Below are 139,276 nucleotides of genomic sequence, written 5' to 3'. Positions count from 1 at the left end.
CAATCCGGGGCATCTGGGTGTGGAGGGGAGGGGTGTGGTGAGGCAAGTAAGATTGGGGTGATTGACTACAGCTCTCTGTGGGTCTGAGCACAGCACCATGGGAACTTGGATCCACTAACAGTAGGGGCTCAGAAAAGGGCCATGCGGTGAGAAATGAGCATCCACGAGGGAAGCCAGAGCAGAAATAACACTTTAAGCCAGGCATGGTAGTGCCAACACTCCAGAGGGCAAGGCAGGAGGAATTCAAGTTTGAAGCAAGCCTGGTTTACATAGTAAGACCCTGTCTGGAAAACAGCAACAATAAAGCAAACAGAAAGAAAGAAAAATGAAGAAAGTTTTTAGTAATTTCTTGGTGCTAGACCCTGGGCAACCATGGAGGTACAGGAAGCGTTCTCCTTAGCCCCAGAGTGAGCAAAGTAGATAGTTGGGATGGGAGAGTCTGGACAGGGGCTCCTGCTGTGTTAGAGGGGACTCCCGGGAAGCTGGCAGCCCCATATGTCTGTCACTTTCCTCACCAAGCCATCCCTAGCCTCCCACAGCCTCCCAGGAGAACTCCTCAGTTACTTTGGAAGCCACATGGTGTGTCCAGGTGCCGCCCAGAAACCAAAAATGCTGGGTCAGTTGTCATTGGCATTCAGACATTGGGCAGTGTCTAACTCAACAGGTCATCTCTGAGGGGGGATGGGCCTTGGGGCCACAAGGGCTACAAGTATCCCTCTGTAGGGCCCCTCCTGAGCTGCCACTCTTTGCAGGGGCGAGTCAGTGCTCAGCTTTTCTAGCAAGATGCTGGCCACTGAGGCAAGCACACATTTGTTGGGAGCTCTGTGATCACTGTGGCTCCTTGTTTCCTTTGAAGCACCGTGTTTTTTCCTTCAAGCTCCCGTCTTTGATTGGCTTTGTAGGAAGGGGGGCTTCTCAGCCCACGCTGTTTGGGAACAGCGGCTTCTTCACCAGCAAGGCCTCAGCAAGGGAGCAAGCACAGCTCACCGTTAGCTAGACAGGGCCCTTTCTGAGATTCTTGCAGAACCCAAGTTGGAGCCACAGAACTGGATTCCCATACGACAGGGTGTCTCCTCCCTCCCAGAGTTCCGTTGTCTGGGGCTTCTCACTGCTTGACAGCTTCGGGGCCCATGTGACAGGGTCCTGGTCACTGTCCATCAGCAATGTTTGTTGAGGGCCCACCCCGGGTGAGGCTCCCCACTGTGACTGTCACGGTGTTGGCTGAGTGTTTAGTAACTGCCTGCTGGCTGCCTTCTTACCTCTGGAGAGCAGGGCTTCCATTTTCCCTTAGAGGACTCAGACCCATTCTTGGAGTGACTGACGACAGCGTATTCAAAAGTCATCCATCTGACGTTAGCAGCTGGCCAGTTCTCCGGGCTGGGAACACGTGATGAGGCCAGTCCTCAGGAGAGGCAGGGGCCCTCTCACTCTTCCTGTACCCTCTCCACCATCTGAAGACATGTTTTGTTTCCTGGGATCATGGGGTTTGCAGTGCCTATCGAGAGGTCTGAGTACCTGACACAGACCTTTGTGGCTAGCTTCTGTTCTAGTGAATGTCCCCTGTCAGGGCTGGCCACCCATCCTTATGACCATATTTAGAAGTATTGAAGTGTTGGCCTCTTTCCAGAACAGAGACATTCCCCTGTCTCAGTGCCTTCCAGGTGTTTGGGGTGTGGCAGGATGGGGTGGGACCAGGCAGTGGGAAAAGAAAACAGCAAGGGAAGCCTGATGCCCTGCTCCTCCCAGAGGCTCCAGATCTGGCTCTGATACCAGTGGACAGGAGGAAGAGCTGGAGACTCGAGGGCTTTGTGGTACCCACGGGTGACCAATCCTGAGCCACATGTGGCTCTCACGCCACCCAGGCCAGCCTCCTGCTCTGACCTTGGGTCTTTTAGTTCTCTGTTGCTAACCTTGGAGCTTGTGTCCCAGACTATAGCTCAGACAGGTTCCCTGCGCTCACCTGTCCAGGTAGTATGTACTGAATTTGTATACATGGGGAAGAGGGGTGGACCCAGGGGCTGTGCCCACCCTCCCCGACCCAACATCTGCCCAGTTATCCCCAGAAAGCCTCTTTCCCAGTGCAAACAGAAGCATCCTCTTGCAGTCAGACCCAATTTTAAAGGCAGCACTGGCCCTGGATAGGGTGCACACTCCCTCCCACGGGCAGGGGATGCTAAAATCCACACAGGGAGATGAGGTGCCTACAGCCACTGCTGCAGGTCGACAGCTGAACAATTTCAAGGGGACACGGTGAGCACCCAGGCTGGTCGGGGATGACTAAACAAGGAGAAGCACTTTGACTCCTCAAGGAAGAAAACTGGTTTCGATAGAGTTTACAGAAACACAGTCTGGGGGAAATGTTGCAGGGCCGTGCAGGCGAAGCAGTGGTGAACATTGAATATTGATCTCTTTTATACATGCTTGCAGTGTTTCATGATCACACACACACACACACACACACACACACACACACACACACACACACACACACACAAACACACAGTGAAGGTATAATGCATGTAGAGTTCAGTTCTCTCCTTCCACTTTGGGTCCAAGTGTCAAACACACGTTATCAGCTTTGTGCGGCGAGCGTTCTTAGCACTCCCGATGGCTGAAGTTGTTATGTATTTTATTTTTACTCGTGTGTGTGTGTGTGTGTGTGTGTGTGTGTGTGTGTGTGTGTGTGACTGTACCCTGCAGCTGGAGTTACGGAGCAGTGAGCCAGCCTCACCATGAGGGTGCTGGGAACCAACTTCCAGTCCTTTGGAGGAGCAGGAAGCACTCTTAGCCACCTAGCCATCTCGCCAGCCCCTGATCGAAGCTTTTAAAAGCTCAACATGCTATATTCCTGGCCATAGTGGGGCATGTCTGTAACCTCAGCTCTCAGGAGGCTGAGCTGAGCCTATAGAGTAAGACCTGGTCAGAGATGCTCAGGGTGAGAGGGGAGAACTTACGAAACCTGGTGTCCAGTACAGACTAAGATAGGGTACAGTGGGTCAGGCTCGAAGTCTGTGGGAGCAAGGGGGACTAAGACGGTCTTCTAGGAGGAGGTGACCCTCACCTTGGGAACAGGGCGATCTAGCCTTAGTAACTGGCCTGGCTCAGCAAGGGAGGACATGAAGGGTGGGGGCATGTAGGCAATCCATGTGGGGTCCACACAGGGACCTTGCTGGTCAGAAAACACCAGGGGCAGGGCCACCTGTTCATGTTACCCAGGTGACTGGAGAGAGCCAGAGCCCTGAGGCCCTTATCCAATATATCCAGTTGGTGCTTCCCCTGGGATGAGGGTCAGGTTCTCTAGGAATTGAGTGAAGAGAAGGGAGCACAAGAGTCCAGAGCTGGCACGAGCCCTGGAGGAGGAGCCTGCGCCACAGGACTCCTGTAGTAGCCAGGCCAGTTACTAAGGCTAGATCGCCCTGTTCCCAAGGTGAGGGTCACCTCCTCCTAGAAGACCGTCTTAGTCCCCCTTGCTCCCACAGACTTCGAGCCTGACCCACTGTACCCTATCTTAGTCTGTACTGGACACCAGGTTTCGTAAGTTCTCCCCTCCCACCCTGAGCATCTCTGACCAGGTCTTACTCTATAGCTGGGCTCCCACGCCTCATCCTTAGTCCTCAGACTGTTCTTCAAGGCTGTCATCTGCAGCCCTGCAGTGTCAAGGGCAGTGGGAGTTGTCCTCTGAACAGAGCCTCGTGTCATAGTCTCAATATGTTGTACTGGGAGGCAGAGACTTCTGGCTGATCAAGTGTGGCAATGTGACAGAGAGGCTCCCATGGTCACATTCACACAGTGAGGCCCCTGGGCCAGGCTGCCATAGAGGGCACTGCCAGCATGTCAGGCCACGCACCACTGTTGGAGGTCTGTCCATCTGCACTACCAAAGACATAAGTACACAACCTTGCAAGATTTTCTAGCTGTTTGTGTTTAAAGGGAGGACAGATTCTCAAACCCTTTCCTCCCCAAGTTGCTGTCAGTCAGGGTTTTTATCACGGACGTGGAAAGCAAACTAGGACAGGGGAAGGACTATTGGTCAGACCGCCCAAGTTGAAACTACCCTCTTCAAGCCAGACACCTGTGTCCTTCGGAGGCCACTCTGTCAATGCCAGGGCTGGTTTGGAAGGCAAACCCGATATAGTTGGTAAGGTGGCAGAAACTCCATCAACTCAGGAAGGACAGTTTTGGGGAGCACCCCAGAGCAACAGTCCAGAGCTGGGCTCAGATCTCAGATCTATCGATGTCCAATGAAAGGACATTTAGTTTCCTCACATTAGATGCTCGCAACAGCTGGGGGCTGGAGGGTCTCTGAGTCCACAACATGCAGGATTTCCTTCACCCCAGGGAACAACAGAGATACAGCAAAATCACCGGCAGGCAAGGCCTCTTTGTGGAACGGCAGAACACAAGACGCTGTGACTCCCAGAACGCCTTCTTCCCCAGAGCTTTTCCATCATCCTTCTTTGACACCCCACACAGTTCACACAACACTAGGTCAGGGAGCATAGCCAGCTGGCCAGCACCTGTCCACTTCCTTTGAGAGATACATACTGCCTGAGGCAGAGTCCAGGACCAGCAGCTGATTCTGAGGAACCCTCCTCTGAGGACGTGGAGGCATTAGGATTGGGGACCCAGCTCGGTAGGTCAAGGAAGGTCTCTCATAGGCTCCCAGAGAGCGATGTGCAGTGTCAAGGAAGAAGAGAAAGAAGAGCACAAAGGCTCCAGGACAGGCCTGTGCTGTATGTGCCGAGGAACTGGGAGGAAGCCGGGGTGCTGGAGCCGTGAGCATTAACGGACAGATGATGCTGTGGCTTTTACTCCAGGAAATGAGCAATGCCAAGCTTCCTAGCTGAGCAGCGTGGAGACGAGTGCTTTAAGAGCACAGATCTGTCTTTCTGCCTTTCAGGAAGCAATGCTGGGAACAGTAAGAGTAGTGGGGAGGCAGCTGCCTTATTCCATTATTCCAGAAGAGTGGCTTAGACTTAGATTGAGGCTGGGAGGGAGCAAATGAAGGCCTGGCAGCAGATGCCAGATGTGGGAGCTCTGTTTCTCTCTCTCTCTCTCTTTGTCTGTCTCTCTCTCTGTCTCTCTCTGTCTCTGTCTGTCTGTCTCCCTCCCTCCCTTTCTCCCTCCTTCCTTCCCTCCATCTTCTTCCCTCTCTCCCCTCCCCCCTCCTCTCCTCTTCTTCCTCTTCTTCTCCCCCACACCAGATCAACAAGGGTTAAAAGCACTGGCTGCTCTTGCAGAGGACCTGGGTTCAATTCCCAGCACCCACACGACAGCTCACAACTGTCTGCAACTCTAGTTCCCAGGAGATCCAACACCCTCACATAGACATACATGCAGGCAACACACCAATGCACATAAAAATAAAGAAAGAAGAAAAAAGAATCAACTTCCAAGGCTAGAGAAGTTGCTCGGGGGTTAGGAGCACTGGCAGCTCTCCCAGAGGGCCAGGGTTCAATTCCCAGCACCCACATGGCAGCTCCCAACTGTCTGCAATTCACTGCTAGGGCATCTGACAGGGCCTGCTGGTCTCCTTGGGTACTGCATGCATGTAGTGCATAGGCATACGTTCAGGAGGATGTTCTGACACAACTACTCCCAAGTTCCCTGAGTTTCTCTGTGGTGTCTTTGGTTTATATAGTTTTTCACTTGCTAAGTCTGTTTCCTTTGAGCTTAATTTGTTCTTCTTTCCCTGGACTGATGGACAGGTTTTCTTGCTTTGTTTTTCTGAGATAGCGTCTCACTCTGTAACCCAGGCTGACCTTGAGTTTCCAGCAATCCATCCTCCTGTGTTCACCTGGGATTATAGTGTAAGCCACCACACCAGTTTATCAGTCTAGATTTCTTAGGGTAAAAACTTAGGTTGTTGGTTTAAGATCATCATCATCATCATCACCACCACCTCCACCACCACCATCATCATCAGTATTACTATTATTGGGTTTTTTGAGACAAGGTTTTTCTGCGGAGCCCTGGCTGTCCTGGACTTACTCTGTAGACCAGGCTGGCTTTGAACTCAGGGATCCGCCTGCCTCTGCCTCCTGAGTGCTGGGATTAGTGCACCACCAGACCCAGCATGAACTTCATTATTTAATGTATAAACAATTAATGCTACAAAAGTTCTCCTAAGTACTACATTAGTGGCAGCTCACATTTTTTTTTCCTGAGAGTTTATTCTTTCTTGTTCAAATTTCTTATTTTCGCTCTTGGGTTGTCTAGAATCTTCTTACTTCCCAGCCGCTTGGACATCCTTCCAGAAACCCTTGTGCTACATCCACCTCTAACTCAGCCCTATGGTCTTGAAGAATATGCTCACATGATATAAATTTAATTTGTTAGAGACTGTTTTATGCCCAATATAACAGTCTACACTGGTGGAAATTGCATAGCACAGAGGCAGAATGTTCTCTTACCAACAGATTTTCTGAAGGGCCAATGGTTGTGGCTGCTCTTTAGTTTGCCTCTAATGTTATAATGCAGTCTTCCTCTTTTATGAGCTCTTATTTTGCCAGTCATTGCAGAGAGTTCTATACCTCGGGGAACATGGTCGCAATGCTGGCTTTTTGTCTTGCTGTAAGATCTCACGGTGTAGCCCAGGCTATCCGTGAATGTGCCTCTGCCTGCCTCCCCTTCTCAAACGTTGGAAAAACAGGTAGATGTCACCATGGCTGCTCAACTTCCTGTTAAGGCCTTGACCTTTCCTTCCTCTGGGTCATCCTTTTAAGTTCCTCTGTGGTCACCAGATGATACAGGGGAAAGCGAGGTCGCCTCTTTGGATTCTTAGTCTCACTAACAAAAGAAATTTACGAACGGATTCAGACAGAAGCTCAAGGATGAATTTCTTAACGTTTAAAAAGGAAAACTCTCAGGGCATGTGCAATGCAAAGGCTGCCTGGAGAAGAGCGGAGGGGAAAAAGCCATTTAAGCCATCATGGGGGTCAGATGCACGGCAGGCACATGGCCACATAGCAGAGGGGAGGGGCTTTAGAGAAAGAGTAAAGAAGCCCAGAGTGTCAGATAAACACACATAGATTTGGCCAGCATCCAAAGGAGATAAAGAAACAAAGAAACAGGGTGTGGGGGGTGGGTTGGGGGTTGGGGGGGGCCGGGACTGTGCCTTCAGAAGGCAATCCAGCTGGACCTCGTGGTGGCTTATGGGATCCATCTATGCACTGGGGGATTCTGCAAAGGAAAATACAGTATCTCCTCAAAGGGAAAATTACTCCCCTATCTCTTTATCACAGCTTAAGGTGACCCTGCCTTGGCCAGGTGACTGTCCAGGCCCAGCGGAAATGTTAGGTCTTCACCCAGGCCAGAGGTTCTATGCTCTTGGCCAGAGGAAGTCTTTTTTTTTTTTTTTTAATCTTAATGAGCTTTTATTGTGGCTGTACCAATCCCATGGACTGATGTAATGATTGTCTTTTCCTTTGGAGAGAGTCATGTTCCTGTATCTTTCAATGGTAACTTTAGATGTTTCCTGAGCATTTTAAACTTTGTTGTGGTATTTTGGGTGATGTCAATCCCCTGGAGAATGCCGGTGTTTTTCTCGAGGTGGGTAGCCTCAAGTGAGAGCTGCCCCTTCAATTGTACCATCTGTTGGTGGTGGTGTCAACATCAGCACTATTACTAAGTCCTCAGCTCTTCCCTGTGCATTTACTTGGCTCGTGTCTATGGCTCAGTTCCCAAGCCCTTTCCTGGGTGTTACCTGTATGTGTCACTTGAAGACAATCCCAAGACATGTGTTGGGTCAGACAGCTGCAGTAGATCCCTCTCTGTCTCCCCTCAGATCCCGTCCTATGGTCCTCAGTTTCTAGGATTCCTTTTCTCCGTTCTGCGTGTGTACATATCTACACACCCAGCTATATAGGTGTGTGTGTGTATACATATAAACATGTACACGCATACATAGCTGTGTATATATGTGTGTTTATATACATATAAACACATACATGCATACATAGCTGTGTATATATGTTTACTCATATACATACAAACATACATATATGCGTGTCTGTCTGGACTTATCCCTACAGCACAGAATCCACAGAGAAGCCCTGTGTGGATTCACAGGCCAGGCCCTGAGCTCACAAGCTTAAGTCCTGACAAAGACTCCCTCACAAAAGGATCTCAAGCATCAAGAGCCTCTGGTAGTGGCACAGTCTGCATCCTGTCAGACCACAGGGCCTAAGGCACCTGGTGATGGTTTATGGCTGTTTATAGCAGCAGACCTTGTCTAATATCTCAAACAAAAGTCTTCTCCTGGCTTTAAACACTGCCCACATCCACAGCATCCCAGGCAGCTAAGATGTAAAACTTTGTCTTAAAGGAATCGTTAACAATGTTGTGAAGAGGCCCTAACAAAGGAAGGCACTTACTCCACAAACATCCAGTAAGTCTTACACTAAGACTTATAAAAAGAGCAGAATAGTTTGGATTTCAACATGCTCAGCCAGTTGTCTGTGAAAAGGTGAATTTATTGTAAATTCCAGTAACTCTTCTTTGGAGTATTTAAAGGTTAGGAGCATTGTTGGGAGAGCTTTGTTTTCTTGTAACTCAAAATTGGTTCTTCTCTTTAAAGACACTACACTCCCAGACCCTCAAAGGTGTTTAGAAATAACCTCTCCCTGGAAACTGTTAAGACGCAAACATTCACAGCCAGCTGTCGGGCCAGCCCATAATTTCCAAGAGTTCAGTAGACCCCTGCAATCCTCAGCTCCCAAGGGTCAAGGAAAGTTGTGCAAAGCACGCCTGGGTCCTGTCACTGGGGAAGCTGAGAGCCAGCCAGGCAAGCCTCAGAGCTGGTCTGGATCCAGGTGTGACTAGCTCGTTTATAAACTTGTCTGCTGCAGGCAGGATATTGCACAGTAGGAAGCAACTGTCCAGCCTCAGATTTAATGCTTGAGGAGGAGAGCCATCCCGCCTGGCTGATAGCCCTTTAGGACCTGCCTCTGGGACCCTGGGCCTAGCTCATTGCAGGCCCACAGCTGGCTGGCCTCTGCCAGGCGCCTTTGAAGACACAAATCAAGGTGGGCAGGGCCCTTCCCACCCTAAAGGCCCTCAGGCTCAGCCACCTGAAGCTTCCCTCCTGTGGCCCAGCACCACACTCAGGAAAAGCATACAGACTGCTATGAGGCCAGCTTTGCAGGCCTTTCCACTCCTGCGTGGTCCCTCCACGCCCACCCCGAGAATGGTCTTCCTATGACAGCAGGTCAGGAGGGAGAGACAACAGTGTCTCTGTGTGCCAGCTGGTGTGCTTTCCCAAAAGCCTCCTCTGTCCCTATAGACCTCACATGTTTGAGACTGTAGATTTTTGCCTAGCCTCAGAATCCATTTTGCTGAGGTGGGCTGTACTCCTAAAGGCTGGCCTGAATTCCAGAAGATGAAGTCGGTGATGCACCTTGTACCAGACCTTGACTTGAAGGACTACAGCTCTGATCCAAACAGAGGAGGATTGTCCGGCTCTGCACCTTAGAGGCTCCATCATCCACTCAGATGCTGGAGCAAATAATCTAGGGTCACCAGGGTCACACTCTTAGCAGAAGAAAGCAGTTTTGTTTTGGTTTTTTTTTTTGTGGGGGGGAGCAGCTAGGCACTTCTAGGGCCCCCGGCTGTCAAATGTGCCTGCAGACTGGAAGCTGGTAATTGCAGGGCTCTTAGGCACGGTAGCGCCTGTTAAACTTCCTGCAATTAATTTTCCCGACAGCTTGTTTAAAAGGAGCCGTCTACTGTATTAAAAATACCTGTGTTTGTGGCAGATCGTCCAGGCAGCGGTGCTCACAGAGCTTCTAAAGAAAATCACCAGAGGTGGATATCGCGCTTTAAACTGCTCTAACCCTCAAACAACGTTGTGCCTCTTGTGAGAGGCCCAGAGCATGCTTGGGATCTGTGGCCATCATAAAGCAGGGCTTGACAACTGCTGGCTCACAGCTATGGGAATATGTTCTCTTATGGTCCCAGAGTCCAGAGGTCTAAGTTCCAGGGTGTCTCTCAGGACCATTGTCCCCTCCAGGGGCTTGAGGAGGCTCCTTCCTCTTCTTCCAGGAATGACGATGAATTGAAGTGTGCCTGGCTCAGGGCCGCAGCCCCTCAGTCTTGCCTCGGTCTCCACACCACCTTCTCTGTCTGTCTGCCCTCTAGCAATATTTGTCCTGAGATTTAGGGCCCACCCTGAATCAGGACATTTGTGTCTCTAATCTGATTATATCTGAGGAAAAAAAAACACTTTTTGAAAATAAGGCTACATTTACAGGTTGAGAGGCTGAAGACACACACACACATGCACACACAAACACACACGCATGCACACACACTGCCACCATCACGTCCTCTCAGTATACCTTAAAGAGACAGAGACTAGATCCAAGGTCTGGTTTTGCTGGTCCCAGGGTACGGCCACTGCTGCTCCTTGAGCTATGCCTAAATGGTACACTGGGGACTTTGGTAACAGGAAGAGAAAAACAAACCGGGAGGATCCGGATGTAGCTTCAAAAATTCCCACCCCAGCCCACAACCATTGAAGATGATTCCTAAGGCAGAAAGACAAGCCCTTGAGCTGGGCTTCTTTCTAGACTCCATTGCTGGGGCAAAGGTGGAGCACGGGAAGGGCAAGATGTGGTCCCCTCTGTGACAGAGCCTCTGCCTCTTGGGTGGCCGCTGGGCTGGACCGGCCCCATTATCTTCTTTCTGTCTTGCCGCATTCTACCAGTGAGATGTTGAGCACCGCTGTTGCTCTCGCTGGGCTCCTGGATAAATGCCAGTGAGGGCCCCAGGAGAAGGCAGGCCAGCTCCTCACTTGGCTGTGTCTTCCCCAGTGCTATGTGGACCGACTCCCCACAGTTGCGCCTGGATTCCATCACTACCCACACCTCCCATTGACCTGGGGTGGAAAGGGCTCCCGTCCACTTGCCCAGCTGCCCCACTTGCCTGGCCACAGGCTTTTATAGTTGCTAAAGGAAGTGTGTTAGCGGATTCTAGCAGCATCCTTTGCCGCAGTATAACAGACTCAGGAGCAGCAGCTTGATCTGGTGACAGCACAGAGGGCTGTCCCCCGCCTCCGCAGCATCCACAGCTCCCGCTATCCTGTAACTTGAAGCATGTCCCAGGGAATCTTTGCTAGGGGGCCCAGGTCAGTGAAGGGGCGGTTATGGGAACACTGAAGGCCAGCGGTGCTGGACATGACTAGGCTCAGTTCCCACCATAAGCATCTTCCCCCACCCCCTCCCCACCACCGCCCCCGGCCCAGGGTCTGAGGGAACCCAGGAGGAAGACATGAGGCTGGTCTGTGAACGGGCTACTCAGCTTCACCGTATATCCTCCGGCACAGGCTGAGGACCAGCCCTAGGAAGATGTGGCAGAACACCTGCCACCACCCCCCCACCCACACACACACACTGTGCACCCCATCAGGAGGCTGGAGGCTCCTCCTTGCACTCCTGAATCCAGCTCCTTCCGTCTGCCTCCTGAGCCTTAGGCCCCCAACACACACACATTGCCCCGCCCCACATTGCCCTGTTCCGGGTGTGGGGCTGGGCTGCAACAGTGGTGTTCTGAATAGCATAAAACAGGCCTACCTAGATATCAGGCTCTCTGATCTAGGACCCAACCTGGACCATTGCAACACCATCATCCCACAGGGGGCGAGCGAGCAGCTGAGATTGACGCCAGAAAACATTTCAACCCTTCCCGTGGCCTCCTACTGAGTTTTAATGGCATTCTTCCTTGACCTTTGTAACTAATTCACAAAACAAATGGGCATCCTGGTGGGCCCTCTGATACTGGCCAAAATTGTCAGCAAGACTGTGTTGTAGACTGAAGCACAGGGCTACATGGCAAGACGCTGTCTCAAAAAATCAAAATAAAACAAAATCTGAGCACAGAAAGTGGAAGAAATACTGCTATCAGGAGGCTACGAAGGAGGCTCAGGTTCTCAGGAGCCTGTAAGGAAGGTTCCTGTTGAGGGAGCTGCCAGTAAGTGGTGATCTGGTACATTCCTCCTGCCCTAAAAAGGGCCCTGTCAGAGTTTGTAGTGAGGAGGACAGACTACTTGAGAAAGAACCTGGAGAGGCACCCATGGGACTCAGCTCTACTCTCCCTGGGCGATGGACTCAGAGCCAGCTACCTGCCTGCAGTTTCCCAGAAAGCCTGCTGTCAATAAACCTGCAGGCCTGCTCCACCCACAAGTGCCCAGGCTTTCCTCCTTGCTTTGCTGTTTGGGATTCAAAAGGTGCCACTCTGCACAAATAGTGGGATGACAAGGCTAAGGCCAGTTCCCTGCGGCCCTCTCTGAGGATGGTATGGACTCTTTAGCGAGTCGCCCTCGCCCATCACATTAGGACCGTTGGTTATTTGGCTTTTTTGCTTTGTTTTTTTGTTTGTTTGTTTGTTTGTTTGTTTTTTGTTTCTGTTTGGGGGCGGGGTTCGAAACAGAGTTTCTCTTGTGTAGCCCTGGCTGTCCTGGGCTCACTTTGTAGACCAGGCTGGCCTCAAACTCACAGAGATCCGCCTGCCCCTGTCTACTGGAGTGCTGGGGTTACAGGCGTGCCAGCTTACTGGGACTGTTGAAAACAGGTCACTGTCTGTCTGTCCCTCTGGATCTGTCCAGAAACTAGTCTCCTTAGGGAACAAGTGGGCTCAAGCACCAGAGTTCAGCAAGGAGTGAACTAACACTGGAAATAAGCAGGGCAGTTGCTGCCTGGATCAATGAGCCTCCTTCCACAGAGACAAGGCCCAGCCCAGCAGAAGGGTCTAATGCCAGCACCAGTTCCTGGTGATGCTACTCAGCAGTAGCTGAGCCTCCAGTCCCAGCAGTGATGTGACCCCATGTATGTCCCCTCCTCAGCTGCCTCAGTGCACCCATCCTGAGCATCCCATGAGGATGAAGGACTATAGCGACTATAGCGCATCTGATCCATGACTCAGGACAAGCGTGTGAGCCACTCCAGCTTTATGTACCTTCCCTTCCCTAGATGCACATTGGCCCCCACCTGCTCAGGAGGGCCCCAGGCTTCCCGCCTGCTCTGTCGTGGGTTTAGCCCACTCAAGAGCCTGAGTCCACTCTATTGGGTGAACAAAGAGAAAGCCCACGGTGTGGGTGAGAAAGCCTCGTCTCCAACAGCCACTGGCCCTGGTCCTGAGAATTCTTACGGTTCTATTTTTAAAGATGAAGAGAGCTCATTCCTTGATGTGTGGATTTTGGTGCAAACAAGCTGTTGTGGTCTCATTGCTGAGTGGACACTGAGTAGTCCACTCGGAGCTGCTGCCACGGACCCTGGTCAATGTTCTGTGGGAGACAGCACACGATCCCCTGGAGCCTGCCTCTGTGTCTTACTCAAAAAGAGAAAGAAAAGGGGAGGGGGGAAAGGAACATTGTGCTGTGGAGGGAGCTGGTCCCAGGAAGATGGAGTTTTCCACCAAGGAGATTTGGGAATAGTTAGGAGTGGAGTTGAATTGGTCACCTGGTCAGTCTGACCAAGAACCCAGTCATGTGACACCTGCATATGTGGAACCAGCCCCTCTCCTGTGGCCCTCAAGGGACTGTGTATGTTTCTGAAGCAGTTGGTTCCAGTGAGGGAGGCTGGAAAACAGAGCCAAAATGGAGATTCAAGAGCTAAGGCGTCCAGCTCTTGAGGAGAATGAAACACGGGAAAACAGGAAGTCAGAGGCCCCTGTTGCTAGAGGGTAGACACATCCGCAGCACACAGTGCTGAGGAAACCCTCTGCAATGGAAGGACCTCTAGCTGAGAGCCAGACAAGGGAATGTCACAAAACAGGGACCATGCAAAATCTAGGCTTCTGCAAACAGCTGCCAAACAACCCAACAAACCAAAATCCTGTTACGCCCGATGCTCCCAAGGACGTTGTCCCTGCTGGTGGAATGCAAGAGGACAGCTGGGAAACTAAGGAGTTGGGAGTTACAATGACTTTCTAATAATAGTTTTATGTGTATAGGTGTGTTTGCGTGCATTTTTGTCAGACGCCATGTGTGTGCAGTGCCCGAGGAGGTCAGATCTCTTGGAACTAGGGTCACAGATGGTTGTGAGCCAGCACGTTGGCGCTGGGAATGGAATCTGTCCTCTGGAGAAGCAGCCAGTGCTCTTAACCACTGGGCCAGCCTCAGACAGCATCTCCCGGTGACATCCTCCACTCGTTATTCTCCTCGGTTGGAAAGATCTTGCATTGTGAGGCACATGGTCACCAGTAAGAAGTGGTGACAAATGCTGGGCGGTGGTGGCTCATGCCTTTAATCCCAGCACTCGGGAGGCAGAGGCAGGCAGATCGCTGTGAGTTGGAGGCCAGCCTGGTCTACAGAGTGAGTCCAGGACAGCCAAGACTACACAGAGAAACCCTGTTTCGAAAAACAAAAAAACAAAAAACAAAAACAAAGAAGTGGTGACAAACCAGTCAAAATTGACAGCTTATACCAGGGCTAGCACTTGGTGTTTCACATCCTGTGGCTTCCAATAGATGCACGGTACCCCATCACGGACAATAGCTGTACTGCGCCGCACCCCCCCCCCAAATCCTGTGGACTCTACCTGTTCACCCTCCCCACCTCAGCCCTGGGCAACCTTTCTTTTAAAGTCAAGTCCATATTTCATTTTCTAGAAGCTTGTGCAGCTGGAGGCAAGGCACTCTGGTAGGCCAGCCTCTCTCCTGTGCTAATATTCATTCAAGGCTCCTTCGTGTCTTTTCCTGGCTCGGAAACTCATTTCTTGGTGTCGCTGAATTAGATGCCATTATTGTTCAGTTAATGAAGAACATCTCAGTTGCAATTATGACTACAGCTTCTATAAATGTATCTGTGCAGGTTTTTGTGTGAGCATACGCTTTCAGCTACCTCAGGTAGGGAAGAAGAAAAAAAAAAAGAGTGCAGTCCTGGAACTTTAAGGCATGGATAAGCCAGTTGTACAGACAGGGCGCCCCCTCTCCCGCAGCAGCTGTGTTCTCCCGTGTTCCATCAGCAGTGATGAGCATCCCGCGTGCCCTTCACGGGACTTTGTCTGGGGTTTGTTTTAGAACATTCCTGCTTTATTCCATTGCTTTATTAATTACTTTTCCTCATCGCTGTGACCTGACAAAAGGCAATTCGATGGAGAAAGGTTTTATTTTGGTTCACGGTTTGAGGGTAAGCGCCGTAGGTGTGGAAGGCACAGCGGTGAGAGTGGCTGTAGATTCAGTGGCAGGAACGTGAGGCAGCCGGTTCATTGCACCCATGGTCAGGGAGGGGAAGTTCATCTGCTGGTGTTCAGATTGCTTCTTTTATCTCTTATTTTATTCAGTCAGGCCCTCCAGACACTGAGATGTGCCCTCCACGTTTCTTCCCTCGGTTAAGCCTCTCTAGAAGCATCCACTCAGACATGGTCACACGTGTGTCTGCCCAGTGATTCCAAACCCAGCAGAGCTGAGCCGATAATCAAGGCCATCAGCCCTGTGAGCTGTGACACACAGCACCCCCTCACACACATGTTAATCTGTGCCCTTCACATGCATGTGAATCTGTGACACAGCACCCCCTCACACGCATGTGAAGCTGTGACACAGCACCCCCTCACATGCATGTTAAGCTGTGACACAGCACCCCCTCACACGCATGTTTTCCACCAGTGGATTTTCCTACAGGAGGTTCCTGATTAGACTTTTGCCCATTTTTGATTGTTTTCTTATTTATTTTTAAGAGTTTTGCATATTTTGGATCAGCCTGTCATATGTGTCTTTTGCAGACACTGTCTCCCAGGCTGTGGCTTCTTCTCATTTAGTTTTTGCTTTGGTTTTATGAGACAGGGTCTTACAGTGTCGCCAAGGCTGGTGTCCAGCTTCTCATCCCCCTGCCTCAGGCTTCTAATGCTAGTACAGGTGTTTAATATCATGCTCAGTCTTGTCTTCTTATTCTGTTAGCAGTATCGTTCATTTTAATAACATCGTCCAACTTATTGGTTTTTCTTCCATGGAACATGGAACAGTCTTCTGTTTAAAAATTCAGCTGGCTGTGGTGACCCTATGTCTGTGATCCCATCGCTTGACTTGAAGAGGCAGAAGGGTCTGGAATTCAAAATCATATTCGGCTACATGAGATTCTGCCTCAAGGAAACTAACTAAATAACTAAATAACTATTCATTACTAAACACAGGGCTAGTCAACCTTTCTCCCACTTTATTGTCCTTAACACATACACACACACACACACACACACAGAGAGAGAGAGAGAGAGAGAGAGAGAGAGAGAGAGAGAGAGAGAGAGAAATAAATATTTTAAAAAACAAACACAGCATTGTAATGTCTGTGACCAGTTTTGATTAGTTTTTGGAAGGCATAGACCCCATCTTTTCACAGACGGTTGTCCAGGGTGACCCTCCCTCCACAGATTGCCCTGGTCAGAGAGCAGCTGATGATCCTGTGTTGGTCTGTCTCTGCATTCTCTGTTGGCTTCCTGACCACACCATCTTGATTGTGCAGCATTGTTGGAAGTCTTGGACTTGGTGTGTCTGTGTGAGCGTGTGCCAAGTGTCTATAGGCTGTCAGAGGCCAGAAGAGGACATTAGACCCCCCTGGAGCTGGTGTTACCAAAGCTGAGCTGCCCAACATGGGTGATGGGAACTGAACCTACATCCTCAAGAGCAGCAAGCACTCTTAAGCACTGAGCCATCACTCCAATCCCTTCATCTTTTTAAAAACAAAGTCAAGTTTTTATTTGGGGTGGGTCGGTGATGCTAGGATTAGCTGGGCAAGTTCCCTGCCGCTGAGCTACACCCAGGCCGTATTTCATTTTCTATGTTGATATAAATAGTATTTTCCTTTTAAAGTTTTTGCATTGATTACTTAGTATACAAATATAGTACTGTGGGGCTGGACAGATGGCTCAGTGGCTAAGAGCTGTACTGCTCTGGCAGAGGACCCGAGTTTGCTCCCAGAACTCACTCACATTGGGGAGCTCACAACGGCTGTAGTTCGAGGTCCATGATATCCAATGCCTTTTCTGGCTTATTCTCCCTCTCTCTCTCTCTCTCTCTCTCTCTCTCTCTCTCTCTCTCTCTCTCTTCCTCTTTCTCTCTCTCTCTATCTCTCTCTCTCTCTCATGCACACACAAATGTGTGTGCACACACACAAATAAAACAAATATTTAAAAACAAACACAGTATTATATTTTTTAACTTCAATTATTCATTGTTGGTACAATTGGATTTTGTTTACTAGTCTGATACCCGACTTTCCTATAATCATACTAGTTCCAAGAGTGTCAGTTCTGGGTTTTTTGTTTGTTTGTTTGTTTGTTTGTTTGTTTGTTTTTTTGTTTTTCGAGACAGGGTCTCTCTGTGTAGCCTTGGCCATCCTGGACTCACTTTGTAGACCAGGCTGGCCTCGAACTCACAACGATCCGCCTACCTCTGCCTCCCAAGTGCTGGAATTAAAGGCGTGCGCCACCATGCCCAGCTAGTTCTGGTATTTTCTACACACAAAACCCTCTCTTCCCAACACACATACCTTCTTCCCTTTTCTTGTCTTATCTTATTGGCTAGGGCTTCTTATACAAGTTAAGTTGGCACAGTGCTGGGCGTACCTCATTCCTCATCTTAGAGGGGTTAAGCTGTTATGTGTGTTTTGTCATCCACCATGCTGAGGAAGGCTTTCCTCATCTGTAGCTTACTAAGAGTTCAGTCATGAATAGGTTTTGGGTTTTGTCAAAAGCTTTTCTTGCATCTATTAATGTGATTGTGTGCCTTGCAATTAGGAGAACCATCCTTGCATACCTAGGGGAAAACCTCATTCAATCACAATGTGTAATTCCTGCTATGGTGTTTGGGTCTGTTTTGTGCTTGTTGTAATCAGGGTTGCAATTGCCGTGATGAAGCACCACAGCCAAAGCTTTGGGGAGGGAAGGATTACTCTTCCACAGCATTCTTCATCATCAAAGGAAGTCAGGACAGGAACTCAAGCAGGGCAGGAGCCTGGAGGCTGGAGCTGATGCCGTGGCCATGGAGGCTGCTGCTCTCTGGCTTGCACATCCTGCTTTCTTATAGAACCCAGGACCTCCTGCACAGGGTGCACGCATACACAGACACACACACACTTATGCAACAAAATGGGCGGAGACCTTCCCCATCAATCACTAATTTTTTAAATGCCCTAAAGAGCTGGGCATGATGGGGCACACCTTTAATCCTAGCACTCAAGAGGCAGAGGCAGGTGGATCTCTGTGTCAAGGACATCCTGGTCTACAGAGTGAGTTCCAGTATAGCTAGAGCTGTTACAGAGAGAAACCCAATCTCAAAAAACCAAAACATAGGTGATAGATAGTTAGATAGATAGATAGATAGATAGATAGATAGATAGATAGATAGATAGAGCTTGCCTATGCCCAGTCTTATAGAGACATTTTCTCGATTGAGGCTTCCTCCTCTCCATTGACTTTAGCTTGTGTCAGGTTGGCATAAACTAGCCAGGACAGCGCTGTTATAGCAAACTGCTACAGACTGGGCACTTTAAAGTGAACAGGATTTTATTGGCTTCATATCAATACCAAGGGACCAAAACCACATTTGGTAATGTCTTTTTGGGAGGGGAGGCAGTTCGAGACAGGTTTCTCTGTGTGGCCTTGGCTGTCCTAGACTCTTTTTGTAGACCAGGCTGGCCTCCAGCTCACAACGATCCAACTGTGTCTGCCTCCCTGAGTGCTGGGATTATGGATGTGCGCCACCACACCTGGCTGCTTGCTTGTTTTTGTTTTGAGACACAGTCTTTCTCTCTAGTCCTGGCTGTCCTGGAAATTGCTGTGTAGACCAGGCTGGCCTTGCCCCTGCCTCTCTAGTGCTGGGATTGAAAGCATGTGTCATCATGCCTGGATCAGTGGTGACCGCCTTGTGGCTGTAATGCAGTAGAAGGCACCATGGGGTAAGAGAACAGGCAAGAGGATCAGACTTGCTTTCACAGCCAACTTACTCCAGGATAATGAAATTAATCTATCTGTGGGGGTTGCTTCTCAAGACCTAAGCCTCCCACTGGTTCCCACTTCTCAACCCTGTTGAAGATTAAGTTTCCAACACATGGACTTTGGGGAACACATGCAAACTATCACACGTGTGGTGCTGTGTTTGATTCCCTAGTGTTTTCTTGAGCACTTTTGCATCTGTGTCCCTAAAAGATGATCATCAACTACAGCTGTCACTCTTTGTGACTGGTTCTGCTTCTGGGGTGATGCTGGCCTCACTGAGTGAGCTCAAGGTCTGCCCAGAGCTTCTGTCTTCTCAGAGAGACTAGAGAAGAGCTGTGTCACTTTCATGGAAATGTCTGGCAGGGTTCACCAGTGAGCCATCTGGGCCTGGTCTTCTTGCTTTAGAAGGTTATTGAATATTGATTAGATTTCTTTAGTAAGCCTATTTCTTCTTTGTAAGTTTTGGTGGATTCTGTATTTGCCCATTTCACCTAAACCAGGTATCGTCAACGTGTGGCCTGCAGACCATGTGCATTCCAAGATAGTCTGGCCCTGAGTGCCTGGGGCAGTTGGCAGGGTTCAGGTTCTGGAATGTTCTTTGATGAGAAGCCACCATGGGATCAATGGGACCTGTCATCTCACTGCACAGACAAGGCACCCCAAGCAAACTGTGGTCTCTCTCTCTCTCTCTGTGTGTGTGTGTGTATGCATGTGTGTATGTATGTATGTGTATATGTATGTATGTATGTGTGTGTGTGTGTATTCATGTAAACATCAGACTTGCAAACTCAAGCAATTTAAGTGTCATGAGCACCTGTGCTGACTTTTGGAGACAATCAATCTGTCAGAGAAAATGCATCTTACAACCACTGCAGTAGGAGGGCGGTCCTCACTACTCAAACCCTGCCCAACCCCCTGGGAGGGTGAGAATTAGTGCTAACCTGGTGAGACTATCATGGTGTGGTTCCCTCCAAAGCAGCTGGCTGAGGCTCAAGAATCTTGAGGCCAGCTGTTGTGTTTCCCAGGTGGATTTAACCCGAACCTTCCCATTCCTGGTTCAAAAAAAGTTCTAGAAAGCTCTTCCACTGGGATTCACCTGCAGCTCAGGGTGAGTCCCAGTGGAAGATGAAAGAAGAGGATACAAGCTAGGGTTGTTCTGTCTTGTCACCTCTCCTTTTGGCTTAAAAAAAAAAGGTGTTGGGGCTTGGTTTGTTTGTTTGTTTGTTTTTGTCTCTCTCTTTCAGTTGTTTTTGTTTTGTTTTTCAAAGAAGGTTCTCATAGAACTCAGACTGGCTTCAAACTGCTAGGTACACAAGACTAGCCTTGAATTCTTGATTTCCTGCCTCTACTTCTCAAGTGCTGGGATTATAGGCATGTGCCAGCACATCTAGCTCCGGTGCCCGTAATTGACTGGGGTCTCAGCGATGACTGGACTGAAGGTTCTGAACTGAACAGTACTCCCATGACAAGCAATTACTGCAGGATTAATTGTGGTACTGAGCGTCTAATTACTACACATCAGCTAGTGGCTCATATGGTAGAAGATAGCGCTGAGCTCAAATCCAACCCAGAGGCTGGGGCCCTAGTGACGGTCTTCACTTTTCAGATGAGGATGAGGAAAGCTGAGTGGGGAAGAGGAGCACAAATGTGGGCGCTGGGGACCTGCCCTCTGCCCAGCCTGTGTGGCTAATCCCCCAGACTCCTCTCCCGTCCAGCCCTAAGGTGTGCCTTCATCTTACTGCATTGCGCTTCTGAGGTTTGATCAGGAAGAACTCAGGAGGCAGAAGAAAACCTCTGGCCCTGTTCCTACCCAGTGAGATCTTGGTGCAGCCAGCCAGGTTTGCACAAGCTCTGCTGATGGCGCCTTGCAGAGACATAAAGGGACGCAGATCCTGTTTCTGGGAGGTGTAGCTCCCCCTCCTTTACCCACCACACGTGTTTTATAAGTAGTTTAAGATGAATGTCCAACCCTTGGCCTTGTTGAAACTGAGGAGCCCAGGATCTCCCATGACCAGAAGTGGGCCAAGGACACTCTGTAGAGATGTGGGGCTGAACGGTGAATACCTTAAAATTTCCCCGTGAGCCCTTCCAGAAGAGCAGATGGCTGCCCTGTCCATGCCTCCGCCCAGATGCCCTCTTTAGAAGGGTGCACAGCTTCCGAAACATCAATAAAAAAGGGGGAAATCGTGTATAATATGCCACTCATACTTTCACACCTTGAAATAATATTTTGGGTATATTTAATTGAAGAAAATGTTATTAAAATAATTTACAACCAGCCATGGCAGCACATGTCTGTAAGAGACAGAGGCAGGAGGATCAACAGTTAAGGCCATCCTGGGGCTCACAGCAATAGCCCATTCAACAAAACAAAGTGTGTGTGTGTGTGTGTGTGTGTGTGTGTGTGTGTGTGTGTGTGTGCGAGCACACGTGCATGCGCATGCATCTGTATGTGTATGCAACCTCTGGCGCCATCCACATTGTTTTGATACATGGTCTCTTATTGGTATAAAACTCGCCTGTTGTCAAGGTGATTGGCCAGTGAGGAGCCTCGGGGGTCTCCCTGCCTCCACCTCCCCAGTACAGGAATTGCTAGCATGCTGCACCTCACCAGAATTTTCATTTAAACAGGGTTCTCAGCACCAAACCCATATTCTCATGCTTGCAAGGGAATCATTTTACCAACTGAGCCTTCTTGCCAGGGTAGAACTACCTTTAAGATACGGTTGGTAACTGGGCAAGGTGACGCACGCCTGTAATCCTAGCACTCAGGGAAGCAGAGACAGGTGAATCTCTGTGAGTTCGAGGCCAGCCTCATCTACAAAGCAAGGTCAGGACAGCCAAGGCTACACAGAAAAACCTTATCTCGAAAACCAAAACCAAAACCAGATAAGGCGGCTCTTCCTTACACTATTTCCTGGTTCTCCCTATTCCAAGACGAGGGCATTTTTTGTAGACAGTCTCCTGCCATGCCCACTCAGGGCACCCTTTTCTGAAGACTCCTTCCCAGCTCTGGGGAGCCCAGTCTTGAGTAAATCTGACAGGCTTTGTCCTCAGTCAGTCCTGGGGAGGGACAGGCAGAACAAACCAGCCCGCTGTCATGAACAGTGCACATGGAAGCCAGAAGACCAAGACCAGCTCCAATCCTCGCTGCTCAGCGTCAGTGCTGACAGGTCACTGGGGGCTCCCTTCCTGTTTGGGTCCTGAAGAGCCAGCAGCACCAGCCGCTCAGAGGAGGCTGTAGGGAAGGTCAGCCTGCCCCTACACTGATTGCCAAAGGGACCAGGCACCCTGGGCAGGCCCATTCACAAATCCCCAGCCTCCAATGATTGCAAAGAAGGTAGGAACCTGGATGGAGCCCACAGCAGGGGAGGATGAATGCCTTATTTGCCGCAAAGCCTGGTGGCATTTGAGTGGGACTGTTTCTGTACAACAGTAACAACGACGTCCTCCGCGTTCAGCCTGGAAACGCTCACTCTAACAAATGGACCAATTATGTCATTGTGACAAGAGTCATTATTGGAAGGAAGATGAGATTTCTTTCTTTTGAAGTGGGGGTGGAGGACTCAGAGTGAAGTGATCTCAGCTGAGGGAACACACCTTCCTTCAGTCCCTCCTTTTGGGGTTCCTCTGCTGTGCCCATCCTCAGGGACATCAGGGTACAGCCTCCACCCTGACACAGGTAGATGACGCAGGGTTATGATACTTACAACCAAAAGGGGTATTGGCTCGGGGCCAGAGAGCAGCCCTCACAGCCTCACCCAATGCCCCTAGTGAAGGATGAAAGAGCATCATTATTAGCTGAGGTTTTCTCCCAAGGACTTTGGTCTGGATTCTGTATCCATCCGTGCACCCCTTTGCTGAGGCCCTGTTTACAGGCAGGCACTGCCCAGCTCCATCTGCTGGTCTGAGTCCTTCAGTGGGAACCACTGTGTGGTGGCTGGGACTTCTGGCGGCTCTGTGGACAGTTTGCTCTGTAGCGCATCCCTGCAGTAACGGGTCTGGGACAGGTGCTGGGGCCGATGGAGGCTTGGGGGCATTGACTAAGGCATGAGCCTAGGGCCTGCTCTTAGGTGCCCAGCCCAAGTGGAGCCAGACAGGTAAGGCAGTCATGCTTGTTCCTGGCCCAGGTCTGGGGATAACTGTATTTGGCACTAGGGAGGCAGCTCTCCCTTAGTTCTTAACACAACAGAAAAACTGCCTCAGTAGGGAGCGAGTATAGATGCTGAGTCTCTTGATGGGCAACCAAGGCTGAGATCTGGGAGAGCAGTGGCAAAGAGGATAGGCCCAGCCACTGGAGACTCAGTCACCCTAAGCATCCCTGCATCGGGTTATAGGGTCCCTGCCATGCAGCTCCCAAGCAGCAATCTAAATCCTTTACCAGAGGGGCATGGACCCAGGAGCACTGTAGATAGACACTGACCACACATCTTCCCCAGGATCATGGTGGGGGTTCCAGGCCCCAAGACCTTATAACTTTCAGAGTTCTAGATGGGCCAGCAGCAAAATAGGAGCAAAAGCAGAAACTATGCAGTCACATGGGTAAGCACACGTGCGTGTGCACGTGTGTGCGCGCACACGCACACACAATGTGTGTACAGAGACACATGTGCATAAGCAGACAGGATGCACAATGGGCACAGGCACATCTGAAACACAGACACATGCACATTAGCACACAGAACTCACTGATTTCCAGAGCCTGTGGGAAAGCCTCACTGACACGCCAGACCTTAGACCTCCAGGGAGCAGGGAACACTTTGGCCTTGGCCCAGGACCCTGGCATCACTTTGCCTGGTTCCACCTAACAGCTTTTCTTTATCAAGGTGTAAGGAGAAGCTGCCAGGTCCCTGGCGGAACCCGAGGGTTGGATCAGTAATAAGGCCTGTGTGCAAGTAACATGTGTGAGAAGAAAGCAAATGCTTTGCTCTCCGAGCCTGCAGAAGCCCCAGCATGACCGCACGGTGCACTGACTTGTCCAAACCTAGCCCTGCTCCTCAGGCTGACGAGAAGGACCCCTCCCTCCCACCCTGTCCCCTCTTTCCTTCTTATTCCTGAAAATGTGAGGAAGTTCTGCTAGACGTGTCGCGTTACTGAGGAAGGAAGGTGTCCCAGCGTGGTTATTGGTCTCACTGATAAAAGAACTTAAGAATGGATTGAGGATAATTTTATTACCATTTAAAAGAAAAACTCCAGGGCAGGCAAGGTGCAAATCTTGGCAACCGCCCAAAGGAGGGAGAACAGAGATCACTATGGCTTTTTACTTAGGCATGGAGGTTTGGCAAGCAGGCAGCCATGTGGCAGAATGGCCAAGGGATGGATGGCTTTAGAGAAAAATAAAAATAAAAAAATGAAGAAGCCCAAAGTACCAAAGGAGGCAACACACTTAGGCTCTGACCAGCATTCAAAAGAAAAGAGCAGAAGGGAAAGTTGCAAGTTTCTGGCTTGGGACTCAGGCTGGCAGGACCTAACAGGCCCTGGTGATGGCTCTGCAGCCTTTGCACTGCGGGCAGGAATTCTGGGAAGGAAAATACACTGTCTCGTTAAAGGGATAAATATTCCTCCCATCTCTTTAGCATATAGCCTTAGGTGAATCTGCCTTCCAGAGGGGTAGCCCCTTAGCCAAGCAGTTTACTGCCCAACTGCAGTATCTGTTAGAAGAGGCAAAGAATGTCTCCCCCCAGAGGAAGATTGTTTAGTCTAGGAGGCAAGAGCTTTCCCTTAATGAGCCTGCAATGCTCCTGTAATGTTTCCTTCAGCTCTTACAACTAGGTTTTTTGTTTGCTTGTTTGTTTTTGAACAGAAAAAAAAAACTGGAAAGGTCAAGCATGTAAGAAGCCAGGACTGTTTTCCTCACGAGCTAGAGCTCCTGGTTGTTTGGCTCTCCTGGCCGCCTCCAGCATCACTGGTTAGTCATCTCCCTGATGGCTGAGACTCTCAGGACCCAGGAGGTCCTGGTGTTTGCAGTGTGTCCCGTGTGCATCCGTGACTCTGTCCACAGTTTTCCTGTGTGTGCCTGAGAGCTTTTGCACAATAGTGCAGCTTCCAGGACTGCTGTGACTGAGAAGGCTGGATGCCAGCAGCGGGTAGTGCACTGGCTGGGGACAAAGCTGCAAAGGGACCTGACTTGCTTGAGCCTCGGAGAAATGGCCACGTGGGTCTTCTCTCTCCCACCTCCAGCTGACCTTGACTCCGTGTCAATCATGAGAATTTGCCATCAACACTCAGTGCAGCCTTTCTGAGGATTTTCTCCTATGGCTGCTGTGGTCCAGGAGAATTTACAGACCAAGGCCTAAGCACCTTGAAGTGGCCATTTCAAAGCCGTCAAAGGAAACCCATCTAGCCTGCGGGAACAAGATTGGCTGAGCAGGGAAGGCTTACCCTGAAGGAGCCGGGCTGAATGCAGCCCATGCATTCCAATGCCTGGAACAAGGCTTCCTACTGCTACAATTAGCATCCAGGTCAATGACAGAGGCCAGCAGCAGCAGCTTGGAGACTAGACCACTGACTCTGATGGGGTAGCAGCTCAGCCTGTCGGGTGGATGCTGTGCCCACCTTCCGAGCAAATAGAGACAAGGAACCGCCTCTTCCTCCTCCTCCCCATCTCCTCCTCTCCCTGCTCCTACGCCTCCTTCTCTTCCCCTTCCTCTTTCCCCTCTTCCTACTTTTCTTTCTTCTCCTCCTCCCCTTGCCCCTCCTCTTCCCCTTCCACCTCTTCCTTCAATTCCTCCTCCTCCTCTTCTCCCCACTTTCCCCCTCCCCGCTTCTCCCTCCTCCCCTCCCCCCTCCTCCTTCCCTTCCCCCTCCTCCTTCCCTTCCCCCTCCTCCTTCCCTTCCCCCTTCCCTTCCTCTCCTTCTCCTCCCCCCTCCTACTTCTCTTCTGTGCTTGCTTGTCTGAGACAGGCAGGAGGGAGGCTGGGAGAAGGCACTAGTGCTAAGCCTTACTCTGAATCTGACTGGAATGAAACAAAGCTCATTCCACGTACACCTTGGACGGACGTGCCTGACAAGGCATCCTAGTGAGGGTGACTGGCAGCCCATGACATTCAACAGAATGTGAATTAGGATGCCAAGTGCCTGTAGAAAGATGGGCTCGTTCGGTGGTGTGGGAATAGGTTCTTCAGGGACACTTCTGAGGGATCAAAGCTCCAGTTGTCAGATGAAAGGGTGTCCTGAGGAGCGGCTGGCCAGGGACATGGGCATCAGTGGAGACACATTTGGGGAGATTCGTGTAACTGAAGTGAGCTCATCTCTCATCACGCTGTGTGCCTTCAGAGGCTGTGGGACCGCAGGCGATGAAGGCTGGCTTAAACCGTGAAAGCGTTTTTTTGTCCAAGCATATCCCATCCTTAGGGTTGTGTTAAACTGCTCTGGATGTGAGGTAAATGAGCCAAGGAGACGGTCTCTCTCCTCAGATTCCCTAGGAATAGATCAGGTCCTCAGCAATGCATGCCACCAGTCTAGGCCCACTGGAAACCACGGCTAAAGGCTTATAGGGTGGGGAGGACAGTGGTCGGTAGTGTTGTGCTGCCTATAGGTGGCATCTTGCTCCTCACACTCAAAGGTGTTTTGGCTTTTCCTCTTGATCCTTCGTGCTCCTTCTATACACACTGGGCACTGGCATGGGAACACTGTCCCAGTGGTTATATTGGTCCCCGTTTTCCTCAAATGGGATATGACATGAGACTGGCACTCAGTGTGTGTTCCATGGCCACAAGCATGAGTCTTTCAGGCAGGAGTCAGCAAGCCGGCACTATGATCTGCTGTTGAAAGTGTAGTAGATGTAGGCCACTGTCTATTCACGTGTTGTCTGTGGCTTGTTTGGGCTTTGATGGCCAAGCTGAGCAGTTGTGACAAAGATCATGTGGCCCACAAAGCAAAGTCACTCACTCTCTGGCCCTTTACAGAGGACATCTGTGGTACAGGACACAGGAGTACCGGAGAGGAGGGACCTCGGGGCAGGATTCGGCCAGATCCCACTGTCAGGTTAGAGACACTGGTGGCCAGCCTCGCCTTAACTCAGCCTGCCTTCTTTGCTTTGTGAGCCAGTGGCAGGACCCACAATGGTCGCTGTGGGTCATCTTACTCTTACTCTCAGCAGGGACCCAGTGCCGGACGTGGCACGGGAGCCAAACTGTATACTTGCAGAGCCAAGACTCCACGCCCCCAGCGCCATGGTATAGCCTGGGATGGTGTGGTGCAACCCTGCCTGAGAGATGGGGCCCTCCTTTCAGGTGCCACCCCCACGTTACCCCATTACCAGGTCCAGCCACAGTCCTGGTCCCTCTCCACCTTGATGCCCACTCCAGGCTCTGCCTACCATGTAAGCAGAGCACCACAAACATACACATAGCTAAGTCAGTTCCATGTTTCTCAGCCTGGGGCTCCTGCCCTTGTCAACCTCTCCTGGCCCACAGGGATCCCACCGCATAGGCACGTGTAAAGCTCTCTGAAAACAGACCCACCCTTTACACTATCCTGAGCTCACCTCTGCCTCCTGCCACCTTGCAAGCATCAATATTTGATAAGTGACCGTGACCCTCAGATAAAGTGACACCTTAGATGGTGGCAAAGGAGTGTAGGATGGTGAGAGATATAAGCAGCCCCAGTGAAGAGATGGGCAGGCAGAGCCATGAGTTATGGAATTTCCAGAAAGAGCCGGGCTGAGCCTCCTCGGGTCTGGAGCACAACCTGCCCCAGTTGGGAACAGTAGCCACAAATCACCTGACCGCTGGGGACGGGCTATGCGGCACAGCATTGTTGAAATGGCCAAGACTCCTTCTGCCGGGTCTGTGGAAGAAAATCGAGGCTGGCAAGATAATCTGAGACTGTGAGCCTGAGGGAGGCGCTCAGGCCCCTGGGAAGGAGCTCAGGGTCTCTTGATAGGATCAACTCTGGCTGTTCTTCCTTTCCCCAGCCTCTCCCCAGGGCTCTGAGTCACAGACACTCTGGAGAGTGTGAATTTGCATGCTGTGCCATTCATAAAACAAAACAAAACAAAACAAAACAAAAAACCCTCTTTGCTATTGTAAAGAAAAGCTCCACGTGGGTGTAAAGGACAAACGAATTTAGGACCTAATGAGGTAAAGGGACATAGTGAGGAAAGGGAGGTTCTTTGCTCCCCACCCCTCTCCCAGCCCCCTTCTCACTGGGTACCATTTGGGCTACTGTTCACTGTTTAATTTCCTCATCTTCCAGCCATCCAGCCTCAGGTGTTGAGTGTGTGTGTGCATGTGTGTGTGTGTGTGTGTGTGTGTGTGTGTGCGCACGCGTGTGTATGTGTGTGTGTTAGTGTGTATGAGAGAGAGAGAGAGAGAGAGAGAGAGAGAGAGAGAGAGAGAGAGAGAGAGTGTATACATGTGTACATGTGCATGGGTGTGGGGGTAATGGTTGATGTCAGGCGTCCTCTCTATCACTGTCCACATTAATTTTTGATTTGGACTCTCACTGAATCTAAAGCTCACCCACTGGCCAGACAGCTGGCCAGCAAGTCTCAAACCGACTCCAGTCACCACCTCCCCAGTGTTGGGATTAGAGGCATGTGCCTGAATTTTTAAGTGGGTGTTTAAAAAGCAAGCGCTTCACGGATTAAGCTGTCACTCCAGCCCTCTGCTGCCATTTCCGAGCATTTACTTCTGCCTACTCCCAGAAGCCCCTTAGTCCTACCCAGCAGGAAGCTGGCTTGAGGCAAGTGTCCTCCAGCCAAGGGTGAGGCCCAGAGCCTGGTCACCCACCAAAGGCCAGAGCCTGGCTTTGCACAAGTTATGAGTGAGTTCTCGAACACGCTGAGACTCTGTGTGGGGGAATGGAAGGCCTCTACCAGCCTCTTCCCTCACACTGGCCATCTCTACATGCTCTTCCTGTGTTCACTATAATCAGATTTATTGGGCAGGGACACAGCGCTAATCCCATTGAGACGCTGATGATGTTGAAGAGCCAGATGTCCACGGGGAAGTGCGGTGGCCGGCTTTGGCAGTAGGTGGTAATTAGAAATTGGGAGGAGCAGGCAGGATATTTGCTGCACTACCCACACAATTACATGGCAAGAAAGCACACAGCAAATTGTGGGGCTGGAGAGTCAGCTGCAATGTGTGTTCTGTATGCCCCGTACCAAATGTACACGCTGAGGTGCACGTGTGCCCTGCTTACAACCGTCCAGTCCCAGTAGCCAGCCTTGTCCCAGCCTTGCAAAGCCTCCCTCCCAAGCCCAGCTGAGGGCTTAGCATGATCACTGGAAATATGAGCTAATGTCCATGAGTCTGAGAGCTTTCTTGGATGGCTTAACCTCTGTTAAGGGCTCCAAGTACACTGTGCTGAGCACTTGGCCCAATGTTTAATCCTTCAGTGTCAAATTAGCACCCTGCATCTTAGGGAAATGCAAACAAAAGGCGTATCAGCAAGCCCGACTGAATTGGCTTGGGCTTTTGAAGTAGAAACACAGCAGATGCATCTTGGCAGGTGGGAGCTGCTGTTCAGAACACATTAACCCATGGGCGGAAAGGCTACTGTCTTGGCCTGATGTGGACACAGCCATGGACTCAATTCAGCCAGGCATTGCTTTCCTGGCTGCAGGTATAAAGTGGGCCTTAGGCACAAGCTGGGGCTCTTTCCTGCTGTTGGGCAGAGAGGAGGGGAGTGGGCCCAGCAGTACCCAGCCCTCCTATTCTCCACTGTGCTGCCACTGAACTTGTTGGGGATTTCGAAGTCACTTGCTGCTGCTTAGCAGACGTCCCACAGATTTGAACATTCTAATGGGCTTTTTGGCTGATATAATGTTTGAAGGCGTGGCAGACTTCAGTCCCACCCCCTACCCCACCCCACCCCCAACCCTACCCCCCACCCCCGTACAGTTTGTTTGGGGCCGATTTTGAGAGGGGCGAGAAACACTGACACATCTTGTCACCTGTTTCTGCCCTCCATCCAGTAAAAATGCCCCACACAGCCAGCCGTGCTGAGGGTTCTGGACCATGGCCAGGCCCCGTGCCCACCTTTGTGTGCTAAGCCTTTCCCCAGGGACTTAGTGCCTGGCACAGGTGGACAAGGTCAGAGCTGTTGAGAATGCCTTTTCCCTAATCCGATTGAAACCTCTGGGCTGAGTCTGTTGTCTCCTGACAGCCAAACCGGTGCCAGGCCTGCCGCACAGCCAGGCACCGACAGGATGTTCAAGGTTTTCTGTCGCCAGGTCCTCAATCAAGAGAGCAGCCCCTGCGCCCTGGACAGCAGGAGGGAAGAGTCTGACTCTCACACTGAAGGTGGCCAGCACAGAGAAGGGCAGGAGGGTGGTACGTGCCATCTGCTAGTGGATGGGCCGTGGGGTCCTGCCCACACTCTGGTCACAAGCCGGCTTGGCAGGGGTGGCCATCTGTGGCGCTGACCTCCCATCGAAGACTTGAGACTCACCCAGCAAGTCTCCCAGTTGGACTCTGTCTGAGGGTCAGCCTCTTCCAATAGTTCCAAACCAGAAAAGGAGGACGGGGAACCATAGTGGAGCAAGGGGTGGGGCCAAGGAAGGAAGTGAACAGAGGTTACCCACAGAGGCCTGGGAAGAGGAGGATGAAGACCCTGTGCTTCATCGGGCTGGGGTCCGATTCCTGCATCTTGTTTTTTGTTTTTGTTTTTGTTTTTGTTTTTCAAGGCAATGTTTCTCTGTGTAGCCTTGGCTGTCCTAGACTCGCTTTGTAGACCAGGCTGGCCTCGACCTCACAGTGATCCGCCTGCCTCTGCCTCCCGAGTGCTGGGATTAAAGGCGTGCGCCACCACGCCAGGCTTGGTTCCTGCATCTTGTCTCCCTTCTGAGTAGCAAATCTTGAGGCTTCAGTTTCCAGTCCTGGTACAGCTGGAGCTTGTCTGGGCCAAAGCCACCACTCTCTGACACCTGGCAAGGGTGACGGGGATCCAAGAGGAGGCTGGGGCAGCATGGCATCCTGAACCTGCCACTCTTTGGGACATTTAGAAGAGCCTGATCCAGCAATTTTCTTATACCTTAAGCCCTCTCTTCCCAGTTCGCCACTTGAATAGAACCAGTCTCTCAAGTGTCCCAGGGTGGGTGTGTGTTGGGGGGGGGGTTATTCCCAGATGATGGCTTCTTTGTCTTTTCCACAATCCTGTTCTGAGAACAAACGCAGTTCAATCACTCTCATTTCTGTGAAATCCTTGGCTGCATCACTTTAAGAGGCGCCCCCTCCCCCATACTGCCCTTGCTTTCTGGGCCCCAGCAGCCCTCCTGTGAAATGAGAATACACCCACCAGATATGTTCGTCTTTTGTCCCCAACATTTCCCACAGCTTGGAGTAACCGGTGGCTTCGGTGTGCCACGGGGGCTCTTGTTCACACCTGGGGATGTGGAGTTTGTGTGGCGAGGCAGTTCGTTCAGCTCCAGTCCATAAAAGGGACACCTGAAACGTGTCCTGCCAGCCCCCTGTACAGGACGGTCAGGCTTTCTGCGGAGCTAACCTGGCCTTAGAGGGACTGGGGGAGCCACCCTTGCTTCCTTGGACACTCCATAAACTGTTATCTTGGGACACCTGGTGTCAGCCGGTGTCCCAGAAGCAGATACATGGGGGACTGGCCAGCCACCCCAGTGACAGGCATTTGAGTTTATTCTGGTCTTGTTGTTTCAAACAAGGCTGCACTGACAACCTTGATATCGGGTGCGTCTGGCGTCCATTATGTTGTCATGCCTGGTCTCAGCAGAAGTGGAGAGGGGTGGCCAGGAAATGGGAGGGCACAGAAACCTGCCAGTGCTGGTCTGTGAAGACCCTTCTGTCTGCAGTCTGTCCAACCCTAGCCCATCGCTGAACCTGTCTGGCTGGGACTCATCTGCCACCCTTACAGAGGAGAGAGTCTCTGCCAGGCCAGCCCAGGCTGGTCCTGAAAGTCACCACACAGAGACTTCTCATACCTCACTCTTCGGGTTTTGTTTGTTGAAGTTCTTGGGCTTTGCAGCCTCTTCAGGTCCTTCCCACTCATCGTGCGCCACTTGCTAGGGTGGATGAGTCCAGCATTTTATCTAAACACAGTGGGCTAAATTAGGGGTCGGGGAGGCCCCAGGATCGTTCTGCAGGGGAAGATAAAAGCCCCAGATCCCTGAGGCCACCAAGAGTCAGAGGTACACACTCCACCAGCGCCTGCACCCTCATCTGTTGACACACGAACGATACACGCCCCCACAATCTATCATCCGTGTACAAGCTCAGACCCACCATCCTGACCACTGTTTCTTTTCCACTCTTACGCTGCATCCCACCTCTCCCCTTCTCCACAGAAACATAGATTTAGGGAGGGCAGCCGCTAAATTAGCCCTGTTCCTCACAGGAACCATTCCAGCTCCCTGACAAGAAACCTCAGCTTGCTTCCTTTGTCCACCCTGACGGTAATCCTGGGTACCAGTGAAGGTACCCAATGGTGGAGGAGGGGCACCTTCAGTCACTCTGCCCCAAGGACATGGGACTCCTGTCTGTCTAAGGTTCAAGTCTATACCTCAACCTCCAGCCTCCAACTCCCGTGAATTCTGCCACTTTCTGGAGATGCTCCCTCATTTCCAGCCCAGCACCTGCACAGAGTATAACAGAAGGCAAGAACACCAGAGGCCGCCATGCCCTTGGGGACCACTATCCTCTTCCCTGGGGCCTCAGTCCAGCTTTTTAAGCTGGTAGTAGCCCAGAGTAGCCCAGCACCTAGCTCATCTTCAGACACTGAGGGCAGGTTCTGCCACCCGTGGAAGTAGGTACACATGTCCATAACAGAAGGAGAAAAACAAAGACAGAGATGCCAGGAGAGACACCATGGGCTGCCCTTCCCTAAGACGGACACTGCTGAGTCTGGCTTCTCTCCCCAGTCTGTATACATCCCAGCTGAGTCGAGACACAGATTATCAGCAGTGCTGCCCCATCCCACTTTCCTGATCTTGGCCACATCTCTCCCCACTGCTCAGAGTCCAGCACGGTGGTCTGGTGTCAGTCCCTTGCTTGTCCCCCAGGACACCGGTGGCTGGTTTGGATAGGCACACTGGATGATGCCATGGGTGCTTCTTGTCAGGCGGGATAGCATTGAGGCAGCTGGCAGAGGCCATAAATGTTGCTCAGGCTATCCTGTGTGGCCAGGCACAGGATGCCCATACAAGTTAGAGGCAGACAGTTTGGAGGCTGAGGCCACACCTGGTGGGGTCAGAAAAGAGATGAGCCTGGGACTGTCAGGTTTAGGAGCACGAGGGGCCACTGAGGGCCTGGAGCCAGCTCCTGTCTCAATGCTCTGCTCCAGCTCTGGCCAGCCCTAGAGATAGCTGTGTGCTGCCTGTGTTCAGCGAGGTGCGGTATTTTAAATGTTTTGACATTTTAAATCTGTGTTGGATATATCAAGTGTGTTTAATTCCACTGTGACTCACCCAGGAATAGAATTAGTGTGTCTCCTGGGATGGGGCACAGCTGGGCCAGAGCAGGCCGGGGAGTTCTTGCTTGCCCTCTGTGGGCTTCCAATGGAACAGCTCTGGGTCCTGGCCTGCTGGGGGAGATGTTCAAGGTCAGAGGAGATGCAGCTTGGCGAGGCCATAAATGGCCCAAGAGGGAGATGGGGCTGACCCAGCACATGCACCAACACCTTCCCTTGAGCAGTGTGCACCCTGCCTGTTGAGCAGAGCTTTATGCAAATGGAAACTTGGACTGCCTCTTCCCCAGACTTCCCAGTGATGGTCTGTGGCTACCTAGGGGCAAAGGCAACACCTTCACAGGTGCTTCAGCCAAGTCCAAACGAGGCTCGGGGGCGGGGAGGGGGAGTGTCGTCCAGCCTGCTCCAGCACTGTGGGTGACCACTCTATTCATTCCGGGTCATGGCTGCCCTCACCACAAGACAGGAGCTTTGCAAAAAAGTCATGAGCATCATGGTAGCCATGCTCTCCGTGTGTTTCAGTGAGGATATGTGCACATGTGTGATTTTGCTCCGAGGGTCAGCTGGACGCTGTTGAGGAAGCCAGGCTGAACTCACACAGGAAACAAATCCTTGTTACTGGCCACAAGAACCTGAGATTCAGTTTTTAACAAATGTAGAGTGTAGGCAGAAGGCCTTGGCTGGTGACTGGGGCTAACCTTCCCCCAGAGCTCCGCGCGGCACCAGGTGGGTGGGAGAACGTATGGAGGCATCGCTGTGAACTGTTTACATACAGAGTGGGAGCCAAGGGTTCAGCTTCACTGGACAGGCTGTGCTACGGGCTGGGGTCCTGGACCTGATAGTCCTAGACCCAGGGAAAGCAGGTTGGAAGCTGAAATGGAGGAGGAGGAGGAAAAGGAAGAGGAGGAGCAGGAGGGGGAGGAAGAAGAAGAGAAGAGCAGGAAGGGGAGGAGGAGGAGGAGGAGTTCCAGGGAAGGGCCTGGTCTGGTGAGCAGGCCAGATGGGGTGTGGCCTTCCTAACTTGGCATGTACCTCCCCTAGCCCAGTCCCCAGGTCCATGTCTGAGTCTGACAGCCGCCTCTTTCTCTTGCAGGTCAACACCTTCATGTCCTTTGTGTTCCCCATGCTGGTCATCTCCATCCTAAACACTGTGATTGCCAACAAACTGACAGTCATGGTGCACCAGGCCGCCGAGCAGGGCCGAGTGTGCACTGTGGGCAGCCAGAACAATTTACAGCCCAGCACATTCAGCATGTCCATCGAGCCTGGCCGTGTCCAGGCCCTACGCCATGGAGTCCTCGTCTTACGTACGTAACCTCAGACCTGGGGGAGCAGACAATGCTGTGGGGCTCGACCCAGAGCCAAGTGTAAAGACATGGGATAGAACACGGGCTGAGCTCAGCATCGGCACTCTGCCCTCTTCGGTGCCTTGTACCTTCACTCAACCAGCACGAGGCTGGGTGCCAACCCTGAGCTTGCCCACAGATACGGGTAGACTTTCTTGCTATAAATCAAAGAAGCAAGAGATACACTCACAAAAAAAGTCACATGCCAGACCTGGCAGCTGGAGACCGCCGTGGGGGCAACATCTAGCTAGAAGGTCCTGGTAACAGAGCTGCAGGCAGAAGGCATGCCAAGCAAGTGCCTGGTGGCCAGACAGTTTGCGGCAACAATGCTGGGCAGAGGGGCTAAGCCTGAATCTGGGAGCTGATGCAACCTCAGGAAACAGTCATCAGGTGCGATGCATGGGAAAGTCTCAGGACAGAAGTCTTTTTATCCTCCAGACCCATGTCTTGCAGTTTGACTATGGCTGTGGCTGTGGCTGTGGCAGTGGCTGTGGCTGTGGCTGTGCTCCTTCTTGGTCCTGCCCTTTTCAGGCTTACTTCCCAGCAGCTCTAGGTGTAGTCTCTGGGAAAAATGTACATCAGCAAGGAGTCCCCCAAATCAGCCCCCTCAGAGCCCAGAGTGGGTCTAGGTGGACCTCCTCCTCACAGATGTCCTCACCTGAACCCAAAGGCAGCAACTGTGAGAAGGGCTCATTCTCAAACACCTCCTCCCAAGGACACTGCTAGAGCCCAGAGCAACCACCTCATGTCCCCCACTAACCTAGTGTCTCTCAGAGTAACTGGGGCCTGTCCTGGTTCCAAGGAGGAAGCTGAGGCTGAAGGTAGACAGAAGCATCCGAGACCTCAAGCAGAGCTGCATCAGTGGTCAGCCACCTGCTAGGACATACCTGGGCCAGGGAACCTGTCAACTGCACCTTTCATCTTGCTATAAGGGCCACCCTATAGTCAGCATGCTGTTCCATCTCACTGAGCTGCCTTCTGTCTTGTAGTTCCTTGTGGGCTCTGCCTGAGTCCTCATCATCCCTACCTAGCTATTTATGTCTGTAACAGAAGAGAGAGAGAGAGAGAGAGAGAGAGAGAGAGAGAGAGAGAGAGAGAGAGAGAGAGAGAGCGCAAGCGCACATGAGGGGCCCTTCCTGTGCCAAGCAATGCATGTCTCCCAGGTCAGCTGAGGTGTACCAGCACCCAGGAAGGTTGGCCTGGTTGGCGTTCTTTGCATTGGGCCTGGTCACTGCTGTAGCAAGTAGTGCAGTGTTCAGCTGTCCCTCCCCCGTGTCAGCCCAGGCTGGGGATACTGTAGCAGTACTTTTGGGGACTGGGTGCCCTTTAGAGACTCAAGATACCACAGATCTGCTTCTAGCAAATTTGACAGTGGGATGAAAACTGAAGGCCTCCGGGGGTCCATGCTGCACAGATGAGGAAACTGAGGCTGACAAGCTAAAGGCTAGAGCCGGTACCTTGGAGCAGTCCTTGTGGTCACTGCCCTAGTAAGGCCGCCGGTGACTGCTCACCCTCAGGGTTGTCCCAGCTAGGATGAGCTCTGCATAGCCTGACAGAAAAGCAGTTCTCCTGCTTTGCAAAGCAGGGCTGCAGTGCAGGCAGGCCAGACAAAGAAGACGAGGGCAGTGAGAGGAGAGGGATATAGACAGGGGCTTGTCCATCGCTATCCAACAGAACTGGTCCTGAGGTACCCGTCAGCCCTTTTGGCTGAGAAACCCAGAGACTGCACAGGTGGCAGAGCCTCCTCTCTGCAAGTGCTGCCTTGGCAATGGCTCCTTCAAAGCTGGCCCCTCATGGTGACTGACCCTCTGGCGGCCACAGTCTCCTTCTCCCTTCTTCCTCCTCCACAGTGGCTGCAGTGGAGTGGGACAGGGTCCTGGTGGAAGGAGGGAAAGCTGCAGTGACACTATTGTGATGAACACGGGTGCAAGCATTTCTTTCCATTCCTGTTTTTAAATTCTTTCAGGTCAATTCTCAGAAATGAGGGTACTGCATCATGGGGTTTGGGTGTTTGTTTGTTTTGAGAAATTGCAGTTTATCACAGTGGCTGCAGCTTTTAGCGTCCTTCCATCTGTTGTTTTGTGTGTCCCGTGTATATGCACGTGTGTGTGGAGGCCAGAGGTCGACATCAGATGTCCTCCTCTTTTTCCCTTCCCCTCCTCTTCTGAGATGGCGCCATTCAGTGAACTCACTGAGTCAGCTGTGCTAGCTTGCCTGAGAGCTCCAGGCATGCACATGCCTCCACATTGGTCTGCAGTGTCCTAGCACTGGGTTTCTTTTTAATATTTTACTAATTTATTCATATTACATCTCAATTATTATCCCATCCTTTGTATCCTCCCATTCCTCCCTCCCTCCCGCTTTCCCCTTACTCCCTTCCCCTATGACTGTGACTGAGGGGGACCTCCTCCCCCTTTATATGCTCATAGGGTATCAAGTCTCTTCTTGGTAGCATGCTATCCTTCCTCTGAGTGCCACCAGCCCCCCCCCCATCCAGGGGATGTGGTCAAATATGGGGCACCAGAATTTGTGGGAAAGTCAGTTCCCACTCTCCACTCAACTGTGGAGAATGCCCTGTCCATTGGCTAGACCTGGGTAGGGGTTCGAAGTTTACTGCATGTATTGTCCTTGCCTGGTGCCATAGTTTGAGCAGGACCCCTGAAGGGCCCGTCATAATGTTCTTCTTGTAGGTTTCTAGGACCCTCTGGACCCTTCTATTTCCCCATTCTGCCATGCTTCTCTCACCTAAGATGCTCACTGCTGCGCCAGGTGCTTTGTTTTGCTACAAAAGGAAAGAAAGCGGTCCATGACTTCAGAGTGTCATCTTTGCCTCTTGCACGTCTCTCCGTGTTTCTGAGGCCAATGACTGTCTTGCAGGTGCTGTGGTCATAGCCTTTGTGGTCTGCTGGCTGCCCTACCACGTGCGGCGCCTCATGTTCTGCTATATCTCGGATGAACAGTGGACTACGTGAGTACTCGGCCTTTAGCCAGCAGGAACAGGGCGGCCACAAGCTCCACGCCTGTCTGGAATGAAGGGAAGGATGCTGCGAGCCTGTGGCTCCAGGGAGGGCGGCTGGATGAGGATGGCTATAGCCAAGAGGTCAGAGCAGGCAAGCAGATCCTCAAAGTCATGTCCGAGATGACCCTGTCACATCTGAAGGTGCTTTGGGTCACAGCTACTCCGGACTGGGCTCAACAGAGTCACACAGAGAGCTGTGACTTGTCACAACAACAAGGGAAAAGACAGGGGAGACAAGTTCAACTCCCTCCCAGCAGCAAGCCACTTGTGAATGCCATCAGCTGGGCGAATCGTAGCTGACTCAGCACCCAGGTTCTGGAGACTGGCCACAGTGCCCCTTCTGCCGAGCTTGAGTCAACTCCCAGAGGGAAAGTAGGTCATCAGCATGATGAATTGTTTGCACAGATGAGTCAGCTGTTGTAAGGGTTGTGTTGGTGGCCAGTCTAGATGCTATCTGGGGGCCAGCCACCCAGCAAACCTACTCTGTGAGATCTCTCTGTGCCAGCGCCTAGTGTGTGAGTAACAGTACCTTCAGGGTAATAGGCACCAGCGAGCAAGACATAGTCCGCTTACGGGGAGATGCTTAGGGGCACAGGGGCAGCTCTAAGCGAAGGCTTCTGGAGGCCAGGTGTGCCTGGAGAGGGAGGGTAAGAGCCTCATGAGTGGGTGCAACACACACAGACTTGAGGGGCCTTAGTGGTTCCTGCCTTTGTTGTGTGGTTTGGGACCAGTGGGCCCTGAAGCCTTAAGACACTGAGCTTCTGAACAGGACTCTGGGCAATTAAGAAGGGCAGATGAGAGAGGTGTGGCAAATTAGAGAGGCCATGCCCAAGTGGGGCTGTGGTCAAAGCCAGATCCATCAGATACCCTAGAAAAAAGGCCTTCGGGAGGCTTTGGTACGCTAAGCGGCCACACTGCCCATCCCTGGTCCCTGCGTGTGCTGAGGGCTGTTGGGCGTCTAAACACCCCTCCCCTCCCCCAACAGGTTCCTCTTCGACTTCTACCACTATTTCTACATGCTGACCAACGCTCTCTTCTACATCAGTTCCGCCATCAACCCCATCCTCTACAACCTGGTCTCCGCCAACTTCCGCCAGGTCTTCCTGTCCACACTGGCCTGCCTCTGTCCTGGATGGCGCCACCGGAAGAAGAAGCCAACGTTCTCCAGGAAGCCGAACAGCATGTCCAGCAACCATGCCTTTTCCACCAGTGCCACCAGGGAGACCCTGTACTGAGCCCCGAGGAGGTTGAGAGGAGGCCTCAGCCTGTGCACAGGGCCGCACCCCTCCCAGGCCTCCAAGGGTTACATAGGGGGCCAGTGAGGCTGGGGTTTCCTCAGAAGAGGCTTCTTTCTCCCCAGTTTCTCTTTCCTTCCTCTGGCCCCTCCTCCTTAACCCTCTGTCCTTGCCTCCCTATCCTTCCCCTCCCTCCAATTTAAAACCCAGAACAGAGACTGTTTCTCTCCCAGCCCCTCAAAAGGCCTTTAACGAGAAGAAATTAGTGCTCACCAAGGACAGCCTCCTTTGTTCCCAGACTAATGGATGTTTAGAAAGAAGAAATGAAAGCATCACACTGGGCCCGGGCTCTTGGGCAGATGGGTTGTTGTAATCATAACAGCACCCTGTAGCTGCACCAGCTGGGCAAGACAGGACTAAGACTGGACTTGAGCTCAGAGGCACAGGCGCCATCTCAGCTTCCTCCTGCCTCTACCCCTGCCCTGGTCCAACAGAAACCATGGCTTCCTCTGAGCCTCATATCTAGACCTTTCCTTGGCAGGCTGGCACACTGCCTCTCCCAGGGTGGTCCAGAGAAGTCTCTAACATTCTCTTTAAGGTCCAGGGCCCACAGCCAAATGCTGAGGGGATCTAGACCTCTGGCTACAACCCTGGACAGCTATGGCCCACCCAAAAGAGACCCAAGTTCCCACATGCTCAGAAAGGACTAATGGGCTGGCCTGGATTCACACAGGCCTAGGACTTCTACCATTTTAGGCCTGTCCTCACCCAGGACAAGCAGGACAAGCCTCAAGTGGCTTTGCTGAAATACCTGCACTGGGACCTTTGACCTCTTGAATCTGCAGAAGAATGGCAGACAAGTTGGGCCTGGCTTCCCCTGTGCAGGTGGCTTTGGTGGAGCATGCATAGTCCTGTGTCTCTTATACAGCTATATAGACTAAGGCCTGGCAACTACTGGCTCCAGGGCGGGACTCCTGAGAACAGGGCACTGAGCCAGGTCCTCAGCAAGATGCCAGTGTCGGAGACTCTGCAGGTAAGGAGAGGCCGAGCATCCAGCTGGCCAGCAGCCCTGGACTGAGGCATATGCCAATGTGTTACCAGCTGCCAAGCAGCCTTCCTGGCCCAGGTTCAAGGCGCCTGGAAAAGCAGGCACCCTTCATCTCCGGGTGCTGTCTCCAAACAGGACAGAAGCATCTAAGCCTCCAGCCAACAAGGCTGGCCGAGTGCTTGGAGACAGTCCCTGGATGCCATGGACCAGCAGGGTAGGAGTAACAGGAGGGCCAGAAAGCCAAGTTCAGCCTTTTGCAAAAGAGTCTTGAGACCCCATTGCCTGGAAGAGAAAATTAGCAGATGAGCCGCTGGCCTGTGAGAATAGTGTTGCGACAGGACATGGGAGGCCCAGTCATGGCTCAGGGCTAGCCTCTGCTCCCTCTGAACTATAAAACAATGGGTTGAGAGTCAGGGTACCTGTGGTCACACAGAGATATGGGGAGGGTGTTCAATTACTTGAATCCCACAAAACATGGCCCCTCAGGCCATCAAGGGCAGGGCCTGTGTGAGTCAGGCTCAAGGCTGACACCAGGAAGACGTGATCAGCCCAGAGGGAGGCCTCTCCAGGCAGAATCTGTCAACATGGGTGGCCCTCCCAGCCCCGTGGAGTGGGTCACAGGCCACTGCTTTTTCATGAGGAATTCAACTTAGGCTCAAGCCAGGCAACCCAGCCCCAGGCCTCTACCTTGGGTATGCGGACCCTGAGGAAACCATTCTCCTGAGTCTCAGCTGACTGGGACTGTCTTGGAGGACCTAGCCTGGAGGAGGCAGAAGGAAGGTACCTTGAGGACAAGTAGAGCCAATGCCCTATCATATGATAACCCAGAAGTGCTGTGGCCTCATTACAGGGGTGGGGTCCAAGCCGTCACTAGAATTCCTTGCTGTGCTCTTTAGCGTCCTGTCTGTGTGCTTGATGTAGTTAGGGACACACGTCCATGCACCACCAGATGCACCTGTCATCCTGGTCAAAATGGAGACAGTTCTGGAGGCTGCCCTGGGTGTCCTGGGCACCCTAACCTGTAGTCCAGAGTCTCGTGACCCAAGAGTGATGTGGTCATGTGCCCTCAAACATCTGTCAGAATGCCGCACATCCCACAACACTGCAACGAATGAGCATCCTCTCCATATCTCCCCATAAAGAATAAAGGAAGCTGTGTACATCCAGTTTGGGACTTTGTTTATACATCTGTGCACACATCTGTTCATTCATTCAGGCAGGCATGGCTGATGAACATATAGGCTTCTATCTGCCTCTTATAAGCCATGGGTGGGAGTCACATCTCCTAAGGACTGCGGGATCCTGTCCACTTCCCTGCACACTTTCTTGAAGAGTTAAAAGTCACACACACACACACACACACACACACACACACACACACACACACACCTGCTGCCAGGCTTCATGGCTTCACACTTGTTCTCAGCAGACATGGCTCCATAGACAGTTGAAAGATGGATATATATATTGGTTTTTGGAGACAGGGTCTCTCTGTGAAGTCTTGGCTGTCCTGGACTCACATTGTAGACCAGACCAGCCTCGAACTCACAGGGATACACCTGCATCTGCCTCTTGAATGCTGGAATTAAAGGCATGTGCCACCACTGTCCGGTGAAAGATGGCTATTTTAAAACTCTGGTTAAACATTTAAAAAAAAAAACTTTGGAATTTTAGACAATACGAATTTCCTCAAAGTTAAGAAGTCTACATGCAGAATGAGGAAGAAAGAGCAATGCTTCCTGGCCTTTCACTCAAATGTCAAGTGGCTCAATCTGAGCAGGGCTGCACTCAGAGGACAGGCAGGCACCAGAGATAATGATGATGATGATGATGATGATGATGATGATGATGATGATGGGGATGATGTGGATCGTGAACACTTTTCTGTTTTGCTTCCAAGACAGTAAAGGAGACTCAAAGCCAACAACACCACTTCCTCCAGCCTTAGAAACTGACACCTTCCTGTCTGTAAAGCTGACTCTCCAACCATTAGCTCTATGGACCCTGTGGCCTGAGCTGCACTATCACTAGCCTGCCTAGATTCTCTCTCTGCTGTGGGATTATAGTCTGGTAGGGTTACGATTGCTGAGATGAAACACCATGACCAAGGATTTTTCACTCACAACTCAATATAACACTTCATCATCAAAAGCAGTGAGGGCAGGAACTCACACAGGGCAGGAACCTGGAGGCAGGAGCTGATGCAGAGGCCGTGGAGGGATGCTGCTTACTGCCTTGCTCCCCATGGCTTGTCCAGCCTGCTTTCTTATAGAACCCAGGACCATCAGTCCAGGAGTGGCCCCTCCCACAATGGACTGGGCTCTTCCTATCAATCAGCAGTTAAGAAAAATGTTCTCCAGGCTTGCCTGCAGCCAGGTCTTATGGAGGCATTTTTCTCAATTGAGGTTCCGTCCTTTCAGATGACTTCAGTTTGTGTCAAGTTGGCATGAATCTAACCAGCACATAATCCCACACGGTGCTCTCTGCCACAGACGTACAGCCCAGAAGATGCCTTTTCACCCACCCAGCTCCCTCCATCACCCTGCCCCTTGAGGAGAGAGAAAAATGACCTTCTTCCCAGACTGAGCAGTATAGGAGACCAGTGGCGTGATGAGTACCTAAAGACAGACAGACATGAGAGTTGTGTCCACTTGCTTAAGTGTTAGATGAGGTATGTAGTTAGTGGCGTGTGTGTGTGTGTGTGTGTGTGTGTGTGTGTGTGTGTGTGTGTATGAGAGAGAGAGAGAGAGAGAGAGAGAGAGAGAGAGAGAGAGAGAGAGAATGTGTCTACTATAAACTTCTTCTGCCAGACGTGGACCTTCAGGATTCCTTTCTCTTCTCCCAGAGTCCTCAGTGGACCTCATACCCTCAGAAGCATGTAAGCCTGCTGACATCACCCTCCCACCCTCCCTGCCTTGCCCTGTGAAACAAAAAACTCAGGCCTAGGCATCTGCGCTCCTAATAGCTGCTCTAACACGATTCTCCCTGAAGTCTGAGAGTCACCATATCCTCCCAACCCCCCCATTCATTCATTCATTCATTCATTCATTCATCCTGTCTGGCTTCCTCGGACTGACTCCACCCCCTCTCTGGTAAAGGTGTGAGACTCTCACATATTACAGAGAAGTCCTTCAACTCCCTCTCACAGGCACGGGGGAACTGGCTGACATACAGATCCACGAGGCACATAGACAGGAACACCAAAGGAATGAAACAGTAATGGTGGGACTCTGGGCTGGGCACAAAAGTGAGAATCCGGGACAACCGGCATGTAGCCTTGACCCTGGCCACTCACTACCGCCTGTCTCCCTGAACCTACAGTCTTAGCCAAGCCCTTCCCTGCTCTGACCATATGAGTGTGTCTCTCTTTCTATGAACTGGACAGAGGAGGAGGCTGCCAGCGCTAGCACCATTGCTAGGCAACAGGGCAGGGCTTGGGAGTGAATCCTATGTTTTTAAACACGTGGGAAAGAAGGAAGAATGCCAAGCTTCCTGCGTCTGTGATGCTCCCCTCCCCAGTGCCCCCTCCCCCACCGCTCCCTGCAATTATGATCTGAATTCCAGTTTTTATCAAAACACCATGGAAACCATGTCCAGGCTGAGTTTATGAAAGAACGATGCTACGTGGAATGGGGCAAAGGGAGGCAGGGAACCTGAGTCAGAGGAGCAGGCAAGGAGTGAGGAGGAGGCAGACAGAGGCAGAGATGGCGGCGGCTGGCCGAAGTGGGCTGCTCTGGCATGGAAGACACTGCTGAGTAGAGTGAGAAAGCCTTTCCAGCACAGGCACATGTACACACACACACACACACACACACACACACACACACACACACACACACCATGCACATTCATGCACACATAGATACATGTACACATGCCAGCTGCACATACTACTGTGTGAGAATACATGCGTGGATGAACACCCCGTTTTCCCTGGTCTGGAGGCTATACTCCTGTATAGGGGACCTCCCACCCCATCCTCTACCCCTGGAGTCATCTCTTGAATAAATGGCTTACATCCAAACCTTGGTCTCAGAACTTCCTGCTGCAGGGAATATGAGATGCCTGGGGACGACCTCTGGGCTGAGAGCTGGGAGGGGCTGGTGGAGGCCAGCAGGAGGAATGTTCTAAGCAGAGGGGGGGCGCTGTAATCACCCAGGATTCCTCTGACTCCAAGGCCAGCCTCTACTTCAGGGCCTCAAGGGCTTGGCCTCTCCTGCAGCGCTCTCAGGGGGCTGACCTGACTCTACTGAGTCTCCCGAAATGGCCTTTCCAGAAGTGTCTCCAAGGGCCTGGCCTCAACTTTTGGGGCTCCCAGGAATCACCTCTCCTGCACACTACAAAAGCACAGGTGGTAAGGTGTCAAGCCCTATGTAGGTACCCTCACAAGGCAAAGATCATCTTTTACCCTTTCTGATGGAGAAGTGGCCTAGGGTAACCAGAGAGGTCAGTGCCAGACCAAGAGCTAAAACCAGGGTCCTCTCTACTTAGACAAAAGCTGGGTCTAAGTGTGCGTAGCTCTTTGGATGGGGCAGAGATTTTCCCACAAGTTCTGGGATCCTGTCAACCCGGACCCAGCTGGCTCAGAAGAATGTGTGAGTGAGGTCTCTCAGCCACTGCTGTTGTAGCAGGCAGTAGAGAGAACGCAAACGTACAAATGTACAAACCTGCAGCTGCACGCTAGGGACCCAGCAGGGTCCCGTCTGCTTAAGGGCAGTGGAACTCAGCCCACACCCTGAGATGCAGGTGATGGCCCTCCTACTTATGACTGTGGTGGGTGGTCTCAGCCCCCAGGAAGGGAATCAAATGCCACCACTCTCCCATGGGAACAGAAAGGCAAGGAAGGTGCCTCTGCTCTCGGAGTCTTGGGATAGACTCCTCACCACTCTCCTCTGGTCTCTTCAACCATGGACTCCAGGTCTTTGGTGACTGGCCTTGGGAAAGAATAGTTCCTTTGGAGGGCACCTGAGAGCATTCAGATGCCAGCAGGGGATGATATGGATAAAGCTGAGGCCGTAAGGCGGCTCTGAGCAGGAGGAACTGGCTGTACATCAGTGGGCATCTAGAAAAATGGTCCACGGAAGGATTGGAAATACAGAAATGACCCTCCTCAGGCTTTGTTCCCTGACAAAGCCATTGGACCTTCATCTGAAATTTTAGCTATTCACTCTTTCCTGCTTCCCCACCCCCACCCCATTTGCATCTGGTCTCGGTCTCTCTCGAAAGGTGCCCAAATGGGTGAAAGGTTAACTGAAGGGAGTTCTCCATTATGCAGTGTTGAGGGGGTTGTCATCCGTGCTGGGGCACCCACATGTCTGTGAGCAATCCCTCATTCATTTTTTGTAAATAACCCCAATGAGCTGACTTATTCACAAGCTAGGCAAACCTGGGTGGAATCAGACCATGGTCTGCCACTGGTCCCTGTGGGTATGTATTTCTCATCTCTTCAGGAAAAGCCAATGCAATGCTGCCCACGCTCTCATACCCACAGGCAGTTAGCAAGGATTCCAGGCCAGGATGGATATTGTCACTGGGTCCTCAGAGGTCCTTGTAAAACTGAAGAATCCAACTGCAGAGGCTTTCAGGGGCCCTGCCACAGTCTCTGCCGTATGCCATGGCATTAAACAAAATGGGCACCCACACCCAGTAGCTAATCTCAGCCACGGGAAACTGTACTTGGCCCCGGTTCCTCTGGCTCTGTCCCACTTGAGCTTCCTACACCACCAGCCCAGAGACCCTGCTTTCTCTATCACTGACTCCCAGCACTTTACTCATAGACACTTATGTAGCACCTACTACATGCCTTCCTCGAGCTCAGCCCCTCACCTGAAGAGTTGTATCCCCTGAAGGGATGAACCAAGGGGTCCGTGTAGCTTCGGTGTTGATGACTCCTGTGCCGACAGGCAGCCAGAAAAACCCAGGTGAGAAGCAAGTAAGTCCACAGACTTCTGACACCCACAACTGGGGCCGGGAGCAGTTGCGTGGGCTTCTAGGTGCCTGTGCCAGCTCCAGCCCTGACTACAGGGTGAGGGATCCCCAGGTATGTGGGATGCTCTGCCAACTCCCACACAGAGGGCCTGTCACACGGGCCCTTAGTGTCAGATGAAAAGCCTTGTCCCCATGAAGTGGGGGGAAGGCCTGTGATCCATTGCAATAGGACCAGGTAATATTCCTAGCCTGGCACAGAGTATGTGGGACAAATACAGGCTCACAGGCCTGTCCTGCATTGAAAGTGCTGCCTCAAGTCAGGCTGAGGACCAACCCAGATGGGGGCAGGGAGGACAGGCTGCAGTCCAGCCAGCCCAGCAAAGGAATAAGAACATCAGTATCTGGGTCTTCCAAACAAGGAAAGGGGAGAGCTGGTGAGTACCCTGTGGGTCAAGTTCCAGGTCCCCTTTCTCTGCTGACCCCTTTTAGGGCCCTCTACACCCCGTCTTTGCACAGGCATTCATTCCCACCCATTACATGAAAAGCCTTGAAGATAGAAATGGACCAACAAGGACAAGTCCTCCTACCTCTGCAACCTGCAAGGGTCTAAGACGGTAGGCGGGCCAATCTCATGCAGGCTGGAGCAAGGCCAAGAGGCCTTCCAGGGAGAAGTGGCCCAGAGACGGGCCCCAAAGGGCCATCAGATAAGGAAATGGAGGGTCTTGGAGTGGGTCTTTGAGGATCTTGCTGGACTACGGTGGCATTCCGAGAAGGATAAATTTGGGAATAGCCTGGCATGGGAGTCTGAGAGCTTAGGAGAAAGTAGCAAGAGCAGAGAGCTAGACAGCCCCACGCGCAGAACTTGAGACGGAGCCACTGGGACTCTTATCCCATGGAACAGCTTGATTCTCTGGGTAGCTGAGGAAATGTGATGGAGGTGACTTGAGGCCTGGGCTAGGGAAGGAATAGAGCAGGCAGGGCAGAAACACCCCTAAGTGCTGTCCACCTCTCTGCCTTGCCAGATGTTGGGGAACCAAGCCCAATTGTCCACCCTTCACCGGACTCTTTCCAAATGAGAAGTAACATGAACGTCTGTGATCACTGCCTCAGCTTCCCCCCAACCCCTCATCCTAGCTGAAGGACCCTCCTTTGCGATCATCGTGGTATGTGTGGCTAAGGGACAAAGACAACAATTCACGCTCCCAAATCCCAGTTTTGCCCTTTCATATATAGCCAGCAGGTATGGCAGTGCACGCAGGAGGTGGAGGATCCGGAGTCCCAGGCCAACCTCAGCTACATAGGAAGGTTGAGACCGCCCCGGGTTACTTAAGATTCTGTTTCAAAAACAAACAAACAAACAAATAAAAGGTGTGGTTGGGTCTGTGGGTAAAGTGTGTTTAACCTGAGTTTGGATCCCCAAAAGATTTTTTTTTTTTGCCAGAGCAGTGTGGCGTGTGTCTGTCAAGCCAGCATCTGATGAGCAGAGACAGGGGATCCCAGCAGCTTGCTGGCCAGCCAGCCTAGCCAAAATACTGAGCTCCAGGTTCAGTGAGAGACCTTGTTCCAATAAATAAAAATAGGGTGGAGATAAGCGTGGTAGCACAAGCCTTTGATCCTAGCACTCAGGAGACGAGGCCAGGTGGATGTCTATGAGCTGGAAACCAGCCTGTTCTCCATAGAGTTCAGGCCAGCTAGGTAGGGCTATACAGTAAGACCTTGAATCCACTACACACACACACACACACACACACACACACACACACACACACACACACACACGTGCATATGTGCGTGTGTAATTATATAATATGAATGAATGAATCATACACACACACACACACACACACGATGGAGTGTGTGTGTGCACGTACATATGTGCGTGTGTAATTATATAATATGAATGAATGAATCATACACACACACACAATGGAGGACTGCAGGGATGGCCCTGTGCTTAGGAGCATACACTACCCTTGCAGAGGATCTATATTCATTTCACAGCATATACGTCGGTAGTTCACAACCACTTGTAACCTCAGCTCCTGGAAGTCTTGATGTCGCTAGCCTAGTGAGCACAGACTCCTCATGGGCACAGACCCACACACATACACATAAATTAAAAACAATAAAACAAACCTTAAAAAAAATAAGATGGAGACCTATCAAGGAAGAAAACAGAGAGAGGGAGAGAGAGAGCGACAGAGTGGGGTGAGGGAGAGGGAGAGAGAGAGAGAGTGCGGGGGGGGGGGGCAGGAGGAGGGGGGAGCGGGAGAGAGGATAAATAAAGCATCTCTCTGCTCAAGGCTGAAAGGCAGAGGCTGAAGCTTCTTCCCAACTCTGCAGCCTGCACAAGAGATGTCTGGGTGGCAGGATGATCACTCACCAAGCAGGCTGTGCTTCTTGGCTCAAGTGACATCAGACAGGAGACAAACGTGTTTCCAATACCTCTGGCCCACCTGCTTTCTAAAGAGCTCGTGCAAGGAGAAACTGAATGCAGGCACGCCTAGCCCCCCTGCCAAGAGCAACCCAGCAAACAGCCGAGTTCCAGCGCGGACCAGGCAATGCCTGGTGGTATTAATAGGTACTCAGATCTATTGATCAAATGAATGGACGAAGGGCCATTCCTTTGCCAGCGCTACTGATGGAAGGGCTGGGCTGTCTAATCAATATCTCTGCCCATGCACAGCCTGGAGGTGTGTCCCTAATGTGGGGTCAGCAAACAGAGAATCAGAGTTCCACTTCTGCCCGCGACATTTCCTACGACAGAGCGTGGTGCCTGGCACACAATAGAGATTAATACAAAGCCTCTGCGATGCCCTCTGTAGACACTTGTGTCTTCTAAACTGCAGCCACCTGCACAGCTCTGAGCAGAGCAGACAGCAGGCTGTAGTCAGCTACATGCTTGGATCGGGCAGCACCTGCAAAAAACAAAACAACAACAACAACAACAAAACACCTTGTGCATGTATTCCTGCTGGGGCTGGCAGAAAGAGGCGGCTGCCTTCGGTAGTCTCTCCCCCAAAGCTCTGTCTACACCTCAGGACACATATGTTTGATGGGTTTGCAGCACTCTAGCCCTCTCAGGACTACTAGAAGCACCACAGCTCCTAGAGCTGCTGTCTCTTGAGGTTGGGCAGATGCCATGAGTTCTGCCTCCTGGTGTCCCTTCATGACATTTTACCAGCTGCCTACCCCGCTTCACCAGAAGGCCACACCACTCCCCATTTGCCCGCAAGGCCCATAACTCTTCTGCCAGCTGCTGACTCTGGGTCTGTCTGTACCAGATACTGATACCCTGGCAGAGTCTATGCCAGAATATCACGCTTTGAGGGTTAGGCTCACACCCTCATCTCCCAAAACGAAGATGAGCAGGGAAGTCTCCTAGAAAGGTATGATTTCCACAGCAGCCCACACTTGTGGGGATCAGAGGGGCAGATCGACAGCCACCCCCACCCTCTGCCCCCTCCCCCAGTGCCAACAACAGGAGTAACTGAAGCCTGGAGCCCCAAGTCAGACTTCTCTGTGGTACAACTGCCCTTAAACCACCCAAGCTCCTGTTAGTAACACCAATAAACTCATTGTCCTCCAAGGTGGCTGAGGACAGAGGCCTGTATTTCCTTTGCCAGAGTTTCTCTACCTGATAGCAGTAAGTGTCTCTTTGTCTCACTGGGCATGCAGCACCTCAAATCCACACCGCAGAGTTATGCCCACGTTGCCCATCAGACTCTGCGGCTCCCCTTTGAAGTTGCCGGGAGAATTTCCCACGATTGTCTCCCTCCTTGCTGTACTGGTCACCAGAAGCTCCGAGCCCTCCCTCAGACTGGGGGTTCCCTCTCCTAACACAGCCCCCTCGCCACGGCTGCCACAGATGATCCAGCATCTCCGCCTTCTGCTGTCCGGTGGATTCCGGGCGTCACACCTCTCTCAGCCCACCCACACGCCACTGACGGCCAGAAAGGAACCAGACCGTGTGCGCCACTTAACTTCTTGGACCAGAAGACCCATAGCTCAGTGTAAATTATTTTCTTGCCCCCCCCCCCCCCAGCCATTCAACCCTAGGCTCCCTAACTGGCCATCAACAAAGCCTGAAGCCCTGAGGACCAGGAAGAACTGTTTGCAATCCCTGCCCCAGAGTAACCCTGCAGTGGGGACCCACGAGTAGGCACTGTGGAGATATGCTAGCCTGTTAGGGAAGACGCTCCCCTGAAGGGATGCAGGCTGTAGGCGCAGCGTTCTGGGCCAACAGTGAGCTCGGCCATCATTTGCTATCTCTGCTCCCAACATAGCTGTGCACAGGCCACCTAGCTGCCACCATAGGCCTTGTCGCTCTCCCTTTGGCTCAGGAGTTACTAGCTGTGGCCCCTGCTGAAAGGGGCTGAGTCTCCTGCCCCACCCCAGCCTTCTCTGGCTTCCTAGCTTGCGGTGTGCTTCCTTGTTCTCTCACAAAAGCATCCGTTTTCTGGTGAAAATGCTAAATATGCAAGAGTGTGCCACACAACTGAAGTCTTACTAACGCCACCCAGAGATAATCACCGTGAACAGATGGGTGAGCATGCTGCTTGGCGTTCTACGCAGCTGCAGAAATGTATATATATATATATATATATATATATATATATATATATATATATATATACACACACACACACACACACACACACACACACACACACACACACTCATACATCTAACTGGGAGCGGCTCACACACTTGCTTGCCGAGGTTCAGACTGCTCCTGCCAACAGGCCCATCACAGCAATGCGCACAGCACCCTCCTTCCCAGCGAGCAATCACAAACCCTTGTTCAGATTCTGAGGTAAAATGACATCTGAAAGCAAAACAGCCTTTCTTGCTATGTGTGGTGGTGCACACCTTTAATCCTAGCACTTAGGAGGCAGGGTAGGTGGATTTCTGTGAGTTTGAGGCAAACCTGGTTTACACAGTGAGATCCAGGTTACATAGTGAGACTCTTGTCTAAAAACAAAATAAAGCAAAAACCCTGTCTCTTGTAATACAGAGAGGCCTCCAAGCAGAGAGCCACATCTCTATCCTATGGATGCAGCTGAGCATCAGGGGCACCCTGTCACAGGGCTTATGCATTGAGGAACAGTTGGTAGCGCTAGGGAGCTACCTCCGTGAGAGGCAAACACTTGCTATACATGTGAGGACCTGAGTCTTAGTCCCAGAACCCTCATAAAATTGGATGAATATCTATAATCTCAGCGCCAGAAGCAGGATTCTGAGAGAATCTCCAGGAACTTGTGGGCCAGCTAGGCTGACAAACATCCTACTGAGCAGCAAGAAAGAAGGTGAGTACCACAGTACCTGAGGCTGCCCTCTGACCTCCACGTGTGCACTATGGCGTGTGTGCACCTACACTCATGTACAAACATGCACACACATACGTGTATGTGCATACATCCCCCACACGCACATAACCACTAGCACCACCAAACAGAAGAAGGAGGAGCCAGCAGGATGGTTCTGTGGGTAAGGGCACTTCCCTCTACCCTGACAACCTGAGTTCAGACCCAAGGACCCACACGATAAAAGGAGAAAACCAGACCCACAGGCTGTCTCCTGCCCTCCACATGCCTCATGGCACATGCATGTGCACACATACAAATAAGTGAGTAAACAGTAGACAAATAAACAAATGTAAGCTCACCAAGGGCTAGCTCTGAGATCCTATACATACAAGTAACATTCTACAGAGTGAGTGGGTCATGAGTTCAATTCCCAGCAACCACATGGTGGCTCATAACCATCTATGATATGATCTGATACTCTCTTGGTCTGCAAGTGTACATGCAGACAGAGCATTGTATACACAATAATAAATAAATAAATCTTTTTTTTATGTTAAAAGGGAGGGGGCCCTCGGTAACAATTGTAGCTGTACTTTTGGGGAATTTTATTGGGTTATTATACCTACCACTCTTCCAACCTTTATTTCACCTATTCCCACCTCACCCCCAACACTAGGTAGGAGAGAAAAGGGTTAGAAGGCAGAGAAAGGGCTTGTAAGCTGCTTCAGACTTCCTGCTGACTAGGGCCTTCGAGTTCCCTGGGGCAAGTCCAGTCTTCCTTGTCAGAATATTTCCAACCAGCAACCCAGCAAAGAGAAAAACTGCAATGCAACAATGGCAAAAGCCACAGCAGAAACCAGCAGCAGAGGAGGCAGAGCTGTCACAGACTCTCTCAGGACTCTCCCATTTATACCATCTCCAGAGTTCCCAGAATTAAACTATCTGCAACTGGCAAAAATCATGCCCCTCCTAGAGCACAAAACAACCAAGTTAGCTACTGTGAACAATCTGAAGAAGCCCCATATGCCACACCTGAGATTAAAACAAAAACACATTCACATAATGTAACTGGGGTTTTTAAAGAAACTAAAATGCTCATTACAAACAATAGGCCAAGAGTACAAAGTAACTGGTAGAATTCCATTGATCCCTTTATTATTTTAAGCATTTCAACTAAGTTTCAGTTTGGATACAAAATAGTGGATTTCATTTTGACTTTCTTTTTTAAAAAATATTTTTAGCCAGGCGTGGTGGTACATGCCTTTAACCCCAGCACTAGGGAGGCAGAGGCAGGTAGATCACTGTGAGTTCGAGGCTAGCCTGGTCTACAAAGTGAATCTAGGATAGCCAAGGCTACACAGGGAAACTCTGTATCAAAAAGTCAAGAAAAATTATTTGTGTGCGTGCGTGCGTGTGTGCACGCGCACACAATACCCATGAAGGCCAGAAGAGAGGGTCAGGTCTCTGAAGCTGAGGTTACAAGTGGTTGTAAGCCACACAACACTCATGCTAGAAGCTGAACTCAGGTCCTCTAAACCACTGAGCCATCACTCCTGCCTCCACATTACAGAATTTTTGTCTAAAATTTAAAATGTGTGCTGCCATGCCTGGTTTTATTATAGTATTTTGATATCCACATTTGATAATATATTTAATCTAGCCTGATGCATCCAAAGTATTATTCCTTTGACACAGACTCAGTATAAAAATGGCTATTTTCCTACTGAATCTGAAATCCAACATGTATCTTATATTCCTACGCACTCAATTTAGACATGAAATTTGCATTGGTAATACATAATCCATATTTAGATTTTGTAAACTGCATAGCTCAGAAGATAAACTCACATATGTTGTTCCAAACAACAGTAGTTTACTGAAGTTTTCCAATCACTGGATGAAGTATGGAATTTTTTCATTTAAATTTTTATTATTATTTACTAGACATGTGTATTGGTGTTTTGCCTATATGTGTGGCCATACACCATGTTCACATGCTGCCCACAGAGGCAAGAAGAGGCCATTGGATCCTTAGGACAGCGTTACAGATGGTTGTGAGCTGCCATGTGAGTTCTGAGAATCAAACCTTGGTCCTCTGGAAGAACAGCCAGTACTCTTAACTGCTGAGCCATCTCTTTAAGTTTAGGTTATTTAAAAATAAAAGTTTAGAGCAATAGTGGCACGCACCTTTAATCCCAGCACTCAGAAGGCAGAGGCAGGCAGATCTTTAAGGGCAGCCTGGTCAACAGAGCAAGTTCTAGGACAGCCAGGACTACACAAAGAAACCTTGTCTCAGGAAAAAAATAAAATAAAAGTTTAAGACAAAGCATGACGTTTCACACCTTTAATCTTAACACTTGGGAGACAGAGGCAGATGGATCTCTGTGAGTTCAAGGCCAGCCTGGCCTACAAATCAATTCCAGAACAGCCAAGGCTACACAGAGAAACCATGTCTGAAAAAGCAAAAAAACAAAAACAAACAAAAAAATTTAAAGTTCCTCAGCTGCACAGGCCCCATTCCAAGTGATCCTCGTGGGAGTCAGGTCTCTACCTGCTGCAGGGCGTGGCTGGCACAGCCTGCCCTCTTCCCCTCTCCCAGAGGCTGTTCAGTACATAATCCAGACATTTTGGTTCCTTTCTCTCTCTTCTGCTCTTCGCTCTTTTTCTGTATCTCTGCTCCTCTTCTCCCCCCACCACCCGCCTTCTCTCTCCTCTCTCTGTGTGGGCTTCCCCCCTCCTCTCTCTCTCCCTCCTCCCTCCCTCCCTCCCTCCCTACCTACCCCCCTCCCCCCATCCCCCTCCCCCCATCCCCCTCCCCCCTCATCCATGGCAGCAAGAGCCACTTCTATTTACCCTGCATTTATTTATATATAACGTCATCTTGCCATTAGCTCATTCCATTATTTCAATCAATGGGGCTGGTGGACTGACAGCAAATGCAGGTCAGGTGCTAGGCCTGACGGCAAGGCCTGTCACCCCAGCTCCTTGGGGAGCTGAGGCAGGAGAGTTGCAACTCCAAAACCAGCCTGTGCCATTTAGCAAGATCTTATCTCAAAACAAAACAAAAAAGCCAAAACAACTTGCAAAAAGTAGAAAGGAGAGAGGTGGTAGAGATCCGAGTTACAGTGTTGCAGACATAGGAGGTATAAAAGCCTGGTTTTGATTCCCAGTACTAGAACAAAAATAAAAATAAGACAAGCAACAGTAACAATCTAAGTCAATTATGAATGATTTTAGACACCCTAACCCTGACCCCTGACCTCTGACCCACTGACCTCTGACCCCTGACCCCTGACCCCATAGCACAGGGCAGCTTCCTCCTGGGGTATCTCTGGTGCCACACAGAAAGCTTGCAGCTTGCCACTGCTGTATCCCTGGAGGTTTGCTGCCCAGGTGCGACAGCCCTGTCAGGTAATGCAGGTAGGGACGTAAGGCATTCACAGCGACACCCTTCACAAGGTGCAGCGATCGGAGTGCCACCTCTGAAGGAGGCCCAGGCTCCCTATTCAGACACAGAAGGACTGCGATTAGAGAGGTAGGAGTTCAAGACTCACCACACATCATCACTACACAAGCCAGGGTCCCTGTCCTACTATGGGTGTGGAGGCAGGTGTTAGGTTCAAAAGAGACTCCAACTTCCTGATGTGCAAAGGCCATCTGGTTAGTCCACCCTGGACTATAAATAAAAGTCTAGCAGCCAGATAAAAGCCAGCATTCCTCAGGAACTTGTGAGGCTGGCCCCCATCTACCAAAGGGCGTCATCACCTCCTGAGCCTCTGACAGAAGGGACGCGTATAGCTAGCTGCCCACAGCACCTATCAGCAGAGCAAAGCCCACAGTGGCCTCCAGGCTCCCTAGGGATCATAAGTTCTTGTTACACATTTCAAAGTCCATGTTAGCATCCTAGCCCCTTTCACCCACCCCCAATCCTAAATCCTCCCCCCCCCCCCCGCCAGTCCTCAGTGTCCCCTCACGAAGCTACTCATCCTTCTGATAACCCAGCTGCTCTCACTATTTCTCTCCTTCTCGGTTCCTTCCGCTCTTCTCGCTATGCTATCTCTACTCTCTGTCCTCTGCTGCCGCTGTCCTCTCTCACAGATAGCCCTGGCCAAGTCTAGGCCACTGACCAGGTTCAGTCTACTTGTTTCTCAGGACTCTTGCAGATGCCTCTGGACGTCCTGTCCCATATCTACAATGAAAACTTTCCCTTCTCCTTGACCATACCACGGAGTGGTCATGTCTGCTTATACACTAGGCATATGGGGGGGACGGATGGGGGCCGAAAACATAACTTGCAACCCATTACCCCAAGAGCCACCTCTACTCCCAGTTACCCCCAGCCCAACAGATAGGACTCTGATATCGGGAGCCAGTCCGTGTGCTAGCTTGTGTCGCTGTCTGCTTATCCAAGGCAGTCATTTCTCTTAAACCCAAATTGCCTTTAATCACTTCATCCTCTGTCCGGCAGTCTGGCTCCTCCACGTGGCTTAGTCATTCATCTGCATTAGATAGAGAACCATGCTTCCAGTGGCCTAAGAGAGCAGAGAAAAAGCGCCCACTTATCGGCTCGCTCGTTCTGCAAGGCCACACTTCTCACTGGAACACAGAGTGCACACCTGATGATACCATCCATGGAGTGGTCGCTAGCCCGTCTTACTTTTGCAGACTAGACCTATCGCTGACTAGAATCCCCTGGGCCTCTGTACCTTTCCCCACAGTCCATCCTGGTCTACATATCTGCTCACATTTAATGAGCACCTACCCCATGTGCAAAGCCAGGGGGTGGAGCGGGGAGAGGGGATGGACAGGTAATGAGGTCAAGGGAGGAGCAGACACCGTCAGCGCAGCTCTAGGCCATGTGTCAGACTGTCTGTCTGGGAGGTGGCCTAGCAGCTACATTTGCAGCAGAGGCTCTGTCAGTTCCCTGCCATCCCTTCACTGATGGAAAGGCGAACCCACATGCCCTGAGCAACTGTCCCCCAGGACCAAACTGGTGCAAAAGAAGGGAGACTCAGCCGGGGTCTAGGGTACAGCAGAGGCTTAAAGGACCTTATGTTCTCCCCTTCCGCTTTGACTCCAGACAGAGCAGCTGGGGTCACAAGAGACCCGACCTTTTGTGAGGTAGCATCTGTGGTGCGGAGAAATTTTCACATCATGGAGTTTCTTATTTTGGCCCTGGCTTTTCTGTGCATGCTCTTCTGCCCCTAAAGCCTGCCTCTACCTGAAGCCGCACTCACTACACCCCTTTAGAAATGGTGGGGTGTGAGCCCCAGGCCACCTTCTATCTTTGGTAGTGATGGCTAATGCCCCCTGTGCTCGCCCACCTCCACAGTCTCAAGGGAGATCTGGTGTCAGCATTCTGCAAGTGTTAACCAGGAAATACAATAAACGCACAACAGAAAGCAGAAAGAGAGAGATTAACCTCCCCAGTTCAGAAAGGGAGACAGACTTGCTTTCTCCTTCAGCTTTTACTTTGAATTTGTAATTGAGATGTACTTGACATGTGTGCAAACCTTCTTAAAAAGCAAAATAAGCCTCTAGCGGGTGTTCAAGCTGGGAGGATGGGGAGCCATCCATCTCCTTGAAATTAACACTAGAGAAGATGGCGCCTGCCCCACAGTCCCTGCCTGAGGGTGGGAGCCTAACTGCCTCCTGTCTGAGAAACACCCGGAAGTTTTGCTTCCCAATTAGCAAGCACAGATGGGTCCCACAATCTCCAGGTGGGTTTGGGATGACATGCATGTGACAAATGGTGCTGTCAAGTCCTCCCACTGGAGGAGCTGGTAACTGTTTACTCCGAAAACGCACAGTGATGCCTTGTCTGCCTGGCTGAAGGCGGGAAGAAGCTGTCAGTGCAGGCTGTCAGCAGTGGCCTGGGATGCACTTTGCAGTCTGGGGCAAGGGTCAGTGGTCAGCCCATTGTAGGTTCAATTTTATTAACAACTTAGTGACCGAGCATATGTCACTTATAACCCAACTAACCAAAACAATAGTAAATGAGAATTAATGGACACAATAACAAAACCATAAGGATATCAGTTCCGAGGAACAATTTTCCTGGCACAATCAGCAGGATTTCTTCTGTTGGAACCTAGAGTAACCAGAACTCAGCACCTCAGCAGGAGCCGGAGCCCCAAAGCCTTCCCTCAAGCGGTTCTCTCTAGGAGCGTCTTGAAGTGGAGCGAGGAACAGCCAAAACTATCCCAAGTCTCTAAAAAGCCCCACCTCCAGTTCTGGGCTCATTTATACATCACCTCCCAGAGTCAGTTCATGGGATCTTTTCAGCTGGCAACAATTAAGCTCCTGCACGAGGTGGTCGGTCTTCAAGGGGATTAACCTCACCTGTTCTCTCACAAGACCATTCCAATCCTGCACTTGGGATGCTAAAAAACAGGTTTATCTCTCCTTCAGCCCATGTTGTAACTGTCTTCTTCTTCTTCTTCTTCTTCTTCTTCTTCTTCTTCTTCTTCTTCTTCTTCTTCTTCTTCTTCTTCTTCTTTTTTCCCTGCCTTCATGGGGTTTGTTCTTAATTATATTCACCTAGCATGCATAAAGCCCCTCAACTACACATGACTTAGAAGAGGGGTTGCGGGGATCCCTGTAGAGCCCACCAGATACTGTGTCCCTCCTACCATGTTTTCGAGCCTTAACTTGACTTTCACGCCATAGATGAGGCACCTTCAGGTGCCGCTGAGTGAGGGGAGCACAGTGGACCCCAAGACACCTGTGCTTGCCACATTCCTGGCACACACCCGTCCTAACAGCCAGGCGCTTTGCTTTCTTCCCAACAGCCAAATGTGTCTTTGATGCCATTTCCATCCAATCCAAAGGCCAGGTTGGTCCCCAATTAAGGAGCAACTGTTGGCATGATTAGCAGCGTACAGTGTTCTTCTAAAGATTCTGAGTTCTGTTCCCCCAGCACCCATGTTGGATATCAGGTCCAAAGGCAACTCCAGTTCCCCAAACTCTAAGAGGTAGTCTGTATATCCAGAGACGAGCTCAGACTGGGCTACAGGAGGATGTCTGCAAGTAGATGAAAGCCAGCATCACTCAGGAACTTGTGAGACCACGCATTCCCACCTGCTTCTGGCAGAGGGACCTATGGCTCTGTGGACATGTATGCCTGTGCCTGCATATCAAAGCCCACATGGCCTCCAGGCTCCCTCAGTCCCCACTCACAAGTACTTGCTGTATATTTCAAAGTCCATGCTAGCCTCCCCGGGCTTCCCTCCTCCCAAATAACATGTGTATGTGTGTGTGTGTTTCTGTGTATGTGTATATGTGTGTGTGTGCGTGTGTGTGTGTGTGTGTGTGTGTGTGTGTGTGTGTGTGTGTGTGTATGGGTAGGTGGGTGGGTGTGGGTGTATTCTTTATACTGGCCAAGTTTCCCCCTGCCCCCTCCATCTCCAGCTCTCAGCATCTCCATACTCTCACTGTCCTCTCTTCTCTTATAGATAGTCCTGGCCATGTCCAGTCTGCTTTCTTTTCTTTCTGCTCTGGACTCTTCCAGATGCCTCTAGATATATATTTTTCTTTCTTATGAGCAATAAAAACCTTTCCTTTAGCTGGGTATAGAGGCAGATGCCTTTAATCCCAGATCTTGGGAGGCAGAGGCAAGCAAATCTCTGTGAGTTTGAGGCCAGCCTGGTTTACAAAGTGAGTTCCAGGACAGCCAAGGCTACACAGAGAAACCCTGTCTCAGGGAAAAATAAAAAAACAAACAACTGACTTGATACCCTATGAGCATATACAGGGAGAGGAGGTCCCCTCAGTCACAGTCATAGGGGAGGGGAGTAAGGGGAAATGGGAGGGGATACAAGGGATGGGATAACAATTGAGAGGTAATATGAATAAATTAATAAAATATATTAAAAAACAAACAAACAACTTCTCCTTAAGCATACCATGGAGTGGTGTCTTAGTCACCAGGCCATTTTGAACACTTGGTCTATTTTGTGCTGAGTCAATACCCCAACTATTTATTTATTTGTTTGTTTGTTTACTTATTTATTTAATGTACGTGTGCGTGTGCTGTGGGGCTGGCGTGTGTGTGCCACAGCAGGTAGGTGGAGGCCAGAATACAATTTTCTCTCCCGCTTTGTTGATCAGGGATCTCTCTGCTGTTTCTTCCGTGTGGCATACCTCAGGCTAACTAGCCCAAGCCTCCTGCGTCCGCCTCCATCTCCCTGCAGGCTCTCTGGAACAGCACATGGGCGCTATTGCATCTGGATTTTAAATTTTTAAAAAAAAATTTTTTTTACATGTATGGGTGTTAGGCTTAAACTTATGCATCTGTGCTACACGTGACAGAGCCCCAGAAGGAACACAAAATGGCACTGGAGATCTCATGGGGCTGGAGTTACAGATGATTGTGAGCTGCCATGTCGGTGCTGGGAGTGAACCTGGACCCACTAGAAGAGCAGCCAGTGCTCTTAATTACCGAGCCATCTCTCTAGCCCCTCACAGCTGGCTTTTAAAAACATGTTCTGGGTTCTGGGTTCTCTATTCAAATCCTCAGGCTTGCGACCTTGTCTACCTAGAACCCCAATTTTGAGATCTAAAGACTGACCCAGGCATCTGCCTCTAGTACTCACTGATCCAGTCCACGGCCAGGCCCTTGAGAACGTGAGCTTGGTCACTTTCTTTGGTGCTTTCAGACATCAGACACTATTCTACCAGGAGGCCAGAGATTTTATTCACAAAGGGTGTGGGGAGGGATCCAGAACGGAGAGAAACATAGTTGAAATTGAAAGTTGACTCGGGCATACCAGGTCTCAGGTTTTCACTGAAGGAATACTCCAAACAGCCAGAGGTAATGCTGTTTGCTGACCTGCTGATGTGTGTGGCCCATGCAGCCACTTTGTAGGCACAGACAGGCTGGGGGGGGGGGGGGTGTCGGGGGACTAGGGGGTCACTCTTCCATCACTTTGGCCTGGATTGTCACTATGAGTTTGTTGGTAATGCCTGACATAATGCTGTCTTCGGCTGAGACCTCCTTCACACCTGGATGTTGAAGGTCTGACTTTGAGACCTTGGGGTCTAAGTCCACACTAGTTACTGATGAGCTGCTACTGGTCTCTGGGGCTCTGGGGGCTGTGGAAATGGGTGAAGTCAATATTGGCCTGGGGGTGCTGTATCCCTAAAAGGTGATGTCAAAACTGCCAGCACCTCAGAGATTTCCCTATATGAACGGTTGCGGTAGCACAGCAAGACAGCACGCTAGTAGATTTGCTGATGTGTGCCCCCTCCCCCAGACCTTTTAGAACAACTGATCTGTGGATTTGCCAGCTGCTGAGAATGAGGGCCTGATAAGGTTTCACACTCTTGTAGATCGTTTGTTTGTTTTGCTTTTGTTTTCTCCCTTGGGTGGGGGGGGCATGTAGAGCACTTGAGTATTGGTAAGGCTGTTAGGAGACAATTTTCTGGGTCCAGCCATCTCAGAAACAAGTCCTCCCCCGACCCGACCCCTGGTTGCTGTTGATGTGGTTTGACAAAAGAAGTTGAAGATAAACTGAACCTAGGATCGGATTTGTTCCAAGGAACCCAACAACCCTAAACAGCAGGAAGTAGCTAAGGAAAACAATGCCCCTTCTCCCCACTAACCGGTGGAGAAGGGGAAAAGATATTTTTAAACTGCAATAAAGGCTGGAGAGATGGCTCAGAGGTTAAGAGCACTGGCTGCTCATCCAGAGGTCCTGAGTTCAATTCCCAGCAAACACATGGTGCCTCACAACCATCTGTAATGAGATCTGGTGCCTTCTTCTGGCCTGCAGACTCTATATGCAGATAGTGTATACATTAAATAAATAAATAAATAACTGCAATAAATTAAAATAGAGTCAAGAAGTGGTGCCTACAATGATTGGTCAATACAACAGCCCATCCTGCTCCAGTTTCCGTTCTTTGAAAATGTACTATCTACCTATTGGGGATAAAGTTCAGGTCCCAAACTGGCCACCTCCCTGCACACGCAGAGAATAAAGCTTGCATTTTACAATTCTGTCACTGAAGTGAATTTTCTAGGCTTCCACCTCAAACCCAACAAGGCTAAAGTCATCTCTTCAGGACTATGCCTGTCTCTGTCAGGCCGAAGGATTTGAGAAAATTCTTTAGGACAAGAATATGAACTGAGTTTTCCCAAAGAGGAAGTGTTATCACTCAGACTCAGAGTCTTCTGGGTGTGGTGGTGCACGCCTTTAATCCCAGCACTGGGGAGGCAGAGACAGGCCAGTCCCCAAGTTCAAGGCCCAGTGTGGTCCACAGAGTGTTCCAGGTTAGCCAGGGCTACACAGAGGAACCATCTTGAAGAGGGGGGAAAAAAAGGTTAGTGTCCCCATAAAGCTACAAAATAATGGTCTAAACAGATTCAGCTGGGGACTAGGGATAAAATGGTGAGCAGGAAGACGTTGCTACTGAATGTTTTTAAAAGGAAATAAAAAAGAAGGACAGGAGTTCTCCTCAGTGTGGAGGGGAAGGACCACTGTAGAGAAAGGACAGCATAGCCAGCAGCAGGATGTCTGGGAGTCTAGAGTGAGCGTGACCCTGAGCCATGTGAGGGGAGGCGGGAGGGGGGAAGGGAGCGCGAGGGGAGGGGGGAAGGGAGCGCGAGGGGAGGGGGGAAGGGAGCGCGAGGGGAGGGGGGAAGGGAGCGCGAGGGGAGGGGGGAAGGGAGCGCGAGGGGAGGGGGGAAGGGGGCGCCAGACCAAGAGGCTGGGAGGGTAAAGAGGAGACCAAAGGGCCAGGTAACCAAAATGGCTGCATTGTATAGGGAAGGGCAGCACAGGGGGAGTAACCGCCGACCTAGAAGGTCTCATGGGTCTCCCAGAGCAGCCAGTGGGAGAGAGAGGGAGGAGGGGAGAAGGGCTTAAACACCCTGAGGAGATTTTGGAGACAGAAGGAAAACCTGAGTCAACACCCATCCAGGCTCACGACTGAATAAGAAGGAGTTAGCTCTTTTCCTGACAGATTCACTCCAACAACGTAGGGAGCCATCTCCTTGCTGTTGTATGTTCTTATACGGACAACTCCAAGCCTCTGGACGCACTTGATGTTCTTTCTTGGCTTTTCAGTTTGTGTGAACCCAAATCCAGAACAAACTTCTCTTTGAAACTTGAGACAGTTTATCCTCAATTCCCTGCTGCCGTTTCTGTATCAGGGCAACTTGACTGAGCTTGGTCATCATCTGCAGCTGGCCAGTTCCAGCGCTATAAGAAGCAGGAGGTTTCCCCATCTTGCTCCTTTCCCTTGTCACAGGGAGACTCAGACAGTTTTCAAATGTTTCTGTGTTGTTATGTTCATCAACAGTGTCATGCAGTTCAATGAGGCGAACAGGAGGAATGGTTCCTTGGGTCAGAGCTTGCTCAGGTCAAATCCCAGTCACCCAGGTCAAAAGTGGGCGTGGCTAAGCACACCTGAGAGGTCATTGGTTGGCCAGTTTAACCAAAGAGGCAGGCTTCCAGGTTAACATGGGGGCTGGAGGGAGAGCCTGTTTCAAGCCAACAGGATATGGAATAACAGACAAAGACACCAACGTCCATCTACACATAGGGTCCCTTGTACCCAAATTCTCTTTTCCCTCTCTCTCTCTCTCTCTCTCTCTCTCTCTCTCTCTCTCTCTCTACACACACACACACACACACACACACACACACCAACCAAAAAGTTAAAAATTCACAGTGGAGAGCTGAAGAGATGGCTCAGAGGTTAAGAGCACTGACTGCTCTTCCAGAGATCCTGAGTTCAATTCCCAGCAACCATGTGGTGGCTCACAACTATCTACAATCCAATCTGATGCCCTCTTCTGTCTTTCAGGTGTACATGCATGGAGAGCATTGTGTACATCATAAATAAATACATCTTTAAAGAGAATTCACAGTGGAAACATTCCTATCCCTAGCTGTCCAAGGTACCAGAAGTGAAGCAGACATGGCCATTTTTGCCTGTCTTACAGGAGTATTCAAATTCCAACCCTTTGTTTATAACATATAGAAGCGTACATCTCAGGATCCGAAACAACACCTGAAGTTCAGCCTGAAATGAAATAAATCTGCTTGGAAGGCCTTATGGTGCCTCCAAAATCTTGAGAGACTGGGCTGGCGAAAAGCAACTTAGTGGGTCAACTTAAGTTCACAACCAGTCCCTTAGGAGGAAAAGACTGGCTTCCTGTTTGGTAATAGTGTTGGATCAGATGTGATCCAACACATGAAAGATATTTGGTCATTTCTTGGATTGAGGGGGATAGTGTTGGATCAGAGGAGACGGCTCAGTGATTAAGAGCACTTGTTCCTCTTGTAGAGAATCTGGGTTCAATTTCCAACACCTACGTCACATCAGATGGCTCACAACCACCTGTAATTGTAGCTACAGAGGACCCAACTGCCTCTTCTGGCCTCTACAGAAACATACACACACACACACACACACACACACAGAGAGAGAGAGAGAGAGAGAGACAGACAGACAGACAGACAGACAGACAGACAGACAGACAGACACATAGACAGAGACATAGACATAGACAGACAGATAGACACATAGACAGAGACATAGACAGAGAGACAGAGAGAAAGAGGGGGGAGGCTGAAGTTTTCCCCTCTCACGGGCTCCCTACTGAGACCTTATCTGCATCTCAGACTAAGTGCCAGGATTTCTGCACTAGAAGAGTGAGTTTATATCAAAGAGCATCGTAGTGGCCACGGTGCTGCTCCTCACCCTCTTCTCTGACTCCTGCCTGAGAATCAGACAGCCTGGCCACAGGCTTGTGCTGTAAACTCCCTGAGCCTCAGAAAAGGCATAGCAACAGATCCCACTTCTTGGTTGCCTCTTTTCAGAGCCCCCACAGATGACATCTCTCTCTGGTGTTGGGGCCTGAGCTCCTCTCAGAGCCTCTGCAATGCCGTTGTCTGTTAGTGTGTCCGTGTTAGTGACTCTTAACCCCCACAGGTCATCTCAGTGTCCTCGTGAGCCCACATGAAAGACCTTGAGTTATGGCTGCTCAAGCTTTGTCCTGTCCCTCCGTGTCTGGAGGTTTCTGTTCACTGACTATAGAGGTGCTAGGAGCTGGAGGTGAGCGCCTATTCCCAGTCAGAGTTCACAGAACTCTGTCCAAAGTTTCATAGAGACTTCATCACCCCACCTGTGGTCTCCACAGGACATGTCTGGTGTATGCTGCCTAGGAAGCCACTGGCATCCAGGTGGGAACACGTTTGATGGCCTGCAGGGTATGAACTGGGCAGGAGTGGGCAGCAGCCTTGGTACTCACTACTAGATAGGGTATGGAGGCAGGAGGCAGGATGGTTTTCTAGCCCTTCTGGGGTCCAGGCTGGCCCCACACTCGCACTTGTTGCTGACTCCACTCTGACAGAGCTCCTGTAAAAGGCAATGAAGGAGATCATGTTTGCCAGCATTCCCATATCCCCAGCCTGCTCAGCTTTAGTGAGCAGGAAATGTGTCAGCTGTCTGTTGAGATTTCATAAGCAATTACAATGTGTCAAGCTTTGAAGGAAAGCATCATAAATACTTGTAACTTCCCTCAGCCAAAGAGGGAAAGCACACGGGCAAGGAAGAAAAGAAAGGGGCCCCATTCTCCACTTCCACACCCCACAAGGCTGGGGATCTAGAGAACACGGGAAGGCCTCTGGCCCCAGCACCCATAGTTGGCAAAAGTCCAACCCCTAAGACAGCAGACAGCGAGGTGCAGCCAGCTGAGCACGGAGACCTGGGCCAGCCCAGCCCACTGCCAAGAACAAAGGAAAGTCCTGGGTGCTATCAATGACCCAGCTAGCCAGCTCTGTTTCCCCATTTTCATTGCAGCCCTGGGGGAGCCAAGAAACAGCAACCTCAGCAACCAAGAACTTCTAGGAAAGAAAAGCCCAGGCAAGACAGCGCCTTTCACAAAGATCACAGCAAGCATCGCTCTCTAACCATCATGTGCCCGGAAGTGATGAGAACCCTATGGCTCTCAGAGTCAGCTTGGCCACAGCCTGGGCTAGTGCAGCACCCAACAGGAATGTCTGAGCTTTAACATAACATATCTTTGCTCCAGTTACCAGCAGACAAAAGAGCAGCCTGAGTCACTGTGGGCGGGACAAGTGAGTATGGCCCCTCCTCCCTTTGAAACCCAGGTGACCCAGGATTGTTCCTATTCATACCTCACACCCCTGAGAGCCAGATGATCTATGGTTCTGAGAGTAGAGCTCTCAGCCCCTGGCTCTCAGCCCAGGAGGGAGGGGGAGGGGCTTACAAGGCTGGATGGAACTAGATGGATCAAAAACAAAAGGCCCCTCACTCTGAAATAGCTCCTCCCTGCCTAGGGTTGGTCTGTCTGTCCTTTCTTGGCCTGCTGTGCAGGGGTCACAACAGCCTGACCACACAGACCTTAGAAAGATGAACTAATGAGGTGCTTATCCCGGCAGGTGGCAGAGGATCTGCCTCAGGTCCACATAGGTCACTCCAATGGACCAAAAGATGCACAGTAGCCAGACAGGACCAAAAGATGGTGAGAAGGTAGTGCACAGTGGCCAGACAGAGTCCAGAGCTGAGAGGCACAATCCCTATGCATAGTCAAAGGCAAAGGAATCTCAGATAGGCACTCCGGAGAGCTGAGCCAGGGATATCTGCTCCCAACAATCTGGGATTGTCAATTCAAGTTGGGAGCCACAGCCACAGGCAAGCCAGCCTGCCACCAGCTCACAGCTCCTTGGCTCTCAGGATTTGCAATGCACATCTCATTGTCACCAGACAGTACCTTTGTCCTATGGAGCCAGTATGGAGCCAAGCAGGTCCATGTCCTTCTTGGGGTGTTTGGCACAGTTTGGTGACCATAGCTCCTCCTTCTTCTGCCTAGAAGGCTTCCGCTTACTTGATAAATGATTTCTTTTTCCCTGACAACTGTTGGCTTGGGTTACACCCCCTTTATGGAGAGGATGGGTTTATACCGGGGCCAAAGGAACAGATTCCAAGACTCAGGATGTGATCCACTCCAGGCCCATGGAGTCCCTGCCTCAATTCCACACACCCCACAGTCCCAGCACCCTCTAGCTGCACCCTATCCCTCAAGGATGCTGGGTCTGCTTTGTTGCTTAAGCACCTCAGATGGACTTGGTGTAAGAACGCAGGTCTGGGAACACAGTGTCCCTAAGAACAGAGAGTCAAGATCTGCCCTTCAGGCCTGGAGAGATGGCTCAGAGATTAAGTAAGAGTTCTGGCTGTTCTTCCAAAGGTCCTGAATTCAATTCTCAGCAACCACATGGTGGCTCACAATCATCTATAATGAGATCTGGTGCCCTCTTGCGGCAGGCAGGCACACATGCAGGCAGAATGCTGTATACATAATAAATAAATCTTTTTTTTTTTTTAATCTGCTCTTTAGGGCCACTGAGGAAGAACATCTGTGCCCTGTCCACTCCCAAGCCTGAAGACACAGCAGCCTGTCTCTGACTAGCTTCTGGGATTCCAGAGTCACTCTACCCAAAGGTTTCCATCTCCCTATGAGCTAAGGCAGCCTGCATCTCGACAGCCCTGGGGAGACCCCAGTGCTTGAGGACAACTAGAGGTGACCCCTTGGAAGCAGGCTAAGGAAGGGGGTCAGCCCCGTTGGTCAGATCTTTCTACATTCCGTTCTGCCTTCCCTGCCCCAGTAGTCATAGCCTCTGCCTATACACATTGGTGGCTCAAAGGGAGAAGAAACTATTTTATTTAAGAAGCAGCAGGAGAGCTGGGCATGGTGGTGGCACATGCCTTTAATCCCAGCACTTGGGATTAAAGAGGCAGGTGGATCACTGTGAGTTCAAGGCCAGCCCGGACTACAAATCGAATCCAGGACAGCCAAGGCTAACACAGAGAGAGACCATGTTTCGAAAAACCAAAGAAGAAGAAGAAGAAGAAGAAGAAGAAGAAGAAGAAGAAGAAGAAGAAGAAGACGACAACACTGGCTTCATTAGAAATTCTGGCTCTGTGTGCTGAGAAAGCCAGGGCTCAGGGCAGCCATGTGTGACATTATACATGTGCCTTATTACTTAAAAAAAAAAAAAAGGAGCAATACCATTACAGTATGCTTCCATCCAATATCTCCTTTCCTTCTCACACTACACCTCTTCAATCTGTGTACGCGCCCGCGCGCGCATGCATATGCACACACATGTGTGTATGCGAGCACATGCATGTGAGGAGTGCACTCAGATGCACATATTTGGTGAGCATGTATGTGCACCCATGTCTGGAGGCCGGAGAGCAACCTCAAGTGTCTTCCTGCATATGCTGTGTCCATTACTTTTCCTCGCTGTGATAAAATACAACGATCGAGGCAGCTCCTGGAGGAAGAGTTCATTTGAGCTTACAGTTCCAGAAGGAGAGTCTATAATGGGGTGGGGGCGGGGAGGCATCAGGCAGCTGGAGCTGCACAAGAAGCAGAAGCAGCAAACTGGAAGCGAGGCCACTTTCAAAAGATGTGACTCCTCCAGCAAGGTCACGCCTCTTAGAGGCTCTGCAACCTCTCCTAACCAGCAGCGCCACCAACACTTCAGCAAGTGCCTGGGAGGTGGCGGGCGACTCCAAGCAGTGTGTTCCGCACACAGCAAGGCTGATGCACATATGAACTTGCAGAGACTGGGGCAGCACGCACAAGACCTGGACAAATTCAAGCCAGACAAATCCTCCCAGCAAGGAGAATGGGAAGTGGGCACAGAGTCTCACGGCTTCACAGTTGATAGCTGCGTGGGGACGGAAAGTCAGCTTTCCTCACTGCATGATCCCGAGTGTGTCCACCACATGCCGGGCAGGCCTGATGCTCAGGAGTAGTTGGCCAACACAAAACAGACTCCGTGTGTGCGTGTGTGTGTGTGTGTGTGTGTGTGTGTGTGTGTGTGTGTACGAGAGAGAGAGAGAGAGAGAGAGAGAGAGAGAGAGAGAGAGAGATCTTTGTTACACGTGTGTTTTCTTTCTTTTATACAGACAAAGAACATGAAGTTATGTGGGGGAGGAAATCTGAGAAGAGTTGGAAAAGGGGAAAGAATATGATCAAACTACATTGTATGAAAACATGTTAAGTAATAATTTAAATTTTCACATATTAACCCAGTAACTACAGTTTTAGATGACAAGGTATTTACTCCCCTTGTTCTGCCTCGGGAAGAGAGGCACTTGCAGGCCCAAAGTTGACCCAGAAAAGCAATTTCTTCTCTCTCTGATGCCGCCTTCAACTCTGTCAAGGCTTCACAGTAGGACTTGCTAAAAAGAAACCCTTGATCCTCGAGTCCTCATCAAAAGACATGAGAGGTTTGTTTTATTTTCCCTTTTTCACAGGGCTATTTCCTTTTTAAATGTCCCTTTCCACCACGTTTATAACACTTGCCCTATCTGTTCTCTGGGAATCTTGCCTCTGCATTGATCCCATTGCGGGTCCCCTGATGACTTGGGCCTTAGACTCCTGAGCCCTGCTTTGCTCTCCTTGCCTTTGTTTACAGTTGCTATCGTTATATTTGCCAGATGCATCCGATACCCCCGAGAACGGGAGGTATAGGCAGCTGCGAGTGACCCGACCTGGGTGCTGGGAATTGAACTCGCGTCCTTCGGACAAACAGTGTACTCTCTTTACCACTGAGCCATTTCTCCAGGCACTTTTTACATAGACTTTTGGGTCTCTCTCAATCACTCCTCTAAGTTTCTGTCCTCCCAGACTTCAATATTCTATAAGGTGCTCGCCGAGTCTGTCCGGTTGCTACTTAGCCTCTAACCCAGGGCGCTTCCTCCTCTGACCCTTCAGCTTCCACGGAACTCGGCAGACCCTTCTTCCCTTCCTTGTACATCAAAGGCTTTCATATTCCAGGACTAGGGTTGTAGTTCTCTGACGCCGGCCCCCGTGGTTACGTCTCAAAGATTTCGCGTCAGTGGACCTATCACATTACCATCCTACGCGGTTGTTGGTTGGAAAGCCTTTCACCCGCCGTCATTACACCCTGTAAAAGTACTCTTCCTGCTCCCCCCTTAACCAGATAAAGGAATACTCAATATAGACATTGACTTAGACCAGGGATAGACTTGGGGTCCAAGCAATTGACCCAATTGATCAGCTTCTCCAAGTGGGTCTTTTCTCTGGGGCCTCCACTCTTTAAAGCTTTGGACCTCTGAACTGGGAGGGAGTGGTTGACGAATCCTGCGCCTCCCCACTAGGGGGCGTCTGTCTGACTGGGAACAGCGACTGAGTAAGTTCCTTGTTGGAAAGGGAAGATTTTGAATCCCTTTCTGACAGTGTTCAAATGCCTTTCTTAGTTGAGAGTGAGGGGCTAGGGCTACACAGTGAAACCTTGTGTGGGGTTGGTGTGTGTGTGTGTGTGTGTGTGTGTGTGTGTGTGTGTGTGTGTGTGTGTGTGTGTAAGAGCTTCTGGGACCAAATACAACAGCAGCAGTCAGTCATCTGTTTGTTTTCCTTTTGTTTGTGTGCATCGCCCTGGTGGGACCGTGCACTCAGGGGCTGTCTGGGGGATTTTGTTAGTATTGGTCTCAGACTATTTTTTTTTTTTCGAGACAGGGTCTCTCTGTGTAGCCTTGGCTGTCCTGGACTCACTTTGTAGACCAGGCTGTCCTGGACTCACTTTGTAGACCAGGCTGGCCTCGAACTCACAGCGATCCGCCTGCCTCTGCCTCCCGAGTGCTGGGATTAAAGGCGTGCGCCACCACACCCGGCTCTCAGACTATTTTTTTTTTAATTTTTTTTTTTAAGATTTATTTATTTGAGCCGGATGTGGTGTTGCTCGCCTTTAATCCCAGCACTCAGGAGGCAGAGGCAGGTGGACCGCTGTGAGTTGGAGGCCAGCCTGGTCTACAAAGAGAGTCCAGGACAGCCAGGGCTATGTGACACAGAGAAACTCTGTCTCAAAAAAACAAAAAAACAAACAAACAAAAGAATAGGTTTCAGGTCTCAAAGAAATGACCATGCAATCCAAAGGATTTCAGCAAAGCAAACTGTTTTCCTTGTTAGGGAGAGTGCATACGCACACTAAGGAAAGTGCACCCAGTGGGGTTCCACTGTTGTTGTTGTTTAAATCTGTAACACAAGGCCTCACTCTAGTAGCCAAAACTCAGCCTCGTATTCTTTTTCTTTTTCTTCTTTTAAAAATATATTTATGGAACACACCGGAAGTAAGCTACAGACAAGATGGAAGCATCTCCGTGTTCTCTGTCCTCCTATATCCTGGGCGCCCTTGACCAGTACTACAGTTGGAAGCAGCTTCAGGGGAGCTGGAGAAATGCTTCCAGATGGAGCTGTACCCCGACCTCAAGGCCTGTAAGGTCTTGGCCACTAGACTCAGCTTGAAGGAAGAACAAGTTGAGACTTGGTTCACCCAGCGTTCCTTGGAGCAGAGATGCGCCCTCCCTTTGCTCCGCTGCAGCGGTCCGCCCGGGATAAGACTTCTTCTGTGCTTCCCACAAAGCCCACTGCTGCCAGACACCGAGCTGGAGGTACAGGTCCTTCCCATCAACCCCTCGGAGCCCTCCACCTTCCCATCAACCCCCCGGAGCCCTCCACCAGCTGTGAGCACAATGGTTGACACTCATGCGCCCATGGGGCCACTCCAACATGTAGCAAGAACCGCCCCTTTCCGACTCCTGGCTGCACCAAACTCAGCAAAATGCTGGATGCTTTCCAGAGACTTGGGGTCAGGGCTTAAACGCCTGGGTGCCAAGACAGAAGGCACTGGACAGAAATGGTGTTACAGACGACAGATCGAGCTGAATCTCCAACCAGGGCTTCCTGTAGGCCCTGCGGGGCCACACCCCACAGGTGGGAGGCTCCGGTTCCAATTCTTTTTAGCACACCCCACTCCCCACACCCCGCAGAGGTCGTCTGTATCCCAGGCTAGTTATCAGCTCAATATGTAGCAGAGGATGACCCCAATCTTCTTGCCTCTGCTTCCCAAGGGCTGATTACAGGCCTGTATATACCGCCAGAGCAGCCAATTTTTCCTGGATTCGTTTCCCGCCCCGCCTGCTTTGCAGTTCAAGCCAGCCTCGAACTCACAGTAATTCACCTGCCTCTGCCTCCCAAATGCTGGGATTAAAGGCGTGCACCTGGCTTGGTTTTATTTTCTTATACAGGGTCTCACTCCGTAGCCCAGGCTAGCCTGGAACTTGGAGAGTCTGTCCTGTCTCCGCCTCCCTGGGGCTGAGATGAACTGCTTTCCTTTGTTGGCTTTGTGGCCTTTCTTTATGATTCATTTTCTGCCTGTGAGTATTCTAGGTTTTTTTTTGTTTTTTTTTTTGGGGGGGGGAGGATGGGGGTTGTTCCTAGTGCTTCTCAAATTGCTTCTTAGGGACTTGTTTGGAGACTTAGATCTGGGAGTGGCACACGCCTTTAATCCCAGTACTCGGGAGGCAGAGGCAGGTGGATCGATGTGAGTTCGAGGCCAGCCTGGCCTACAAAGCGAGTCCAGGATGGCCAAGCTACACAGAGAAACCCTGTCTCAGAAAAAAAAAATTATTTATTTATTATTTATACAGCATTCTGCCCGCGTGTGTCTGCACGCCAGAAGAGGGCAACAGATATCATTGTAGATGGTTGCTGGGACTTGAACTCAGGACCTTTGGAAGAACAGACAGTGCTCTTAACCTCTGAGCCATCTCTTCAGCCCCCTCAGACTCATACTCTTATTCATTTGGCTAATTCAAACATTGTAGTTGCTAGGGAGAAATGAAACGAGCATATATGTTGATTTTATAAGAAATAATGGCCGGGCGGTGGTGGCTCACGCCTTTAATCCCAGCACTCGGGAGGCAGAGGCAGGTGGATTGCTGTGAGTTCAAGGGCAGCCTGGTCTACAAAGCGAGTACAGAACAGCCAAGGCTACACAGAGAAACCCTGTCTTGAAAAAACAAAAAAGAAGAAGAAGAAGAAAAAGAAGAAGAAGAAGAAGAAGAAGAAGAAAAAAGAAAAAGAAAGAAAGAAATGCTTACTTGGGAAAGATTCTTAACAGAGGGTGTCTGTCTTTGCAACTTCCTCTAAAAATTGAGCTTCTTTTTTCTTAGTCAACCCTTAGACAGTAGGCAGAAGGAGCAGTACTTTGGTAGAAAAGAAAGTCTATTTTGTTCATGTTTCCCACATCATGGCCAACTCAAGCTGCCAATCTTACTTGTTCCATCTCGCCATCCCTTTCTCTGTAGAGATGCTGTTTCTGGCACAGGGAGGGTGCATCGCCGGCTCGACCCTTTGCCTCCATTCTCCGGGACTCTATCTGGGCCTCCTGGCTCCACTCCACTCTACTGCTCTTGCTGTCCAGGGTGTGGCTTTGAAAACCTTGTCTTTTCTGATCCCAGGTTTCCTTTCCTTTCTCTCCCCGACCACAGACATCTGGAAGAAGTGGCAGGTGCTACCCCTTGACTCTGCTCCACCTCCCATTTTCCTGATTCACAGCTGCCCCCTCCTGGGAGCAACTCTGACAATCTGTGTCAGACCTCGAATCCTCTACTTTGGCTGCAGTCTGGACCATTCACCAATGGAGTCGGGTTGGTCCTCCCTGCCTGCCTCCATCACTACACCTCCTACAGTATTTTCACCACCTGCTTCCGTAACTGCTTCCTGCTGTCAGGATATACAACAACAGACTGCAGGGACCATTTTTTTCCTTCCTTCCTTCTTTCCTTCCTTTTTCGTTTTTTTAAAGAGTTATTTATTTATTGTTTTATATACAGTGTTCTGCTTGCATGTACAGCTGCAGGCCAGAAGAGGGCATCAGATCACATTACAGATGGTTGTGAGCCACCATGTAGTTGCTGGGAATTGAATTCAGGACCTCCAGAAGCGCAGTCCGTGTGTTTAACCTCTGAGCCATCTCTCCAGCCTCGTCTTTTTCATTTTTTTTTTTTTAAAGACAGTCTCTTCCTATGTAGACCAGAGTACCTAGAACTCACAGAGATCCTCCTACCTCTGCCTCCCGAGTTTTGGGATTATAGGCGTGCACCAGAATTCTCTGAGAAACTGCACATTGCCCTTTTCCGTGTGAGGCACGCAAGCCCAGTAGCTCACCTGGTACGGGAATGCACCAGGAGCCTGATATTCCTCTGTTCTTTGTATTTCCCCTGTGTTTCATGTGGCCTCTTCCAGGTGACCAGACTGGGAGCAGTGTGCACAGTAGCCTCCAAATCCCTCTCAGACTTCGGTGTCCTAGCATTCAAAGGAAGGGTGGGGTGGAAACCCAGGGCCCTGATGCTTATCGCTTTTTTTTTTTTTGGTCAACTTTTGTCTTCACACATTCAACGCCACTGGTTCAGCCAGCTGTCGTGCTGGCTTCACGTTCTTTAGGGACCGATGGCCGCTTTACTTTCACCGGAACACTCATAATGCCTTCCTCTTTTCTGAAATGTCAGCCTTTGGCCGCAGTGCCACACGGGGAGGCGGCTGACATTTCCCCATCGCAGATTTGTCCTCACCTCAGAGCAGTTTATATCTACCAAGTTAGCCTATGGGCCTCCGTCTTCATTGTTGCATAGGGGTTACAGAGCTGTGGTGTCCCAGGACTACTGCCTTAAGGACTGTGCTGGGACGGGGGGGGGGGAGAACAACCACCTTTATTTCAGAGCGTTTCTATTTGTAAAACGCACTGCTCCTTCTGCAAAGAGAAAAGTGCTGTTCTCTGTGTTGGTTCTGGGAAAGGATAGAGTTAGATGGATTAACAGGGACTATGGTGTGTGTGTGTGTGTGTGTGTGTGTGTGTGTGTGTGTTCACACACCTGTTTATGAGACAGAGAGATTGTGACAAGACCAGAGGACAACCTGAGGTTTTAGTCCATCCAACTTGTTCTTGTGACAGGGTTTCTCAGTAGCCCGGCTCTCCACCACTTAGACAGCTCCACCACAGAAGCCCCCAGGAATCTGCCTGGCTCGACCTCTCCAGCACCGGCACTGGGCTTACAGGTGCATGCTACAATTGTTTTTAATGTAGATCCTCATGGCTGCATGGAGAGCGCTGTGCTGACTGAAGTATCTCGGATTGATTCTTCATGTCTGTAAAAATAATTGCTTCTACAAAGAGGACACCGGTTGTTGCTTTTGTTGGTCCTTAGAGCGAGCAGAGCTGACCCCCGAAAGCTAGATTAATGGGGACCATGCCGATCATTTTAAGGATCCATTCAGCCCTCCTTAGTCACACTGGGACGACTCGAGCCCGAAAAGATGACTAGCACAGGCACGGCCCCCATAGAGGGAGAGATGGTTGCATCTAGTGCTGCAGAAGTCATAATTTCCCAGGGCCCCAGGGATCTGAGATGAGAGTAATGGCTCTCTCCATCAGGCAACGGAAAGCCTTAATGTTGCAGAAGAGGAGGAGGCAGCCCTGTGGGCGGAGACGTTGGAGATGTTGTTGACATTCGGCTGAGTCGTGAGTAATGTCCAAAGCCAGCATGGATAAACTGGCTCTAAGGTCAAGGACCAGAGACCCTGATAGGCTAAGCAGAAGACCCTATAGACCAAGGGCAGCTGCCCGGGCACTGTACCATGATCAAATCCCAAGCTACTGGCTCCATCCCAGGCAGAACATCTTCCTGTAAAGGCTCCTTCCAGGGCAGGCTACAGACGTCAGTCCTGCTCCCATTACCTTTGGCTGTTCCACACCACTCCATCTATAGGAAACTAACAGGGCTTCCTGGGGACAGAGAAGAGGGTGAGTCATCCAGGCAGAAAATGTGGATGACAATTCTGGCCTCGCTGTTTCCAGAGCAGGAAACAGCTGGTGTTCCAGGACACACTGTGAAACCTGCCTCCCTCACCCAGTCTGGCAGACTGTGCCTCAGTTTCCCCATCTTCCAGAGGCCAATAGGGGCATTACTTTTAAGGTTTCGGGAAAGTTTAGTGACCTGATACACATTGACAGATGTCATCACAGGCCTGTGAGCAGAGACCCTCTTCCCTGTCCCTTAGCTGGGCAGGTCAGGATCTGGGCAAAGATGCTTGTTTCCTCACCAGCTGGACAAAGGTTCTGCCAGCCAGGTGTGGCACATACCAATGGGCTGTGACAGAGGCATTGTTGGCAAACATGTAGACAGCAGATAGGCAGGGAGTGCTCCTCCTTCCCAAGACTGAAAACCAAAGATGGGCGCACATAAGCCCCGTCCCCCCACATGGCCTTCAGAACAACACTGCCGTGGGATAGTGTGTGTGTGCCAGGGTGATCCTGGAATCTGATCCCCTAAAGCTAGCATGCTGAGCCAATGCCCAGAGAGAAACACTTGCCTTCAGGGTACCGCAGTCCCCTTCTGAAGAGTTGGATCGTATTAAAATGCTAGAGTGGCTCAGGACTGCACCTTCCCTCCGGTGCTACAGGCAGATTTCAGAGCTAGAATGGAGGTTTGCATCTGAAGAGTTGGTGGGCAGCGCCCCCTACAGGCAGGATTTAGCAGCCTGGCTGAAGCAGGTCCTCAACCTCAAGGCCTTTGCAGGTCCAGCATAACCCATAACTTTGGAAGACCCCAAGCAGCTTTGAGGTGAATGGAAGTAATTAACGTAGGCCCCCTACCCACATCGACTGACCACCGACAGGAAGATGGAGGAGGTGGAGCTAAGCTAGGTTAATCAGGCTGTGATCCCAGTAGGGAAAGACGGGGCCTGAATCAGAAATCCAAGGGTCCTATCTGATGTCTGCTTAGTTCTAGGCTCTCTACATCCAAGGCTCCACAGCCCTTGGGAGAGGACAACATGGCTTTTCTGTGTTCAAATGTTCAGGCGAGGTCCAGAGGAAGGCCTGTCGCCTTGAGATAAACACAAGTGCACAGGGTCCAAAGCAGCACTTGTCCTCCTGGGTCTCTAGCTTGTGCTGAGGTAGCAAAGTGGGGCCAGCCATGCTGTGGACAACTTCACCACTGCAGAGATGCAGTGTGCAAGGAGACAGTGTGACCAAGGAGGGTGGATGGCACCTGACTGGAGCCTTTGCTCCTCCCATTGGACCCAGTTCTTGTGACCAAGAGCCAAATGTTCCTTTGGGAGCAAGGATATGTTCCCTCTGGTCAGCAGTGACCACCTCCTTACAGGGACAGGATCAGATCCTCAGACAGGAAATGCCACTGGGGAGACTCTAGATGCACCTCAGTTAGTAGAGTGCTCCCCTGGTAGGTATAAAAGTCCCGGGTTCAGTCCCGAGGATATATGCTAGCACATACCTGTTCTCCTAGCACTTAGGAGGTGAAGGAATGGGGACTGAAAGGTAATCTTGGACATATAGTGAGTTTGAGGCCAACCTAGAATACATAAAACCTTGAGTAGATAAATGAATAAATAGAAAAAGTGACACTTGGGATGGTCTAGGGGATAGCTCACATTGGTCCATACAAGTTTATACAAGACTGTCGTACAAACTATAAGCCTTGCATATTCATTAAACAAGAGAGAGCCTTTCTTTCTCACCTGGGCCCCGTCTGAACCCTCCACCCTGGCATCAAGAAGTCCAGCACTAGTATCCATCTTGTAAAAGAGGTTGGAACAGCAAACGAGGACAGACCAGACCGATTGACTAGGGGACCATCATCAGATATCACTGTTCGCTTTGCGTGTCATCCCAGTCTGGAAAGTTGAGGCTGTGCTGCAGTCACAGTCCAGGCCACCTGGAACCACCTGAAGACCTCCCAGAAAAGACAAACGTGAGCAAGCTGCTACAAGCCGGTGGCATGGCCACACGGACACTGCTCCGGGTCAAAGGGGCCCTCTTCCAGCAGACTTGGAGCCTCTCCGCTCCCAACAGGTGTAAATTCACCTGGAAGCTACTTTTTAGGATAGATCATTGAGCACCCAGAAACTCGGGCTGCAGGACCACACCCATGATCGAGGGCCAGTGGTTTCTCTACGGCTCCTTGTTAGAAGGCAATCACAGGAGAGCTACAAAATTAACTAGCAGAGCCTCCTCTTAAGTTGGTGGGATTGGACTACAGGGCCCACATGGCTCCTAGCTGTCTCTTCTGTTCATGAAAACAAGATGAGATCTGGGTCATGGGATAGTAGGCACAGTTCTAGCTTCTGACCTCAGGGCTCACCCTCTGTGAGCTGTGTCTTCACGGAATGAGAGAAGGAAGGCATTCTTCTCTCCTAAGCCATGCAACCTGCCTGGAGGCATCTCTCCTAAGCCACTGGAGGCGTTAAGCCTGATTGCCAGGCACCCATCCAGGATGTGTCTGAAATGGCAGTCAGGTGTTTGGGATGCTATAGCTGATGGGATGTGGTCTGAGTACAGCAATACCCACATGCCACATGGAATAGAGAGGACCAGTTAGGACAGATGGCGTTGAGGGTTACACAAGGGATGCTCCCTGTGGAAGGAGGTGCTCCAAATTGCAGGGGGATCCTACCTGGTAGGGACGAGACTAAGGTGACCCAGATCCAGAAGCAGCCAGCAGCAGAGTCTCCCCATGCCCCAGGTATCCAATGAATAATCAGGATACTGTTCTGAACACCAGCTCCGGGACACTTAATGTGTGGCAGGTGTTAGGTTGGGAAAGTTGCTTTATAGCAGGTCCCAGATGGCAGATTACGTTTCACCCCAGCCTTACAGTAACTAAGCCAATTCTGCATGCCAGCCAGGCAGAGGCAAGGGCACAGGCCCTGTGGGATCATAGGTCCACATGACGGCAGTGGCCCCAGGCCCCTTATGAAGATTTATTGGGCTGCATCTTCCCCATCACAGTGGGAAAGCTGAGGCCTGGCCACAGACTGCGGACTAGCTCTGAGCCCTGAGCTGTCTCAGACAATGAGGCTGGCCCCAGCCTGCACCCTCTATGGTTCCCCACTCACTGCTGTGAGCACTGTCTGGTTACAGGTCTGAATGAGGAGCGAGAGCAAGGCCAGGACTGGATTCCAAGGCCAGCGGCAGTCAGCAGACGATTCTTATCAATACCCAAGAGCACAGGGTTACAGTGGTCCCGTGGCACAAAGGAGAACACAGTCTTACAAAGGCTCTCGACATTTCAGTCACACAGCTGAGAGGCAGCAACCAGGAAAGGGATTCTGAAGCCTGCCCATGGAGGGCATGGCTGAGGGGTGGATGCCTAGAAAAGCTGCATGGGAGCCTGCAGGGTCCATGGCACAGCTGACTCGGGTGACTCAGAACCAGCAAGGGCCACGTTCAAAAGGCCGCTGCACCCGGCACTCTGGCCCCACCCAGTCCCAGTAGAGCTGTGGCCAGACCAGGAACTGTCACTTGCCTGAAATTCTGACAGCCTGAATTAGTCACCAATCCACTTCTGGAAGGGCTTGACTGTGGGGACAAGATGGAGGAAGAGGCAGATGGCAGGGGGACCAGGATGGCAAGGGCTCCAGAACTGCCATGAGCACCCAGGCCTCGCTCTTACAGAATCTGCTTGTTCATTATTTATGGTGTGTGCGCACACTCACACAAGTGTGCATATACCATGGAATAAATCTAGAGGTTAGAGTGCAGCTCTCAAGAGTCAACCAAAGAGCTTGCGTAGACTGGGCCTGGGCCCCCTTCACATAGGCAGCAGGTGCACATCGTGGTCATCACGTGGGTCCCCTAACAATGGGAGCAGAGGCTGTCTCCAACTCTGTGGCCTGCCTTTGGATCCCTTTCCCCTGGCTGGGCTGCTTTGTCAGGTCCCAGTGAGAGAGGATGCCCTTAGTCCTGCTGCGACTTGAGGTGCCACGGTAGGTTGGTACCCCTTGGTAGCCTCCCCTTCTCTGAGAATAAGGAAAGTAGGGAATGGAAGGAAGAGGGTGGGAGGGTGCGACTGGGATCAGGCTGTAAAGTGATTTTTTTTTTTAATTTTTAAATGAAGAATTGGTTCTCTCCTGCCTCCACTAGGATCCAGGGGTGAAGCCCCAGTTACCCAAGTATCTGTAGTGGATGGGCTGTCTCACTAGCCCCTGGCTTCTTGTTTTTTTAAGTTTTATGAGATGTAATTTATATACTGTACAATTTGTCACTGACAGGGAGACACAGCCTGTCGCTTCTGGCTATGCAGGCTGAGTTCTTTTCCAAGTTATCTACTCAGGTTAAAAAAATATTTTAAAAGATTTATTTATTATATATACAGGGTTCTGCCCACATGTGTGCCTGCATGCCAGAAGAGGACACCAGATCTCATTATAAGTAGTTGTGAGCCACCATGTGGTTGCTGGGAATTGAACTCAGGACAGACAGTGCTCTTAACCTCTGAGCCATCCCTCCAGCCCTCAGGTTAAAATTTTTAACATGCTTAACTTGGGGGCGTGTGTGTCATGCTATGCAGACTTGGCTGGTTTAGAACGCAGAGAGATCTGCCTGCGTCTGCCTCTGAGTACTAGGGTTAAAGGAGTGAACTGCCATGTACTTTTTTTTTCCCCCCTTCGAGACAGGGTTTCTCTATGCAGCCTTGGCTGTTCTGGACTCCCTTTGTAGAGCAGGCTGGCCTCGAACTCAGAGATCCGCCTGCCTCTGCCTCCGGAGTGCTGGGATTAAAGACGTGGGCCACCACCGCCCCACTTTCCTTCTATTTTTTTACAGATTTATTTATTATTTATTATGTATATAGTGCGTACACCTCCGGGCCAGAAGAGGGTATCAGATCACATTATAGATGGTTGTGAGCCACCATGTGGTTGCTGGGAATTGAACTCAGGACCTCTGGACCTCTGGAAGAGCAGGCAGTGTTCTTAACCTCTGAGCCACTATAAAGAATAAAGTTTGCGCCAACTCCCTCTCTAGGCAGAGCTGCAGGCAGGAAAAGGTCAGCCACTAGGGGGTGCAGCTGGCACCGGAAACCGGACTGTGTTACGCCTGCGCGGACGCGGGCACGCGGCGTTCTCCGGCTCTACGAGCGCGCGCCCTCCGCACCGAGTGCGCCTGCGCGGAGCCTTAGAAACCCTTCTCGTGCAGGGCGCTCGTTGCTTGCCGGCGGCCATGGGGGAGGCCGAAGTGGGCGGCACGGGCGCCCCAGGCGACAAGGGCCCAGGCGAGGCAGCCCCGAGCCCCGCGGAGGAGACCGTGGTGTGGAGCCCTGAGGTAGAGGTGTGTCTCTTCCACGCCATGCTGGGCCACAAGCCTGTTGGTGAGCGCCGCGCGCCCGCGTGGGGGTGGGGCGGGCTAAACCATCGGGCGGGCTGGCAGAACCCGCGACTCTGCACGGGACGGGACCTCCCACTCTGGGGTGGCCTGGTATTCCAAGACCCCATGACTTTCCTGCTGGGGAAGCTCTCCCTGGGGACACCCCTGACATCCCTGCCCTTGAGACACTCCAACCCCAGGGGTCGCCACCACTCTCCCCGCCTCTGCAGCCCCCTTGCCCTGGACCCGCCTACTATTTAACACCCTTGCCCTTGGAACACCCGCCTGCCTCGGGACACCTCTATCCCCTCTGACACCTGACTCCACCTGCCTTTTGCACACTCCTGCCCTCCTACATCCATGTCCTCTGCACAAAGGTACCGCCCTAGCCCTCACCCACTGTCCTGCCTCTCAGGGGTGAATCGACACTTCCACATGATTTGTATTCGAGACAAGTTCAGCCAGAATATTGGGCGCCAGGTTCCATCCAAGGTCATCTGGGACCATCTGAGCACCATGTACGACATGCAAGCACTGGTGAGTTGGGCTGAAGGTGGAGACCAGTCCGGCACCCTGTCTTCCTAGAGCCAGCTTCCTACAGGACAGAGCCCACTGTTCACTTGGGGTTTGCTAAGCAGAGGGAGCAGCGATGTCAACAGATGAGGCAACTCTTCTCAGGCAAGCTCAGGTCTTGCTGTGGAAAAGCTCAGACTAGTGGTGATCACTGACTGCTTTTTCAGGGAACCTACTTTAGATCGGGTGGTCACAAAAAGTCACCAGGAAGATAGTTGGGTGCTGAGATGAAGGAGAAGCCTGGGCTGCAGTGAAAGAGTACAAGGGTGCAGCATCAGTGCTAGGTGGTCCCAAGGGCTTTCGGCGAAGGCTGACCTTATCTGAGCCCCACTGAGGTGGGAGCCAGACATGGGCCTCTTCATAGCGCTAAGCCATAGCTGTGTCTGATGGCTAACTAGGTAACTGGTAACTAGTAGCCAGCCTGGTCAGGTTTGTCTGTAGTGTCTGGCAGGCATGCAGTATAAGTAGGTAACCAGGATGGGTGGAGCTAGAGGTGCCCGTGGTCAGACACGGTGTCCCCAGGGAGCATTACCCTGGCGGGGATGCAGCAGTGCTGAGCCAGGTCAGGTCCTGGTGTGCACATCAGCAGGGCTGCCTTTGCCTTCAAGGCCCCTCCCAGTGTAATGAACCTGGTCCTTTCCTCTGGTTTCATTGGGCTGGTGCTAGCCTGGTCCTCCCTGATCATCTGAAAAGGCCGGCTAAGGTGGGCTCTGCAGGTGGAGGAAGGAGCCCCAGCAATGTGCAGCCTCCAGCCTGCTCCTCCTGGACACCTTAGCGAGCTCACGTCCTGTTTCCTATTTCTTGAAAACACACAATGCTTTGTGCCGGCAGCACGAGTCTGAGATTCTTCCATTCCCAAATCCAGAGAGGAACTTTGTCCTTCCAGATGAGATCATTCAGGAGGTCCGAGAAGGTGAGACTCGGCCACCACCAGGGCTGGGAATCAAAAGAGCCGCACCAGGCCAAAGGTGGGGAGGTCTGGGGCCTCCTGGGAGGTGTAAGGATCCTGCTCAGACCACACCTCCTGTGGCACCTGGGAGGTTTTGGGAGCTGAGGGCTGGGGAGAGCGGTGCTCAACGGCAGTCTCCTGATGGATGCCATCTCGTGATGGACGTCGAGGCCTGTGTGGGCAGCGAGAATCGGAAGCAGTCATGGCCAGACCGTCCCCCAGCGCTGGCCACCACCGTGGGTTTCCAGTGAACGGCAGCTGTCTCCTCCACAGGAAAAGTGGTCATTGAAGAGGAAATGAAGGAGGAGATGAAGGAGGATGTGGACCCCCACAGTGGGGCTGATGATGGTACGTGAAGTGCCCTTTGGAGCACAGCCCGCCCCATCTCCTCGCTCCCGAAGCCAGCCTCAGGCAGAGTGACATCAGGAAGGCACGAGTCTCAGGGGCGATGGGTCTCTGAAAGATGAAGTCAGTGCAGATCACCTTAGGCAGGAGGGCTCCTGCAGGCCCATGCAAGGAAGGGGCCAAGTCTGGGAGCATCAGGTGGGCTCAGACAGGCGACCCCCAGGGCGACTAGGTTTCTCTTCAGGTCCAGCTGTACAGGGCTCTTACCAGGGGGACATTGGGTACAAAGAGCTCTGATTTCTCTAGCTGAACAGGAAAATGAAATGAATTCTGTATATTCTGTTTTCAGCCAAGTGATTTTGTTTCTCAGTTTTTTCATCTTCAGGGAGCTTGGGGAAAGCATTAGAAAAATCCAGCAAAGACAAAGAGAAGAACTCCTCAGACTTGGGGTCCAAAGAAGGGGCGGACAAACGGAAGCGCAGCCGGGTCACAGACAAGGTCCTGACTGCCAACAGCAACCCCTCCAGCCCCAGTGCCGCCAAGAGGCGCCGCACATAGACTACCCAGGTGGTTACAGACCTTCCAGTGCTGCCGGCTCACGGCCCGTCTCAGGCCCTGGGTGAATGTGACCCTCCAGCAGAGGTGCTGGTGAGGCTTCCACTGTGTCCTGAGACCACCAGATGACCTGATTGGTCCACTCTGCTGGATGGTGAAGCCTGCGAGCCAGCCTCTTGCTCTGTCCTAGCTGGCTCCCGCTATGCCCACAGTGTGTGGAGAGGAGCAGGTGCATGGGACCAGAGGACCGAGAGTCAGCAAGCAATAAGAGGCCGCCCCCACTGTCCTCAGGAGCCACTCATCTCGCGGGATGGCCGCTCCTTGTATCTCCTTGTCCTATCTCTAAGGCTCCACCGTGCACTGCCATTGGGAGAAAGTGTCTTTGGAGTTCACACAGCACACACTGTGCACAGAAGCCCTCCCCAATCTGGGAAATGGAACTGGATATTTTGCCTCGTTCACTTGTACTGTAACAATGTATATAATTTGGTTGGTATTTCACTATTTAATTTTTAAGAAGCCTATTTTACTAGTGTTTTATATGAAGAGAAATACTGCAGAAATTAAGCCTGTGATGTGTTTCTTCTGAGATGTTTTGTTTTAAGGTAACTACTGAGATAACCTCTGGCTCTGTTTTTATGCCAGATAAAGAGATTTTTTTTAGCGGTTATTTTTGTAATTTTAGTATCTTGGAAAAGACCAAATAAGGATGTGGAATAAAGGAGCAGCAACCAGACTGAAAGGCCAGTGGCCTGATGGTTGAAATGCTTCTATTTGCAGAACATAAAACATTAAAAATAAATCGTCTTGGGAGTTGTGTGATTTGCTACTAAGATAGGTTGGTTTTTTGTTTGGGCTTGTGTCTGTGTGTGTGTGTGTTTTGTTTTGCAGAGGAAAGGGTCCCCCACCCCAGGATTCACACCTGTAAAGTGCATTTAGATGACTTCCTGGCATCCCTGGATGCAATAAGGTTGGGAGCCTTCAGACTCACAAGATCCCCACCCTACCCCCGCCTGCCCGGCTGCTGCCTGTTGGCCAGTGTGGGTTTGGATGAGTACACTGCACTGACCATCTTGACTGCTGCCTGTAACTGAACCCCCACCCCCGCCATCTGCAGGGTCCCATCAATGAGAACGGCCCACTGTTGCATTCCAAGCTGGCCTAAACCAGCCCACTGCCACTTCCAGTCAAGACAGTTGGGTCACCATGAACATAGCCACTAGACTCAGCTTCCTGGCTTAGCACCCTGAGTTGACACAGCTAAGCTCACCTAGTCTGGCCTGTCATGTGGGGGTGGGGGGCTCTGGGTCTCTTTCTGTAGAGCCTGGACAAGGTCATAATTCAACAATTTCCTTCCTCCTACACCACCTGAGATGAGGTCCCAGGACCGTAGACTTCTGACTGGGTGCAGTGCCATGTGTTGCAGTGTAAGAGGCCACCCCCTCCTGCCCCTGCCCAGTGTGCACTCCTAGAGGTGGTTCTATAGAGAAGCCTAGCTGTTGAATCCACCTCAGCAGGATTCATGGAGCAGTATGTGATGATCAGGAAGGCAGTCCTCTCCAGCCAGGCTCAGCCTTCTGATAGAACAATCTAGGGGCATGAGCGCACGCAGGTAGGCCTGGTCAGGGCACTGTCCTGGGTCTATTTTCAGCTTGTCCTCGCCGCAGCCTTCACCCAGTAGCCCAGTGCCCCATTCTGGTGACCTTCCTCACAAGAGCCTCCTGTGGATGAACTCAAACCCGCTGCCTTCCTGAGTTCTTCAGACCTGTGGCTCACAGGAGCATCCCTGTGTCCCTTAAGAGATGTCTAGGTTGGGGCTGGAGAGATGGCTCAGTGGTTAAAAGCGCCGCCTGCTCTTCCAAAGGTCCTGAGTTCAATTCCCAACAACCGCATGGTAGTTCACAACCATCTGTAATGTGATCTGATGCCTTCTTCTAGCATGCGGGTGTACATGCAGAAGGAATACTTTACATAATAAATAAATGCTGCTGGCATGAAAGGCTGTCAGTTGTCACAGCCCACGGCAGTCTGGCCTGTAGCTTACCTCTACCGGTCTGGCTCAGGGATGGTCAAGAAGGAAATTGGAAGTAGGTTCTGTTCAGAAAACAATAGAGAATATTGAGTAACAGCAGTAGGCTACAAAATGGGGTGGGGTGGGGGTGGGGAGGCAGAAAAAGCAAACTTGTACCTAAAGGAAGTGTTAGCACCTGTTCTAGCCTGAGCTTATCCCACCCAGACACCTGCAAGGCTCACCACAGCAGTGCCACGGCCTCCTGTTTAATATGTGCATATGTTAGTGTGGGCACACATGCGCAGATTAGAGACAATTGTTCACCTTCTACCATATGGGTCTCAGGGACTGAGTTCAGGCCATCAGGTGCTGGCTCATGAGTTCCTTTCAGAGATCGCTCACGTGAAGCCAGCACTGACTTCATGAGAGGAGTCATTGTGAGGCAGGGTTGGAGTTATAAAAGATATTTTAGGCATAGATTAATTTTGGTTTTCGAGACAGGGCTTCTCTGTGTAGTCCTGGCTGTCCTGTAACTTGTTCTATAAACCAGGCTGGCCTTGAACTCAGAGATCCACCTGCCTCTGCCTCTGCCTCTGCCTCTGCCTCTGCCTCCCAAGTGCTGGGATTAAAGGTGTGCACCACCACACCTGGCTACAAATAGATTCAAACACATGGGTTGATAAAGGGGTTCAGGAAAAGCAGGGCATTCCCAAGTGTGGACATGTATAAGCAGCCCATCAGTCTGATGGTGGTAGTTTCTAAAGTTACAACTCAAGGAATTGCTAGGGAACTTTAACAGATCATACTGTAGTCTCTTATGTATTGGGTGGTTGCTAGAGACTGTATTTTTACTGTGAGAGTCCCAGAAAATTACAAGTTCACATCTGCTCAAGAAAGAAGGCCACGGCTGAGTGGTGGTGGATCTCTGTGAGTTCGAGGTCAATCTGGTTTACAAAGAAAGTCCAGGATAGCCAATGTTACACAGGAAAACCCTGTCTTGAAATTTTTTTTTAAATAATAAAAAAGAAGGCCGCACTTGAACGTCATTACACATAAGCGTGAAGTCCAGTAATTACTGTTTTAACATTATTTGGAACATAACTATCTATAAGGAATATTTTCTCTATTAGGCAGTCTTCAAGTAAATTTTCAAGTCAGTTGTTCATAACTCTCAACTGGTAAGAAACTTCAAGCATACTGGAACAGGTGTCCTTTCCTTGCTGCCCACCTATGTATGTTACATAACAAGATCAGGCTCACGGCCACAGGGGGCGGTAGAATCCACCTAACACCCAAGGGCTACCTATCCACATGAGCCCAGGAAATGTCACCCAGCAGTAATGGGTGTCCAGAACTCCCAAGGCTTCATGAGTTCACTGTTGCTGGTGAGGCTTCTACTGTGTCCTGAGACCACCAGATGACATGATTGGTCCACTCTGCTGGATGGTGAAGCCTGGGAGCCAGCCTCTTGCTCTGTCCTAGCTGGCTCCCACTATGTCCTCAGTGTGTGGAGTGGGGCAGGTGCATGGGACCAGAGGACCAAAAGTCAGCAAGCAATAAGAGGCCGCCCTCACTGTCCTCAGGAGCCACTCATCTCGAGGGATGGCCACTCCTTGTTATCTCCCTGTCCTGTAAGGCTCCACCGTGCACTGCCATTGGGAGAAAGTGTTTTTGGAGTTTACACAGCACACACTATGCACAGAAGCCCTCCCCAATCTAGGAAATGGAACTGGATGTTTTGCCTCGTTCACTTGTACTGTAACAATGTATATAATTTGGTTGGTGAGGGAGCATGGAGATGGCTCAATTGGTTTGCCAGCAACGAGAACCTGGGCTCCGTGGTGTGTACCTGTAACCCAGGGCAGGGAGGCAGACAGTAGGATTCCGGTGATTTGCTAGCCTCACATACTCTGAACTCGAGGTGAATGAGAGGCCCTGCCTCAAAATAACAGGGCGGAACGTCGACCTCGGGTGTCCGTGGGCACCCAAACGCACACACACAAACACGTCAAGATACAAAGGCCAGAGGCCAGCCAGGAATGTCTGCAGCTAGCCAACGGTTGAGACCCAGCAGCCGGCAGGAAGAGGCACTCCACGTAAGGCCTCCTTATTCTCAAGGTAGGTGAAAGCTCTGGCGGGAGGACCTAGGGCTGAATCCCCGGTGCACAGCCTCCGGGGAGGCGGGGTGTCTTTCTGGGGCAATGCCTTCTCCTGGGCACCGCTTCCCGCCTAGCTTCAAGGTAGCTGCCATGCTGGGGACCCCGCGCAACGGCGGAAACTGAGCGGTGGGCGGGACCTGACGCCGCCCCGCCCCCGCGTTTCCTCCTCGTTCACTTTCCTTTCCGCGGAAAGCGGGTCGGGCCGGCGGAGGATGGACGACCCGGACTGCGATTCTACCTGGGAGGACGAGAGCGAGGAGGACGGCGAGGATGGCCAGGCAGATGATGCGAGCGATGAGGACACGGGCGACGATGACGGCGACGCGGAGGAGACACGGCCCGGCCCGTTCCAGGTGCGGCACAGAAGGGCAGGAGGGCGCCGCCAGGCCCTGATCGCCCGGCCCAGGCCGGTGACCCCGAGTGGGGTGCCGGGCCCGGCCCAGGCCGGGACGAACCGAGCGCTGGTGACGTCAGAGGAGCGACTGATGAGGGTCGTGCGTGGGTGACGTCAGAGCGGCCTCCCCAGCAGACAGCACCCACCGGTTAGGAAGTGACCCCGGCCTAGGAGACCAGGAGCAGGGGGCTGCCTGGCTGCCACTAGCTCTGGCAACTTTTGTTGCCACTGGGAGCTTGTCCTGGGTATACTTTTGTAGCAAGGCGCATTGTTAGTCGCAGAGGCATTCTGTAAGATGCACTGTCCTAGTTATAGCTGTGGTTTTTCAAATGTGTTGGAGAGCCTAGGAAATGAGAGTGAGGACGGGGACCCCAGAATCCATCCCTCCCGTTGCCGCGGTCTCTGTCTGGCTTGTCTGGTATTTATGGGAAAGTGGCCCAGACTCTGGAGAGGATCTCCGACCGACCTTTCAGGCACATTGGGATGAGGCTGAGGCCGTGTAGAGTCAGGTTTATAGGGCAGTCAGGGAGGGCTCAGGCTCCTCCTGTGGATGGCAAGACCAACCAAAAGCTCTGGTGAGAATTGCTGCTTCCCCACAAGAGCTCCTGGATCACACCTGAAGCAGTAACCACTTAAAAGCCCATTTCAGGCCTGGAGGCACAGTGTCTTTATCACATTGGGCTAGGGAGGAGCAGGGGTTCACAAAGAAAGGGCCTCGTCCATCCTTCAGACCCATCCAGAGGTATCTAGGTTTTCTATTGAGGCTGTGGCTCGGGGTCACAGCCCAGTGACCATTCACAGTATAATGTGAGGAGAAACGCTATAGTACTCAGGGGCTGGGGGGCGAGTGGGAGGGGGGCGCATAAAGGGCCTGGACCAAAGTGAGATCGATCAGCAGACCAGCGAGGAGCTCGAGGACAGAAGGGCATCAGCCATCCCCATTGGCAGTGTGCAGGCTAGCCTGGGCCAAGGAACCCTAAGGAGGAAAAGCGAGTCCTGGGAGGGGCAGGGGTGGTAGCTGAGGCTATCCCACTGTCTGTACTCACATGGAGGGGGTGATTCTCTAGGGTCCAGATTGGTCTTCTCAGAACCCCTGACACAAGATGGGTGGGGACCAGAAGACAAAGAGACACTCATTCCTCTTGCACAGAGCTCAGGGGTGGTTGGTCCAAACCCTGCTGTCTTCATCCTGGACACGTTCAAGGCACCTTCTCCCTGTTATTCTCTCCCCAGTCCAGGATGACAGGGTACCGAAACTGGCGAGCTATGCAGGACATGCGAAGGTACCGGCACAACTACCCGGTAAGTGCACACAGCCCCTGCCTTGAGACAGCCCTCTTCCCAAATAGCGTGTCCCCTGGCCTGCTTAGAACCCTGCTTTGGGTTCTGGGTGTATTCCTCATTGTCCAGAAGACAAACCCATTGTCATTCATGTCCGTGCCCTTCCCATTAGAGCTTTAAAGCGAGGGACTAGCTCCAGCCTAGCTCCAGCCTCCTGGCAGAGCAGGTGGCTCAGCCTTCTTCACCCTGGCTGATACATGGCATCATCTTCAGGCCCTCTGTACCTGGAAGTTAGTTTACTGGCAACCTATGGTATTTTTAAGGTACAGAAGGGGGTTGTCATCTGTAGCCTCTGCTGGTGGGGAGAGGAAGGCAGTGCTGTGCTGCAAACCTACCCTTGCTCACAGAGAGGCTCGCAAGCTGCCCTCACCCCTGGTCGCAGGAGTCTGCGGGACCCTCAGAGACAACTGTTTCTCAGGAGTCCTCAACCGTCCTTTCTCTGGCTCCTCAGGATTTGGCCGATCAAGACTGCAATGGTGACATGTACAACCTGAGTTTCTACAAAAACGAGATCTGCTTCCAGCCAAACGGTACCTGTCCCCTGAGCTGTCGGGGCCCTGGTTCAGGCTGTCTGTTGTTTTCAGTCCAGTCATGGCTTTCCAAAGCCTTGAGGCTGTCAAGGACATTGGAGCTTGGATCTTAGGTTGAAGGGCCAGAGAATAAGCTGTTGAGTTTTAAATGGTCTTTCTGTATCCCAGGCAGGCCTCAAACTCAAGATCTTCCCATCTCAGCCTCCCAAAGGCTGAAATTGTAGGCCTGAGCCACCATATCTGTTTTATGACATAAACATGTGAAACTAAGCAGTGTACATAAAGTTTTATTGGTGCCTGCTCACACCCACCCATTTACACAGGTTTTTTGTTTTTGTTTTGGTGTGTGTGTGTGTGTGTGTGTGTGTGTGTGTGTGTGTGTGTTGCGGTAGCATGGAAAGGCCATCCGTCTACACAGCTGAGATGTTGGCTGTCTGGCCCCTCACAGGCTCCTTCCCTAGACTGTTCCAGGCTTGGCTTCTGTGGGGTTTCTTTTGAGCACAGAGCTTCCTAGCTGACAGGGTATATGGCACAGGGAGGAAGTGTTGCAGCCTCACCTGCAGCAGGAGGCCTAATGACCTAAAACTGGTATGCTTTATATCAGATGAGCTATGGCTAGCTCTGCTGAGTCCTGAGACCCCTAAAGAAAATGAGGGCAGGCAGTGATTTTTGACATAGCTCTGTCCTCTGAGCTTTGTCAAGGTAGCGTCTGTAGTTGAGCTCTTCCCGCCCGTGGGGCTTCCAGGTCTCCTCATCGAGGACATCCTTCAGACCTGGAGAGAGAACTACGAGCTCCTTGAGGAGAATCACTCCTACATCCAGTGGTGAGTGGCACTGAGGAGGCTGGGCCTGGCATCCGGGTGGGGGCGCTCAGCTCTGTGTGTGCTCAGGCATCCGGGTGGGGGCGCTCAGCTCTGTGTGTGCTCAGGCATCCAGGTGGGGGCGCTCAGCTCTGTGTGTGCTCAGGCATCCGGGTGGGAGCTCTCAGCTCTGTGTGTGCTCAGGCATCCGGGTGGGAGCTCTCAGCTCTGTGTGTGCTCAGGCATCTGGGTGGGAGCTCTCAGCTCTGTGTGTGCTCAGGCATCCGGGTGGGAGCTCTCAGCTCTGTGTGTGCTCAGGCATCTGGGTGGGAGCTCTCAGCTCTGTGTGTGCTCAGGCATCCGGGTGGGAGCTCTCAGCTCTGTGTGTGCTCAGGCATCCGGGTGGGAGCTCTCAGCTCTGTGTGTGCTCAGGCATCCGGGTGGGGGCGCTCAGCTCTGTGTGTGCTCAGGCATCCGGGTGGGGGCGCTCAGCTCTGTGTGTGCTCAGGCACCCGGGTGGGAGCTCTCAGCTCTGTGTGTGCTCAGGCATCTGGGTGGGAGCTCTCAGCTCTGTGTGTGCTCAGGCATCTGGGTGGGAGCTCTCAGCTCTGTGTGTGCTCAGGCATCCGGGTGGGGGCGCTCAGCTCTGTGTGTGCTCAGGCATCTGGGTGGGAGCGCTCAGCTCTGTGTGTGTGTGCTCAGGCATCCGGGTGGGGGCGCTCAGCTCTGTGTGTGCTCAGGCATCTGGGTGGGAGCGCTCAGCTCTGTGTCCAGGCATCCGGGTGGGAGCTCTCAGCTCTGTGTCCAGGCGTGTGTGCCTATACGTGTATGACAAGTATTGCCCTCATGCTGCTAGCGTGTGTCCCTGTGGCTGGGCCCTATGGGGCCATTGTGTGCAGGCCTGAGGGCCAGCCGGATCTGAACTACTACATCTGACTTGGTTTTAGCAAGGCTCAAGTGAGGTTCCACACTGCAACCTCAGAAATGATACCGTATCCTGGCAAATAGAGGACAGCCCACTGGGCTGTTCCAGGTAGCCTCTTGGCATGGAGTGCATTGTGGGGATAGCGCTGAAGATTAAGTGATGAGAGAACAAACTGTGAAAACATAGGAAGGAAAGCTGTGCCCTCCCCAAAGGTGGCAGGCACACTGGTCTAGCCCATTTTGACTTAACACCACACAGCCCGCTGAGCACAATGGCTGAGTCTCCAGGCAGCCATCTTACCTGCTCTCAGCTGGCTGCCACGCGTACCCAGCTCTTTGGGTAAGAAGGAAGCCAGCTGGCCCCTCCCAGGGACGAGAGAGAGGGAGGCGCTGAGTTAAGAATAAACGAGTTGAACTAGAAATTGTCATAATGAGTGAGTTCACACAGAAGCAAAAAGAGCTAAATGGTATATACTCACTTATATCGAGACACTAGTCCAAGGTGTACGTCCCCATGAAAATCTATACCTACTAGGATAGTGGGTAAGAGGGGAGGACATCCTATTGAGACTTTAGGTGTGAGAAGCCTGGGAGAAAGAGGAAATAGAAGGATCCAGCGGGTCCTGGAAAACTACAGGCGAGTCTGGGCCCTGGGGTCCTCTGCAAACTATGGCAACAGCCAAGGAAAAAATAGGCAGTAAACCTCAAACCCCTACCTGGACTAGCCGATGGACATTCTCCACTGTTGAGTGGAGAAGGAGATCTAACTTTCACACAAACTCTGGTGCCCCATATTTGAACATGTCCCTTGGATGGAGATGCCTGGTGGCACTCAGAGGAAAGACAATAGGTCACCAAGGAGAGACTTGATATCGTATGAGCATATTCAGGGGGAGGAGGTCCCCCTCAGACACAGACATAGGGGAGGGGAGGGGAGTAGGGGGGAAGTGGGAGGAAGGGAGGAATGGGAGGATACATGGGATGGGCTAACAACTGAGATGTAATATGAATAAATTAATTTTAAAAAAAAAGAATAAACGAGTTGCTTCCTGACACTAAATCGCCTATGCCGTCACTGTCTTAGGCTGTTTCCTCTGAGGGAACCAGGAGTGAACTGGCACGCCAAGCCCCTCACACTCAAGGAGGTTGAGGTAAGTTCTCCTAGGCCAGATGGGGGAAATTACAAAAGCTACCCCTGCCTGCAGTGTCTGTGCTGCCTCAGGGGCCACGTGTTGGGGACATCAGAGAAAGGAGGCCAGTCTTAAGAGACAGAGCAGTAGAGATAAGGGATGGGAGGTCCCCAGCCATGGACAGCAGCCTGCCTTGTGACAGGGGGCTCAGGTTCATAGAGGTGACCGCTCTTCCCGGCCTCTCAGAGAAGAAAGCTGGAGATGTGTTGGTGTCATCTCACTCTCAGGCTGAATCGGGGCCTACGGGAACCATTGGCTCCCCTGGTATTCAGTGGCCTAACCCATGCTTCTTGGGTACAGTGACCAGTGAGGGCCACCTGAGCCCCCAGGGGGTTGTTTTCTAGGCATTTAAAAGTTCCAAGGAAGTCAGAGATCGTCTCATCCGGGCCTATGAGCTCATGCTGGGCTTTTATGGCATCCAACTTGAGAGCCGGGACACGGGTGCTGTATGCCGTGCGCAGAACTTCCAGCCACGCTTCCACAACCTGAACAGGTGAGGACAGGCCCCTGCTGGCACCCTCCGGTCCCTGCTGTGAGGACAGGGCCCTGCTGGCACCCTCCTGTCCCTGCTGTGAGGACAGGCCCCTGCTGGCACCCTCCTGTCCCTGCTGTGAGGACAGGCCCCTGCTGGCACCCTCCTGTCCCTGCTGTGAGGACAGGGCCCTGCTGGCACCCTCCTGTCCCTGCTGTGAGGACAGGCCCCTGCTGGCACCCTCCTGTCCCTGCTGCTCCCCTTAGTTTCACTTCACCCACAGGGTGGAGGTGCTCCCCCATGGCAGGGCTACAAGTTATAAGGAAGCAGTTCCTTGACTTGGGAGGGTTTTTGGGTGTTTGTTTGGTGTGTGTGTGTGTGTGTGTGTGTGTGTATGTGTGTGTGTGTCTGTCCGTCCCCCAAGACAAGGTTTCTTTGTGTAACAGCTCTGGCTGTCCTGGAACTTTCTCTGTAGACCAGGCTGGCCTCGAACTCACAGAGATCCACCTGCCTCTGCCTCCCAGCAGTTTTTAATCTCCTCTACTTATAGCAGAAAGCAGAGGCAAGGGAGCCTACCGATAGTGTAGTCACCTGGGTCTGCCAGGACTTTAGCCCTTTCTAGCTTTCAACAGTGTTTCCCAGACAGGAGTTCATGGACTGGGGCATCTCCCAGGACTTGCAGATCCTGTCCACAGGTTGAGGGTACATGGAGCATTTTCCAAGGTGGGGCCCTGAGAAGACCCTGGAAATTTAAGATGGAGACCCCTGGGGATGCCTTGGCCAGATGTGCATCCCCAGGGACAGGGCCATCTAACCTCCTGTCACCTACCTTCACAGCCACAGCCACAACAACCTGCGTATTACACGCATCCTGAAGTCGCTGGGTGAGCTGGGCTTAGAACACTACCAGGCACCGCTGGTCCGCTTCTTCCTGGAGGAGACACTAGTACAGCACAAATTGCCCAGCGTGCGCCAGAGTGCCCTCGACTACTTTCTGTTTGCTGTGCGCTGCCGGCACCAGCGCCGGGAGCTCGTGTACTTTGCATGGGAGCACTTCAAGCCGCGACGCGAGTTTGTCTGGGGGCCCCATGACAAGCTGCGGAGATTCAGACCCCAGGCTGTACCCCGGCCACCAATGGGACTAGGGCAGACAGATAAGAGTGAGGGCTCCAGGGACCCCTTCCAAGGGGCTGGCACCCAGGGTCGGACCTGTGGATCTGGAAGGGACTTGAGTGGGCACAGTGGAACAGCTGACAATCCCTCATTGCTGAGCACAAAGCTCCAGGATGTGGGAACGCTGGATGGGGACCAGAGAGATGAGCCTAAGTCCCTGAGCCCCAAAGAGAGCAAGAAGAGGAAGTTGGAAGGGAACAGGCAGGAGCAGGTCTCAGGGGAGCCAGATCCCCAGGGTGTCTCTGAGGTAGAAAAAATTGCCCTCAACCTTGAGGAGTGTGCCCTCAGCCCTATCAGCCAGGAACCTAGGGAGGCTGAACAGCCCTGCCCTGAGGCCAGAGTGGCTGATGAGGTAAGGAAACGGAGGAAGGTAGAGGCGGGGGCTGAGGGTGATGGAGTAGCCAGTAACACTCAAATGCAGGCCCATGCCCTGCCTCCTACCCCTTCAGAGTGTCCCAAGGTCCAAAAGGGTGGGAATGGGCCAGAGGACCCAAACAGCCAGGTGGAGACAGAGGACCCAAAACACCAGGTAGGGACGGACGACCCAAAAAGCCAGGTAAGGACAGAGGACCCAGGAAGCCAGGTGGGGACAGAGGACCCAGGAAGCCAGGTGGGGACAGAGGACCCAGAAAGCCAGGTGGGGACAGATGACACAGGAAGCCAGGTGGGGACAGAGGACCCAGAAAGCCAGGTGGGGACAGATGACACAGGAAGCCAGGTGGGGACAGAGGACCCAGAAAGCCAGGTGGGGACAGATGACACAGGAAGCCAGGTGGGGACAGAGGACCCAGAAAGCCAGGTGGGGACAGAGGACCCAGGAAGCCAGGTGGGGACAGAGGACCCAGGAATCCAGGTGGGGACAGAGGACCCAGGAAGCCAGGTGGGGGCAGAGAATGGTGCCTCTGTGAGCCTGGTGGAAGACCCTGACTCTGATACCACAAGAACCTCAATGGATAAGTCAGAAGAGTTGGCAAGGATAGGGGTCTCTACTGAACCCCCAAAGCCTTAGAGGTCCATCGCAATCCTCCTCAGCCCAATGCAGGGGGTTTCTGAGCCCCAGAGCTCTGTTGTTGGCTCTTCTTGGTGCCCCACAGTGCTGGCCTCTCCCTGGTGGTCACTAAAAGTGTCCCCCAGAGGGACTGAGGCCCTGCCCTCAGGGAAGGCCAAGGCCTTCAGAACCCTCCTTACCTCACTGTGTTCTCCCCCACTGCCCTCTGAGCCCCGTGTTTGTGAACAGACCCTAAGGGTCTGGGGGGAGGGGCCTCTTTTCTTAGTCTGGTGCCAAGTGAGGCCTTTTCTGAATAAACTCTTTAGACTTTGTCATTGGTGAGGACCACGGTTCTGTTTGTTACCTGTGACCTCTAGACTTCCCCTTTTGGCCCAGTTCAGAGTAGCACAACCAGTGCCACATCGTGGTGCTTTGCCCACATGGAGCCTGGCAAACACTGGTTGCACAACTCTTGCTGGGAACAGGTCCCCAGCACAGGCACCCCAGGCAGGCCTATCCTAAACAGGCAGCCTTCCTGTAGCCAGGTGTGGTGCACACCTTTAATCCCAGCACATGGGAGCCAGAGACAGGTGGATCTCTTGAGTTTGAGGCCAGCCCATTCTACAAGTGAGTTCCAGGACAGCCAGGGCTACAAAGACAAACCCTATCTTGGAGGGCAAATATGTATCTGTGTGTCCTTCCTGAATACAAGATTGAGTCATCAGCACCTTAGCTGCTACTTGTCACCTGTTGAAGAATTTGGAAACGGGTACATAACCCTTGGGTGGGTTGGGGACAGTGCTGGGCTTGTGTGTTCCCCTTCTCCACTGATGGGCCATCAACTGTCATCCTGTGTCCTGGCTTTTTTCCTCTTCTAATTCCCCGATGCTTTGTTGTGAAAGGAGCTTTGTGGACTGTGGAAAGGAGGGAACCACATATAAATGAGGTGGCACTCAAGCACACTCCTGGGCGTTCTCCTGAGGGAGACCATCACAGTTCCCCTTGAGTTCTCGGCAAGGCCATGGTACTAGGACAGAGCCCTCCTACGGCTAGCTCAAGGAGGCTGTGGGCCACTCAAGGAGGCTGTGGGCCACTGGCGCCTTAGCTGCAGTTTGGCTCGTTGATAAGGCTTTCATCCTGACATGGAAATAGACTGAAGTGGACAGAAGGCATCTACTAGCTGCTTCACTCCTCTGATCCCAAGTACCCAGGCACTTTAGGCCAGATGACCTACTTGACCCCTGACCTTCAGGGAGAATAGTGTACCAAAACAGGTAGGCAAAGCTTCAGTCTACACAGCTCCAAGGGAGGTGCTGGGCTTTCTAGCCCAGCCCTAGGGGTCTGCAGATATTGGGGGTATGAGGGAGCTGAAGGCCAAGCCTGCCCCAAGGACCGGACTGCTCCCCAGACCCAATCTAAAGGCTGGCTGTGCCTCATCTGAGTGTCGTTCAGCCGTTGGCCTGTATGCCACATGCTAGGTACCAAGATGCCCAGAGGAACCTGGGTCAAGTGAGAGGTCCATTACAGGGTCCGTAACACCCTGGCTCCAGGTTGAATTAAAGTCATCTGTCCCAGACCGTGGGATGGGCTGTTAAGTCACACACACACACACACCAACTGCAGCCTCTGCTGTCTGAATTGTTCCCTCCCCTTGTTACACAGCGTTTTTCCTGAAGAAGAGGTGTTTTGTTGTCTCAGCCTGCGTAAGGGCTAGGTTTTCTGTGCATCCCCTGTTCACAAGCTCCTGCTGCTGAGCAGAGCAGACAGTGGAATGAGGATCTCCTATTACGTCACTGGGCAGGGGAAAGCCACAGCTTCCCATTGGGGCCATTTTGCTTACGCGCGCGCGCGCGCACACACACACACACACACACACACACACACTTAACCCTTATCCACTCTGTTCTTGTGAATTCCTGTCACATGGTCCCTGCCTGCAGACATTTAGTTTCTACCACGTTCTTTAAACCCAGAGCCGAGTTTCAGATTCCCACAAAGAACAGGTGGGCTGGGATCTGCAGCTCTGGCGAACCCCATAGGTGATTTAGGAGTTTGAAAGATCAAGGCAATTCTGACCACGTCCCCTGGATGGGGAGGCCTGGCGGCACTCAGAGGAGGGATAGCAAGTTACCAAGAAGAGACTCGATATTCTAAGGGCATATATAGGGGGAGGAGGTCTCCCTCAATCACAGACATAGGGGAGGGGAGAAGGGGGGAAGTGGGAGGGAGGGAAGAATGGGAGGAAACAGGGGAAGAGCTAACAATCGAGATGTAATACGAATACATTAATAAAAAAATAAAATAAAAAAGAAAGATCAAGGCAAGGGGCTAGAAAGTTAGACGAGCGGTTAAGAGCGCTTGCTACTTTTGTAAAGGATCCAGGTTCGAGTCCCAGCATCCACATGGAGGCTCACAATCATCTTTATCTCCTGACCTCTGTGGGCACCAGGCATGCACGTCATACATATTCAAACATACACAAAATCTGAAGGAGAGCGAAGGAACAGATGACCACTTCTGGAGGCCTGCTTCCAGCCCTTATGTCCAGATGCCTTGATCTTCAGCCTGCTGCTTTCCTCTTCCAGTTCACTAACTTGCTCCCTCCTGGGGAACAGAGTGCCGCAGAAGAGGACCGTCCGCCTGGCCCCCACCAGAACCTGGTTCTGAGCTTAAGAGAGAGAGCTGGGGTGGCTAGCACAAAGTGCTTGGCTGTCACTAGACAGGATCCTGGCCATGGCAGGTATTGATCGGAAAGAAAGATTTACACACCGGGATTCTCCTGGGATTTGGGCAGCTTGGGTGTGCCCTTCGCAGTTCCTAAAAGATGCCCTTCACTATGGGGTTTCTTCTCGGAGAGGAGTGGAAGAGAAAAGAGTCTTTCTTGTGTGCTGAAAGGTGCGTGTGTAACGCGCCATCCTGGGATAATTTTAACTCAGAGGAGGGTCAGAAAATGTTGCTGGGTTTTTTTTTTTCCAGCCCACGCGGCGCCCCGCCGGCCCAGGTGGGCCAGCTGAATGGGGGGCTTGTGTACAGGCGGGGCGGGGCAAGGCGGGGCGCACCGGCCTCGCGCCGCCTCCAGCCCCTCTCCCCCACCCTGCTGCCCTCCGCCTGGCGCCAGCCGCTCAGAGCGCCTGCCAGCCATGACCGGAGTGCCTGCCGTAGCCCTGCTGCTGCTAGGGCAGCTTCTGACGGCCACCTCCGCGCAGGTGAGCGCCGGCCCGCGGGTGATGACAGGGTTGGGGATAGGGCCGGACGTCGAACCATGCAGCCTGGGACAACACCATCTCCCTGGGCCAACCCCGGAGTCCCTCTGCTGCGGGCCGTGGACCCTCGAGGACGTCTGTGGCAGCCTCGTTGCCGCCTCGCCGCTGCCTCGCTCTTGTGGCCGAGTTCTGGTGATGCGGCTGAGCCTCACCGACACCAGGTCACATCAGCCATCATCCTGGCTCCCACTTGTCTTCGTCCAGCTGGGTCAGGCCCTGCAAAGCGCTACTACCTCGCTTGGAACATACAATGTTGCCTTTGTTCTTGGGGACTTCCTGCGGGGCTGGGGCACAGCCGCTCCTGGCGCAAGCGAGGATAAACTGCCTCCGCGCCAGGCTCCAGCACAGGAGACTGGGGTTTTCTAAGGCAGGCAGGGGGAGGCGGGGGTGTCATGGGCCACTGTCACAGGCTCCAGAGTTACTTGGGCCGGGGAAGATGAGACAGGAGAGCTGATATGCTAGAAAGGAGGGCTACCTAATAACTTATCTCAATTTCAGAAAGTGGGACCTCGAGGCCCGCCTGGTCCCCAAGGGCCTCCTGGGAAGGCCGGCAAGGATGGCATCGATGTGAGTTGGGCGAGAAATGGGGAAGGCGCCCTGAGAGTCCTGGCCTTGTGATCACAAATCCAAGCCCGTCCCTCTGCGCGCTAGGGTGGCACAGGGTACCCCAGTGGGGCAGATCGTGGAGTCCAGATGACAGGGTGGCCCTTGAGGTGCATGTGCTCCTGTATTCTAGGGGTGTGGGGCGGTGACTCTAGGGACCTGGGGGTCTTGTTGGGGCTGAGAATAGAGCCAGTCTTGGAGGGGGCTGGGGGCCAGCTTAGCCTCAGAGATGGTGCCTTCTGGGTGTATCATCCAGTTATGGCCCAAATAATTTGAGGAGGCAAGTGAAATCTTGCAGCTTGACCCCACCACCTCCCATCATCTGGAGTGGGAAGCTTCTCAGAGGGCCGTCTCCAGGAAGGGCGACCTCCAGTCATTCATGTTTTCCCCTATGGACTCCATAGAGGGCTGCGAGAAGCTGCAAGAAAAGTACACTGAGCTCTTTTCGAGTTCCCAGAACCTGGCTCAGCAGTAGGGTCCACAGGTTCCCTCACACCCCTCCTGGACCACCATGTTGGACCTAGGCAGCCCAGGACCTTTCCCTCGGAAACCCTTTGCTGTAGCTGAGCATCCAGGCTCAAAGGCTCTTACTTATAATAGTCTTAAAGTCTCGTTTGAAAGATTAAGCACCCTAGCAGGTGTCCATGGAGGATGGAGCTAGTGGGATAGCTTTATGGAAAACGGGGGTGGAGGTGGAGAGGGGAGTGGAGGAAGTGCCATCTCCCCAAAAGATGGAGTCAAGGTGCCGTCCATCAGCTAGCTAGCCACAACCACACCCACTTTCTATAAAGCTCTTAGGTTGGTCAGAAGGACTAAATGGGAGTATTTCTTGGAGGCTACTGTGCCCTTGTGTTCCCCTGTGATCCCCAAATGCTGTGTAGCTGAGCCTAGTTGTAGCTCACCCCATCCCTGGCTAGACTTCAGAGGACCCCCCCAGGTGTAGATGAGAGGGTATGGGGACCCCCACAATATCTCCATGGGCCAAGCTTCCAGGACTGGACTGGGGAATGGCCCAGCTCTGGGAGGTGAGAGTGGAGGAGGTCCTATTTTCAGGGGTTACATGTGCTTATTTTCATTTTCTCAGGGAGAAGCTGGCCCTCCAGGTCTGCCTGGCCTTCCAGTAAGTGTCCCTTTCCCAGCCTGCAAGGGAAAGATGGACACAGAAATAGAAAGATTGCTGATGCCTTGTCCTCAGTGCCATGGGCCTATGCTGCTCAAGGAGGGGCCTGAGGGCAGAGCCTAGAGGAGCATGGGAGGAGAGGGATGGGACTCTGTACTGGTCTGGCTGAGTCTGGCTGGAAGCCTTCTTTGTGCCAGAGGAGGGAGACACTACCACCCTGTGGTCTCCCCGCTGTGCCTGTGTGGGTCTCCTCACCTTGGTTGAAGATTCAGAACCCACTGGCGTTCTTCCGGAGCAGTGGCCTGTTGGTCTTTTGCTGGGGGGGTGGGGGTGGGGGCTGGATCTGTTTGGTGAACATCCAGCAGACGCAGTGAGAATGGGGCAGTGTTCTGAGGTCCAGCAGGGCAAGGCCCCCATCACCATGGCTGGCTAGGACCGAACATGGAGAGGCCTTGTCTTCCTTGCTGGAGTCTAGAGCCAAGTCCTTCTTGCGTAACTCCATCCTTTCCTCCCACCCAGGGGCCCAAAGGGACCTCAGGGAAGCCAGGGAAGCCAGGAGAAGCAGGATTGCCAGGACTGCCTGGGGTGGATGTGAGTGTACCCTCCCACTACATCCCTACCTCACCTCACCCCTGTCTGTCCCAGCTCAGCTCCGGGTCAGGGCTTTCACTGCTATTCTGCCGCTGGGCTTATTCAGGCAGGAAACCTTGTCCTGACAGAAGTTACAGTAGTTCCCAGCGGGGGTCCCTGGCCTTCATCCCAGACGCTGCCAGCTCCTGGCTGGGACAGAAGACCTATCAGCTCTTACTGATCAAGAACAAGTGCCCATTGTGGGGCTTCCTGCACCATGCTGCCCACAGGGGTGTTTCTCCAATGATGCCTTGATGGATAGTAGTGCACTCAAGGCCCTGGCTCTGGGACCAGCCAGGCAGGAGCCGAGGACCGAGCTGCCGACCTGCTTGTTTAGTCGTCACAGGGCTCCCTTGGTTTAAAAAGGCTTATTCTTCCCACGGCATGGCATGTCCTTCTCATTTGGTGGCTTCTGGAGCCAACACCCCCCCACACACACACACTCCTTCTCCCTCTCCAGGGTTTGACAGGGAGGGATGGACCTGCAGGACCCAAAGGTGCCCCTGGGGAACGGGTAAGTGTCTCAGTCCCAGTGGCTGCAGTCCTGAGGTAAGGTGGCTCACAAGGCCATCGGGAGGGAGGTTCTGTGGGTGACGTCCATGACTGTGTATGCTGGGCCTATCCCATTGCTCCTCTTCAGGAGAGGATACTGAGTGGACAGCCCCTGGGCCCTCCTCCCCAACAATCCCACAGCTCCACCTGGTCCGAGTCATCTTGGCATTCACATCATGGCAGAGGAGCTGGTGTGGTGACTGGGGCATAGGTGGGGATGAGCCCCGGGTGTCCCCCATCTCAGTGTCTCTGACTGGCCCTAAGGCCCTGGGTGAACCAGCACACTGACGAGCCACTACACACCCCCTGGCTCTGACCATCCTCACTGAATCCCTCACTCACTAGCAAGTTGGTTCTCTCTTTCCAGTGCTTCCGAGGGCGGAGCTCTGCTCACAATTCTAGTTTGCCCCAGGAGAGGTGGTCCTGAGCACAAAGCACCTCAGAGAGCAAGAGGAGTGGGCGAGCACAAGGGCATAGCTAGCATGGGAAACTCTGATGTGTGGAACACCTGAACGAAACAAGTGACTGGTGGCCAGCGGGGCTGCTCCTGGTTAGCCTTGGGTGGGCTGGTCCTAGGCTGTCTGGGGGACACTGATTACGGTGTAAGGACCAGCATGTACCCTCTTCTTGGCAAACCAGCCCATTTCAGACCCTGTCTGCCAAGCCGGTAGTTCCCTCACAAAAACTGAGGCCTGAGGTCTCAGCAACCTTTGTGAGCTAGCGTCGGCACAGCTTCCTGGAAGTCAATCTGGGGTCTCTGACTGTGTGGCTCATGCCTGGCTTTGTGTCTTGTCCTCCTGTTGGTTCTGCCCACCTACTGGCAACCTTCTTGGGCAATGCTTTTTCTTCATACTCACCCAGATTTCTAGGACAGCAAAAACCTCACAGAGCCTCACTTTTCTATAGAGGTTTCTCTCCCTGATCCTCACCTTGACAGAGTTAAGACTTAGGCTCTGGGGCTGGAGAGATGGCTCATAGGTTAAGAGCACTGGCTGCTCTTCTGGAGGTCCTGAGTTCAATTCCCAGCAACCACATGGTGGCTCACAACCATCTGTAAAGGGATCTGATACCCTCTTCTGGTGTGCAGGCCTACATGCAGGCAGAACACTGTATATATAATGGATAAATAAATCTTTTTTAAAAAAATTTAGGTTCCAAAGGAAAGAAAACGGGTTTGCAAACAGAGGCCAGAGTTTCTTTCTTGTGTACTCTGACTCCTGTTTTCCTATTCAGGGAAGTCTAGGACCCCCGGGGCCACCAGGACTTGGGGTAAGTACCATCCTCTCCTCTCCATGGGGTTTTCATTGTGGTGTGACATGCCTGGGGCATCCCTTGCAGCCTCTCCTGTGGCCTGGGCTCTGGCCTGGAGGCCTGGAGCTTTATCTGGCCTATGACCTCTGAGTTAGTGAGTGTGGTTCTCACAAACCAGGTACCTCACTTTCCCTAGACCACCACCCTGCACTGCCTTGCGAGCATCAGGGCCAACCTGTACTCTGACCTTATTCTTGGCTTTGCAGGGTAAAGGCCTCCCTGGACCTCCGGTGAGTATTCACCACCCTTGGCCCCTTCCGAGTGTGTAAGTTCCCAGAACAGCCCTCACTGAAGCCCGCTTTGTGGGGGATAGCCCAGATCGTGGCAGAGAGGTCTTCTTAGGGCACAGCCTGACTACTTCACACATGGAATCCTGGCCTTTAAAAGGGCAGACAGTCCTGGTGGGGTCACAGTTGCCCATCTTCCTCTTTTTCTTTTTCTTTTTCTTTCTTTCTTTCTTTCTTTTTTTTTTTTTTTTTTTTTTTTTTAATTTTTGCCTCCTTCCTCCAGGGAGAGGCAGGAGTGAGTGGCCTCCCCGGCGGGATTGGTCTGCGTGGACCCCCGGTGAGTGACTATTTCCTGCCTTCCCACACTGCCACTGTGTGCAGGATGCATTTCTCCTCTTACTTACCTTCACCCCGTCCCTTCCATCTTCCTTGTACATTGTTTCCTCACAGTGCCCCAACGCCCCTGACTTGGTGGGTACAGAAGCCCAAGCAGAGAGGCACCCGTGACTTGGGCTGGCAAATAGATAGATAACCCTCCAGTCAGGGAAGATAAAGGGGTTTGTAGTGTTCTCCACTTTGGGGAAAGCTGGTGACCTCACTCAGTGGGGCAGGTTCTTCTCTGAGCTATGAATCCTCCATAGGGACCCTCTGGACTCCCAGGCCTACCTGGCCCCCCAGGACCTCCTGGACCACCTGTAAGTACTGGAGAGGGGGCTCTGTCAGACATCCTAGACTAACTGGGCTAGGCCTCACCCTAATCCTTGCCCTGGCTCTGTGCCATTCCCCAGAAGCAGGTGGGAGACAGGGGTGGGGGTGGGGGGCTGCTCTAGCATTCAAGGTCACCTTGCCTCAAGGACAGATGATCTCTACAGTCACCCAGTGACAATGCAGCAGTGGCTCACTCTGGCCACTGGGGAGAGATGATTGAGGGTTTCAAGCCCCCTGTTAGATCAAAGTCAAGGACAGATGGGTGAGGGGCGGGTGCATACCAACTGCCTCTCTGTATGTTCAAGGGAAACCCTGGAGCCCTCCCTGAAGGTGCTACTGATCTGCAAGTATGCGTTTATGGTGATTATGGGGGGCCTATGGTGGGGGTGTTCCTGCTTTGGAGGAGGAGTCTTGCCTGAGGCCACTGCTTGGCAGGAGGGCTGAGGGTGAGGGTGGAGGTGGGGGTGGCGGGTGTCTTGCAAGAGGGCATTCCTGCTTCCCTGGGCACTGGGCACATGCCTGGCCTCATCTGTGTTGTCCCTAACAGAGCTACTATTCACAGGGAGGTGACACCCAATCAACAGAGTTCCAGCAGGCGGCAGCCACTGCACTGGGTGGCTAACCAGCCTAGTCTGTTGCAGGAGGTTTCTAAGTCCCAGGAGAGAGTTTGTGTCTGGTTTCATTCCCACCTGGATGCAGTTTTATTTAACACTGACGATCATCTCCCCCCTCTCACCCTCCCCCCCACACCGCACACCCCTGTGTCCCCCTCTCCCATTTTTTTCCCTCTTCCCACTCAAAGTAGGGTTTTTCTAAGTGAGGATAGCGTTGAGCCTCTGGGATGGGGCTGGTGGGTAGAAGTCAACATGTTCAACCTGGCCAGTTCAGTGTGGCGTTTCCTGGTGTCTGGCGTGGGGATATGCCATGAAAGCAGAGCATTAGCTAGCACCATTGGTTGATCTCACAGGGCATTCCTCAAACAGCCAGTAGGTGCTTGGTCACTAGGTGAAGGCCTCTTTGTGGAGCCTGCAGCCACTATGTAAATAGCTGCTTTGAGGGTGTCTGTAGAGAAGCCTGTGAGGGACGGTGACTGGCTGCAGTCCAGCTCCCCGCAGTTGCCACGCCTCATGCCCAGCACTGAATGGGGCCCTGTCTAGGCTTGTCTACAGTCTCCATTGCTGGCAAGGTGGTCCTTCTCAGTTCTCCCACCCCCCTTGCTGCTGGTCTCTTTTGGGGTTTTGCTTCATTTGTCTTGGAAGGATCTGACCCCTCTGCTTTTCAACAGTGTCCTGCCATCTGCCCTCCAGGTCCCCCAGGTCCCCCAGGAATGCCAGGGTTCAAGGTGAGTGGGCGAGAGGCTGAGTCCACTTTTCCACTATAGAAACCATTGGGTCCCCCCATGCTGTGGAGTTTGGGGCTTTAGAAAATCTGAGCTGTGTTGTGGCGCACGCCTTTAAATCCCAGCACTTGGGAGGCAGAGGCAGGTGGATCTCTGTGAGTTCTAGGCCAGCCTGGTCTACAAAGTGGGTCCAGGACAACCAAGGCTAACATAGAGAAACCCTGTCTCAAAAAACCAAACGCCCCCCCCCCCAAAAAAAAGAAAGTCTGAGCCGACATGCAGACATCCAGTTAGACCAGCACCATTTGTTGAGGGGCGTTCTTTTTTCTATTATATGGTTTTGGCTTCTTTGTCAAAAATCAAGTGTCTGTAGGTGTGTGGGGTTTATTTCTGGGTCTTCAATTCGATTCCATTGATCAACCTGTCTGTGTTTGTGCCAGTACCATGCAGTTTTTATTGTTGGGTTGGTAGGGGGCGTCCCCTAATCTGAAGAGTAGGGGGAGGAGAAAGCGGGACTGGGAGGAGAGGAAAGAGCAGGCTATGATGGGGATATAAAAATGAATGAGTACACAAATTTAAAAATAGCAAATAAAAACAAAGAAGGAAGATCTGAGTCTAGACCCACATTGTTAGTGGGGAGCAGACCTGCCCGTGATCTCATCTTCTCTGGAAGCTGCTGTGACTCGGGTAGGCCCAGCCTAAGAGGTCAGAGGAGTCGGAGACAGATAGGAGGCAGGGCTGTTCCTAACCCATCCTTTTGGGGGCCCTTGGGAAGCATAGTCACAAACCCTCTTGGGCCTCAGTTTCCCTGTCTGGTTCCAGGCCTTGGCCTCTCACTGTCGTACTGCTGCTGTCCCTGACTGGCTGCACAGACCTTGATCCTGTGTAGGCGGGGGGGGGGGGGGGGGGGGGGGAGGACATTCATGAGTATGGGGACTGTGACTTCCATGTTTGTTTTCAGGGGCTTACTGGCTACAAAGGGGAACAAGGAGAAGTTGGCAAAGACGGTGAGAAGGTAAGATGCTGTCCACATATGGTTGACTGGCCTAGAAAGGGCAGCCATAGGCTGGAGAGATGGCTCAGAGGTTAAGGGCACCGACTGTTCCTCCAGAGGTCCTGAGTTCAATTCCCAGCAACCACGTGGTGGCTCACAACCATCTATATAATGTGATCTGATGCCCTCTTCTGGCCTGCAGGTGTACATGCAGGCAGAGCACTGTATACATGATAATAAATAAATAATAAATCTTTTTAAAAAAAGAAAGAAAGAAAAGAAAAGAAAAGAGAGGGCAGCTATAGTGGGAGTGGTGGCTGCTGGGACTCCATAGAGGGAAGGGACTGGAACCTTGTGGCTTGTCCTAGGTAGGTCCCTGGGGCCTGGCTAGTCAGAGCTAGGTGACCTAGACGAGTCCTTTCATTTGGCTCTGGGCCTAAAGTATTCCTAGGAGCCTCTGCCGCTCTCATACAGTGGCCTCTGCCCTAGAGGGCCCTGCTAACCTTCCAGCACGATGGGGAGGGCTGGGATACCCTTCTGATGGTAGAAGTGGCTGAGTACAATCTGCTGGGTGCACAGTGGGGCACCTCCCCCACTTGACCAGGAGGAGGTGCTTTGGAAGCCCTGGGGGCTTTGCTTGAGCAGAGAGCCCTGCCCCTGCCCAGGCAGTGTTGAGGCCACCATGGTCTGTGTGGCCTTTTTACAGATGTAGGCAAGCATCTTCACCTCATTCAACCTCCAGGGCTCAGCTGTGAAGTAGGAGTGTTGCCCATCATGGTGCAGGCTCGTGGGAGGGGACCAGTGGGCAATGGGAGATGCTAGAACTGGGGTGAACTGGCTGACTGCTGCTCTCTCTGTTGTAGGGTAATCCTGGCCCCCCTGGGCCTCCTGGCATCCCAGGCACCGTGGGGCTACAGGTGAGACTTGGGGGGGGAGCAGGGAGCAGGGTGGTGAGGAGGTAGGAGCCCCTATGGTGGTCACCCCAAGGGAAGTTAGTTTAGACCTCAGGGGCAGTTAATCAGCTCTTGCGAGACAGTCATAGCCAGGCTAGCACCAAGGCCTCAGCTGAAGTCAAGCACCTTTAGGGAAGATGCAAGGCCTATGGTAGCTTTTTAGGTAGATGTCCTGTCTGGGCACTGTAGCTCTGGTTCTGTCCCCCTCAGGGCCCACGAGGATTACAAGGACTTCCAGGGCCACTCGGGCCCCCTGGGGACCGGGTAAGTGCTGCTGGATCCATGGGGCTGTGGGTCAGCTGAGATCAGCCCTGGTAGTTGGGTACCTGGGGATGGTCATATCCAGACTCCGCCTCAGCACCCAGCATCACAAGGCTGTCCTGGCTCGTAGCTTGAGGCTGGGCTTGAGCCTCCCTCTGGCTATCTGTTCCCTGTGGGAGGACTTCAGATACCTTCTCTCCTTTACAGGGTCCCATTGGGTTTCGGGGGCCCCCTGGGCTCCCAGGAGCACCTGGGAAGGCGGTATGTATCTACCTAGGCTGGAGGGTGGGCCTCACACCAGCCCAGGCCCTCTGACCCCTGTGTCTTGCCATTCTGCTGCTGAGTCACATCCGTGCCACTCTTGTCCCGCTGGGCTGCCCCTAGCTCTGTCCCAGGATGAGCTGACCATCGATACATGGGGGGACTCGCTCAGAACATACCAAGGCGTGGTATATCTGTGAGGTCCAGGCCATGTGGTGACATACCTAAGTGACAGCACAGCTGGAGCACGGGGCATCTGGCCTTCATGAGAGACCTACCTCCTTTGTTGTCTGGATATAAGCTATGATAAGGGGTAGGGGTGGCGGCCTGTCACTGTCTCATGTGACCTGCAGCAGGAGGCTGCCTCTGACCAGCTCTAAGGGGCCAAACCAGGCAAAACCTGGAGGGGCTTCAGTCAAAGTTTCCCTGCTTTCTCTGTGTTGTGGTGCTGTCCCCTACCCTCCCCCACCATTGTTATTTTTTTTTAGGGTGACAGGGGTGACAGGGGTCCAGAAGGGTTCCGTGGCCCTAAGGGTGACCTGGTAAGTGAGAGGGAGCTTTGGTTTCTGGACCTTTCTGTGAAGAGGCTGATCTGATTCCTGTAGGTGGGGGTGGACTGTCCATGCTGTACCCTATCCCGGAAGGGGAAGAAGTATAAGCTGCTAGGAATGAGACCTGAACCTGAAGAGTCCCAGCCCTCTCCCTGTCCCCTATAAACACCAAAGCCCGTATAAGAGACTTTGGGTCCATCCAGAGCAGCCAGCAGTGAGAAGCTCCGAGCAGAGGCCAGGGCATGGGCCACTGAGCTCAGATCCTGGCTCTAGCCCAGACCAGGGTGCTAGGCAGGTAGTTTCCTTCCTCCGCTTCCCAGATGGAGGCTCTGCAGTGAGACATCTGGATGGTAGCTAAATAGACCCCCAGGTTTCTCATGAACAGAAAGTGGTTGTCACCAAACATTTGCCTCTGGCCGCCTCCCCACCCGAGGCCGGTGGTTGAGCCGTGCTGTGGTGTCTACAACTCCCGAAGTTGCTGCATGCTCAAGAGGCCCTGGTTATGGAACCCGGTCTCCGCTGGTTGGGATGAGCCATGACACAGTCCCCAGAGGGAAGCACAGTACACCCAATGTCCCTGTGCAGCTGGGCCCGTAGGGACGTGATGAGGCAGGAGTCCTTTGGGGTCTCAACTGCAGCTGCTTCTGTCCCATGTTTCCTTTAGGGCAGGCCTGGTCCCAAAGGAATCCCCGGAGTGGCTGGACCAGGTGGAGAGCCAGTGAGTATCTCAGATGGCGTCAAGCATGGTGTCGTGGCCACATGGACTGCCCCACCCAGTGCTACTCCCCTTGGCTGAGCTATGGCCGTGTGTACCCATTCCTTTAGGTTCTCTTTCCACAGCCCTTTCCACTCACAGAGCCCCGCTTTACAGCTGTGTGACCCGTGGTGGGTCAGAGAGTCCCTACTCCAAACGACCTGTACTGTATGGCGGTCTAACCTGCCAGTACCTTCTTGCCATTCAAACCGCTATGATTCGTCAGCTCCCAGAAGCCCCAGCACCCCAAACGTTGCTAGAAACACACAGTAGCACCCACCAGCCACCCCAGTACTCCCCAACAGCATCCACCAACTGCTCTAGCAGCCCCAGAAATCCACAGCATTCCCAGCAGCCCCAGCAGCTCCCAGCAGCCTGGAACACCTCCCCACAGCAGGTCACATCTCCCTTTCGCTCCAGAGGGAAGCTCTGCAGCTGCCGTAACCATACAGAAATTGGTAGTCTGGGATCAGGCTTATCTGGCATCTGAGAAGAAAAGGTGATGGACAGAGCCGGCCCGCACAGATGGGGTGCTGAGGGTCCTGGACATCTGTCTGTGCTGTGCGTTCCCTTGCAGGGTCTCTGAGGGTAACGGAATGCCAGGTTGCCAGGAAAACACAACCACTGTTAGGGACTCGAGACATTTTTAGTTCATAGGGTAAGAACGGAGTGGTTCTCTGTCTGAGGGGCCTAACGCTGTCCCTTGTCCTCAGGGCATGCCAGGCAAGGATGGAAAGGATGGTGTGCCAGGACTTGATGGCGAAAAGGTTGGTGCCTGGCAGAATGCATGCCGGGAGGAGGAGGTGGAGGAGGAGTTCAGCTTCCCGAGGCTTCGACATGGCATTATTTTTTCTCATACCCTAATCCCTGTCCTTGCAGGGAGAGGCTGGCCGCAATGGTGCGCCAGGAGAGAAAGGCCCCAATGGGCTGCCGGTGAGTGTTCAAGCTTGGGGGGATTATTGCTCTGGGGTTAGCGCCTACAGTCATGTGCTAGTAGACAAGGGCCTACCTGAGCATATCTGTACTGCCCCCTGTGGGACAGTGCAGATGAACCTGTATTTGTCCTGGATGTCGTGGAGTCACCCCAGTGGGTCCTGCCTTGGAGTGCTGGAAGGGGCTCTGCGTCAGGCTAGGGAGACTGTGAGAGTCAGCTTTACCCCTGGGGTCAGCTTGACCCTTCGGGGAGCATTCCGCCTGGCCTGTGCACACTTCCCACGTGCACACTGTGCAGCCGCACTTGTGAACATTCTCTGCATGAGTCCCCTCTGTGGGCTCAGCGGGCTTGGCTCTGACCCTAGCCCTAGCGCTCTCCCTAACCCAGACTCTAGCCTTGACCCAGCCTGTTGCCTTGACTTCAACCCTGACCCTGACCCTGATTCCTGTCCTGCAGGGGCTCCCTGGTCGAGCAGGGTCCAAAGGCGAGAAGGGAGAGCTGGTAAGTAACTGCTTCCGGCCAACCCCATCCCCCCACCCCCACCCCCAAGAGGGGAGGCACAGCATGCAGTGCTCTGGTGGGGGACAGAGGGGACATAGCACTCACCGTCTCCTCATTTCTACAGGGTAGAGCTGGGGAGCTGGGTGAGGCTGGCCCCTCTGGCGAGCCAGGTATTCCTGTGAGTATCCACAACCCTTCTCTGTGTGGACATAGGAGGACATTGCCCTCCCCCTCCCCCTCCCTTTATGTGCACACAAGGATTCTACTCCTCCAGAGTGTGTCCAGGGAAAGTCTGCCCTCTGCATATGTGTAGGAGAACCTTGTCCCTTCCCCACGTGTACACAGCGACCCTGCCCTTTCCCTGTTGTATATGGAGACTCTGCCTTGTCTGTGCATGCTGGGGTACACAGGCCACTCTGCCCCCTTTCTGTCTGTACATGGGAACTCTTCTCTTCCCCCCATGTGTACACAGGGGCCTTGCTCCCTCTCACATATGTCATAGAGGGTCCTGCCCTCACCCTTTCTTTCCTTACAGGGAGATGTTGGTGTTCCAGGGGAGCGTGGTGAGGCTGGTCACAGGGGCTCAGTGGTGAGTGGGAGGACACAGGCCCCCTGGGAACGGGCACAGAGACAGTTTATGGGTGAGAAGGGGTAGCACTTAGGGTATTATAAATGGGCCAGTTCGGGGGCTGGAGAGATGGCTCAGCAGTTAAGAGCACCAGCTGCTCTTTCAGAGCTCCTGAGTTCAATTCCAAGAAACCACATGGTGGCTCACAACCATCTATAATGAGATCTGATGCCCTCTTCTGGTGTGCAGGTGTACATGTGGACAGAGCACTGTATACATAATAAACAAACTAATATTAAAAATAAATAAATGAGCCAGTTCCTTGAAGCCTGGGACTAGTAAGTAGGAGATGCGTGGCTCTTGCCTTCTTTCTCCTTCACCCTCTGGAATAATGATGCCATGCTGGGCTACCCTAACCTAGATTCTTCTTTTTTGTTTTGTTTTTCAAGACAGGGCTTCTCTGTGTAGCCTTGGCTGCCCTGGACTCACTTTGTAGACCAGGCTGGCCTCGAACTCACAGGGCCTCCCAAGTGCTGGGATTAAAGGCATGCGCCACCACCACCCAGCAACCTTGGATTCCGTATGCCACAGTGCAGCAGAGACGCTGGCAGATATAAAGGGAAATTCCCAAGTACTATAACCAGTGGGCTCAGTCTTCTCTGGGGCCCTGTGAAAGGCACTGCGCATCAGCACCCAACCATGAGCCAGCCTGAGAGTTTGGGTATAGACTATGTCTAAACCCTGAGATCCACTCCCCACCCTTAATTGCCCCACAAGGTGTCTGTGCTTGTGCTTCCAAGCCTAGTCAGTCAGAGAGATGGCTCAAGACTCATTCATTGTCAGCCCAGATCCCCATGGAAGCACATCTGGGCTTCCTGAACCATGAAGTCTCAGGGCCTCCAGGGACTCCCTGAACCTCACAGTATACACTCATATCTTGGTCTTTTAGGGGGCCCTTGGCCCACAAGGTCCTCCTGGGGCCCCTGGTGTCCGTGGCTTCCAGGTGAGTAAAGTTGGAATAATGGTTTGAGCCAGGGCTGTGAGCTCTGGTTGGTTGGGGAAAGGGGGAACCCTGGCTGTGTTCTTGTGAGTGCTAACTAGATGGGATCTTACCCAATTCACAGGGCCACAAGGGCAACACCGGAGACCCTGGCCTTCCAGGCCCCCAAGGCCTACGGGGTGATGTGGGTGACCGGGTAAGTGTCCTTCTCTTGTGCTTCCTGCCCTAACCAGTCTTCTTAGACATAAGCCACCAGCAAGGTACTCTCTCCCACGATGGTGGCAGGGACAATGACCAGGTAGGTGCCTTTGATCCTTGTTCTTCTTGGGCAAGAGGGGGTCTAGAATCTTCATGGCTCTATCCTATGCCCCACAAGCAGGCCTAGAAGAACCAATAATTGGGCAGAAGCAGTAACTTGGGGCTCTAGTGACTTGAGGGCTGCCTGCTGTGTGTGAGCTGTGAGACCGGAATGACTGCAGTACTCCAGACGGGTAATTTCCCAAGACTCTTTGCTGCTGCTTCTATAGCAGCCAGTGATACTGGTGTTCTGCAGGGCCAGGGCCCAGGGGGTTGTAGCTTACTCAGGTCCTCACTGGTTAGTAGGTAAGGCATGGGGTCCCCTGGGATGGGTCTGGGGGGTCTGGTCTGGGGCCTAGGCTATATGTCAAGTCTTTAGGGGCTATGTGATTGCTTTCTTGGTCCCCACTTGGCGGGGACAAAGCACTCTTCAAATATGTACATACAACTATTGAAGGCTCTAGGGCACCGCTACAGACATGAGGGGAGCCACAGAAACCACCACCACACAGCTGGTGCTTTATTAGCCTCTAGGCAGGAAATTCCAGGAGGCAGGAAGCTTGCCAACAACTCTGAAGGCTCTAAACTAGTAGAGGGAAAAGCTTGCTGGTAGCAGTGCTGGTGCCTGCCCCAGGCCCAGTGGGTAGGGGACATCACGTTGGTTTTCTCTTCCTTGGATAGCTCTTGACTTTGCTTTCAGATTTAATTCTGAGGAAAAAAAAAAAAAAGATTCATAGCTGGGCGGTGGTGGTGCATGCCTTTAAACCCAGCACTCAGGAGCTCAGAAGGCAGAGGCAGGTGGATCTGGGTGGAGTTTGAGGCCAGCCTGATCTACAGAGTGAGTTCCAGGACAGCCAGCTCTACAAAGAGAAACTTTGTCTCGAGAAAAAGCAAAAAAAAAAAAAAAAAAAAAAAAAAAAAAAGGAAAAAAAGTATTTATTTTATGTTTCTGAGTGTTTGCTCACATCTTTGTGTGTGCACTGTGTGTGAATAAGAGCCAAGGGATGTCAGGGGAGGGTGTCAGATTCCCCGGAACTACAGTTAAGAGATGGATGTGAGCCACCTGATGCAGTGCTGGGAGCCAAACCCAGATTGTCTAAGGAGCAGCTAGTGTTCTTCACAGCTGAGCTCCAGCCTTCACTAAGCACACACTCCACCATTTAAGTAAATAGCTCTCTCTGTCTCTGTGTCTGTCTGTCTGTTTGTCTGTCTCTCTGTCTCTGTCTCTGTCTCTGTCTCTCTCTCTCTCTCTCTCTCTCTCTGTCTCTCTCTCTCTCTCTGTCTCTCTCTCTCTCTGTCTCTCTCTCTCTCTGTCTCTGTCTCTCTCTCTCTCTGTCTCTCTCTCTCTCTCTGTCTCTCTCTCTCTCTCTCTCTCTCTCTCTCTCTCTCTCGTGTGTGTGTGTGTGTGTGTGTGTGTGTGTGTGTGTGTATGAGAGAGAGAAAGTGCGAGACTGAGAGAGTGCGAGCTACACAAGTCACAGTCTACTGAGAGTGATGGGCAGCTGTTGTTCAGGGAAAACGGCCCCTGTAGGATACATGGGGCGTGGTTGGCTGTATGCTGCTGTTATCTGTGGACTCAGGTTTGGCAGCTGGGGCTGGAGTGATGGTTCTAAGCCCCCTGCCATCGGAGGAATTTTCATGCCTACTAAAGGTGGGATCCCTGCCTCTGCTATGCAGGGCAGTGGCAACTCACGGGAACCCCCAAGATTCCTCTAATCAGAACCTTCTCTCTGCCTAGGGTCCAGGAGGTGCTGCAGGCCCTAAGGGAGACCAGGTGAGAAGTCAGCTCTAGGCCATTTGGCTGCGGGTCTACATCTTGCTCCTGTTTTCCTCCACCCCTGGGCACCGGAAGGGACAAAATCAGCTGCTTTACACTACCAGATGATCACTATATGAACCCGGGTGCAAAAAAAAAAAAAAAAAAAAAAAAAAATACTACCACTGATTAAGGAAACTGACTTTGGAAAAGGAGTGAAGTCTGGACTCTAAGACTGATGTTGCACAAGCTGGCTAATTAGAGCTGTGTGGCTTCTCTCTGAAGCCCTCCCCCCCAAAAAAAGAGCTCAAAGAGGGCGGGCTGTGGTGGCTGCTGCAGCCCACCCTGGCAATGAGTGCTCCCTCTTCTCTGGGTGATGCAGAGCGTCTCTATCTAATGCCATCAAGGTGCTACTAGCAGGAACACATCACTATGCAAATATGTGACTTCAGTTTTGTTTTGTTTTGTTTTTTCCCATTCATCATTTTTTAAAATTTTATTAATTTATTCTTATTACATCTCAATGGTTATCCGATCCCTTGTATCCTCCCATTCCTCACTCCCTCCCACTTTCCTCCTACTCCTCTCCCCTATGACTGTGACTGAGGGGGACCTCCTCCCCCTGTATATGTTCATAGGGTATCAAGTCTCCTCTTGGTAGCCTGCTATCCTTCCTCTGAGTGCCACCAGGTCTCCCCATCCAGGGGACGTGGTCAAATATGAGGCACCAGAGTACGTGTGAAAGTCAGACCCCACTCTCCACTCAACTGTGGAGAATGTCCTGTCTATTGGCTAGATCTGGGTAGGGGTTTGAAGTTTACGGCCTGTATTGTCCTTGGCTGGTGCCATAGTTGAGCGGGACCCCTGGTGACTTCAGTTTTGTAGTCCTCTTAGGCTGTGGCTCTTGGCTTCTCATGTTGCTTCATGTTGGGGGCTCCTTCTAGTACAGGATCCTGGCCTGGCCTCTGGCCTCAGTCTTAGGATCAGCAAGAAAGAGACAAGTGGCTTGAGGTGGGGAGGAGCCGACAGTAACATTAGTGTGTCCTCCTCAGGGCATTGCAGGCTCTGATGGTCTTCCAGGGGACAAAGGAGAGCTGGTGAGTATGGCTACGCCCCTTACTGCCAACTAAGAGCCACCTGCTCAGTTTGGGTGGGGACTGTCCCACTGTCGAGGTATCTGAGGATGGCAGGGAAGGTATAAGAAGCACCCACCACCATTCACCCAGGCCTCGCCATCCTGTGTGTGCTAGGCGACAGTGTGGTCCAGAAGACACAGGCAGAGTGGGTCCCTGCTGAGGTGTAGACCTCATCACATTCTGCCTAGGGAAGTCACCTTTGCTTGAGTCAGCCACCGCTGAGGTCTCAGCAGAAAAAACCTCACTTTCACAGAGCCGGAACTGGAGTCTATTATGAAATAGAACCCTGACATGTCACTCCCTCACAGCTCTCCTGGAGGCACCGGGAGTAGAACTGCCTCAGGGCTCAAATGGAAAGCGCTTTATGGCTTCAAGGTGGCCAGGGCTTTCCATTCTATAGTGACATCTTTCCTTTTTTTTTTTTTTTTTCTTCCCAAGTGACACAGAGCAAGCCTAGCTTCAGGGACCGTGCTGTCAGGGAGCAACTGGTTGCCACTGTGAAGGACTTAGGCCTTTAATGCAGATCTTCCCAGATGACTGTTCTTTATTTTGGCAAATTCTTGGCAGAGCCTTTGAGTCAGCCCCACCCAGTCAGCCTTAAACTGACGGAGTGGTAGGCAGTAGCTGTGTGGGTGCCAGAGCCATGCCAGCTAGAAGCCTCTGTGTGGTGCCAGTTGCCATAATGGTGAGCCAGGTGGGCACTTCGCCACCTGCCCTTTCGTGCTTTATATGTGGAGAGTGAGCTCACAGTCGTGAGCAGAGCCACACCTGGGCCCAGTCGATCCACTTACACACTTGGGGCCGATTATTTCTGAGGTGACAGCTAGGGCTCTGAGTTCCAAGCCGCTTGGCTCAGCATCTGGGGTACCACAGTGAAAACACTGCGAGGAAGCAATGCAGACGGGTGTGAAACCAAATTTCAGGGGGAAAGGTGCTGAAATTGCACTGGTAAGTGAAAGAGAAGAAAGAACCTTTCCAGTGTGTCCATGGGTGAAGTACTTGAGTCCTGTCTCCACTGACCATGTGCCAGGTTGGGTTTTAGAGCCACTTCCACATGTTCCCTCCCGCCCACTTCCTCTTCACAGGGTCCTAATGGCCCCGTTGGACAAAAAGGAGAGGTGAGTAGCTGAAAGATGCTTCCCCATGGAGCCCACGGTCTCCCATCCACCACCTCTGGGTGGGTAGTTGCCTTGAAAGGTACCGCCTAGATGTGACATCTGGTGGCCAGTGACTTCAGAGGCAGGTCCAGGCCTTCCAGAAGAAGGCTCGCTCTGACCTCCTTCCTCTTGTTTTTCTACAGTCTGGCAACCGAGGGGAATTGGGCCCCAAAGGCATCCAAGGTCCCAACGGCACCAGTGGAGTCCAGGGTGTGCCTGGCCCCCCAGGTCCACTGGGCCTCCAAGGCGTGCAGGGCGTTCCAGGCATCACAGGAAAGCCTGGGGTTCCGGTTCGTAGCTTTTCCTTCCTCTGTGTTGTGCTGGGTTTACATCGTGATGTCTGTGAACTTTTGGGAGTGAGGTGCTGTGTGTGTCAGCTGACTGCCCACCTGCTGATGTTGAGCCTGGGTGAATTTCAGGGCAAGGAAGCCAGTGAACAGCGCATCAGGGAGCTATGTGGGGGCATGATCAGCGGTGAGTATCCTGGAAATACCCTCCCCCTCGCACTGCCTCTGCCCCTTGGCTACTGTCCTTCTTGCCCTGCCTGTCCTCTGACCTCAAGGAGGCTTACCCTCTTCCCAGGGCTTAACATAGTGCAGGATACTCAGAGAAGCCCCAACTAACTACTAGGGAAACAGTTCCCAGGAAGAACCCACTGTGTCCTTTGGCTGGTAGGGACACTTCCCCCACTGGCTTTGAACTTCTCATTCCAGCATGTGAGATGTTCTAAGAGAAGGGGGCTCCCATCCCCCCCCCAGCACACTCTAGAGCAGTTAATAACCACTTTTGGTCAGTGAGTGAAAACTCCCTTCTAAGAGAGAGCTGGCTGTGTTGTACTTTGCGTGAAGATGTTTTGTAATTCTCTCTGAAGTACATGCTTGGCACCCTGTTTTCCAAAAGAGCAAATTGCACAGTTGGCTGCAAACCTGAGGAAGCCCTTAGCGCCAGGTTCCATCGGCAGGCCTGGTCCGGCTGGCCCCCCAGGGCCCCCAGGCCCTCCAGGCTCCATCGGCCACCCTGGCGCTCGGGGCCCCCCTGGATATCGTGGTCCCACTGGGGAGCTAGGAGACCCTGGACCTAGAGGTAAGTAGTTAACCCCCAAGCAAGACATGGCCATGCTCCTGTGGTGGCATGATCTCAGTTACGTGAAGTACCCTGGTTTTCTGCAGCACTTAGATGCTGAGATGTCCTCCTCCTGAGGTTCAGGGAAGAGAGGACCCCAGGGACAGTCAGGCAGAGATTGCTATTTCTACCCTTGATTGGCCTCATGGTCATAACACCTGAGAACAGCACATTCAGGTTGGCCTGGTGTCCCCCAGCCTTACAGTCTACACGGCTCACCTAGAAATGCTATGAAGATGCAGTCAAACAATCTGGCTATACCACATGCATACAAAGACTCATTCAGGGAGAGGGCTGGGCCTTGGGGCTTTTGGGGTCAGCCCAGGGAATTTCTTACCATTTGGTGACAAGCACAGAATCTTAAATGTGATATTTTCCCTCAAATATGAGCAGAACACAGTTTGTTGGGGGATGTGAGCAATAAAAACAGGAGCCCCACCAGCTTTCACTCAGGGGATATTTTAAAAACACTGATGCCAGATGTGATCCCAGCACTTGAAAGACTGAGGCGGGAGGATCCCTGTGAGTTGGAAGTCAACATGGGCTGTATAGTGAGCTCTAGGCCTGGACCACAGACCTTGTCTCAACAAAAATAAAATAAAAATGAAGCATCCTTTGATAAGCTATGGGTCAAAACTCATAGTGAACATATGAACACCAAATAAGACGATTGTTTCAGAGGCATAAATATTTCAAACAAAACTAAAATCCCACCAGTGGTTTCGGAGGTAAGGGTGGTGTCAGATGATGTGCTGGAATGTAGGCATGATACTCTGGGCAGACGTCCACTAAGCTGCACTTTTCACTGCAGGAAATGCTTAAAAGCAGCAAGCTCTGTGGAAACAGGCTGGAAAATGCCATCACGGTGGGCGGGCAGCTGCTCTAACTTGCCTGCTTCTTTCCTTCCTGCAGGAAGCCAGGGTGACAGGGGAGACAAGGGTGCAACAGGTACAGGGCTGGATGGGCCTGCTGGCGACCAGGGGCACCAAGGTAGGCCACAGTCATCACACAGTCCTTCTAGGTGAAGGGCTGGAAATGTTTTTCGCTTGGCAAAACATTAAGGACTTGGTTAGGTACTGCTTTTATAATCTCTTTAGTATGTAAAAATAACAAATAATAAATTTTTTTTTTCTGTATCTAACTTTAGCTAAGTAGGTTTGGTTAACTTCTATCTTACTGAATATAAATATAATGTGCCGAAAATTATCTTCCTTGTAGTTGACCACATATACATTGATTTTATTTTTACTTTGTGTATGTGGGCGCTTGTGTGCATGCACATGTAGCACAGCACACATGTGAAGATAGAGGACAACTTTGTGGAGTCAGTTCTCTTCTGCTTTTACGTGGGTTCTGGCCATTAAATCCGTGTTCCAGGCTTATGGGCACAAACTCCTCCCTGCTGAATCATCTTGGCTTCCACCCCTCAGTGCCTTACTGTAAAAGACTGAATGCTGTGGGCCAGGTGTGGTGGCGCATGCCTGTGACCTCAGCACTGAGGAGGCTGGGGTAGGAGGAGGAATTTATGCCATCTGCACCTGCCTAGCCCGTGGAGTGCTCCTCTTCGGGTTCCTCCAGTCAGATACAGGAGCAGATGTGTCTGTGTGACCCTTTCCTCCTCTGTGAGGCACAGCCCCTCTTCTCCTTTGTAAGGTGCCCCCACCTCGTAAGGCTTGCAGGGTGCACCCTTCCTCCTCTGTGAGGTGCGCTGCTCTCCTTTGTGAGGTCTAGCTTCTTTCCTTGAGGCACAGCTTCCCTTCTCTTCAAGGCATCTATGCCCCATCTACTTATTTGCTGTCCTGACTATCCTATTGGCAACCCCAGGCTGAATCTCCACCTGTGTGGCCTTAAGTACTACTACCTCTAAGCTGCCATTCCCAGCTGTGTCACATTTGGGTCATCTTACGTGTTGAATGCCTGTGGCCCACTGACTAGCTAAAGCTCCTCAAGTTCTTTCCAGGCTGCCTGCTTACACCAAATATGCTTTTTTTTTTTTTTAAAGATTTGTGTATTTTATGTACATGGGTGTTTGTCTGCATATAATCCTTCCACCAGAAAAGGCCATCAGATTCCATGAGAATCACATCAGACAGTTGTGAGCCACCATGTGGTTGCTGGGAATTGAACTCAGGACCTCCGGAAGAGCAGCGGTGCTTTTAACTGCGGAGCTATCTTTCCAGCCCCTCCAAATATGCTCTTCACATGCACCCCATGAGCCCTTGTGAGACAGAGTGCACTATGTCTTCAGGACAGACTCTGTGTGGCTAGACTGGCCTCAGCTGTACCTGCCCAACCCCTGCCCAGCCACCTGTCGTTGCCCTTGCTCTTTTGGGCACTGTGCTCGAGCCCCTCATCTCTGACCTCCTGCACATTCAGAAGCAAGCCAGTAGAATCTTCCCAGTTCTGTGAATGGCTGCTGCTGGGGGTTCTCATGATCTCTAACCTTACTCTTCTGCTTTCTAGGGCCTCAAGGTGTGCCTGGCATCAGCAAAGATGGGCAAGATGGTGCACATGGTGAGCCTGGCCTTCCTGGTGATCCTGGCCTTCCTGGAGCTGTTGGTGCCCAGGGAACCCCAGGGATTTGTGACACCTCAGCTTGCCAAGGAGCTGTGTTAGGAGGGGGTGGGGAAAAGGCAGGTCCTCGGAGCTCATAAACCATAACCTAAATAGGGAGTGGATGACAAAGCATTCCAACAGGCAGCAGAGATCAGCCATGTGGTTACCAGAAATGGACAGTATAGCTGGCTACAGTTGGCTAGTCCTTCCTGGCCTGCTGCCTGGGCCCCAAGAGCATCTACTTGGCACCACTGTCGCTGTCCCATCTGCAGGATTTATGGCAGCCCATTCATCTGTGACAGCATACCTCAGACACAGGCCTTAGGGATGGAGACTTTAAACCCAGCATCTGGGAGGGATGGCGTATCTAAGAGTTTTGTACAATTACATGAGATTAAAAACACTTGAGACTTGTTTACATAACATTTATATAAAGCCTATGATAGACTACCAATAAAGAGATCTGCTAACCCTTCAGATTAGCACTGGCTACAGTGATGAAGGTGAGGAACTTCAGTGTCTCCTTCACCTGCTTTTTATTGTAAACCTGTATCTCTGGCGCCCAGTATTTATTGAAAGAACTGCACTGCATCATCGCCTCAACAAATAAAGCTTCACTGGAAACGTGTTCCAAACATACAGTTTATTACACATAAGCAATGACTCACAATATGGAAATGTGAGCATTGAAGCAATCTACCAAGAAAATGTTTATGGGCAAAAGGAGCTTTAAAAGAAGTCTCTGGAAAATTCTTAGCACAAGTTTTAAAATGGCACTGCATTTTCCAATGCAGAGAGCCATGAGACTGGAAATAGGGGGTGATAGAACAAATTATGAAATAAAGTTTCCAAACCTCTTCTAGTTAAGAACAATTTACCTTCTTCCAATTGCTAAAGGGGCGTATTTAAAATGTAAACAAAATAAGTAAATGGCAATGTTTTCTTTAGTCTTGAGACTCAAGAAATTACCAAGGATGTTAATTTTTTAAAGTTATCATGTTAAGAACACATGATGGTGTCGGACAGGTAATTGAAAAATTACTAATTATCAAGATGTCTTCATCCTCAAATGGTCATCCGGACATTAGTGGGTATTTTGTTTAGATAAATACTTCACAAAATGTGCTCTCAAAGTCCTTACTGGAGTCCCACCAACTGGAGCCACATCCCTCTCGAGGACTCAGAGCTGAGCTCCGGGATGGTAGGCATGTACATGATGCCGCAGGAACGGCAGTTCTCTCCCAGGTCCTGGGTCAGTCCAGTCACTTGATCTCCATGGCGGGGCTGCTCTGCAGACTGCCCTGTGCAGGGCAGGTCACCAGGGATTCGGGTCTGGTCAGCTTTAGCCTTCTGCCAGTCTTACCGCAAAACACGCTCTCAAATTCCTAAAGTCAAGAAGTGATCATTAATGCATTGAGTTCAAAGATGTGAACGTTGCTAGTTTCAAAAGCTGAAATTAGGAGCCATGTAAACTATCTCAAAGCACAATCTTCTAAGGTACCACAAACATGTATGTATACACCTTGTGAGATGTGAGAAAAAGAGGGATCTCAAATTTCCCAATAGCTGTAGGTGGCTTTTTTCTTTTTAAGATTTCCTAATCCTCAGTGTCTCAGCATGTTGCCAAAATGGACATTTGTGTCAAGTTGGTGGCTATCCCTTGACACACACTGGGGAGGATCCTTGGTCAGCCAAGGGCTAGGTGCAGTCCTTGAGGTTGCTCTGCAGTGAGACCAAAAGCAGCTCCCTACCAGCTGCTAATCTTTGCTCACTCACCCAGCTCTCCCTGGCTTTTAAAAGGCCTTAGGTCTAAAGGCTAGGCAAGGACAAGCCCTAAACACAGAGTCAACCTCAGTATCAGCAGATAGCTACCAAATTTGATGCTCCAAGCATTTGGGGATGAGGTGGAAGGAACATATTCAGGAAGGCTAGTCTCGAAGACACAGGAAAAAGTAGTTAACCATTTTGATTAATTTTTGAAATGCAAAACGTGGGAACTCCAACAAGGTAACCTGAGAGGAAAGGGGCCAGTATTTGGATTTTAATTCAAATACACAAGTATAGAGACCAGTGAACACAGAGGACATCAGAGATGGACATCTACAAATGAGAGAAAATGGCAGGAAGTACTCTAACCCCCTGAAGTGAGGGGATGGTGAACTAACCCTGTCTACGGCTGGGCTCAAAGATGTGGGCCTTTGGTGTCTATTTTCCATTTGTTTGTTTACGAAATTTTTTAAAGTATAGTGTTCTAGACTCAAATTTAGGTTGTATGTTCCTGCTTTGGTAAACATATATAGTAAAATTTGGTATTTTCACCACTTGTGAGTTTACAATTCTATGGCACAAAGTACATTCACAGAACTGTGTCCATCACCAGAAGCTTCTTCCAAAATGCCTCATCATCCTAAACAGCAACTCTGTTGCTCTTTAACCATGGTACCCCACTGCCTGCCCTGACACACACCAGTCAGTCTCCATCTCTGAGTCTGACCTCTCCAGGGACCTCATTTTGTGACTGGCTTATCTCATTCAGCTTGTCAAGGGGTGTCCATGCAGTAGGTGCCGGAACATCAGTCCTTCTTATGGTGGACACTGCTGTGGGTGTCCACTGTTGACGAGCACTGCTGCTCCAAATGCTCAGAGCCAAGTGTCAGTTTGACTCTGTTTTCAATCTCCTGGGTTTATACTCTGTATGGAACTGCTGGGTCGTATGGTAATTCTGAGAATTGTCATACATTCTCCAGTGGCTACACCATTTCACATTATCACCAGCAGGGCACACACAAGTGTCAGGATTCCTCAAGATGCTTTCTTTCTTTTCCTGTATTTGATTATACTGGTTTCTCATTGTTTTCGTTTTCCAGCACTGGGGATCAAACCCAGGACCTTGCAAGTGCTCTACTACTGAGTCACTTTGCTCCCAGGGGGGGAGGTGTTCTAGAAGCTGGTGAAGAGAGCCAAGGGATGTCTTGAGGGCCCACTTGGGCCCATCTCTGGCTTAACACTGGGGGCAGCAATGAAAGGCTTCTGGGAGTAGACCTGAGACTGAGAGGAAGGTGGAGTGGAGAGGGTACTCATGCACTACTGGGCTCAGTCCCCAGCATTAACTGCGTGTGGCACCATGTGACTGTCAGTCTGGCGCTTGAGAAGTAGCGGCAGGAAGACCAGAAGCTCAAGGACAACCTCAGTCACAGAGCCTGTGGCCAGCCGGGGCTGCATGAGCTACAGGTCTTGTCTCCCAACCCTAACAAAGAGAAGAGAGGAAAGAAATGTTTGCTTTAAATGTTCCCATTAGGAACAGACTAAGGGACATAAAATTTTAATTTAGGAAGGACAGAAAGACAAAGGATGAATAAGTAATAAAAAGTAAACTATGACAAAAATACCAATGCGTACAGATAAATCAAGGAAGCTGGAGTATGGCCTCCAGCAAGCAGGGTCCAGAACAGTAACTGGGCAAGGCAGGCACAGATCAGGACAAGGAGGACAGGGATATTTTGTGCAAGATACTTTATTTTTAGAACAGATCACCACATAGTTTTGGCCACTCAGTGATACACAAGCCACAGGTGCTTGCTGGGTGGCTGACAGATACTTCTGGTGGCATGTTCTAAAGGGAGAAAGTTCTACACAACAGCAGTTTCCCCAGGATGTTTGAGAGGTGTCCTCCTCTATCTCTTGGCTTCCTACTGCTGCATCTGTGCCAACCATGCTCCCCAAGGACATTGAGAAACTGGTAGTCATTAAGCTACATCTCCCGACCCTAAGGCCCCTGAGCATAGGCCGTGCTACAGCAAATGGCCCTGTATCAGTCCCAGCAAAAGCTCTAGCTGTTGGGTTCTTCATCCACACTGTAGAGCCCATCCAATGCTGGCAGCAGCTTTTCCTCTACTCAGGGGAGCTGTTTATTACCTGCTGTATCAACTCCACATTGGACCCCAGCATCTGGTGAAGTCAGTGGTAGAGAGGGTTCAGCTCTCCAATGCACCCAGGCAGGGCAACCCCACAGGCTGCATGAGTGACACTTACCTGGTGTGGGTCTGTTTTGCAGCAGGAGCTGTACTTGGACGAGATCATAAAGGATCAGTTAAATGGACATTCTCCATCATATACACAACACGGCTTCTGGTTTATGCAGCTCAGAGCATGGGACACAGCAGTACTGGTAGGCAGACAGGCTACCAGCCCTCAATGTCACAGACCCTCAAAAGTCTTGCCAGGAGGGCCTCAAAACCTCTGCAAGGAAGATGGTACTCAAGACTGGGTGCAGTCTTTGCAAGGGGCATCTTCCCTACCCTGGGAGCAAAAGGCTGAGTCTAGACTGGAAAGGATGAGGGAGGGAAGGCATATCACTGCCTACCCAAACAGAGGACACTGCACAGAAAAGGGCAGACTCTCCACTTGCCTTGGCTGGTTCAGGTCCAGGCTCCAAAGACTAAGTCAAGGGCACCCCATAATTAAGAAGTTTAAGAGAGCTAGGTGCAGTGACGCACGCCTGTAATCCAAGCACTCGGGGAGGCAGAGGCAGGTTCGAAGCCAGCCTGGTCTATAAAACCAGTCCAAGACAGCCAAGGCTACACAGAGACAGGCTACACAGAGACAGGGTACATAAGGTGCTATTAAGCTGGCAGTAAGGAGGGCAAAGAACAGGGCAGTGCTAGCAGGGGACAACAGAGCCATAGAGTTCCTCAGAAAATAGAAGAAATGGCAGCAGTCTTGATTAAATCAGGGGAGAAGGCCTGTGTGTCACGACAGGGTCTGGAGTAACCAGCTGAAGGTGTAACTTCAGAGCAAAGAGGACCCCTCCCCTGGAGACAAGACGGTAGGGCAAGTGAGCCACATATGGCAGTGGGTGCTGTGATGGGAAGAGGAAGACAGAGGGTTCAGCAGCCTTGAACACTTTGCTGAGGTTGTTACCAGAGACCCTGCCCTAGAAGATGTCAAGCTGGGAAACAGCTGTGGAGATGGGCTTTCCTGGGACAAGAAGTCAAATGTAGACATTCACAGTGCTAACCAATGCCCCACATGCCAATTCTGAGCACAGTGTTCTGCTTGTATAAGACAATGTACAAAAAGTAACACTGATGGCATCTGTCCCTCACCACCCAGTCATTCAGACACACGAGCAATCTGGGACACCAAACAAGCCAGCTGGGTTCTATGTCTGAAATTACTCTATAATTAAAAATCACCAGTGACCCAAATCCAGAAGGGACGCTCTACAGGCCACTGGCCAGATCTCTTCAAACCTCAATCCCACCATCAACAGGGATGGGGAGTGTAAGCGCTTAGACTGAAGCGCCAGATCAAACCCGGCACCTGAGCCATGGCTGGGCAGTGAGGTGAGAACAACAGGATGAGCAAACCAAAAACTGACAGAAGTCATTTTAAGAATCCTTACAGAAAAGCCAGGTGTGGCAGCTCACACCTTTAATCCGAATACTGGGGAGGCAGAGGCAGGCAGAGCTCGGTGAGTTTGAGACAGCCTGGGCTGCAGAGCGAGTTCCAGGACAGCTAGGGCTACACAGAGAAACCCCATCTAAAAACAATAACAACAACAAAACAAACAAACAAACAAACAAAAAACCCAAACCCAAACCCAAAAGAATCCTTACAGAAGTGTCAGTAAGCCTGGGTATCAGACACTGCCACCAGCTTTGTGGGGCTGACATGAACAGAGAGAGCTCTTTTAGAGGCCTGTGTACAAATTTTTCTAGCTAAAGATCCAAGCCTGTAATGTGTCTAAAATGTGGGGGTGGGGAGAGGTTCAGTTATTAAGAGCACTGGCTGCTCTTCCAGAGGATCCAGGTTCAATTCCCAGCACCAACATGGCTGTTCACAACCGTCTTAACTCCAATTCCAGGGGAGCCAATGCCCTCTTCTGGCCTCTGCAGGCACTGTACTCACACACTGGTAACAGACATACATGCAGGCAAAATATCCATACATATGGGATTTTTAAAATAAACCGTGTGCATGGATGCAATAATAGCAGATCAGCTGATAGTTACATGATGGCTAGAGGCATTGTTGGGTCTACACATGCTTGTTACAACACTGCTATCCAGTGGTCATCCACCTGCATCGCACTCTCATCTGCCAATACCTCTGCATCTCCATTAGGAGCCGGCCAGACCTGAAAACAGTAGGCCCAGCCCAAGATGTGCTGTAAGCCATCCCTACACCTTCCCTTGTGCCCCACACCCAGTCCCCACAGCAGTGCTGAGTCTGGGCTATTCCCTCCAGGCCCTCTGGCTGAGCTGGTCTCCAGGGCTACAGCTGAGGCTTCTCCCAGACCACGTACACTCCAGCCAAAATCCTCTCAGGGGCTCTGGTTCTCCAGAAGATCCCAGAGCCGTCGCACTATGGCTACCTGTCCTGTGCTGCCTCCAACCCCAGACGTGTGGCTGCAGGCACTGCTGTCCCCAGCTATGACATGTGCCAACCCCACTTGAAAACCTGTGGAACTGCAGCTCTCCAGCCTGCACTCTTCTGCAGTCCTACGGCCCTTGAGAGGCTCCTGACTGCCACTCACTGTCTAATGTTTCCTGTTTGCCTCTGAACCAGCAGGGGCTGTCAATGCCACCAGGTCCCTAGAATCTGGAAAAATCTGCTGACGGATATGGGTACTAACAAAACTTGGGGGAAAAAACACTTAAAACTCATTACTGAATCCTAAAAAACAACAATATACTTGGAAGTAAAGGTGGAAAATCACTATGGAGATAATAAAGCCTGAGTATGTTCAGGCCAATGATGGCCCAATAATCTGATCCAGAAACCATTTACAGGGTCAGTGAGACAAAGTCTCAGGAACAGCCTAAAAATATAATGGTCTTCTCCAGGGAAAAGGACATCAATTGGCTATCCAATACCAAATGGTCAGACCTGAAAGCATATATACAAATGACATTATACAGATTAAGTAAGTTATACTTAGGAAATTATATATATATATTATAAATACATACATATATACATACACATACATATACATGTAACAATTATGAAAAAAGAGGTGATGAATTTGAAAGAGAGCAAGGAGGGATATATAGGAGGGTTTGGAGGGAAAGGTAAGGGGGAAATGGTGAAATTATAATCTCAAAAAGAAAATAAAAATCCTTAGTTTTAAAAGCCTCATTTTTTGAGTATATTCTTAAGATTTTATTTCAAAAATTATACATTTTTTGTACTAGATTATATCAACAATTTACCATAAATAGGTACACAAAGCCAAACACTAAGTCTTTTTAACAAATAGAAAAGCTTTATTATAGGACAGACCAGCAGTCTATTCTAGCAAATAATGATGTTAATAACCATAAAGACCCAATTAGAGTGAGCGGCACAGCCCTAAGGGCACCCAGTATGCTATGGAAGCTCAACATTGCTACATTATACAACGTAAGTGCCACCCAGACAGCGATTACAAGGATTGCAAGGCCCAGCTCAGCGTGGCTGGATCCTGGTAGGCTTCTCACAGGTGCCCTTGGCAAGGCTAAGCCCATTCTCCAGGACACTCCTGCTGGGCTCCGCACAACATGGTGCAAAATCAGTACCCAGGTGTGATGGCTAGCCTTGACTGTCAGCTTGGCTACGTCTGGAATTAACACAACCAAGCTGCTGGGTACACCTGTGAGGGCTTTCTTTTCTTTCTAATTTTTTTTCTTAGCTAAATCATTTGAAGTGGGAAGACCCACTTTATTTTTTTAAAGATTTATTTATTTGTTTGTTTGTTACATATACAATGTTCTGCCTGTATGTACACCTGCATGCCAGATCTCATTATAGATGGTAGAGAGCCACCATGTGGTTGCTGGGAATTGAACTCAGGACCTTTGGAAGAACAGCCAGCACTTTTACCCTCTGAGCCATTTCTCCAGCCCAGAAGACCCACATTTAATCTGGATCTTTTGAGGTGAGAAGATACAGTTTTAATCCAGGCTACATCTGCTTTTTTACACAAAGGACACTGAGGGGGGAGCTTGACCCCTTCTGCCTGCTTGCTCTCGCTCTTGCGGGCAAGTCCATCTGGTCACCGACATTAATTACAGCCTACTTCTGTGAGATTCCAGTATGTGCTAACAGACTGAAAAACTACAGCATTCTTGGACCTTCTGTTGGTAGACAGCAATTGGACTAGCTGGACCACAGCTTGTAAGCCACTCCAATCTATATAATATATGTATATTCATTTCATAAGTTTGTTCCTCTAGAAATCCCTGACTAATACAGATTTTGGCACCAGAAGTGGTTCTAGAGCAACAGAAGTATAAGAGTGAATTTTCTAACTATCTGGAATAGGCCTTCCAATTTGCCAACAGTTGCCGGAGCCTCTCCTGGAAACTCACAGAGTGCTGAAAGCCCATGGTGTGAACTAGTCTACAGACTTAAGGAGACAATGCATTTGATTACCCTGATTCACCAGTTGTGAGAGGCAAGAGATTTGGTTACTGTATATAAAACTTGTTGACAATTTGTGGAAAAATGAGGGAAATGCTGCTGGTTGGTTGCTCCTAGCATCTCGCATAAACTGACAAAGGAAAAGAATACACTTCATAATAAAAGTAACCAACTTCTAGCATCTCAGAATTTGGCGGAGGAGAACAGTGAGCTCAGTGATAAAGTTGACTGGCTCCACGTGCACACAGTCTAAAGGTTTCTAAGAGAATCTTCTCTCCAGCAGCCACAGAGCTCAAGTTGCAGAAAATCAAATCAAAACACTCACTGTAAGGTTGGCGGAATTACAGCAAAAAGTCAAGTCCAACCTCAGACGGTGTCAGCGATTAAAGAAAGATCTTTAATGGGTAACTCGGGATATGGATGTGTGGGAGGTCCCTACTGAAGCTCAGAACTTTGAACCTTGATTCTCAAGGGTTTGTCTCACCTGAGGAAGTAGTCTCTCCATCCTCCTCAGAAGATGAGCTCACACCTCCACTCCCTGAAAGATTGCCTTTTGCACCTTTGACTGAGGAAATTAGTCCTTCATTGTATGCTAACCCAGCAACGACTGTCTCTGAAGGGAAGGTTCCTGAGGGCCCTACCAATAGCTGCCTCGAGACCTGTAAGTTACCTTTAGACTTAAGGCTAAGCAGGCTTCTAGAGGGGAGACAGACAGTGTAGTCCATGGGGAGGCAGCATACAATCTAAAGAGCTTAATGTGCTTGCTAATTCATTCAATCAGAAGTCTGGAAAGTTAAAAAAAGAAAAAAGAAAAAAAAAAGAAGTCTGTAAAGTATGTGTGGGAATGGATCTTAAGGATATAATGGTGGAAGAAACACGAACCTGAATCAGGCTGAATCTATTAATCTGGGTCCTCTGAGTGGAGACTGTATGGAAGGAGTTAGAGACGCCTTGACATCCCTTGGCTTAGTGTTGACCAAAGGACTTTAAGGCGCAGGGAAATTGCAATGCTAGGGTGAGTATGGTGAGTAAAGCCTAATCCTCCACAATGGAAGGCCACGAAGACATGCCCTTCGCTAAGGCAAAATGGTGAGAGGGGCGCCAGGACAGAAGATCTTTGCTGTCACCCTTTTCCTTGTGTCAAACCTTAGCGTTAGAGCCACTGGTACTCAGCTGACATAATTAAATGCAATGGGCTTGAGGCCAGGTGGCAGCAAAGGCAAGGTAATCACAGTTATGGTAATGGCAGCATAGACACAGCAATGTCCATAATGGCCTGACTCGTAATGGGCAGCACAGGCCTTTGGTACTAGCTAATAGATCACAGTGTTTCTGGTCATGAAATAGGTAAGAAGCATGCTGCATTTTTGTTTAATCTATATATGTGGAAAAATTCTCAAATGAAAGAAAGGCTAGCTGAGCGCGGTGCTGCATGCTTGTAATCCCAGCACTTGGGAGGCAGAGACAGCGGATCTCCGTGAGTTCAAGGCCAGCCTGGTCTACAAAGTGAGTGTACGATAGCCAAGGCTACACAGAGAAACCATGTCTCGAGAAAAAAAGAAAGAAAGAAAACAAAGAGTTTTAAAAAGGGCTGGAGAGATGGCTCAGTGAGTGGTTAAGAGCACTGGCTGCTCTTCCAGAGGTCCTGAGTTCAATTCCCAGCACCCACCCACATTGTGGCTTACAACCATCTATAATGTGATCTGATGCTCTCTTCTGGCATGCAGGTGTACATGCAGGTAGAGCACTCATAGATAAAACAAAACTAATTAATTAAAAAGAAAGAAAGAAAAGGCTACATTGGATTGTGGCAAAAGGGAATCTCAGCCCATGAACCAATTTCTAGACATGAGCCAGTCTGCAGAGCCTGAGCCTCTCAGATGAAGGGCAGTCAGGTCCCCATGATGAAGGGCCCGGATAAAATGCCTGAGTTTTACTATTAGCCTTTTTCAGTCCCTTCTCAGAGGGACGTAAGAGCCTTTTACAAGGGCAACTGTCCACTGGAGGAAATACAGAATGGGTAGTAGAGGATATTAGTGATAAATACCAGCCAAGGCCAGATGACCAGCTGCAGAAACAAGGATTATAACTGACATGAGCATTTTTGTCATACTTTGTTGAGAATGTGTTTGTACAGATATTTGTGTTTTATTTCCTTGATTCCTTTATTATGTAATGTAATATCAATCGTATTAGTGGTTATCATATTCAGGTCTGAAGTACTAAAAGGACAGCCCTTAAGGACATTACCACCTTCTGCGTTAGTGGTTGTATGAGGAAGTTAGAGTATGTCAGGCATAATTATGACATGGTTAAATTTGTAGTATTTTTGAAATTATACTTGTGGGATAGTTTTATCATGTCAGATGCAATTATGACCTGGTTATTGCTTTCTTTTGGAAATTAATCATGCATAAGGAGATAAGACTGTCAAGTTGGCAACCAACATAAGGACATGGAAAACAAGAGACGCTTGCCTGGGCCTGTTCACTCTGGCTGGTAACTCCATTTCTTCAGGGCATTAGAGCCCTACTTCATTTGGATTGTGGTGTGTATGGAAGACTCCTGGGCCTCCCACTGGTGACAGCCATACTGGATTGGCTGAACCACAGCCTGTGAGCCATTCTAATAAATGCCCTTTCTTTCTTTCTGTCAGTTCTGTTCCTTTAGAAAACCTAAAACACCAGGTTTCACTCACTTCTCTAAAGCCTTATTACCCTTGAAAGAAAAGGGCCATGACCACCAGAATTCTGAGGCCAAAACCTGCCATTAAGGTCTCCCACGCAGCAACACAGAATCAACCAACAGCTGCTCGTTTCCTTCCACTGCTAAGCTACCTCCCAAAGCTGCCATCCGTCCTGGTAGAACCAGGAGGGCTGGACAGCAACTACAGCTCACGTGTGGAAGAACAGGAACAAAGGCAGCAGTTTGCAAGGAACCACAGTATGTGGTCAGCAAAGGCTCAGCCCAGCTGGTCACATACACAAAAATCTAATAATCTGCCCTTTGAACCCACCTGAACTAGAAGTCCAGACCACAATTTGGCATTTATCTGTACCCCTCCCGCCCGATCCCCAGGGCTTCACAAACAGAAGGTAGGTACTCTACCACTAAATTCTTTTTTTTTTTTTTTGGGCTTTTCGAGACAGTTTCTTTGTGTAGCCTTGGCTGTCCTGAGCTCACTTTGTAGACCAGGCTGGCCTCAAACTCACAGCGATCCACCTGCCTTTGCCTCCCGAGACTACCACTAAATTCTATCTGCTGTCCTTACCAAGTTCTAAGAGGAAAAAAAAAACATGGCCTGAATGCAGTTCAGATCTAACATAATAGACCGCACACAACAGGTGCTCAACTTGGTATTTGACACTTGACAATCATCTGTATTTCATAAGCAAATCTGAGCTGTGACTATGACTTCAGCAAGTGACATCAACACAGAGAACTCCCTTCATAGTAAACTTCATATCTGACCTCAGAGTCTAGGACACGCAGGGCAGTCTAGGAAGAGGATCAGAGGCAACAGTGACAACTACAACACAGAATTATCAAGTTCTGCCCTCCTGCTCCGTCAAACATCAAGGGAATCCCCATCTTCACTGAGCAAGCTCAGGAGTACTGGAGACCACTTCATGAATACTCACCTTTTTAAGAGAATCCCCATGTCTTTCCTGAATGTACTTCAGGAACGCTGTGGTCCACTGAAGGGTTGTTGCTTTATCTGTCTCCGCATTGCAGAATGGAACTAAAAGATTCAGCTCATCACAGCAAATGCGGATTCTGCGCCTGCAGTCAAAACCCACAATCATCACACAGAGCAGTTGGTGAAGTACAGGAGCAATAAGGTTTATGGTTCAGAGAAAGCAGAACAGATGGAGCTGGCCTCTGGGGTGCGCCCCACCTAGAAGCCTCAGGGGAGCCAGAGGGCACTTGGCCACCGCACACCTGTCTACAGAGGCCATTGCTGCCCATGGTCACCAAAGCACCTGTAGCGGCCCAGTAGCCCCCAGCTCTCTACACTTTCTGTATTTACTTCTTTCTCATGGGCCAGCTCTCCATAGCAGGGATGACTACAAAAATCCCTGAACTCAGGAGCAAAATTCTCTGTGCACTATTTTTTTTTTCATTGTTTTTCTTTTCTTGCAGTGCTGGGTTCTGAACTCAGAGTCGTACTCCCAGGCCCACGCTGTTACTCAGGACTTGCTTACTATGTACAGAAACATACTTAGGTCCATGCAGAGCTTTCAGAAGGAGTGGGGCACAGTGGGACACACCTCTAATACAGCACCTCAGAGAGCAAGGCAGAAGAATCACAAATTCATGGCCAGCCTAGGCTGCATATGAGACCCCGTCTCATAAAAATAAATTTCTTTGTTTTTAGAGAACTTAGAGTGAGGGCTGGGGAGGAAGCGCAGGGGAAGAATGCTTGCCTAGTGTTCCCTGGGGTCTGGGCTTCCACCACCATTACTGGAAAAAAAAATCTTGAGAGGAATCTCATACCCTGTTTTAAGCTTTACATATTACATCCAATAATAAGCAGAACTTTCACTGTGCTGGCAACAAACAGTTACCCAGTGCAGTCCACTCTGCCCATCTTCATACCCGCACATCTGGAGTCAAATGGAAGGAAGCCCAAGCTCCTTTCCCATGAGCTCAGATAGTTCTGACCGCCAGACCCTATCCTATAGTTAAAACACCCAAGAAGCACAGGACTCACTGGAAGCCATTAAACTAGGAGCTGTTAAGAATTCCACAGAGCAGCTATCTCATATGTGCTCAGTAAACATACATCAGTACTCACTTTACAAGGTGCAGTGGGCTAACATGTGCTATATACAGGCATAACATGAAAAATGCCTGGGCTACAGAAGGAAACCCTGCCTCATAAAGAGAACACAATGGGGCTGGAGAGATGGCTCAGCAGTTGCTCTTGCAGAGGACCCAAGTTTGATCACCAACACCCATGGTCTTCTGACTGTAGCAGTCACCGAGCACATACATGGTGCACAAACATACATGTAGGCAAAACACACATAAAAATAAGTTACATATTAAAGAAATAAATTTTAAAGAGAGCTGGAGAAATGGCTCAGTGGTTAAGAGCACTGGCTGCTCCTCCAGAGGTCCCGAGTTCAATTTCCAGCAACCACATGGTGGCTCACAACCACCTATAATATGATCTGATGCCCTCTTCTGGCATGCAGCTGTCCATGCAGATAGAGCACTCATATACATAAATAAACAAATAAATCTAAAAGAAGAATCTTAAGGGGGGGGGGTGCTCAGTGGCTGGTTGTTCTTGCAGAGGACCTGGGCTCAATTCCCAGCACCCACATGGCAGCTTACAACTGTCTGTAACTCCAATTCCAGGGGATCCAACACTCATTCAGACATACATGCAGCTAAAACACCAATGTACATAAAATAAAAATAAATCAAATACTATTATCCCTGAGCTGGAAATAGATACAAAATGCTCATAAGCAACCAAAGTAATTATTATTTTATATAGTAAATTATTGTTATTATTATTATTATTATTATTATTATTATTATTATTATTATATTACTACTACTATTAAACATAGTAATAAAAACTCAACTTCAGCAGGTCTATGGTGGCACATGCCTTTACTTCCAGCACTTGGGAGGCAGAGGCAGGCAGATCTCTGAGCTTAAGGCCATCCTGGTCTACAGAGTGAATTCCAGGGTAGTCAGAGCTACACAGAGAAACCCTATCTCAAAACACCACCACCACCACCACCACCACCACAAAAATCAAAAACCAAACAGACCCAAAACCAAAGACATCCAACATCAACAGAGAAAGATTAACAACCTTTTACATTACCTAGAGGAGGACAAATAAAATCCATAGGCAAGCTCACCTCATTAACAATTTTAACCTCCTCTTTCCCAACGTTCTTTTCTTTTCCCTTCCTTTCTTTGTTTTTGGATGCAGGGTCTTGTTATTCAAGGCTGGCCTAGAATCCACTCCATATGCTAGGTTGTCCTCAAACTCAAGGCAATCCTCCTACATCTGCCTCCTGAATACTGCAGTCATAATGGTGCTATCACACCTGACCCCCACACAAAACACAAAAGCTGCATTTGTTACCTACTGGGCCCAATCCTCTTCCCAGGGGCCTGCTGACAAGACTGGCCTTTCATTAGTGTCTGGGAACTTGGGCTTGGGGAGATTAATGAAGGGCAGCTAGTAATGCCTCAACCCTGCAAGCAGCAAGGCTCACACTGGGAGCCTAAGAGAGTCTGTCATGTGATAGGCACCAACACAGTCTTAGTCTCTGATGACATCATCAGTGCCCTTGGAACACACCCTCAGATACTCAATTAGGAGTTCCTTTTGGGAGAAGACTCCTGTGCTCCCTGGCTCTGCCTCCCACCACAGTCAGTCAAAGCAAGAGTCTACCAGAGACCAGGGAGTCTTGAGTCCTAAGCCTCCCTCCAGAGGGTGGGTGGACCATCACACAACGCTGGCACATCTAAGACAACTGTGTAGATGGAGCTGACAGGCCATCACTGTAGTACCTTCTATCTCTTTCCATTCGGTTATGCCTCTCTCGACGCTGAGACCTTCCTCCCTGGGGTCCGCTCTGCGTCTGCTCCCCCAGGTTTGACTGTGAGGAATCCGAAGGCTGCCAGGTGCCCTGTGAAGCTGTCGCGCCCTCGCCCACATTCTGAATCTCCCCAAGGGCTCTTCGCTCCACACTTGTGTCCAGCTGGCGGGTTCTACTCCGGTTCCTCTTATTGATTGCTTGTTTACATAGCGCTTCTTCTTTGCAAAAGAAGAAAAAAGTGGTCATTTAGTTTTTTATTCTTTGTCTTTGTTTTTCAAGACGAGGTCTCTCTGTGTAGCCTTGACTGTCCTGGACTCCCTTTGTAAACCAGGCTGGCCTCCAACTCACAGAAATCTGCCTATCTCTGCCTCCTGAGTGCTGGGATTAAAGACATGCGCCACCATGCCCAGCTAGTTTTTTTTATTCGTAACGTAGCCCCATTAATGTTGAATATGTTTGTTTGGCATCTTGTTTGGTTTTTCTTCTGACAATGAGTCTCATGAAGCCCATATTGCCTTAACTCATAATGGAGCTGAGGACATTTGTAAATTCCTGATCCTCTAAGTGCTGGGACTACAGGTGTGTACCAATATGTTCTGGGTTTTTTTTTTCCTTTTCTTTTTTGACTCTCTCTGTGTGTGTATGTGTGTGTCTGTGTGCGTGTGTGCATGCGCGCGTGCATTTGCCCATGCACATACATGGTTTGCATTTCAATCCAAGATTCTAACACTATCAAGTAGGAAGACACATGGAACTGTAGTGACAGAGACTCTGGGTGCTGAGCGCTGATGCTACAGTTACTGCAAAGCTTGACAGAAACACCCCTTCTGAGTGCTGTGCAGCCAACACACTATGTCACTTCCTCTTTTCTTTTGGAGCTAAGGGTGGAGCTCAGGCCTTAAGTGCAGAAACTAAGACATTGTTTTCTTTTTCTAGAATTTAAGATGGAAAAGAATGTTTTAGTTATTTTCACCAAAAATATTTTCTTCAGGCTGGAGAGATAGCTCAGTGGTTAAGAGCACCGGCTGCTCTTCCAGAGGTCCTGAGTTCAATTCTCAGCACCCACAAGGTGGTTCACAACCATGTATACTGGGATCTGATGCCCTCTTCTGGCCTGCAGGTGTACACGCAGGCAGAGCACTGCATACATAATAAATAAATCTAAAAAGAAGAAGAAGAAGAGAGAAAGAGAGACATAGAAAGGAATTCACAAGCTCTTGTGCTTTCTTCCTTGGCCCATCTCAGTGCTGACCTATACGCTCATCTACAGTGCTGACCTATACGCTCATCTACAGTGCTGACCTATACGCTCATCTACAGTGCTGACCTATGCGCTCATCTACAGTGCTGACCTATACGCTCATCTACAGTGCTGACCTATACGCTCATCTACAGTGCTGACCTATGCGCTCATCTACAGTGCTGACCTATGCGCTCATCTACAGTGCTGACCTATACGCTCATCTACAGTGCGTCCTGCATGCCAGACCTTCTCATCACCCACTGACCTCTGCTAAGTCCTGCCACTCCCATGACACAGTGTTCTTTTTTTTAAAAAATAATTTTAAAATATTTATTTAGTTATTTTACATATATGAGTGCTCCATCTGCATGTACACCCACTGCCAGAAGAGGGCATTATATCAAATTATAGATGATTGTGAGCCACCATGTAGGTTGCTGGGAATTGAACTCAGGACCTCTGGAAGAGCAGACAGTGCTCTTAACCACTGAGCCATTTCTCTAGACCCCACAGTGTTATTTCTATCTCTTCTACGCTTTCAGCTGATTTCAGACTCCATCATCACCTACAAAGTATAAAAAAAAAAGCACTACAGGTGGGCAGTGGTGGTGCACATCTTTAAGCCAAGTAAGGTGGACCTCAGAGTTTGAGGCCAGCCTGGTCCACAGAGCAAGTTCCAGGACAGCCAGAGCTACATAGAGAAACCTTGCCTTGAAAAGCAAAACAAAACAAAAAACAAAAACAAAAAAAAGCTACAAAGTGCTTTCAATGACTAAGGCATCTAAAGACTTAAGTGAGTCTGTTGTCACTTTACTATTAAGAAAAAGCTCCCAAATACAAAATGTGCAAATTTGGGTCAACTGTGATGTTCAAAATTCATAAGAGTTCAAAGAGATTCCTGAGGATGAGGAGTGGAGGGCGAACCCCTAAAATTTCTTACTTGTGTGCATATACAGGACCTCTTCCGTCTCCGCCCACCAAAGCCTGCAGGCAGCTACAGCTCATCAAGAATACACTTAGCCGGGCATAGTTGTAATCTCAACACTCAGGTAGGCAGAGGCAGGTGGATCTCTGTGAGTTCGAGGCCAGCCTGGTCTACAAAGTGAGTCCAGAACAGCCAGGATTACACAGAGAAACCCTGTCTGGTGGGAGGGAGGGAGTGCACTTACCTCCCACTTTAATCCAAACCTGCTCCGGCAAGGCTTTGTTTCTACTACCTCCTGTCTGTTTGGTGGACTCAATCTCTTGCTGGTAACAGAAAGAAAATGCTCTGGGCAGTCCAATATCCTGGTGCTTAGCAGCTTCCAGTATAGAACATGAGTTACTAGAACTCTGGATAAAAAAATTAAGTAACAGGAATTGTATCAATATGTAGCTTAGCTCTTTATAGCACAAATAAAATGTACTCAACAGACTTATGCTTAAGCCTTCTGAAAAACTTTCACTTAAACAAAAAAGATTTTAACTGTATATGTGTGGGCTTGTGCACATGACTGTGGGTATTCTGGGTGTCAGAGGGGTCCCCCTAAAGGTGAGATTAACAGGCAGCTGTGAGATGGGAACTGACCTAGGATCCTATACTAGAACAGTATGCATTCTTAACCAAGCCACGTCTCTAGCCCTTACACTAGGTTTCTTATTGGCTCCTAACAATATAAACATTTCAACTTAAAAAGGTTACCAAGCTCTATTTAAATTTAAAAAAAAAAATTCTGAGACAAAACCACATTAAACGACAAGCTTTGCACTTAACACCAATGAAAAAGCTTTACCTGTGTCTGTGCAAGGCTGGCATTCCCACCAGTGGAGCAGGCACTTGTAAACAGCGGGTAGGTGAACTGCAAAGCAGTAGTGGCAGCAGCAGTTTTATTTTTCACTAAGGTCGTACATTTGTTTTGTTGCTGGTGAAGAGGAACATTCATTAATTCAGATGGATGTCGAATAAGAGTTACCAAACTGCCAAGACAAAAGAAAACCCAGAAACCTGAGGAACAGGTGGCAGAGAGGCGCCCAAAACATTGCCATTACCCATTCCACCACTAAGGTCATGCTAGACTCTGCCCTGCTTCTCAAGTGGTCCTGGACAAGGCCGAATAATCCACTGGCCAGCAGTGCTGAAGTCCACTTGCCTCCCTGCCTACAACACTCCCTGGCACCTATCTCTGTCATCCTCCAAATCTGGCAAGGATGGGGAAGACCAGGACAGCCAGAGCCTGGGTGAGTGGAAAACTGCGGTGTCAGTGTCATTCGACAGCTACCTGGGAGGACATTAAGTGGGCCAGGTGCTGCCACAGTTTTTACATTAATCTTTCCCCTCCACAGGTCCACATCTGTAAGCCTCCACCCCAAGTCTGCACTTAAAGCCAGAGCAGCTTTCCATGGCACCCAGGAGGAAGACGGGAGAAAAAGGAAACTTTTCCTCTCCTTTTTGGGGTGCAGAGGCAGACCAAAGCTTCACAAGCTCCAAAGTACTCCATAGCGCCTATACTAGTGTACATCTTCCAGATCAGCCTCAGTAAGTCAGAGCCCAGACACCACTGACCGTCACAAGTAAAAGGCATGTCCTGGCTCTTGGGTCCACTCAGACCGGGTCCTGGGGAATCCTCCCGGGCGCAACAGGTGGCCCTGCCCCAGCTCTCCACCCAGACTCAACAGGTGCCCAGAACGACCCCCTTCGGGCGGCCCCTCCTCCCCGACACCCCCGCGCCTGCGCCCACCCCGCACGCACTTGTTGAGCGCCACGCCCGTCTCGGCGGGCTCGGCACCGCGCGGCGCAGGCGGCTCGGCCGGCATACTGTTGAAGCGGTCCTCCAGGCGGACGCGTACGGTCGGCTTGGCCCGGGCCTCGGCTGCGCCGTCGGGCCCCGCGCCGCCCGCGCCCTCCTTGGCCACCGCGCCGTCCGCCCGCGTCCGCGTCCCGTCCGCGCCGCCGGGCGTCTTCTCGGCCGCGCCCGCCTCGCCTAGCAGCATCATACGCAGCTCCTGGAAGTCGACGTGGCCCAGGCACGGCGCGTCGGCCGCCAGCGGCGGGCACAGCACTGGGTACACGGGCGGCGCCGGCGCCAGCGAGCCCGCCGCGCCCGAGCCCGCGCCAGGGCCGGCCAGCAGCGCGGAGCCCAGGCGCGCCTCGAGCTCGCCGTCCGCCGCCTCCATGTGCGAGTAGAGGATGTGCTGCAGCTGCGTGTACTCCACTTCCGTCATCTCCACCAGGCTCAGGTCGGTGGTCGTGAAGCTCAGCCCCGGCTCTCCCAGCGCCGCGTCCCCGCCGCCCGCGCCCTCGGGGCCCGCCTCGCCGCCCGTCGCGCCTGCCTCAGGCGGCGGCTCCCGCGGCCCGGGGCCCGACATGCCGGCGCGGCGCGGCCCAACGGCGGGGCGCGGGCGCGGGGACGGCGACGCAGACGCGGGCGGGCGGCGAGGCGGGGTCGCGGCCTCGGCAGACGACGCGCCGGCCACCGCGGGCGCGCCGTTGGGGGAGGGAAACCGCTGAGCACCGCAGGAGCAGTGCGTCTGCGCAGTCCCGCCCACAACGGTAACCCCACCCCTTTTGGGCCACGCCCCTCCGTTACCCGCCGCCCCTAGCCAACTGCCCGCCCGCTCGCCCTGCCCCCTCCCTCTGTGTCCCCTGTGCTCAAACCCTTGACAGGCCACGCCCTGCTGGTGGCCACGCCCAGTTTAAATCACATCCTCTCTTAGGACACGCCCATAGGCCCGGCGCTGTCTTAGGCTTGTCCCCTCCCTGGTCAGCTTCTCCCTAGCTTGCTACTAGATGTTCTCGCTTTGCCCACTTAGCCCTGGGGACTCGCCCACCTACTTTGGGTGCTTTATGTGGAGAACCACGCAACACGCACCTCCTTCCCTTCAAGCTGGGGATTAGACCTGGAGCCTCCCA

General features: G+C 51.3%; 5 protein-coding genes across 10 annotated transcripts in view; 4 read left to right on the top strand and 1 right to left on the bottom strand.

Annotated features, from left to right (window-relative positions):
- The window catches only part of NTSR1 (neurotensin receptor 1), a 44,502-nt gene extending 1,932 nt beyond the window's left edge, over positions 1-42,570 (top strand). The window contains exons 2-4 of the mRNA XM_084776725.1: positions 34,402-34,615; positions 37,532-37,622; positions 38,659-42,570. Of these exons, the coding sequence (XP_084632851.1) occupies positions 34,402-34,615; positions 37,532-37,622; positions 38,659-38,908 (555 nt within the window). The 3' untranslated portion in view covers positions 38,909-42,570. The remainder of the gene's footprint in view (positions 1-34,401; positions 34,616-37,531; positions 37,623-38,658) is intronic.
- A 36,913-nt stretch (positions 42,571-79,483) lies between these two features.
- On the top strand, positions 79,484-83,429 carry MRGBP (MRG domain binding protein). 2 transcript variants are annotated; one of them, XM_084777164.1, is made up of 5 exons: positions 79,903-80,209; positions 80,621-80,742; positions 81,610-81,691; positions 82,001-82,075; positions 82,443-83,429. In XM_084777164.1, exons 1-5 carry the CDS (start codon positions 80,062-80,064, stop codon positions 82,628-82,630), a joined length of 615 nt encoding a protein of 204 aa, XP_084633290.1. In that variant the 5' UTR covers positions 79,903-80,061; the 3' UTR covers positions 82,631-83,429. The 2 variants fall into 2 exon arrangements, 1 of the variants encoding a protein (XP_084633290.1); XR_014778254.1 differs by having other exon boundaries at positions 79,484-80,209; positions 81,610-82,075; positions 82,443-82,517.
- A 2,232-nt stretch (positions 83,430-85,661) lies between these two features.
- OGFR (opioid growth factor receptor) lies at positions 85,662-94,944 on the top strand. Of its 2 annotated transcripts, none has more exons than XM_084777162.1 (7): positions 85,662-87,150; positions 88,425-88,493; positions 88,984-89,062; positions 89,808-89,886; positions 91,871-91,937; positions 92,321-92,469; positions 93,286-94,944. In XM_084777162.1, the coding sequence occupies exons 1-7, from the start codon at positions 87,010-87,012 to the stop codon at positions 94,628-94,630; spliced, it is 1,929 nt and encodes a 642-aa protein (XP_084633288.1). In that variant the 5' UTR covers positions 85,662-87,009; the 3' UTR covers positions 94,631-94,944. The 2 variants fall into 2 exon arrangements, with proteins under 2 accessions (XP_084633288.1, XP_084633289.1); XM_084777163.1 differs by lacking the exon at positions 85,662-87,150 and adding an exon at positions 87,344-87,998.
- Positions 94,945-97,688: 2,744 nt separating this feature from the next.
- Positions 97,689-119,645, top strand: COL9A3 (collagen type IX alpha 3 chain). 2 transcript variants are annotated; one of them, XM_084776520.1, is made up of 32 exons: positions 97,689-97,815; positions 98,371-98,439; positions 99,560-99,595; positions 100,115-100,186; positions 100,686-100,739; positions 102,011-102,046; positions 102,295-102,318; positions 102,599-102,652; positions 102,957-103,010; positions 103,329-103,370; positions 104,309-104,365; positions 105,324-105,377; positions 106,220-106,273; positions 106,520-106,573; positions 106,778-106,831; positions 107,320-107,373; positions 108,047-108,100; positions 108,850-108,903; positions 109,016-109,069; positions 109,527-109,571; positions 109,696-109,749; positions 110,107-110,160; positions 111,089-111,142; positions 111,264-111,335; positions 113,175-113,210; positions 114,245-114,289; positions 115,414-115,446; positions 115,629-115,775; positions 115,905-115,959; positions 116,386-116,568; positions 117,520-117,597; positions 119,071-119,645. In XM_084776520.1, the coding sequence occupies exons 1-32, from the start codon at positions 97,750-97,752 to the stop codon at positions 119,259-119,261; spliced, it is 2,043 nt and encodes a 680-aa protein (XP_084632646.1). In that variant the 5' UTR covers positions 97,689-97,749; the 3' UTR covers positions 119,262-119,645. The 2 variants fall into 2 exon arrangements, with proteins under 2 accessions (XP_084632646.1, XP_084632647.1); XM_084776521.1 differs by lacking the exons at positions 117,520-117,597; positions 119,071-119,645 and having other exon boundaries at positions 116,357-116,562.
- A 146-nt stretch (positions 119,646-119,791) lies between these two features.
- TCFL5 (transcription factor like 5) lies at positions 119,792-138,785 on the bottom strand. 3 transcript variants are annotated; one of them, XM_084776524.1, is made up of 7 exons: positions 138,116-138,785; positions 137,160-137,343; positions 136,557-136,719; positions 134,116-134,362; positions 131,211-131,352; positions 123,196-123,223; positions 119,792-120,548 (listed from the first exon to the last, which is right to left on the bottom strand). In XM_084776524.1, the coding sequence occupies exons 1-7, from the start codon at positions 138,730-138,732 to the stop codon at positions 120,541-120,543; spliced, it is 1,389 nt and encodes a 462-aa protein (XP_084632650.1). In that variant the 5' UTR covers positions 138,733-138,785; the 3' UTR covers positions 119,792-120,540. The 3 variants fall into 3 exon arrangements, with proteins under 3 accessions (XP_084632650.1, XP_084632648.1, XP_084632649.1); XM_084776522.1 differs by lacking the exon at positions 123,196-123,223 and having other exon boundaries at positions 138,116-138,783; XM_084776523.1 differs by lacking the exon at positions 123,196-123,223 and having other exon boundaries at positions 134,116-134,359; positions 138,116-138,782.
- Positions 138,786-139,276: the final 491 nt, after the last annotated feature.

The sequence above is a fragment of the Acomys minous genome (genome assembly GCF_964271855.1).
Source record: "Acomys minous genome assembly, chromosome: 3".
In the NCBI taxonomy this organism is placed as follows: Eukaryota; Metazoa; Chordata; class Mammalia; order Rodentia; family Muridae; genus Acomys; species Acomys minous.
Note: the sequence above shows the minus strand (reverse complement) of the source record. Positions and strands in the feature narration are given on the sequence as shown.

Excerpts from the sequence above, each read along its gene's own strand:
- MRGBP (XM_084777164.1), top strand. The coding sequence starts at position 80,062 with ATGGGGGAGGCCGAAGTGGGCGGCACGGGCGCCCCAGGCGACAAGGGC. Across the intron at positions 80,210-80,620 it reads GCTGGGCCACAAGCCTGTTG|GGGTGAATCGACACTTCCAC; the intron begins GTGAGCGCCGCG and ends CCTGCCTCTCAG. Across the intron at positions 81,692-82,000 it reads CATTCAGGAGGTCCGAGAAG|GAAAAGTGGTCATTGAAGAG; the intron begins GTGAGACTCGGC and ends TCTCCTCCACAG.
- OGFR (XM_084777162.1), top strand. The coding sequence starts at position 87,010 with ATGGACGACCCGGACTGCGATTCTACCTGGGAGGACGAGAGCGAGGAG. Across the intron at positions 88,494-88,983 it reads GGTACCGGCACAACTACCCG|GATTTGGCCGATCAAGACTG; the intron begins GTAAGTGCACAC and ends CTGGCTCCTCAG. Across the intron at positions 89,887-91,870 it reads AATCACTCCTACATCCAGTG|GCTGTTTCCTCTGAGGGAAC; the intron begins GTGAGTGGCACT and ends TCACTGTCTTAG.
- COL9A3 (XM_084776520.1), top strand. The coding sequence starts at position 97,750 with ATGACCGGAGTGCCTGCCGTAGCCCTGCTGCTGCTAGGGCAGCTTCTG. Across the intron at positions 109,572-109,695 it reads AAGGCGAGAAGGGAGAGCTG|GGTAGAGCTGGGGAGCTGGG; the intron begins GTAAGTAACTGC and ends TCATTTCTACAG. Across the intron at positions 115,447-115,628 it reads CCGTTGGACAAAAAGGAGAG|TCTGGCAACCGAGGGGAATT; the intron begins GTGAGTAGCTGA and ends GTTTTTCTACAG.
- TCFL5 (XM_084776522.1), bottom strand. The coding sequence starts at position 138,732 with ATGTCGGGCCCCGGGCCGCGGGAGCCGCCGCCTGAGGCAGGCGCGACG. Across the intron at positions 137,344-138,115 it reads ACGGGCGTGGCGCTCAACAA|TTTGGTAACTCTTATTCGAC; the intron begins GTGCGTGCGGGG and ends TTGTCTTGGCAG. Across the intron at positions 134,363-136,556 it reads GGTTTGGATTAAAGTGGGAG|AAGAAGCGCTATGTAAACAA; the intron begins GTAAGTGCACTC and ends TCTTTTGCAAAG.